At 33.7% G+C, this 144134-nt stretch overlaps 4 protein-coding genes across 4 annotated transcripts; 2 read left to right on the forward strand and 2 right to left on the reverse strand.

The window, feature by feature from the left end:
- Positions 1-33540: 33540 nt before the first annotated feature.
- LOC133335763 (coiled-coil domain-containing protein 42 like-2-like) lies at positions 33541-36074 on the forward strand. The gene is made up of 5 exons (XM_061544064.1): positions 33541-33653; positions 33716-34038; positions 35339-35470; positions 35534-35821; positions 35899-36074. Exons 1-5 carry the CDS (start codon positions 33541-33543, stop codon positions 36072-36074), a joined length of 1032 nt encoding a protein of 343 aa, XP_061400048.1.
- Positions 36075-40700: 4626 nt separating this feature from the next.
- LOC133335774 (clathrin heavy chain) lies at positions 40701-57201 on the reverse strand. Its single transcript, XM_061544075.1, has 7 exons — positions 57149-57201; positions 46571-46778; positions 46168-46503; positions 42140-46105; positions 41844-42010; positions 41040-41126; positions 40701-40973 (listed from the first exon to the last, which is right to left on the reverse strand). The coding sequence occupies exons 1-7, from the start codon at positions 57188-57190 to the stop codon at positions 40743-40745; spliced, it is 5037 nt and encodes a 1678-aa protein (XP_061400059.1). The 5' UTR covers positions 57191-57201; the 3' UTR covers positions 40701-40742.
- A 7901-nt stretch (positions 57202-65102) lies between these two features.
- LOC133335740 (actin-histidine N-methyltransferase) lies at positions 65103-101272 on the forward strand. The gene is made up of 3 exons (XM_061544043.1): positions 65103-65923; positions 99084-99344; positions 100777-101272. The coding sequence occupies exons 1-3, from the start codon at positions 65103-65105 to the stop codon at positions 101270-101272; spliced, it is 1578 nt and encodes a 525-aa protein (XP_061400027.1).
- A 35499-nt stretch (positions 101273-136771) lies between these two features.
- On the reverse strand, positions 136772-139910 carry LOC133335752 (post-GPI attachment to proteins factor 2-like; the record flags this gene model as incomplete). Its single annotated transcript, XM_061544053.1, has 4 exons — positions 136772-136935; positions 139081-139302; positions 139362-139635; positions 139707-139910. Coding segments are annotated over 4 exons (864 nt in total), but the record flags the coding sequence as incomplete, so codon positions are not given.
- Positions 139911-144134: the final 4224 nt, after the last annotated feature.

The raw sequence follows: 144134 nt of genomic DNA on the forward strand, positions 1-144134 counted from the left end.
CTAGCTTTGAGATATCGTCATTTGTTTCATTTTTGTTCTTGGCTAATTGTTTCATTGAATTGAAAATTTTGTTTCGTTTTTTTCTGTCATTCTCGTTCATTACGCTGTCGTCCGCTTTGTCATCAATTTACTCTCATTTTCAGTGTGGGTGGCTGGCCTGCTATTTTATGGCGGACTTTAAATTTTGTTCAATGTTCCACAGCAACGTTTTTTTTTTTATTTGTAATTTGAGGTCAATTGAATTTGACACTAAAAAGCCAATATCGCATCATCAGTATCGAGTGATGACAAAATTTAATTTCTTTTTAAGCTGGCAATTGGAAATTGAAATAAAAAAATAACAAATATTTTTTTTAATAAAAAATGTTTTTTTTTCAAAATTTGGATAATTTTATCTATAAAAAAAATTGAATAATTTTCTCTATTGAAAAAAAATATTCGGATATTTTTTCTATTTTGTTATTCAGCAAAACACTGTCAACTAATTACTTTGTATCATTCCATAATGCCTTACTAGCTGATGACGAGTAATCGGTGAGTCTCATTTTAAGCGGAGGATTATAAAAATTATATTTTTGAGTAGGATAGATGTCCAGCATTAAAGGAGGAGATTTTTAAGCCTTTATCAGATACAAAAATGTTAGAAAATTAATATTTGAAAATCAAGACCCTCAATTTTCTCAACTACTTACTTTGTATCATTCCATAATGCCTTACTAGCTGATTACAAGTAATCGGCGAGTCTCATTTTAAGCGGAGGGTTATAAAAATTATATTTTTGTGTAGGACTAATGTCCAGCATTAAAGGAGGAGACTTTTAATTTTATGCAAAGAGAAAAAAATTCTATATAAAAAAAAATTATTCGGAAAATTTTTTCAATAGAAAACCAGTAAGGAAAGTAGTAAAGTCGGACGGGGCCGACTATATGATACCCTTCACCACTATGGGTATATTAAACAGGACTATTTACATGAAATTGGATGATATAAAATATGTGATATTTATCTAAATGAGAATCTACCTAGATCTATCCATAAACATGTCATTCGTAGTTACAATGGGACAAAGGTATGTAAATCGACTTCAAACAAATATAAATAGGTCATCCATTGGGCTATGTCTGTACTTCTAGAAAACGCAACTACGTAATTCTATGCTCAATTTTGTACGCTGTGCAAAATTTTATGTCAATCTGACTAACATGAGGAGTTTGATGCCCAATTTACTTGAAATCGGTCGGAAATATATATGGAAGCTCTATCCAAATATAAAGCGGTTTCAAACAAACTTGTCACACGTTAGGTTATACTAATTTCAGAACGTTTTGTTCCTATCAGCCTATTGATTCCTTGGTGCGTCAATTACTTAAAATCAATCTATAATATAAATCTGGACCAATTTTCTCGAAACTTGGCAGACATCACTCTAGGCTCAATTCAGTACGTTATGCCAAATTTCGTGCAAATCTAAGGATATATAGGGACTTTGGTGCACTATTTACATAAAATCGGACGAAACTATATATGGGAGCTATATCTAAATCAGGACCGATTTTCTCGAAACTTGGCAGACATCATTCTAGGCTCAATTCAGTACGTTATGGCAAATTTCGTGCAAATCGAAGGATACATAGTGACTTTGGTGCACCATTTACATAAAATCGGACGAAACTATATATGGGAGCTATATCTAAATCTGGACCGATTTTCACGAAACTTGGCAGACATCATTCTAGGCTCAATTCAGTACGTTATGCCAAAATTCGTGCAAATCAAAGAAAAAATATAGGGACTTTGGTGCACCATTTACATGAAATCGGACGAAACTATATATTGGAGCTATATCTAAATCTTGGCAGATTTTCACGAAACTTGGCAGACATCATTCTAGGCTCAATTAAGTACATTATGCCAAATTTCGTGCAAATCGAACGATATATAGGGACTTTGGGGCACCATTTACATGAAATCGGACGCAACTATATATGGGAGCTATATCTAAATCTGGACCGATTTTCACGAAACTTGGCAGACATCATTCTAGGCTCAATTCAATACAATATGCCAAATTTCGTGCAAATCGAACGATATATAGGGACTTTGGGGCACCATTTACATGAAATCGGACGAAACTATATATGGGAGCTATATCTAAATCTGGACCGATTTTCTCGAAACTTGGCAGACATCACTCTAGGCTTAATTCAATATGTTATGCCAAATTTCGTGCAAATCGAAAGATATATAGGGACTTTGGTGCACAATTTACATGAAATCGGACGAAACTATATATGGGAGCTATATCTAAATCTGGACCGATTTTCACGAAACTTGGCAGGCATCATTCTAGACCTAAATGATTAGGCTGTACCAAATTTCGTGCAAATCGAAAGTTATATAGGGACCGTTTACATTAAATCGGTTAAATATATATATGGGAGCTATATCTAAATCTGAACCGATTTTTCCCAATTTCAATAGGGTTCGTCCTTGGGCCGAATAAGTGACTTGTGCCAAATTTCATCCAAATCGGATCATAAATGCGACCTGTACTTTGTTTACAATTTAACATGGACAGACGGACGGACGGACGGACATGCATAAATCGACTTAGAAAGTGATTCTATGCATATTCTCAAAAGGAACCATGGGTCTATCTCAATTATTTTTGCCTGTTACAAACATATGCACAAAGACATAATACCCTGTACCACAGCGTGGTGAAGGGTATAAAAATTATTCGGCAAATTTTTTCAATAGAAAAAAAATATTCGGATAATTTGTTCCCTAAAAATTTTTTGGGTAACGCTTTTTTGGAAGGCATATGTCCTGATATAATTAATGGGTCTATATGGAATAAACTGGATTACAACATGGGACACCTAACCTCTTAAATAAAATAAACTAAGCCATGCTAGCTGATCAAATAGCAGAGATAAGAGGAAAATATTCAAAAATTCCCATATTCTTTTCTGGAGGATTTTTTTACGTAAACACTTTACTGAGGTCATAACTTTTGTAATATTGAAGATATCGTGATAAAATAGCTTAATTTTGCAAGAATGATATCTAAGCTATGAATTCATGTTATAATTCATCGAAGTAATTAAAGAAATATCGAAGTTATCCCGAAAAATTACAACTAACCCATAATTTCCTACTTTAAGTATTTGTTCGTAAATCAAATTCTAGAGGTCATAAGTTTTGAAATAGTTGAGATATAGGATCGGAAATTGATTTATATTTAAAGAGTAATATCGGATCTAACAATTTATGCCATAATATATAAATAAGAATTCAAAAATGTGGAAGATATCCGGAAAAATTACAACTAACCTAAAATTTTCCACTATAAGTATTTTTTCGGTAATCGATTTCTCGAGGTCATAACTTTTGAAATAGTTGAGATATAAGATCGGAAATTGATTTATATTAAAAGAGTAATATCAGAGCTCTTAATTCATGCCATAAAATATAATTGTGAATTGCAAAATATCGAAGATATCCGGAAAAAATACAACTAACCCAAAATTTTCCACTATACGTATTTTTTCGGTAATCGATTTCTAGAGGTCATAACTTTTGAAATAGTTGAGATATAGGATTGGAAATAGATTTATATTAAAAGAGTAATATCAGAGCTGTTAATTCATGCCATAAAATATAATTGTGAATTGAAAAATATCGGAGATATCCGGAAAAATACAAGTAACCCAAAAAATTCCACGATTTTACATTTTTTCGGTAATCGAATTCTCGAGGTCATAACTTTTCAAATAGTTGAGATATGGGAGTAAAAGTGATTTATATTGAAAGAGTAATATCAGAGCTATTAATCTATGCTATAATTTATCGATGCAATTTAAGAAAAATCGAATTTATCTGGAAAAATTACAACCAACCCAAAATTTTTGATGTTTCAATATTGTTCTGTAATCGATTTCTAGAGGTCATAACATTGGTCGAAGTTCAGATAACTTCTCGAAATAACTTGATTTGGAAAGAATAATACCTTAGCTAATAATTCGGACACTAATATTTTGATTTCACTCAACAAATATCTGAGATATTCGGAAAAAATACATCAAACCCAAATTTTTCCATTCTTTATTAGGTAATCAATGTCTAGAGGTCATGGTCATATCTTTGGACGTAGTTGAGATAAATTCTCGAAATAACCTGATTTCGAAAGAAGAAGGCCTTAGCTAATAATCCAGGCAATAAAATTTTGATATACCTCAGCAAATATTGGACATATATGGAAAAATTACAACTAACCCGAAATTTCCAACTTTTCGTACTTGTTCGGTAATCGATTTCTAGAGGTCGTAACTTTGGGTGCAGTTGAGATAATTTCTCGAAATAACTTGATTTGGAAAGAAGAATACCTTAGCTAATAATCCGGACAATAATATTTTGATGTACCTAAACAAATATCGGAGATGTCTGGAAAAATTACAACTTACCCAAAATTTTCAACTTTTAGAATTTTTTCGGTAATCGATTTCTAGAAGCCATAACTTTGGTCGAAGTTCAGATAACTTCTCGAAATAACTTGATTTGTAAAGAAGAATACCTTCGCTAAAAATCCAGTAAATAATATTTTTAATGTCCCTCATCAAATATGGGAGATATCTGAAAAAATTACAAATAACCCAAAAATGTCCGGTTTTTGGTATTTTTCGGTAATCGATTTCCAGAGGCCATAACTTTAGTCGCAGTTGAGTTATCCCAAGTATCTCAAATATCCAAAATGTAGAAAATTTTCCTTTAACGTATCCATGAGGTTCTAGGTCAGGCAGTAGTGGTTGTATTTGTATACAATGAAATGATTTTAAAAGAAAAATGTCGAGTTCATGCACTGTAAAATTGCTATTTAGCAAAACATTGCCAACTACTTACTTTGTATCATTCCATAATGCCTTACTAGCTGATGACAAGTAATCGTTGGGGTCTCATTTTAAGCGTAGGGTTATAAAAATTATATTTTTGATTAGGACTGATGTCCAGCATTGAATTGGGAGACTTTTAAGCTTTTGTCGAATACAAAAAATGTTAGAAAATTAATATTTGAAAACCAAGACCCTCAATTTTCTCAACTACTTACTTTGTATCATTCCATAATGCCTTACTAGCTGATTACAAGTAATCGGCGAGTCTCATTTTAAGCGGAGGATTATAAAAATTATATTTTTGAGTAGGACAGATGTCCAGCAATAAAGGAGGAGACTTTTAAGCCTTAATCTAATACAAAAATGTTAGAAAATAGTTAAAACCAAGACCCTATATGAGAAGTTCGACTGATGGAGCATCAGTCCTATCTCTGATAGCAACATTGTTCTACAACTCAATTCATTTTTTTTTAACATTGGTTCTAGTCCCACTTTTTTATGGAAACGCTTATATACTAATTGCATAACATTCCCTACAGACAAAAATGAGCGCATGGCTCCGATCGACCTTCTTATTTGGTTTCATAATTAAAATTGGTTTTCTTTCACCAAAAATGTGCTTAAATAAACACAAATATTTTTTGTTAAAAACATTAACCGCACACTTAATAACAATTTCTATTTGCCGCACAAAATATTTACTCAATAAATACCAAAAAATTATGATTAAATAATAATAGTAATAATGCACGTGATAATCTTCAAAAAATATTTTTCAAGAAAAAAATATGGGTCTATGTTTATTCAATTGTTAATTTGGCGGATCTCTTTTTAAAGCATGCGATAAAAATTAAGTGTGTAGCAAATAAGATGGTTCAAGAAAAATATTTCTCTTTAAATTATTGTCAGAGGTAAGAGTAGGAGACCACAATCGATGTGATGTAGAGACAAGTTTTCAGATATCAATTTCCACCATTATTACAATCGAAAAAGTTTAAAAAGGTGTCTTCATTCACTGCTGGACATCTAGCCTATTCAAAAATATACTTTTAACAGCCCTCCGCTTAAAATGAGACTCAACGATTACTCGTCATCAGTATGTAAGGCATTACAGAATGATACAATGTAAGTAGTTGGCAAAATATGTTGCAGAATAACATTTTTCCCGTTAGACATTATTTTTCCTTGACTTTAACTAACTGCAAAGACGCCTATAAATATATAACTTTATTAACCCTGCGCCTCAAATGAGACTCCATGATTACTCGTCATCAGCTAGTAAGGCATTATAGAATGGTACAAAAAAAGCAGTTGCCTATGTTTTGCCGAAAAAAAACAATTTTCTCTTTGGATTTTCGTTCTTTCCGATATTTGTAGAATGACATACATTTTTTATTGAATAGATTAGGAGTTAAAACATTCTTCTTTCCAAATCAATTGATTTCGAACAGTTACTTCAACTATATCCCATATTATGACCTCTAGAAATCGATTACCGCAAAAATATTAATAATAATAGTTGGAAATTTTGGGTTGTTTGTATTTTTTTGTGAATATCTCCGATATTTTGTGAGTGGCTCCAATAAAATAGTACATTATTCTATAAATGTGATGTGTTCCTCTATCCACACCAAGTTATTTCTGTAATTTATCTCCACTATTTCCAATGTTATGACCTCTAGAAATCGATTACCGAAAAAATATTGAAAGATGGAAATTTTAGGTTAGATGTATTTTTTCCGAATATCTCCGATATTTTGTGAGTGACATCAAAATATTATTGACTGGATTAGGATCTAATGCATTCTCCTTTCCAAATCAAGTGATTCCGAGAAGATATCTCAACTAAAACCAAAGTTATGGCCTCTAGAAATCGATTACCGAAAAAATATTGAAGGTTAAAAATTTTGATTTAGATGTAATTTTTCCGGAAATCTCCGATATTTGGCAAGTGACATCAATAAAATGTTTCATCGATTTATAAATAAGATTGTCCTCTTTCCAAATCATCTTATTTCAAGAAGTTATTTCAACTGTAACCATAGTTACGACCTCTAAAAAATCGTTTACCAAAAAATATCAAAAGTGGAAAATTTTGGGTTAGATGTATTTTTTCCGAAAATCTCCGATATTTTGTGAGTAACATCAAAATATTACTGATTGGATTAGGATCTAAGACATTCTCCTTTCCAAATCATCTTATTTCGAGAAGTTATCTCAACTGTGTCCATAGTTATGACCTCTAGAAATCGTTTACCGAAAAAATACTAAAGTTTGATAATTTGGGGTTAGTTGTAATTTTTTCGCAAATCTCCGATATTTGCAAAGTGACATCAATAAAATGTCGCATCGATTTATAAATGAGGTCTTTCTCTTTCTAAATCAAGTGGTTTCGAGAAGTTATCTCAACTGTGTCCAAAGTTATGACCTCTAGAAATCGTTCACCAAAACAATATTGAAGGTGGAAAATTTTAGGTTAGATGTAATTTTTCCGGATATCTCCAATATTTTACAAGCGACACCAATAAAATGTTGCATCGATTTATAAACGAGGAATTCCTCTTTCCAAATAATCTCATTTCGAGAAGTTATTTCAACTGTGTCCAAAGTTATGGCCTCTAGAAATCGATTACCGAAAAAAAATTTTGCAAGTGTAAAATTCCAGATTAGATGTATTTTTTCCGGACATCTCCGATATTTGCAAAATGATATCAATAAAATGTCGCATCGGTTTATAAATGAGATGTTACTCTTTCCAAATCATCTTTCTTCGAGAAGTTATCTAAACTGTGTTCAAAGTTATGGCCTCTAGAAATCGAATACCGAATAAATATTCAAAGTGGAAATTTTCGGGTGGGAAATTTTGGTTTAGTTGTAATTTTTCCGGATATCTTCGATGTTTTTCAAATGAAATCAAAATATTATTGACTGGATTAGGAACCAATGTATTCTTCTTTCCAAATCAAGTGATTTCGAGAAGTTACCTCAACTATATCTCATGTTATGACCTCAAAAATCGATTACGCAAAAAAATACTAAATGGGGAAAATTTTGGGTTAGTTATAATTTTTCCGGATATCTCCGATATTTGTTAAGTCACATCTATATATTATTGCATGCAATTGAAGCCCAGATGTAACTCTCTCAAACGAAATAAATTTTACTCCGATATCTTAAATATTTCAAAAGTTGTGACCTCTGTAAAATGTTTACGCAAAAATTCCCTTTCACAAACCTCCCAAACCCTTCTCTAAAAAAAAATCATGTTTAATTTAAAATAGGCTTCGCAATTTTTCCTTCGCCTCTACATAAATTCCGAATTTTATTTCCAGCATCCTTTTCATTCTGAATATTTTCAATATTCAAACGACTAATTTTGTTGGTGTGTGTAGTCCTTTTTTCCTAGCATCATACTATCATCCCACACACAAATAAGAAATTCTGGTTACAAACACCTCCACTTAGACACCTTTTTTCCATTAATAAATAAATAAAATTGCGTAGCTCGAAAGATGGTGATATATCACAACAACACCTGCCTATGAATTGACTCTAAAGTACCAGTCATCGAAATGGTGATGATGATGACGATGGCAGGAAGAAAATAAAACGCAACTCAACCCTTTTTATCCCCTTTGGCATCTCTGTACATTTTACAATATCCTTGGAAATTCCGCAACACTTATGGTTTCTTTTTACAACAAGAACACAAAAAATAAACGTGGATATTGCTTCTATTCATTCAGAATTCATTCTACAATAAATGTTATAGAAAATCGTAATGAAAGAAAGGCACTGAAAGAAAAATCGATGTAGAGATTTTTCTTTCTAGAGATTATGGAAATGTTGAGCTATGTGTAATTTTTTTCCGATATCTCTGGATTTTTGATAAGCTTTTATAAAAAATGATGTCAGTGCATTGATTAGATATTATTCTTTTAAAATCATATCATTTCAAATAAATACAACCACTACTTCCTGACCTATAACCTCAAAAATACGACAACGCAAAAATTTCCACAATTTGAAAATTTGTGATACTTGGCATTTTTTACCCATATCTCAAATACTACGTTAGTTAAATTGATAAAACTTTTACTAAATTACAGTAAAGATGTCCTTCATTTAAAATCAGTTCCAATGATTATGATATATTGACTAGTCTAGAAGTTATGACCCCTTGAAGTAACATACACAATTTTTTTTTTGAAAATTTCAAAAGTAGGGTTACTTTGATATTTTCCCGATATCTCAGGAATTTATTTAGTTATATCATTAAAATCGTAAATCGATTTATAACTGAGATGTTCATCTTTCCAAATCAACTTATTTCGAGAAGTTAACTCAACTGCGCCCAAAGTTATGACCTCCAGAAATCGATTACCGAAAAAAATCCAAAGAGTCGAAATTTTTGGATTACTTTAAAAATTTCCCGATATCTCTGGAATTTGTTCAGCTACATCAATAAAATATGACATCGATTTATAGATGAGGTGTTCCTCTTTCCCAATCAAGTGATTTCGTGAAGTTATTTCATATATGTCCAAAGTTATGACCTCCAGAAATCGATTACCGAAAAAGTACAAAGAGTCGAAATTTTTGGGTTACTTTAAAAATTTTCCGATATCTCAGGAATTTGTTCAGCTACATCAATAAAATATGACATCAATTTATATAAGAGAGGTTCCTCATTCCAAATCAAGTTATTTCCAGAAGTTATCTCAACTGTGCCCAAAGTTATGACCTCCAGAAATCGATTACGGAAAAAATACAAAGAGTCGAATTTTTTGAGTTACTTTAAAAATTTCCCGATATCTCTGGAATTTGTTCAGCTACATCAATAAAATATGACATCGATTTATAAAGGAGATCTTCCTCTTTCCAAATCAGGTTAATTTGAGAAGTTGCTTCCACTATGTCTCAAATTATGGCCTCTAGAAATCGATTACCGAAAAATATTAAAAGTTTAAAAAATCGGGTTACACTTAAATTTTTCCGATATCTCAGATATTTTGTGAGCGACATTAAATGTTTAATGTATAAATTAGTTGATAAGACATTTCTCTTTACAAATCAATTGATTTTGAGAAGTTATATCAACTATGTCCAAAGTTATGACCTATGAGGATTGATTAGCGAAAAAATATTGAAAGTTTGAAATTTTGGGTAAGTTGTATTATTTCCCGATATCTTCGATATTTGATGAGTGACATTAAAATATTATTGTATGAATAAGAAGTTAAGGTCTTCTTCTTTCCAATTCGAGAGATTTCAACAAGTTATCGATTTTTAGAGGTCATAATTTGGACATAGTTGACCAAAGTTATGACCTCTAAAAATCGATTACCGAAGAAATACTAATAATGGAATATTTTGGGTAAGTTGTAATTTTTCCGGATATCTCCAATATTTGTGGAGTAACATCAGAATATTATTGACTAGTTTATTAGCATAGGCATTCTTCCTTCGAAATCAAGTTATTTCCAGAAGTTATCTCTACTGCGACCAAAGTTATGACCTCTAGAAATCGATTACATAAAAATTTTCTAAACTTGGAAATTTCAGGTTAGTTGTAATTTTTCCCGATATCTCCAATATTTGTTCAGCGACATCCATATATTATCACATGGACTAAGAGTTTAGATATCCTTCTTTAAAAATAAATCCATTTCAGCCCGATATCACAACTATTTCAAAAGTTATGACCTCCAGAAAGTGCTTACCCAAAAAATTCCACATGGTTAGCAGATGGGAATTTTTTAACATTTTTCTTATATCTCTGTTATTTGATTAGCTACTGGGACTTAATTTACATTATTTAAGAGCTTAGGTGTCCCATTCCGAATTATACTTTATTTCATGACGATCCATCAATTATATCAGGAGATGTGCCTTCCGAAACAACGTTACGCCAAAAAATTAGTGGAAGTTGGGAAACTCGAAATTTTTGGGATTTTTCCCAGCTGTCCGGAATATTTCTTCCGCTAAAACGATAAAAAATATATTCCTAAAGAAAACGTATGTCTAACTGTCGAACTGAAGTATTCACTGAAAATACCCATTACAATGAGATGCATATTTGCTTACCAAACTGCTTCCAAAGTAAGCAAAAAATCTCAAATATCTTCAATCAATATGAAATCTATTCTCATGGCATCTTTGGCTAGAATTGATTTAGATTAGACTTCCAAAACAATTTTTTGGTGAATTTTTGCCTTACCCAAGCCATGAATGTTTGCTTACCAACTGCTTCCAATGTAAGCAAAAAGTCTCAAATGTCTTCAATCAATATGAACTCTTTGCTGATGGCATCTTTGGCTACAATTAATTTAAATTAGACTTTCAAAACAATTTTTTTTGGTGAATTTTTGCCTTACCAAAGCCATGAATGTTTGCTTACCAAACTGCTTCTATGTCTATACACGGTAAGCAGAAGATCTCAAAGTTGTTCAAACGTTGTGAATTTGCTGATTTTAGATTTTTTGCCAAGAATACATTTAAAAATGACTCCCAAATTAGTTTCGGATTTTGAAGCCTTACAAAACCCATTACGTTTTGCTCACCAGCTACTTCTGAGGCTATATAAAGGTTAGCACAAAGTCTCAAAGGCGTTAAAACTTTGTGAATTGTTATTCACCTTGATTCTTACCTTAAATAACTCTAAAGGTGAATCGAATAACATTTTTTTTTTTGTAAACTAGGCATTACAAAAGCCATGACTATATGCTTACCAACTGCTTCCTGATCTATAAGAAGTATGCACAAGATCTTTAATGCCTTCAGTTCTTGAAAAATGTTCTACTCTTTGATTCTTTGCCTTGACTGACTTAAAATGTGATCCGAATAACATTTTGTGTGTAAACTAAATCTTACAAATGTCATTACTTATGGCTTACCAAGTGTTTCCTGGCCTTTATAAAGTAAGCACAAATTCTCAAAGTCCTTCGATCTTTGTGAAATGTTCTTCGCTTGGATCCTTCACCTTGTATAACTTTAAAGGTGACTTGAAAATCAATTTTGGTAATCTTGACCTTACAAAAGCCATGACAATTTGTTTACCAACTGCTTCTTGGGAAGCATAAAGTAATCGAAGGTTCTCAAAATCATTCAATCACCGTGAAAATTTATTTTTCTAAATCCTATTCACATTTCAAACTCATTCTTGATTTTTTAATGGAAAATATAAAATATTACCCTATTTATTTTACTGTACACCGTCATCCATGAATGGATGCTTACCAAGTGCTTCCATTTTCTATATAAAGTAAGCATAAATTCTCGATGACCTTCAATGATTGTGAAATGTTCTTCACTTGGATCCTTTACCTTACATAACTTCAAAGGTGACTTGTAAAACAGTTTTGGTAATCTTGGCCTTACATAAGCCATGACAATTTGCGTACTAACTGCTTCTTGGTAAGCATAAAGTAATCGAAGGTTCTCAAAGTATTTTAAACGTCACAAAAACCAATTTTTCTGAAAGCTTTTCGCATTTCAAATTCATTCTTGATTTTTTAATTGAAATAGTGAAATGGTGTCCCTATTTCTTTTACTGTACACCGTCGCCTAAGCCATGAATATATGCCTACCAACTGCTTCCATTTTCTATATAAAGTAAGCACAAATTCTCAAAGAGCTTTCATCCTTGTGAAATGCTCATCGCTTGGATTCTTTACCTTCCATAACTTCAAAGGTGGCTTGAAAACCAATTTTGGTAATCTTAACCTTATTGCTTACCAACTGCTTCTTTGGTAGGCATAAAGTAAGCAAAGGTTCTCAAAATAATTTTATCGCCGTGAAAATTAATTTTTCTGAATCATGTTCGCACTTCAAACTCATTCTTAATTTTTTTATTTGAAATTGTCAAATGGTTTCCCTATTTCCTTTACTGTACACCATCGCCAAAGCCATGAATGTATGCTTACCAACTGCTTCCATTTTCTATATAAAGTAAGCACAAATTCTCAAAGACCTTCAATCCTTGTGAAATGTTCTTCGTTTGGATCCTTTACCTTGTATAACTTCAAAGGTGACTTGAAAAGCGATTTTGGTAACCTTGACCTTACCTAAGCCATGACTATTTGCTTACCAACTGCTTCTTTGGTAGGCATAAAGTAATCGAAGGTTCTCAAAGTCACTCAAACATCGTAAAAATTGATTTTTCTGAATCCTAACCACATTTCAAACTCATTCTTGATGTTTTAATGGAAAATTTAAAATATTTCCATATTTCTTTTACTGTACACCGTCGCCTATGACAGCCTACTAACTGTTTCCATTTTCTTTACAAAGTAAGCATAAATTCTCAAAGACCTTCAATCCATGTGAAATGTTCTTCGCTTGGATCCTTTACCTTGTATAACTTCAAAGGTGACTTGAAAAGCAATTTTGGTAATCTTGACCTTACCTAAGCCATGACTATTCGCTTACCAACTGCTTCTTGGTCTGCACAAGGTAATCAAAGGTTCTCAAAGTCCTTCAATCGTCGCGAAAATCGATTTTTCTGAATGCTGTTCGCATTTCAATCTTATTCTTGAAATTTTAAAATGAAATAGTGAAATGTTTTCACCTATTTCTTTCACTGTATAACACCTACAGGCTTTATAAAAGAAAGTCTAGTACGTGTGCATTTTATGTAACGCAAGTACTTCAGAATCCTGATGACAGCCAGTAAGAGGGTGGAAAAAGGTAGCATTCAGTATGTTATTTTCCATTTATGTAAAGGAATTTGTTTTTCGAAATGAAAGAAAATATGTGGAGGACTTGGGAGAGGAAAGAAGAAAGGAGCATTGGGTTTCGAAATAACATTGACGTGGCAATGCCAATGTTATTTCAAAAAAAGGGAATCACTGACGACGAAGAGGACCAGGGAATGTGTAGAAGATACAATAACAAGTGGATACTTCCGTTTTGGGGAAATGGGTTTTGAAATTTGCAAAGCTAGAAGGCAAATAAAAAGAAAGGAAATTTAGGAAATAATTTTTGATAAGGGAAAAAAAGGTATTTTTTCGGAATGAGGCAAGAGAGTTAGGTTAAAAATAATTACTCATTTTCTTTCAATTATTTTCTCTGACAAATATATAATTTTTATCGTATAAGGTTCTTAAAAACAAATTAACATTTATTTCGTCATCTCCTCCAAACGGAAATTGTTGTCAGAAGTATGACGACTATTTTATATCGGCATTTTGTTGGTGACCTAGAGACCGTAGCAATAACACCCATTGATTGATGATATTGTAAAGATAAAAAATAAATTTTTAACAATTGATAAAAATTTGGAAATTTGTGACAAACATAGGAAATAGATAAAATAGTAATTAATAAGACAAACACTTTTTAAATTGGGAAATACATTTTTTAAAATAAAAAAATAGGGGAAATTTAAGAACGAATGCTAAATTTGTCCCCCTATTAATTATCTTAGATATCCTATCCTTCACAGCAAACCAAAAATACCATGAAACTCCAGATATATCGAAAGCTATGACCTCTAGAAAACAATTGCTCAAAAATACTCTCAGCCAGAAATTTGTTATACTCGATAGTTTTTTCCAATATCTCCGAAATTTGGTTCCACTTGCCGACAAATGTTTATTTCATTTAAATTATCAGCCAAGTATCTTCGAAAATCAAGAAATTTCATCCGAATACATCAACTATTTCAAAAGTTATGGCCTCTAGATGGCGGTGTAAAAACTTTCAATATTGGAAAAGTGAGGTACTTAGAAGTTTTCCGAATAACTCTGGAATTTTGTAAGCTTAACTTGCCGAGAAATTTTTATTTCATTTAAGAGATCCGGTAATTATCTTCCAAATTCAAAAAATTTCATCGGGATATATCAACTATTTCAAAAGTTATGACCTCTAGATGGCGGTGTACAAAAAAATAGTTCAACATTGGAAAAGTCAAGATACTTAGAAGTTTTCCGAATAACTCTGGAATTTTGTAAGCTGAACATGCCGAGAATTTTTTATTTCACATAAGAGATCAGTTAATTATCCTCCAAAATCAACAAATTTTATATGGATACATCAACTATTTCAAAAGTTATGACCTCTAGATGGCGTTGTACAAAAAAAATTTTTCAACATTGGAAAAGTCGAGATACTTAGAAGTTTTCCAAATAACTTCGAAATTTTGTAAGCAACCTCCAAATTTGTTATCATCAAATGAAAGATGAGATTTTTCTCTATGCAAATCAATAACACTTTCAATACCATAACTCAACTAATTCAAAAGTTATGGCCCCTTGAAAATGATTACCAAAAAAATTTCAAAGGATGGAAATTTTGGGTATGGAGAATTTGTCACGATAACTCCGGTATTTTGTTTAGGAGCATCAATATAATTTAGTATCATATTAAGGATTGAATATTCCTCTATGTATAACAATTTATTTTAAGCCAATAACTCAATTACTTCAGATGTTATGACCTCTAGAAAGCGATTACATAAAAATTTCTCAAGGTTGGCTATTTTGGGATTTTGTTAGTTTTTCCCGATATCTCCGTTATTTATTTGTTCAGATACCTTCATATAACTCATAATCATATTAAAGATCGAATATTCCTCTGTCTATAACAAGTTATTTGAAGACTGTACCTCAACTACTTCCGAAGTTATGATGCCTTGAAATCGATTACCAAAAAAAAAATCTTTGGGCTTGATATTTTGGGTATATGAGATTTTTGTCCGAAAATTCTTGAATTTTCTTTAGCAATATCGGTATAATTCATGATCATATTAAATATTGAATATTCCTCGGTCTATAAAAATTTATTTCAAGGCAATACCCCATCAACTTCAGAAGTTATGGCTTCAAGAAGGCGATTACGGAAAAAAGCCATCAGGTTTGAAATATTAGGTATTCTATATTTTTTCCCGATATCTCCCTTATTTGTTCAGCTACATTGATATAATTCATAATCATATTAAAGATCGAATATTTCTCTGTCTATAACAAGTTATTTGGAGACTGTACCTCAACTAGTTCCGATGTTATGGTGCCTAGAATTCGATTACAAAAAAATCCTTTGGGCTTGATATTTTGAGTAGCTGAGATTTTTGCCCGATAATTCTGGTACTTTGTCCATAACATCTGATCAAATTGGTACACAATTATAAGTTTTGACAGATTTTTGTAGAAAAAATATCGTATCTATGAAATCTGGACTAAAAAATTGATCCAACCGGACTGGACTAAAAAATTGATCAAAGTTATATCCAAAAATTCTGAAATACCAAAAAGTTCCACTTTTTTCAATAATTTCGGACATTGTTTTTCAGCGCCCATAACTTTGGAAATAAAGGGTCAACATGTATAAAATTGGTCATTTTAGGAAGATGGACAACATATCTATTAAAAGCAAATAGAATAATATTTGTTGCCGACCAAATACAAAAGTTATGACAAAAATAAAAAAATACCCAAAATTTTCAAGCCTTTGGCATTTTTTCGGACATAATTTTCCAGAGCTCACAACTTTTGACATCATAGGTCTACATTTATGAAATTCGGCATTTTTGGAACCAGATCGTCCTATCTGTAAAATGTAATCAGAATTATTAATATAACCGACCAAATACCAATGTTATGGCTAAAATCCCAAAATACCCAAAAATTGCAATACTTTGGCATTTTTCGAACATAATTTCCAACAGCCCATAACTTTTGAAATAAAGGGTCCACATTTATAAAATTGGGAATTTTAGGAAGGGGATCTTCATATCTATTAAAAGTAAGCAGAAGAATTTATATATCCGACAAAATAACAAAGTTAGGGCAAAAATCCAAAAGTACCCAAAATTTACAAGTCTTTGGTATTTTTCGGACATCATTTCCCAGATCCCATAACTTTTCAAATAATGGGTCCACATATATAAAATTAGGCAATTTTGGAAAACGGAACGCCATATCCGCAAAATGTAATCAGAATAATTAATATAACCAACCAAATACCAGAGTTATGACAAAAATGTCAAAATACCCAAAGTTGGAAATACTTTGGTATTTTTGGGATATCATTTTCCAAATCCCATAATTTTAAAAATAATGGGTCTACAGTTATAAAATTCAGCAATTTAGGAAGGGAGACATCCTATCTGTAAAATGTAACCTATCTGTAAAATGTAACCAGAATAATTGATGTAACCGAACTAATATCAAAGTTATGGCGAAAAGAAGAAAATGCCCAAAGTTGGAAATATTTTGGTATTTTTGGGTAATAATTTTTCGGAGCCCATAACTTTTCAAATAATGGGTCCACATTTTTAAAATTGGCAATTTTAGGAAGAGGAACATCCTAACTGTTAAAAACAACCAGAATAATTTTCGTATCCGACCAATTATCAAAGTTATGGCAAAAATTCTGAAATACCCATAAATTGCAATACCTTGGTTATTTTTGGGATATCATTTCCCAGTGCCCATAACTTTTTAAATAATGGGTCTACATTTGTAAAATTGGACATTTTTGGAAGCCGTACGTCCTATCTATAAAATGTAATCAGAATATTTGATGTAACTGACCTAATATCAAAGTTATGGCTAAAATCCGCAAATACCCAAAAATGGCAATATGTTGGTATTTTTGGGATATCATTTCCCAGAGCCCATAACTTTTGAAATAAGGGGTCCACATTTATAAAATTGGGTATTTTAGGAAGCAGAACGTCCTACCTGTAAAATGTAATCAGAATAATTAATATAACCGACCAAATACCAATGTTATGGCTAAAATCCCAAAATACCCAAAATTTGCAATATGTTGGTATTTTTCGGACTTCATTTTCCAGAGCCCATAACTTTTGGAAAAAATGGGTCTACATTTAAAAGAGTGGGCATTTTAGGAAGCGGGACGTCCAATCTTTAAAATGTAATCAGAATAATTGGTGTAACCGACCAATTATCAAAGGTATGGCAAAAATAAGAAAATGCCCAAAGTTTGAAATATTTTGGTATTTTTCGGACATCATTTCCCAGAGTCCATAAATTTTTAAATAATGGACCTACATTTATAAAATTATGCAATTCAGGAAGAGGAACCTTATATCTGTTAAAAGTAACGAGAATAATTGATGTAACCGACCAAATACCAAAGTTATGGCTAAAATCCCAAAATACCCAAAATTTTCAAGTCTTTGGTATTTTTTCGGACATAATTTTCCAGAGCTCACAACTTTTGACATCATAGGTCTACATTTATGAAATTGGCCATTTTTGGAACTAGAACGTCCTATCTGTTAAATGTAATCAGAATAATTAATATAACCGACCAAATATCTAAGTTATGGCAAAAATAAAAAATACCCAAAGTTGGAAATAATACCGAGCCCCATAACTTTTGAAGTAATGGGTCCACATTTATAAAATTGGGCAATTTAGGAAGAGGGACATCCTATCTGTAAAATGTAACCAGAATAATTGATGTAACCGAGCTAATATCAAAGTTACCAATTATCCAAGTTATGGCAAAAATTCTGAAATACCCATAAATTGCAATACCTTGGGTATTTTTGGGATATCATTTCCCAGAGCCCATAACTTTTTAAATAATGGGTCTACATTTGTAAAATTGGACATTTTTGGAAGCCGTACGTCCTATCTATAAAATGTAATAAGAATATTTGATGTAACTGACCTAATATCAAAGTTATGGCTCAAAATCCGCAAATACCCAAAAATGGCAATAAGTTGGTATTTTTGGGATATCATTTTCCAGAGCCCATAACTTTTGAAATAAGGGGTCCACATTTATAAAATTGGGTATTTTAGGAAGCAGAACGTCCTACCTGTAAAATGTAATCAGAATAATTGATGCAACCGACCAATTATCAAAGTTATGGCAACAATGTCAAAATGTCCAAAATTTGTAATACTTGGGTATTTTTTGGGTAAACATTTTCCGAGTGCCATAACTTTTGAAATAATGGGTCCACATTTCTAAAATGGGTTGATTTTGAAAGAAGAACATCATATCTGTTAAAATTAACAAGAATAATATTTGTATCCGACCAATTATCAAAGTTATGGCAAAAATAAGAAAATAACCAAAGTTGGAAATATTTTGGTATTTTTGGGTAATCATTTTCCGAACACCATAACTTTTGAAGTAATGGGTCCACATTTAAAAGACTAGACAATTTTAGAAGAGGAATATTTCGTCTGTAAATTTCCAAGCTGTAAAATTAATATAAACAATCAAATATCAGAGTTATGGCAAAAATGCCCAAATACCCAAAATATGCAAGATGTTCGAATTTTATTATCATAGATTTCTGGGACCCAGAACTGTTTACGGAATTGATATATACTTATAATATTTCCGGACTTCCTAAAGAGGAACATCCTGCCTATAAATTATTACAACTTTTATAAAAATATTCGACCAAAAACCGGAGTTATGGCAAAAAATCCCCAAAATACCCAAAAAATCAATATTTTGGCATTTTTTCTCAAAATAATTTTTTTTAACTTTTTTCCAAAATTTAGATAAATTTCGTACTAAAAATTGCACAAATATTGAAAAAAAGATCTCTAAACAAAACAAAAAAGACCTACAATTAATTATTGTTTATAATTTTTTTGAAAGAAAAAAAATGAGGGTAATTTCGAAACTCTTTCGTATTTTCCCCTAATTCACAAAAGTGAATAAGAAATTTTGGGAAGGTGGGGGGAACGAACTACAATTGCTTATACCGTTTTTTTTTTGTATATCTTTTCTTTGGTACTTATAAACTATTGAAATCACCCACACACACACACAGACACTCGAGCGGAACTCATGTGAATTAGAAAACTGTCGGAGATCTACATTTAGAGACGCTGTGCTGTGCAGCAGCAATAGCTTTTGTTTCTGACAAAGATTTCTGTTTATTGTCCGGAGGAGGTTCGTTGAAAACAAAACAATAAACGTTTTGTATTTCTGTTGTTGTTGTTTTCTACGGGGGTGTATGGTTGTAGGATGTAAGAAGTGAAAAGCGAAGAGAAACGATCAAACATGAACCATAGACACAAACACGTGAATCCGCTGCCATAATTATTATTGAAGGTATCATAATCGTCGTCATTATCATCATGTTCATAAAAATAGCCATCATTATTATCATTGAAGTGGTCGTCCGAACCAGAGATCCATTATGATTGTGAATGAATGCATTTTTCCAGCGCCCAGCGCCATGCCAATCAGTTGGAATATACATATTTGAAAACTGTTATCCATTATGGAGTACATTGTAATCGGTAATTGAAATTAGCTAGCCAGCCGACCAACCAAGCCAGCATAAATAATGGGAATTTTCGAGGTAAAAATTTAAAATTAAAAATAATTTTTTTTTCAGAATGACTAGATCTAGATCTCATTAAAATCGATTAAGAATATTAAATTATTCGAACAGATCGCCAAGATATAGTTTGAAAATCACACATGCCCGAAAATGTTCATTTCCATAATTTTTTGCGCTATCATGTTCGAAGGACCATAAGTTTAAAAGTAACCGGTGCATTTCTATGAAACCGGGCGATTTTGATAGCTTAATGTCCTGCCAATAATATTCAAGAAGAAACAACTCAAGTCCCTAACCAAATATTCGAGATATCGCCGATAATCGGAAATACTTACAATTTTTAATTTCTCTAAATTTTTCGGTAATCCTGCTCGAAGGACCATAACTTTTTAAGTAACCGGTACATTTTTATAAAACGGGTCGATTTTGAAAGCTTAAGGTCTTGTCATTAATACTCTAGAAGAAACTATGCAAATATCCAACCAAATGTTCGAGATTTCGTCGAAAATCGGAAATACTTAAAATTTTTAATTTATATAAATTTTTTTGTAATCCGGCTCGAAGGACCATAACTTTTTAAGTAACCGGTCCATCTTTAAAAAATTGCATGCATTTGAAAGCAGAACATCCCATTATTAAAATTCTATAAGAATATATTAAGGTACCCGAACAAATACTCGAGAAATGGTCCAAAAATTAAAATTACTCAAAATTTTGCATTTCCATAATATTTTGAGCTATCATGAGATCGAAGGACCATAACTTCCAAAGTACGCGGTATATTTTTACGAAACGGGGCGATTTTGAAAGCTAAATGTTCTGCCATTAATATTGTAGAAGAAAAAAATCAAGTTCCCAGCCAAATATTCGAGATATCGCCGATAATCGGAAATACTTCAAATTTTTCATGACTCTAAATTTTTTTGTAATCCGGCTCGAAGGACCATAACTTTTTAAGTAACCGGTCCATCTTTATAAAATTGCATGCATTTGAAAGCAGAACATACCACTATTTAAATCCTATAAGAATATATTAAGGTACACGAACAAATACTCAAGATATGGCCCAAAAATCGCAAGTACTTAAAATTAATCATTTCCATAATTTTTTGTGCTATCATGTTCGTAGGACCATAAGTTTCTAAGTAACCGGTACATTTCTATGAAATGGAGCGATTTTGAAAGCTTAAGGTTCTGGCTTTAATTATCTATTAGAAACAATTCAAGTACCCTTCCAAATATCTGAGATATCGTCGATAATCGAAAATACTTAAAATTTTTCATTTATATAATTTTTTTGTAATCCTGCTCGAAGGACCATAACTCTTTAAGTAATCGGTATATTTTTATAAAACAGCCTGCAATCGAAAGCAAAACAAAAATTCTACAGGAAAATATTAATGTACCGGGGCAAATAACCGAGATATGGCCCAAAAATTAAAAGTACCCAACATTTTCCCGTATCCATATTTTTTCGGTCATCATGTTCGAAGGACCATAAGGAATTTCTTATCTATGGGTTTAGGAAAAGAATAAAAAAAATATATTTTAAAATTCCCAAGATATTGACAAAAATTAAATATACCCAAAATATGCAATGTCTCTACTTGTTTCCGTAGTCATGCTCGAAGGACCATAACTTTTAAAGTAGTCGGAGTATTGTAAAGAAATTCCCCATTTTTTAAAGAGGAAGATCATATCTATGCTTTCAATTAAGAATAATGAAAGTATCTTTGAAAATTTCCAGGATATTGCCCAAAAATCAGAAGTACCCAAAAATGTCCAAAAGGCCTATTGTTTACGTCAGCATTTTCCAGACTTCATAACTCTTGATGTAACGGCACCACATTTAAGGTATAAAGTGAAATTGGAAGAGGAAACCCTTATTTATAAATTAATGTAGACAAACAATGATGAATTCGACCAAATTCAAAAGTTGGGGCAAAAAATGTCAAAATACCCAAAAATGCTAAATATTTTGGTAGTTTTCGGTCAACATCTTCCAGAGTCCATAACTTTTGAAATAATTGAGCCACATTTATGTTATAGAGAGAAATTTCGAAGAGTAACATCCTATCTGTAAAATTTGACAAGAATAATTTAGATTACCGACCAATTACCAAAGTTATCGCAAAAATGGCCAAGTGCTCAACATATTTAAGATTTTGGTATTTATGGGTTATCATCTCTCAGAGCCCATAACTTTTCAGGAAATTATTCTACAATTGTGAGATGCATTGATTTTATACAGAGGAACGTCTTGCCTAAAAATTTCAAAAAATAAAACTCACATATCCGACCAAATACCAAAGTTAGGGCAAAAATGCCCAAATACTCAAGTTTAAGTTTACTTTTCTTTAAAGGAAATCGATCCTGAAAGCATATGACATTAATGAGGGAACTTCTTCGCTATGAATTTATACAAAAAAGTATTGCTGCAACCGACCAAAAACCCGATATATATCAAAAATACCCAAAATGTTTAACTTCTTTGCAAATTTTCACAATCCATTTCCAGTTCCAGTTCCAGACATTTACTACAAAAAATGTCACCTTAAACTCAATTTAAGCAACAACTAAAAAATATAAATTGCGCATCTTTTTATCGCCCACATGATGCCCGTCCGCCACATCTCGATGTCCAACACATTGAGCTAACTATTTCCTCCATATGTTTGTCATCTCGACTGAATGAATTTCCATTTGAATGCACTTTTTAGAAAAATTCATTACTTCTCCCGTTCGTTTGGTGGTGGTCGCCCATTCAATTCGCCTCTTCTTTTATTTTTCATTTAATAAAAAATGCTAATTAAACTTTTTGAACTGTATTTTCCAGTGAAAAAGGCATTGTTCGATGTTATTAGCCAGCTAGCTGGCTAATGTGATGTAGATGCAGCTGTAGTTTAATTTTTTTTTTTAAATTATGGAAGAGAACCACCCATGCGTCAAGTCCAATAATTAGATGGAGAAAAAAATAAGGCACATACGGTTTTCAAATGATTCATGGAATAGAAGAAAAAATGATGTATTTGATAGAGGTAATAAAGAATATTGATTTTAGAATTTGAATTTTTTCTTTTTTTTTTGGTAAAAAATTATATTTTTTTGTAAATTTTTTTCAATGACCTACAAATTTCTTTGATGTACCATTGATGGACCCTTATTAGATACAGTTTTTATATTTTTTGTAATATTTTTAAAGATTTACTGATATTTCATTAATATTTTCCTTAGAATGAGGTCCATTGTGAATGATTAAAAATGACCGCCGCTTAAACCAAATTATTGTGATTTATCAATTAATAATTTCCCCTCAAAATTTTCCCCCATTTGTCCGGTTTTTATTAAGAAAAACATATATTGTGTCTATTGTGAATGGCTATCCCTCGTTACGCCCCTGTAGCTATTATCCATAAAAAAACTATCATAAATTTTCACCATCTTTTGCAAAAAAATATATCTATTGTGAATTCCCCAGTCAATGATTTCTCCATTGTGAATGATTGAAAATCCTCGTTACCATATTCCTTTTTTTCTTAAAAAAAATATCAGGAATTTTGATTACTTCTTGCATATAATATTAGTATGATCTCTATTGTGAATGAAAGAAAAAATTAATTAAAAAAGAAAAATAAAATATTTATTGTGATTGAAAAAATAGCAGTAATTTTGTTCTACTGCAGCTATTGTGAATTATTCAAAACAAAAAATTGGTTATTTTATTAAAAATATTTTTAAGTTTTTTTATTATTGTTGTTTTAAAATGATGTCTAATTTTTGGAAATAATAAGTCTATATTGTAATTTGTTAAAATTTTCTTTCGCAACGTCCTTCGAAATATGTATTTGAATAATAAATATTATTTGTCCATTGTGAATGATTGATTTTTTCCATTAAAAATTGCCAGAAATTTTTAGCACTTCTTGCAGCAAGAATAATATTGAATATCTATTGTGAATGAGAGATAAATCAAGCAAAATAATTTAATGATTTATTGTGATTGATTTTTTCCATAAAAAAATCTTCACGAAATTTAATAATTTCCGACATAAAACATAATTCGGCCTTCTATTGTGAATGAAAGAAATATCAAAATAAACAAATTAAAAAATAAACATCTTATTGTGATTGAAAAATATGTATATTTTTGCAATTAATTGATTTTTGTTGCAATTTATTAAAATTGCGTTTATCCTATTAGTTTTATTATTATTTGCCTATTGTGAATGAAAAGTGAATGAAAAAAATCCCAGCCACCCTATCATTTTTTTCATTAAAAATTGTCAGAAATTTTTAGCACTCCCTGCATCAAATATAATAACGAGGCTCGATTGTGAATGAGAGATACATAAATCAAAATAAATCAAGCAAAAGAATCAAATAATATATTGTGATTGATTTTTTCCATACAAATTTTTTACTAAATTCGATAATTTCCTGCACAAAACAATTGTCTTCTATTGTGAATGAAGGAAATATCAAAATGATTTATTGTGAATGATGTTTTCCGTACAATTTTTTTACAAAATTTGATCATTTCCGGCATAAAATATAATTATACCTTCAATTGTGAATGAAAGAAATATCAAAATAAACAAATTAAAAAATAAACATCTTATTGTGATTGAAAAAATAGCAGTGAAAATATAGATCGTTTGTTGTATTACAATTATTGTGATCATCTTATTTTGGTTCTCTTTTATTTTTAATTTGAAAATGTTTCATTTTTGCAAAAAAAAAAAAATCGTATATTGTGAATGAATAAAAAATTAAAATAAATCAATCAAAAATAACATCTGTGACTTAAAAAAATAGCACAGTGTCAACAACTAGCCATGATAAAAGTTATTTAGCACAGTGTCAACATCTAGCCATCAAAATAGATTTTTAGTACTTCCTATTTGGAATTATTGTGAATTAAGTGCATATTATGGGCCCTTAAATAGGCCATCCCTGGGACTATGGTTTTATTGTGAATTCGATTTTTAAAACACTATAGACAATATCAATAGCTTACATTTTTATTATAAATATAGATTACACAGTGCCTAGGAAAAAATATAGCCTGTTTCTTTCAAGCAATATTACACACACATGAAGCACTTGATTTTTTCTTTATTTTAAAATAATTAAAAAAAATATTCTTTACAATTTTTGTGTCTTTCAAAATAATAAAAATAAATAAAATTTGCACTTAGCATTTTGTTTTACATGGAGAAATGTATTAAAAAATCCTATAATTCATTAAAAAATCAAATATTTCTACTTACTTTCCAGTAAACGCTGTATCAAACTGTCCACGTTTAGATCAAAGTCAGCCATTGTGAATGATATTCTCTGATTGCAGTGTTGTGTTGATGCCGATGCTGCTGCTGTCGCTGCGACGCCGTTATTGTTGATTGATTATATTACGTTGATGTCACACTTGTTGTTGGTAACTCTTATGTTACTCTCTCACACTCTCTTGCTCTTTGTAAGTCACTTAACGGGGATTTGTTTTTGTTTATTTTTCTTTTATTATTTTTTGTGTTGTTGGGAAAAGGAACTTAATAAATTTAATTGTTTACGCCTTTTGGCAAAGATGAGATGCTGACGTAGTTTGGCTTGTTGTTGTTGCTATTATTTTAGCCGCATTACTTCACACTTTGTAGTGCACTCAGACGACACACATTACACACACACAGGCAAGCAACAACAATGATAACAACACACTCGTGTGTTACTTCTCTCTCTTTCTCTCACTAGTTCACTGAGAAAAATCACGTTAGAATTGTTGTTTTGTTTGCTGTTTTATGAACAGATATCTCTTGTTTAATTTTGCTTGTTTTTTATTATGTTTGTTCTTGTTTCACTTGAAATTTGTTTGGTTGGTTTCTTTCTAATTGGAAGTAATCAGAGTAGAAATTGTTTACAATTAGAATTTTTAAGTTTACTTGCGTTGTTATAAATTCTTCACATTAAAATCTGTAATAAGAAAGTGGTGGAAGAAAAAAAGGCACGATGAGCATTAATATTAAAATAATAATTGATACATTGAAGATAAAAACCACAACAAACAACAACAGGAGGGGATCATTCAAGAACGCGCGCGCATTTGTGGTTAATGGCGAGACTCTGCCAAGGAATATCGAATTTAAAAACTGTATTAAAGCACAGGCACGAGTCAGGAAGTGAGTAATCGAGATTTTTGTAAGAAATTGGATCCACTGAATATAAAATGGAATGGAAAATAGTGAAAATAGAGATTTCCTTAACAAGTAAACACCAAGGAAGAGAATTCTTGGGCGAAATGCAAATAAAAGGGAATGAATGTTTTTTGCTGATTCATTATGGAATGCTAATGTTCTTAGATTTTGCTGAGGAAAAAAGGAGTATAGAATGGAAAATATGTAAGTATTTACATAAAAAACTATAAACAAGCATTTTGAGGTTATTTCGAATTTTAGTTTACCATATTCTTGTTTTTTTTTGCAGCAATGTGGATGTTCGAAAGAGGAAAATTATTTTCTTTATTGAGGAACGTGGAATTATAAATAGGTATGTACATACATGATATATTGAATAGTGAATGTAAAACTAATTTAAGGTTATGTATATTTTTAGGACACAAAGGAACTCGACAATGGATATATGGGGATTCTTTTAAGGATCATGAAATTAAAAATCTGTATGTATGAACGAAATATCCCTAATGTAAGGGATGTAAAAATTGAGGTTATGTTTATTTGTTTAAGTTTTGCAACGTTTTTTTAAATAAGGAGGAGACAAACCGGATTCTAAACTAAAATCTACATTACCAGGCCCCCGATGTTGACATCTGTGGGTAAAAAGGTTTAAATTTCCGTCTGAAGGCCGGATTTTTTTACATCAGTCATAGGAGGAGCTAAAACATAAGGGTGCATTCGAATTTTTGGAAGACCATATGTAAGGAAGTATGAAAAATATTCAGTAAATTAAAAAAAATTAAATGAGGCATCCGAGTGAAGTGGTTGAACAATATACAACCTAGACAACAAATCGAAGAGTGTAGGTAAACAAAGCTAAGATTCCTTTATCTCGCTTCCACATATAACTACAATGAAAACCCCGTGAAACAGAGGCCTCGAGAAGAACTCTCAGTCAGCTGAATTGCTCCAGTGAGTGAGTTTCATTTTCCATTTTTCTTATTTCCGGAAATGATAATTTTAAATCTTTTCGCCCTATAAACTCTATATGTGATAATTAAGATATTTTCAGAACGATGTGATAAAAAACAAACTGTCTGTCCGTCAGCTAATCCAGATGCTAATTAAATTGTTTGTTTGTGAAAACAAAACAACAAATAATCGGATCAGCAAACAGAAGGAGGGTAGAACAGGGGCATCAAGGGGAGATATTCCGCTTAAAAAGCTGTTGTTTTCAATGGGACAACTCGGATACGACTCTTTGACTACTTGTTGGGGTGGCAGCCTCTGGTTAAAGTCTTACTTTGAGTCAATCCGGTACAGAGAAGCTAGTTGCTGTGAGATTGAAGGGGCTTCCATACCGTCAACCCTGACAAACTGTTCGAAAAGACTAACCCTCGTCCGTGTTTGAAACTTTGTAAACGGTTATTTTTGCCATGTTTAAATCTTAACAAAGCTTACGATCTGCTTGAAGTCTATTTCGGAGATCTGCTTGAAGTCTATTTCGGATAGATTATCATGTTCATATTTGCCGAACTGTCTGTTTTCTGCCACTCAGCGATGGACACCTACAGCGACTTCCAGGCGTCCGTTTCCAGGAGCCTCAGAGCACATCTATCAGGCTGGAATTTAACCAGAGAGTCCAGTATTTGGAGATTCAAGAATGCATTCAAGGCTGCTTGTGTTGTGCTTCTTAGCTCTCCGGTTATCAGGTATGACACTGGACCAACGAACCAGGTATGACACTGGACCAACGCGTAAAACTAAGCGATTATATATTACCTGTCCTGAGATTTGATGTAAATTTTGTTATTCCTAGTAGAAACCATAGTAGAAATAACCATCCTCTGGACTGTCTGGCTTTGTATACAGACGGATCCAAGATGGAAGAAAGTACATGGGCTATCGTCTACTGTGAAAGGCTAGGCCTGGAGTTTACCTACAAGCTGGATAGCAATTGTAGTGTTTTCCCAGCTGAAATCCTCATGATTTGGAAGGCAGCGGAATTGATAAAAAGACTGGATGCAGAGATCGTTGAACCGGTGACTATCTTTGTGGATAATCAAGCGGCTCTTAAAGCCATCAAATCCTGTTACATCAAATCTGTGGCCGTCCTCAAGTGTAGAACAGTTTTGGAAGAAGTTATGAACAGCTATCGGCTGTGTTTGATACCAGGACACCGTGACATCATTTGTAATAAAAGAGCAGACCAATTAGCTAGACAAGGATCTCAATCTACAGATCTAGCAATTAACGGGCTCAATCAAACCCCCTATATGTCATCTTCATCGGAACTTTGAGGCGTACTTCGACGAAAGAGCCTGTGAACTTTTGGGCTCAATCAAACCACCCATATGTTATCTTTATCGGAACTTTGAGGCGTTCTTCGACGAAAGAGCCTATGAACTTTTGGCACAACGAACCTAGGTGCAATGTGTCAAGATCTATTTGGCTGACTTTGTCCATCAAAGGACACACTCACTGTTGAACTTGAGCAAAGCTCAAGTAATATATCTTCTATCCGATCTCTATAGCCATCGATACTATCTCACACTTCCTTGTCAACTTCTCGTCTGTCTCCATCCCCCTTCTTTTCTCGCCCCCATAGATCTCTCCATATCTTTTTCTTTTCGTTGATGATCACAATGGACCTGACGGAATTTTGCAGCCACATAAGTGACTGTACATCCCCAAACCTAATCTAACCTAGCTCTTCAGTTATTAGGATCGAAGTCGATCGCTATACTGTATTCATTTTAGCCAGCAGTATCTTTTGGTTGACCCTTGCCACCAGACAAGGCATCCATATGTAAGAATGGGGAGTACGACCGTCACATATAGCCATTGTATGATCTCTGGGATTTAGTCCGCAACTCTTACCTACAGAGTTCTTGCAGGAATAGATTGATATTGGTCCTTTCATAGTGCGTTCCTCAACATTCCTTTTTTAAGTTAATTTGTGGTCACAGATTGTACCAAGGAGGCCTTCATTACATAGAAAAAATTTTTTGATGCTCCCTAGGCATATTCCGCCCCTCAAAATCTCCATTTCTTTCATAAGAAGAAGGGGCCTTCAAAATCTCTATTTCTTCCATCAACCATGCCATTTGTTTATTGTGAATTATGTGTAAAAAACCGCGGGATAGTGTAAACAGTGCCGCGTCGCGCCGCATATTTCGGAAAAAAATAAAACCAGAATTTTGTTCAGATGCTGCTCAAAAAAAATCCATTCTCGACTGGTCACAGCACGCTCATCTCCAATGTTATTGTTGTTGTTTTTATCTTTAGTTGGATGCTTTTTTTCACTTATTGTTCTCATTATTTTTTTCTTATTGGTTTTTTTATTTTTTGGTGGGGTAATTGGAATCTTCTCCTTTTTGTGCTGTATAAGTGAATCACTTTTTTTGGCTTGTTGGTGTTTTCGTTGTTTTTGTTATTTCTCCACCCGACGATGATGATCAGCAACATAAAAAACACTACCGAAACAAATGAAATACACCAGAAGAAGAAGACGGATAAGAAGAAGAAAATTTGAAACACAACACACGGAAAAAAATAACAAAACACGCACACCACAAATCCAATTAGTTTCTATCGGCGTAAAAAATGAACGACAGATAAAACAAAAACAACAAAACAAACAGACACACAACACAAACACGCACACACACATACGCGAGAAAGAAGAGAAATATACAAAAATAACCCAATAAACTACAAAAACAAGAACAAAAAAATAGATGATGATTTTGCAGCAGCAGCAGGGTGTGGAGGAATTTTATTCTTAACAATGGTCAGGCGAGGCCGCCAAGGGCTTTAAACTTTTTTTCCAATTCAGGAAATTCACAATTTTTAAAAAATAAAAATATTTGTCACAATGAAAAAACACATTTTCTTTTGCGCAAAATTTTTCATGCTTTCTTTTTTTCGGTGTTTGTCTTCACTTTTTGCAACACACACATTTCATTTTTTTTGCACATTTTCACATCTTTCTCAATTAGCCACCACAATTTTTTGTATATCAATCAATTCATTTATTTCATATAAATTCCTCTATTTAGTTTTAATATTCCATTATTATTAGCTTTACTTTTTTCTTTTCTTAATTCCAAAAATATTTTGATTGTATCACCGTCGTCGTCCGTACGTTTGATTTTTTTCGTCCGTGCTTGCTCGCTCACTCGCTTCACCGTATGTGTTGTTTTTCTTTTAGTATTTTTTTGCTTTGCTTTTTTTTTCTTTTTTTTATTCAACTTCTCGCTTACCGATAAAACCAGAAAATCGAACCAATCACAATGAACGCATTTTTTTGACTGCCTTCTGTTGAATGTTGCTGCCAGCGCTCAAAGCTCTCTCAACATGTTGCCAAAACACTCTAGTGATTGTTAGCTCCCTTATGTCTGTTGATTCTTATTTGAATAGCAGTGTTGTCTTTCGACCTATAGAGCCCTATGTGGTTGTTAATGAAGTGACAGGCTGACACAATGAATTGTAAAGGTAAACGTGAAAGATTTTGTTGAAAATAAACGCATTTCCTAGCAATAAAAACGAACTTTCCTATAAAACAGCTGTTTGGGAGAGAACAATTTACTATATTATAGTCATATCATTTAGAGAAAATTTACATTTGATATTTATAAATGTCAAACGTTAAAAAAAATACAAGGTAGCATAACTTGAGATTAATAACAGGGTGACACAATGAATTGTAAAGGTAAAGGTGACGGATTTTGTTGAAAATAAACGTATTTTCTGGTAATAAAATCGAACTTTAATATAAAATAGCTATTTGAGAGAGTATAATTTACTTCATTATTGAGAAATTTCATTACAGAGATTTTATTTGGGGAGAAAATTTACATTTGTTATTTATAAAGTCAAACGTTAAAAAAAAATACAAGGTATGATAACTTGAGGTGAATGACAGGGTGACACATTAAATTCTAAAGGTAAATGTGAAGGGTTTTGTTGAAAATAAATAATTTTCCTTTTTTTTAAATCGAATGTTTCTAACAAAAATAATCAATATCTATATACGTTTCGGTGTAGCTACCGTATAAGGGAACCGACCCATTTTCGTTATTTTGACACATTTTCGTTATTTTGGCATCCTCCCACCGATGTCACTGAAATTTCATATAAAGGGTTCTTGAACGCAGACAAACATATAAAAGTATCAATATAGGCCCATTTTCTGACATAGCCTCCATATAACGGTAGCGCCATATTGTCAGTATTTTTATGGTTTCAGTCGCATTTTTTTATTGAGGTTGCTATTATTTGGTATTCAGGTATATTTGAGGGTAAAACATTAGAGGCTATTGGCCCAAGCTTCACATAAAGGACACGATTTATTGTCGGATGTTTTTAATCAAAGGTTTCTGTGTTGACATAGCTTCCATATAAATGCCCCAATATTTTTAAGGCTTTAAACGAAATTTACGCTGAAGTTCCTGTAATTTGATAATCAGGGATTTTTTGGGAGAGCGAAAAAACATATATTTAGACAATTTTTGATATCAATCAATGTTTTGATATAGCCTCCATAAAAAGATGGCGCCCAATTTTAGGTACTATTAATATTAATATATACTAATAACAAAAAGGTTTAAGTGAGTATAATTTGGCCGTATATAGGATTTATCGTTAATAAAAAAATTATTTATATAAAATATTCAATATTAGTCCCAATTTATATTAGGCGAGTTTAATTGCGACAAGTCTTTGTTTGAAGGAGAGAGAGGGGCAAGGGGAATTGTTCGTATCGGCAATTTTCTGGCAATTCGTTTTGTGAATTTTGTTTGTAGTGTCAACAATTTGAAATACCAATCCAGAACATTGTCAAAAAAAATATTTTTGAAATCGAATTGCCCTGTATAGACCCGAAGACGAATGAAGCAAGTTTAAAAGAGAACGGTTTTGAATTAGATCCACTTTGATATATATCGTTAATTTTTCCGTATATTGAAGTTCCTACCCCAGTTTTCCCAAAACCGAGCGTTTACAACCTAATTCCACATAATGCAATAAGATAGTCTCAAATTAAGGTCCCGACCGATTTAAGGGTTTTTGAATTCATACCAAGTGTTGGAGGGTACATCTTCCGGTCGGTTGAAATTAAAGACGCATTTTAACAGTCGAAATCGTTTATAACGACATATCGGATTTAAACGACTCTTTCCAAAAGTCCCGAGAAATATTTTACCATTTATTTGATACCGTTTATAATAACATATTGCTTATAGCGACCAATTTCGGCGGTCTCTTGACAGCACATATGTAAAATACGTATCGTGTAAAAGCATCATAGGCAATTTCGGCTGTACTTGTTTTTAACCCTTTCAGTGCCAAAGAAAAATTTTGTCGAAATAAAAATCTAACATTTTGTATTTAAAATCATATAAAGGGACATAGTTTAGAAAAAATAGCAATTGTCATTTTAATCCTAGGTCAGTTTCGTCTGTTTTCCAGCAAAAACAAAAACATCAATAGTAACGGTACATAGGATAACCAAAGAAAGAGAGTACTTTTAAATATCGAATATATTCGAAAAAAAAAAACACAGAAAGGGTTAAGGATGTTTTATTTTTCCATACAAACAGTATTAAGTATGTAAAATTATATTTTTCGGAAACGCAGTAGGATACAGCTCCTCCAACTAGTTCTAGGACCATATATCATGCGTAGACATAGTCTAAAAAATATTTAAAAACGGCTTCAGCTTTACTAAGTTGATATTCGTGACTTGTTAGGTTATCCGTATACGTCTATTTTGAATCTACAGAGCCCTATTGTCATTGACAAATAATCCTATTTCGCATCTATATAGCCCTATTGTCATTCATGGAATAATACTATTTCGCATCTATAGACACCTATTGTTAATAACGTTGTTATTTATCATTATTGTGGCCATAAACAAATGAAATAATCATTAAATTTTTTCCAATGGGAAATTATATGGTCCAATTTCTCCCTCTCTCTTTTCTCTTTATTATAAAATTCGTTTTTTTAGCAAAACTTTTAACGTTTGGCAACAGATTTGCATTCATTTGTAACATGGCAACCCTATAAACATATGGTTGTCATAACGGCCATAACTGACACTTAAATAAACAGAAAATATATATTTTTCGATTTTCTCTACAAATATATTTAAATATTTTTATTAAAATTTAATAAAAGCTAATAAAAAATGCCCCGCCTAAAGCCCACCACCAAAGTAGATGTGATTGGAAATTTGGATTTAAGCCCAGAGAAGGCTGTTGGCGATTACATAGAATCCAAACAGCAAAAGGCGTTTTTTATGTGAGATTTAAAAATTGAATTATAGATAAGAAAAATGCAATTAATTAATTTCCACTTCTTAGAAAACCTCCCAATTGGGATTCGGCCGGTGATTCCATTGAATTGCTCTATATACGCAATGAACGTGAACATGCCGCCATGATGCGTCTGCAAGAGGAAATGTTGGAAAATGCCAAGACCCAATCTGCGGGAAATGCTGCCCGTATACGCAAACTGTATAAAATTCATGCAAATTTACGTAAACGTTTCATTGAGGTCAATAATTTTATTAAGGATTGTGGTGATAAGAAGCGCATGGCCGAAAAGAAAGTGGCCGAGGAGACGGCAATGCATGAAGAATTAAAGGAACAGATTGCCAAGTACAAGACGAGTATTGAGGAATTGAGTAAGGATAGATTTTGAAATAAGTGATTGACTGGAAATGTTTTTGAAGGAAATCAGAATTTTTCAATGATCGACCAGTTTGGAAACGAGAAATTCGTCTTCAACGTCATGTTTTGTATGGCCAATAAACAATAGCAACTTTTAAACAAGTATTGGGGCGCTATCTTGAAACTTGGGCCAATATATACTAGGGGGATTTTTTTACTCTATGAGAAAATTAAATATATAATGACACAATATCAAAATTTGGACAAATCAGAAATACTATAAAGTTAACCATTGCTGTCTACACACCCGATTTGTTAGCGGTATTTTTATGAACAAATATTACATTTACAAATTTCTTTTGTTCGTGGACCCATAGTTAAATTTGGTATGGAATATTTTTTCCATTGACATCAAATCCCTAAATTGGGGTTTTGAAGAAGATATTTGCAAAATTAAAAAAATACTATGAAATTAATCCACAAAAATGCTATTCCTCTGCATACACAATTTGTTAACGGGTTTTTTATGGACAAATATTAAATTAATAGCTTGACTTTGTTCTGGGACATATAGTGAAATTTTCTGTAGAAAATTTCTTCCATTGGTATCAACCTCCTAAGATGGAGTTTTCATGGAATTTTCGACCTAACCTCAAAAACATTGTGTAATTCACTATATCAAATTATAACCTCAAATTGCGAGGGATTTTTCAGTGGTGTGTATTACATTTACATATATCCTTTGTTCGGGGACCCTTAGTGAAATTTAGTAAAGAACATTTTTTCCATTGACATCGAACCTGTAAATTGGAGTTTTGAGGAAGATTTTGGATAAATTGAATAATACCATGAAATTAAAATTAAAAATGGCACTCTGACGGGATTTTTATGTAGAAATATTGGGTTAATAGATTGGCTTTGATAAATATTAAACTAATATTCTGGGACATATAGTGAAATTTTCTGAAGAATATTTCGTCCATTGGTATCAACCTCCTAAGATGGAGTTTTCATGGAATTTTTGACCTAACCTCAAAAATATTGTGTAATGCACTAAATCAAATTATAACCTCAAATTCCAAGGTGTTTTTCAGTGATGTGTATTGCATCTACAAATATCTTTTGTTCGGGGACCCATAGTGAAATTTGGTGTAGAACATGTAGAACATTCCATTGACATCAAATCCCAAAATTGGAGTTTTGAGGAAGATTTCTGTGAAATTAAAAAATACTAAAAAATTAACTTTCATATATGCCTCTCATCTACATACATAATTCAAAACTAAACTTTGTAATTGTTTTATATTTTCCCAGCCCATTTCCGTGATGTCTTAAAGGCCACTGTCAAAGAATTTGAACCCTACGAAAAGGTTCTGGAAGAAGTTGTTGAAAAATCCGATATTTTTGAATCGGTCAAGGATTGTATGGATAGATGTGATGCCCTAAGTAAGTTTCATGACCAATTTCCTACTCTACCCCCGATTTATATTTCCCATTACACCCTCCTAGTGCTCGCCCAGGTGGAAATATCCCGTTTGGAACAGGAAAAACTTCAGGAAATCGAAGAAATGCGCCAACGCATGGTCAAGCTAACCAATGAGGCGGCCCTAACGGTTTTGGGGTTGAAAAACGATCTAGCCGAATTGGAAAGATCCTATAATCAGGCTCGTGCCGAATGTTCCAAATGGGAAAAGATAATGGCCAATGCCAAAGACACTGTGGCCACTCATGATTTGAATAAGGATCGTGCCTTGGATGGCATACATTATATGTATCGTCTGCTGTGCAAAAGGAGAAGTACTTGGGATTTTGTTTTTCTAATATTTTTAAAAATAATTTTTAATATTTTGAATACAAATATTTTTTTATTGCAGACATGGATCCCCTTTATCAACGCAATGAAATTGAAAAACAATTGGATTATATTAAAGATGAAATAGAGTTATTAATTGAGGTGAACAAAGAATGTGCGAAACAGCAGGATAAATGGAAAACTTCGGCAGCAACAACTACAAAATCAGAGAAGAAAAGTGTGAAGAAATCGAAATAAATGCATGCAATGGCAAAATTAGAAATAAAAAAATTCTGAATAATAGGTCTAATGAACCTTGAACTATTTGCGTTACTAAATTCACGCCGAGAGAACTGATAGTCCTTGAAATATTTGCTTTAATAAACCCGCGCCTTGAGAGATAATTATCCTTGAAATATTTGCTTTAATAAATCCATTAGGTGTTAAAAAATATCTTTTAAAAAATCCTCGCCTAGTGGACTACTTGAAAAATATTTAAAAAATAAAAATAATAATTAAACAATTATTAAATTTTAATTAATACAATTTTTATTTATTTTTTTTATTGTTATTAATATATTATTTATGTTTGTCGTTTATTTTTTTTTTTCATTGAATTAAGTTATTTTTTATGAGGACTTCTAGTGGAATATTTCAATTAAATTATGTAAATATTTCCCCTTTTGTAGGTTTTGTATTTTTTTTAATGTATTAAATAAATTACAATTTGTATTTGGTTATACATTTTAATTAAAATTAATAATGTTATTAGGTTTGTCTGTTATTTATTTGTTTTTTTTTTTTTTTGGAATAATAATGTGTCGGTTTGTATCTGTTGGCTGTCTTCCATTTTTGGTATATTGTGCATAAAATTTTTTTGAACTGTTGGAACAATTGTTAATTTATTTTTTCTTTTTAGTAGAGTTTCAAATCAAAATTTGTATACATTGTTTTATTTTAATACTCCAATGTAAATTTATATCAATGTAGGTTATATATAGCAGTATTTAACACGATCATCAGACATAGAAGGTGGAATAAATTTTTGAACTTAGGCGTTGACTTTAGTATTGCCAAAGAACAAGCCATGTCGTGGTAATATTTTTGGCAACACTAAAACTTCCCTCGATGTCAGATGATTTATGAAAAAAACAATTTAAAACATATTTTAGGTATGTAATCTGAATGGTGCTAAATATCCTCTTCAAACATTATGGGCGTAATTATCGATCTTATTAATGGTGATGATGATGCTGCTGATTTCTAGAACTTTCGGAAGCAATTATTTATTGACCACAATTCCGACTTCTTCCTCATGAAAGAAAACGCTTCCTCGTTGTTGCATGTGTATACAGCTTTCCAGAACCGAACAAAAAAATATGTATATGAACTCTGATGATGATCAACAATACTATTTTGTGTCTAGATTTAGAATGATTATTTATATCTAGAAGAGATGAGAAGAAGAAAAGATATTTATGAATATGAAATATAGATTTTGGAAAAAAATAAAATATATTAAATTTTAATGGCTTGATTATGCAAAAATGTATTGTTTTTGATATAAAATATTCAAAATATATGGAAAGAAAAAATGAATTTGAAAGGTATTAAACAGCTGACTGTTAAAACAGCTGATCGAATTTGGATGTTGGCAACTCAAATGAACATCGAAAGGTATCAAAACCTCACCACCTGGCCAACATAATCAAGCCATTAAATTGTGAAAATTATTGTGCAGTGTAAATTTGTGTTTGAATTATGTGATGAGATTCCAATTTTTATGGGCGTTTTGATAGATAATCTTTTGCGTACGCACACATATATACAATTATTACAAAAAAATAAATCATACTCACATTCTCTTAAAAACGATTTTCCAAAAAAACGAAACGAGGGATCGAAAACAAAAATAGATTTTAAACAAGTAAATACATTGTTAAGTTCGGCTGGACCGAAATTTTTATATTCCTCACCACTGCTTTACGGCTACTTAAATACCTATTTCTATAAAGTGTAAGCCTTCTGGAGTACTCGGCGTTTTAAAAACGTAATTAAGTCCGGCCGGACAGACTATTTGTATATATATATGTATATATGCAATACACCCCAATAAATGGTGTTCTTTTATTGGTGTGTATTGCATTTACAGATATCTTTTGTTCGGGAAGCCATAGTGGAATTTGGTATAGAATATTTTTTCCCTTTACATCGAATCCCTAAATTGAGGTTTTGAGGAAGATTTAGGCAAAATTGGAAAATAATTGGGGACCCATATTGAAATTTGGTATAGAACCATTTTTCCATTGACATCAAACCCCCAAATTGCGGTTTTGAGGAACATTTTCTTGAAATTGAGAAATACTACGTAATTAACCTTAAAAAATTACACTACTCTACATTCACAATTTGTTAACGGTATTTTTATGATCAAATATTACATTTACAAATTTTTAAGTTTGGGGGTCCATATTGAAATTCGGTATAGAACATTTTCTCCATTTACATCAAGCTAAATTGCGGTTTTGAGGACAATTTTGGCAAATTTGAAAAATACTAAGAAATTAAACCTAAAAATGCCACTGCTCTATATCAGCAATTAGTTAACCGCATTTTTACATACTAATATTAAATTAACAGCTTAACTTTATTCTGAGACACAACTTGAAATTTCCTGTAGAATATTTCTTCCATTGGTATCAAATTTCTAAGATGAAGTTTTCAAGGAATTTTCGGCCTAAACTCAAAAACATTGTGTAATTCACCAAAACAAATTATAACCTCAAACTGCAAAGGTATGTATTGCATTTACAGATATATTTTGTTCGGGGACCCATAGTGAAATTTTGTATAGAATATTTTTTTTTTATTGACATCAAACCCCTAAATTGGAGTTTTGAGGAAGATTTTTGCAAAATTGAAACATACTATGAAAATAACCTTAAAAAATCCTCTCATCTACATACACAATTTATTAACGTTATTTTTATGCCCAAATACTACCCTAATAGCTTGGCTTTGTTCTGGGACATATAGTGAATTTTTCTGTAGAAAATTTCCTCCACTGGCATCAACTTCCAAAAATTGATTTTTCTGGAAGATTTCGGCCTAACCTCAAAAACATTGTGTAATTCACTAAATCAAATTAACATAACCTAAAATTGCCAGGGAGTTTTCAGGGGTGTTTATTGAATTTACAGATATCTTTTGTTCGGAGACCCATAGTGAATTTTGGTATACAAAATTTGTTCCATTCACATCGAATCTCTAAATTGGAGTTTTGAGGAAGAATTTAGCGAAATTGAAAAATACCATAAAATTAACCTTAAAAATGTCACTCCTTTACATACACAATTTGTTAACGGTATTATTATGCACAAATATTACATTAATAGTTTGGCTTTGTTCTGAGACACAAGTTGAATATTCCTGTACAATATTTCTTCCATTGGTATCAACCTCCTGAGATGGAGTTTTCAAGGAATTTTCGGCCTAAACTCAAAGACATTGAGTAATTCACTAAATGAAATTATAACCTCAAATTGCAAGGTATTTTTCAGTGGTGTGTATTGCATTTACAGATATCTTTTGTTCGGGGACCTATAACGAAATTTTGTGTAGAACATTCTTTCCATTGACATCAAATCCCTAAACTGGCGTTTTGATTAAAATTTTAGCGAAATTGAAAAATACCATGAAATTAACCTTAAAAATTTCACTCCTTTACATACACAATTTGTTAACGGTATTTTTATGCACAAATATTATTCTTATAGCTTAGCTTTGTTCAGGGACATAGAGTGAATTTTTCTGTAGAATAGTTCTTTAATTGGTATCAACCTCCTAAGACGGAGTTTTCAAGGAATTTTGGGCCTAAACACAAATATCCACCTTCCTATTACAAATTTTATAGGGGAAATATTTCTTTTACACAACCTAACCTTAAAAAATAAAACCCTAAAACTTTGTCCCCTATTGGGAAAATAAAATAAAAAATTTTCATTTTTCTTTCGATTATATATAATAGAGCGTATATTTTTGTTGTAACTTTGTTGTTGTTGTTTGTTTTGTTGATGGAGCGGCATTACTAATAAATTTTTTAATTTTAAACTTATTTAAAGAGACAGTGAGAGAGAATAATAAAAAAATTAAAATAAAAAATAATAATATATTTAAATGTATATTCTCAAACTATGTTCGTATATTTTTTTTCTAGATTAAATATTGTTTTGTTTTTTGCATTCCAAACTCCAACGACGACAACGCGAATAATAGATAAATTAGCAAATTTATTTTATTGTTTTTTTGTTTTGTTTTTAATTTTATGTAATGCAAACATAAATACAAATAAAAAAAATAGAAGACGGTAAGGTAAGGGGGAGGTAGGGTCGAATAGGAAATTTAAACAATTAAAAAAATATATGTATATATAATAGTAATAATAATAAATCCACACAGAAACATAATTAAATGGAAGTTTAAGATAAACAAACAGCAGGAAACCCCTCTCAAAAGAAAACATACATTCGATTATCTCCAAAGAAAAAAATCGTTTAACAAAATTTCGTAAAACAAAACAGGATGCTTACTTTTTTGTTTGTAATCAATTTGTTAAGTAGGTGAGTGAAAGTGTTCGTGTGTTCTTGTCTGTATTCTAGGCCTAGTGTTTGTTTAACCTTTTCTTGTTGTTGTTGGTTTTTTGGAATTAAACTTAGTTGTTTTCGATTTTTTTTTTAAAGAAAAAAATTATAATATGCAGTAATAATAATAGTAATTAATTATATTAAACATGGAATCTTGTTGTTTGTTTTTTCGTTAACATTAATGATGTTTGTTGTGTTGTTGTTGTTAATTTAATTCGTGGTTCTTGGTTTTGTTGTTGTATTTGTTTTTTTACACATAGTTTAACGAATGACAAAAAGTAGCCTACATTCCATAGCCGGGATAGGCCATGTTGGGCGCATAACCTGGCGCCTGTCCCGCAGTCGCATAACCTTGAGCATACTGTGGCGGTATACCCATACCAGGACCAGCTGTGATCATTAATTGAGGTTCCATGCTAATAATGTTTTTATGTTCGACAGTTTCGTCTTCTTTTTCTCGTCGCGCTTCGTTTTGTTCGAGTTTATCCACTTTGGCGGTGTATTCACGTATAACCTGAGCAAGAGGAAGAAGAAAAAAGATTAAGTTTTTTTCGATTTTTTTTTTAAATATTTAACTTACTTGAATTAGATAAGGCATGGCAAAGTCCAGAATATTGTGTTTCCATGCTAATTCCATAATAACATCGGGTCTTAACAAATCGTAACACTAAGAAGAAAATATTAAAAAAAATTAAATTAAAAAATATATAAAAGTGAATTACAAAAAATATAAATTAATAAAATAATAATACAAAAATAAAATAAAATTTTTTTAAAAAATCCACGCCTTGAACATTTTTATTTCAATAAACCGCGCCTTGAAAAATATTTTTAAAAAATCCGCGTATTAAAAATTATTTTTAAAAAATCCACGCATTGAAAAAATATTTTTAAAAAATCCACGCCTTGAAAAATTATTTTTAAAAAATCCACGTCTTGAAAAAATATTTTAAAAAAAATCCACGCCTTGAAAAAATATTTTTAAAAAATCCACTCCCTGAAAAAATATTTTTAAAAAATCCACGCCTTGAAGAAAAATTCTAAAAATTCGGGCCTTGAAAAAAAATTTTAAAAAATCTGCGTCTTAAAAAAAATATTTTTAAAAAATCCACGCCCTAAAAAAATATTTAAAAAAAAAATCCGCGCCTTGAAAAAATATTTAAAAAAAATCCGCGCCTTGAAAAAATATTTTTAAAAAATCCACGCCTCTAGATCTATGCTTAGACCTGTTTTTAATCCACTCGGGCTTCCGAGAAAAAATGTGTTTTAAAGCTTGAAAAAATATTTTTAAAAAATCCGCGCCTAGGAAAAATATTTTTAATAAATCCGCTTGAAAAAGCGGAAGCTCTTCTTTCTATGGAAGCCCTTAGAAGTTGTTACTTACTTGGAATAAACAGGCAGCAAAACAATCGTAGGCATTACGTTCGAGGAACCAGGCCAGCAGTTCTTCGGCAATCTCTTGTTTACCCGATTCGGCGGCATATTCCATAGCATCCTTATACAGGCGATCCTTTTTACACAATTCAACGGATTGTTTCCAGCGGTTGTTGCCTAGGAACAAAAAAAGAACAAACAAAAATTAAAAAATAATTCTTAATTTAAATTCTCTCTCTCCCTCCCCCAATGGAGGAATCTCCTCCACGCCTCTTGTAGGGCCTCTGCCAGGGCCCCCAAACGTACCTTTATACAAATAAGCAGCAATACGTCTAAATTCTGTCAATTCATGTTTCTCCAATTTCTGTGCCAGAGCTATGGTATCGAAATTATCAAAACCATCAATTGAATTGCGTAGACCCTGATAATCTTCCTCTTCGATCAGCAGACCGTTCAATGCCTCATTGATCGCCTTATTATTCAGAGATTGTACCGAACGCAAATAGGGTTTGACCAAAGCCAAATGCCCGGTTTTGCCAAAGAACGACACAGCCCTTGTGTGATCCATGCGAGGTGCCAACACCAATAGAATGTCATTGAGTAACAGCGGTTTATAGTCCAAATAGAATTGAATTGCCTTGTAGTACAATTCAATGTTGGCAACCTTTGTGATAATATCTTTGAAGTGACCTTCACGCCAGGCTTCGGTGGGATGAGCCATCATAGCCAATACAGCGTTATCGTACTCCTCGTATTTATCATAAAGGAATACCAACTCTGACCAAAGGTGAGCCGATTCGGCGGCCCGCAATACTTTGGGGATGTTGACGCGAGACCAGAACAATTCCAGATGTTCGCGCATCTTTGAGGGCTTGAATTTCGAATAGAGTATGGCCAATTCGGTGAACATGCCCATGTGGGCACGTTCCAGACCCAAGGCCGATTCGAGCAGGGCAATGAGTTCTTCGAAATAGCCACGATCCTGATAGTAGTTGATCAGATCTTCGAGTTCATCGGCATGGACGACAATGTGTAGGCCGCACATTTGGGCGAGGCGGAATTCTTCGGCATCGACACAGGCGAAACAGACCTCCTTCCAGGTGCGTGTGGAGTTGGCTTTGCGGGCCGAGTCAACGGCACCCTGGAACTCTTTGAGATAGACCAAAGTGATGGCCAAACGGGCAAAGTTGCTGACGTTGTTGTAGAGCAGTTTGGCGGCATCGTACATGCCATCGTTGAAGCAGCGATCACCGATCTTTTGGATATCGGCATGATTGGGGCCGGAGATGAATTCTTCCAAATCGGCCAGACGACCGGTGCGGGCATAGGCATAGATCAATTCACTTTCAATGTACGATTCGCGTGCCTTCTTGCGGGCCATTTGCAAATAACGTACCAAATCCTCCCAGGAGTCGGACTTGGAGGCCACTGAGACCACATCCATATAGGCACTGGGATCATCGGCCTTAATGTACGAATCGATGGCTTCCTTTACCAAACCCTTTTCCAATTGGGCCTTGGCCAGTTGAGACCACACGGCCGGTTCATTGCAGCGCTCGGCAAATTCATAGGCCCGTTCCAAATTGTTGACCTGTTCAATGAGAACCTGGATGGCCGAGGTGTTGACATCGAATTTCTTGAAGATGGCAAAGGCCTCCTCGTACAGTTGATTGGAAATAGCAATGTTGGCGATGTCGGGGGCATCGTAGTTGTCCAAACGATTAATGTAGTCCATGACACGGGTGCGGTCAGCCTTGATGGCGGTCAAGATAAGCAGATTTTGCAAATTGCGATGATCGGAGAATACTGAAGAGTCCAAAATGATTTTCTCCAACAACTCAATGAGTTCGTTGGGCAAATCTGCAGTCATAAAGGCCTTGACGGTAACAGAGATGTCATCGGGGTCTTGGGTTTCCGACAGAGCTGTTTGCACGACTTGATCGATCAGCTGACGTTTGTAGGGATTGGATTCGGCCAAGACCTCAGCCCACAGCTCAGCATCACGACGACGTACCAAGTAACGGGCCTCACTCTTGAACAGGGAATTCTCGTTGCAGACGGCAATCAATTCACGATCGCACTGGCCACGTTCATAGGCCACACAAGCCAAATGGGGATCACGTTTCTCACAATAACGGCCCACAACACGACTATCGTAGTATTGGTTCTCCTTAAGGAAACGTTCGGGGTTGTTGTTCGAATCAATGTAGATTTTGGCCAAAGCATTGTGGGTGGCTGGTTCGATGCAGCCCTCATGGACACGCGACTCCAACCAGGGCAACAACAGCTTCAAACGGTTGCGTTTCTCCACCTCTTCCACCAATTCATCGGTGGAGAACTGGCCCTTGACGACCAAAATCAAATTCTTTATAATGTCCTCCGAGCAATCCACGTCCAAAAGACCACCCACTACAACGGGCAGACGGGAAGGATTGACCTTCTGTACATAGATTTCAATATACTTTTGCAAATTGTTACGATACAAATACAAGACCAGATCATGGACAAAATCAAAACGATCACACACAATAATCAGGGGCAATTGATCGGTCAGTTTGGCCTCCTTGAGGAAATTCTTTACCCTCTCGGCATTGTAGCAGTTCGATTCACGGCAAATGCGTTCAACTTCTTTGATTTGGTTGGTCTTACAGGCAGCCTGGATGTATTTGAAATGGACCTCCGGGTCTTGGGAGTAGTTCACAATCGAGCCAAGGAAATAGAATAATCCCTCATAGGATTTAAAGCTTTCGAAGAGATCAATCAAAGCTTTGGTGGTCAATTGTTCGTGGTATTTGGTGGCGATTTGAACACAAATTTGCAGATTTTGTCTAATGTTGGCGGTCAACATGGCCTTAAGGCATTCCAGCGAATCCTCCACAGACAGAGTGCCAAAAAAGCCAACCAACCAATCGGCATTCAACAGATGGGTATGGACCACAGCACGCTTGATGTCATACAAATCGGTATAGTGTTCCAAAGCACGTTGCAGCAGACCGGCCTTCTCACACAATTGGGCGATGTGAGCACGATCGTAATGGGTGAACATGGCATTGCCCAAAATGGCATCAGCCACCTGGGGTGCCGAAATCAAATTCATTTCCAAGAGCCTGGTCTGCAAGGCACCCTCATTGGGACGATTGTGTTTGAGGGCATCCAACAAGAAGGCGGTACACTGCTGGACCATTGAGTGTTCCATAAAGATGTCAACAATCTGATTGATATCAGCCAATGGCTCTTCCTCAGCCACCAACATTGTGGCAAATCCGGCACCCTGTTCGGGATTGGTGCGCATAACCGAACGCAACAGGAATATATAGTCGGGGGTATAGTTCACCTTTTTGGCGTATAAAACAATCTTTTGGAATTGGCCAGTCTCGGCGAAGCATTGTATAACCTTGTTGGGCACATTGGCCCTCAGATAGATGGACAGGGCCAGGGTGAGATCTGATGTCTTCACCAAATCACCCAATTCCTCGCTGCATTCCAGCTTCTCTTCCTTCAGCCACTTTTCGCAGAGCTGTTTCTTGCCCTGCAACAAGACGGGACGACACAATTCCAATGATTCGTATTTATTCAATTTACCCTGATCCAAAAGGATACCAAAATATTGCAACAATGGTGGTGTTGTGGAACCAGCTGGTGTTTGGACTTGTTGGAAACGTTGTATGGTCTGGGGGGTACGCAAAATGCCCTTGGGTGCCAAGGCAGCTACCTTGGCAGCCTCGGCATATTGGCCGGCGGTAAATAGCTTATTGAATTTGCGTACAAACAACTCTTCAGCACCGGAGAGGTTATTGCGTACAGCCATGCGTAAAGCCAAATCGGGATTTTGCAGAACCGTATTGATGTAGGGTATAATCTGCTCCTCATCGACGGTCACAGACAGCACTTGACCTTTACGATTAACACCAATAATACCACCACTTGACTCGTGGGGTGCAGTTACAAAAATCGTATCCGCGGAAATGCGATTCATATAGATGCAGGTGCCCGTTTCCATGTCATAAAGATGAATATAACCATATTTGGTAATCAAATAGATGGTATCATACTTCGAGGAAACCTGCATTGCTACCGGGAAATCACTTTGCGCCTCGGGAGGGAAGAAAACATCTACGGATTTCTTGACGAAGGGTTGATTACCGGTTGGTGGAGTGCCCACTTCAATGATGTGCAATTTGCCACCGGTAGCAGTGCGTACGGCAAAGCAGAACAATGTTGAAGGTTCCTTGTTGCCTTCCATTTTGAACGAGGCAAAAGCGGCGGCATGTCCTAAGGAAAATCGATCCAGAAAATTAATAAAAGAAATTTTTTAAAAAATCTATCGACCTTACCTTCAATAGCTTGTGACACCTTACGCTCGACCGAATACAATTGCATGGCACCGGCCACACGATTTGGCAATGCGGAAATACCCACCAACAGCAACCATTGCTGATTGGGATTACAGCGATAATTGATGATTTGGCAACCATTCAATGAGGAATGTCTATCGAACATTTTATGGGGCGTCGAATCACCCTCCATGGACCAATGATATACTGAGGTCTCTGTTACCAAGGCCAGGGTGTTCAAGGAGATCCATTTCCAAAAGACTACGTCTTCGGTCATGGTGTGGGCCTTCATTTTCGATTTCATTTCGATGTTGAAAATTTGCAAAGTTTTTTGCGCTGCAAAGAGGGAGAGAGAGAGGATTAGAATTACAATTTAATATTTTTGTTGTAATTGTTTCCTTACCTTTGAGTGCAATAACCTTGCTAGCTGGATTCATGATGGCCGAATCGGCTGAAATTGGACGTCTAGTCGGATTGTTTGTGTCATTCATATCGATAATGACAACTTGTGCGGTATCGTTGACCTTTTCACGCACACAAATAAATTTGTCAGACTCCATGGTGAGAGTACTGAACGATATCGAATTGATATTAATACCGACATTTGTGAGCTGAAAAAGAGAAGAAGAATATGGATTAAAATATGAATACAAATCAATAAAAATAAAAAATATATTAAAATGGAATTTTTCTCAAAATCCCCATGTAGATATCAAAAAAAGATAAGTTTTCCAAAGAGAAAGATCGATCACTGTTCTATAGAGAGAAAATTTAATCACACCATAGAGAAATATTATCGATATTTTTTATTTTTATCACAAAAAAATTATTATCGATTTTTCTATAACAAAAAATGAGTATCGACAATTGTTATCGACAACTTTTCATCAGAGAAAAGTTGTTATCGGCACCTATTTCTCATAAAATCGTTGTTATCGATAACTTTTCGTTATAGAATATCTGTTATCAACAACTTTTAGTTACAGAGGAGTTGTTATTGACAACATTTCTTTATAGAAAACTTGTTATCGATATATTTTCGTTATTAAAAACATGTTATCGATAACTTTTCGTTATGACAAACTTGTTATCGACAACTTATCGTTATAGAAAAAATGTTATCGACAACTTTTCCTTATATAAAAGTTGTTATCGACAACTTTTCCTTATATAAAAGTTGTTATCGACAACTTTTCCTTATATAAAAGTTGTTATCGACAACTTTTCGTTATATAAAAGTTGTTATCGACAACATTTCGTTATAGAAAAGTTGTTATCGACAACTTTTCGTTGTTATCGACAATTTTTCATTATTAAAAAGTTGTTATCGACAACTTATCGTTAGAGTAAACTTGTTGTCGACAACTTTTTGCAGTAAAAAACTTGTTATTGAAAACTTTTCGTTATATAAACGTATTATCGTTATAGAAAAGTGGTAATCGACAACTTTTCGTTAGAGAAAATTCTTTATAGGCAACTTTTCTTTATGGAAAATTTGTTATCGGCAGTTTTTTATTATATAAAATTTATTATGGACAGTTTTTTATTATATAAAAGTTGTTATCGACTACTTCTCGTTATAGAAAATCTGTTATCGATAACTTTTCGTTAAAAAATCGTTGTTATCGAACATTATTCTTTATAGAAAAGTTGTTATCGACAACTATTCGCCATGGTAAAGTTGTTATCGACAGTTTTTCTTTATAGAAAAGTAGTTTTCGACAACTTTTAGTTATATATAGGTTGTTATCGACATCTTTTTATTAGTTGTCGATTACTTTTCTCTGTATGAAATATGTTATCGAGAACTTTTTGTTATAAAAAAATAGTTATCGATAACTTTTTGTTATAGAAAAGTTACTTTTCTCTGTAGAAATTCTGTCATCGATAACATTTTGTTTAAAAAAGATAGTTATCGATAATTTTTTGTTTTAAAAAGTTGTTATCGATAACTTTTTGTTTTAAAAAGTTGTTATAGACAAGTTTTTGTTAGTTATCGATTATTTTTCTCTGTAGAAAATATGTTATCGATACAAAAATCGTTATTGATAATTTTCTTTTGTGAAAAAAATAAGTTATCGAAAATTGTTGGTAATAATAAAAAACAATTAAATCTCCCCTCTGCCTCGACCCACCTTAATACATTTTTTCTTTTCCGTTTTGCCTTTTGAATATTAACCCAGCCGTGCCATTACAACAAATACAGGGTGAAAGTCATTCATCATTAGGCCGTTTTGTTTCTATAATTAGGCCTCAAATAACATTTTTGAATTAATGACCGATACAATAAAAACATACATTAGAAAAAACAAAACAAAAATTTGATAAGGAATGAAACAAAGATTGACAAAAAGCTATAGAAAGTGCAGCAGTAGAGAACTTAAATGCAATGCATTTAATTTTTCAAACAATTTTAAAACAGCCGGTTCAAGGTCAAGATTGTTTATAAAAGAAAGGAAAATAAAATTTTATTACAAAATAAATTTTTTTTGAAAAAATTATGGAATGTGTTCGTGGAAATATATGAAACTTCTAATGGTATTTGCTAGCAATTGGTATTCAAATGATTTTTATAAATTGCATTTAATTGGAAAAATTCAAAAAAAAAATATATATATATATACAAATTTTTAAAAACCAAAAACTGATAAGAAACAAAGAACTGCAAATCAAACAAAAGCAATTAGCACTCAACATCCCATCGAAAGACCAGTGTATAACCAGTATTTTTTCTTTATCAATGCAAACATTGCAGCAGCAATTCAAAATTTTAATAGATTTATGAAGCATTCGAAAAAAAAACGGCACATGACTGATGATGTTATTATAACCCCCTCCACATCTGCCCAAAAGTGCAATAAACTCGAATAAACAAATATCTTATAAAGAAATAAAAATTTGCAGCCAAAACAGCACCAAATAATAAAATCTTGTATACAAAGAAAAACAAAGAAAAATAAAAAAGGGAAATGTGGGTTATAAAAAAATTGGACCCCATTGATAATTGGGTCATAGAACCTTGCAGACTAGATGGACGGCAAAAAAACCAAAGTCTCTTAAAAAGTTAATTTAGGATAACCACTGGTGGTGGTCTAAATAATGAAAAAAAGCTGCTCAAGGCCTCTAACAAATTTCTTTGCAGTTGCCATCACTTCTAATAGCCTGGCATGTAGGGAAAACATTAGGTATGGAGGGAAATATTTTTGCATCATTTTATGCTTCGCCTGTAAAAATTGTTTTCTACGCTCATAATCATCATCATTGCGTATTTATTATCCGTGTCATTGCCATTGTGCGACAATTTTTTTTTTTGTAATTTATTTGCAAAAAAAAAAAAAAAGCTGGCGACAGCTTGTTTTTTTCTGTCCCATGCTTATCATCTTAACACCGCCAACCACCAACAACAATATGCCTTGTTTCATTATTTTATTCAGCTGTTCGTTGTTTTATTAATCGCAAGAGATTTTTCTTTGCATTTTCACTCTTTTGTTGGGAAAATGAAGATGAAGAAATGGGCAGGAGAAGAAAAGAAAGGCATCATCATCATGCCTGGCGCCTGAATTTCTAAACAATTGACAATGTTTTTGTTTCTTCCTTGTCTATAATAGAGATGAGAAAACAAATAGAAGCACAAGAGATATAAAAAATATAGGCAAAAAGGAAAATCGCCATAAAATATTTTATTTTTAGCACCTCTGTGACGACGATTTTTGTTTTGAAATAAAAGGAATGTAAAGCCTAAGAATGTAATGCGAGGGTTCAAGGTTGAATGTTTTTTTGGCACAAATTATTTTTTTTAAAGAAAAATGCGCCAATTTAGATTTTTTGAATGAAAACCAAAGTAAAAAAATAAGATGTTGCCTCGTTCGTTTGTCCTTAATCCAAGTTCAGGAATATAATTTCGAAAGCGATTTTTGGCTCTGGAGTAGCTTTCGATTGTCTATATAAAGTTTGTTATCGTCAACTTTTCGTTACAGAAAAGTTATGATCAAGTTCCGTTAAAGAAAAAATGTTATCGATAACTTTTTGTTATAAAAAAGTAGTTATCGATAACTTTTTGTTATAGAAGTTTTAATTGGCAACTTTTTGTAAGTTATCGATTAATTTTCTCTGTAGAAAAAATGTTATCGATAACTTTTTGTTGAAAAAAGGAGTAATCGATAATTTTTTGTCAATAAAAAAGTAGTTATCGATAACTTTTTGTTATAGAAAAGTCGATTACCGATTACTTTTCTTTCTTGAAAATATGTTATCGATAACTTTTCCTTATACAAAATCATTTTCCTTTGTAAAGAAAATGTTATCGAAAATTTTCAGAAGACGATGGTTGCCGGACTTTCCCTTCTTCCTATTCCGACCACTGGTGGATCCATCCAATGCTTTAGGCTTAGCACCTTTGTCAGAGACAGTGGGCTTCACCGATTCCACTAAATCACTGGATTTAGAGGTCTCCTTAGAGATTTTTAATTGAGCAGTTGGATTCCGGAGGGAGATCCTATCCATCTGGAGTTCACGATGGAGAACGTGCAGATAGATTCTTTCGAACTTCCTTACGAATCGCATCTTGCCCTTGATGAGGTGAACCTCCCTCCCCGAAATCAAATTCCCGTCTCGACAGATTCCCCATCGTTGGACATCGCGTCCGTCGCAGATTGCTTCTGAAGTTTATTGTCGGCAAGTGCCGGTCAACAGGCTCTGCGCTTCCTTCGTTTATGCTACAACAATTTCACTGTCTAGACTTGGCTGGGATCACCGTGGTTGTCCAGCTCATCATCAGTCAGGGTGAGATTGCTCTTCAGGTAAAAGTCTAACTCTCTTGAATAAGGGTTTCCAAAATTCCACTAGGAGACCCTTGCATGGAACTTCTTCTATGGACAGATGCCGAAATCGGCTAGACAATAAAATCTTTTTTTAATATAATATGTTTTGTGGTATTCCAGATTGGCGGATTTGCGAAAAATTTAAAAATTGTAATTTATTTTCATGAATGACAACCTAGCCACAAGGCCAAGATCGGTTTCAGAAACCACTATACATCTACTACTTCAAAAATGTCTCCTATAGACAGGATAAAAACGGAATAGTTCGAACTTCTTTCACATAATATTTTAATTTTTCGAATCAGCACTTCAACTATATTGATATCCATTTTGTCATATTTAAAAAAAAAGCATGCGCAAAATGGACCCCGATGGAAATTTGTAGGGCAAATATGAATTTATAAAATAAAGGGGCCCAAAACTTCATACAATCAAGATTTCACAACGGACTGTGACCGGCCCTTAAACTTGACTTAAGCCAAAAATATTTGTTCTTCATTCTTAAAAAAAAAAAGAATTTCAAAATTTAATTTCTTTTAATTTTTGATTTCTCAAATTTCATAGTATTATGTTTCCTCAATTAAATTTCAAGTCATAATGCCTTGACTATTTTTTTCTCCTTTTAAAAAAATTCCCCCTTCAATGGGTCACCGTTTGTTTCCTCTTTTCTTTTTTGTATATTTTACTATTCTAAACCATGCATGCCTCTATCGTTATGTGTGTAAAGTGCGTATTATTTTTTTTTTTCTATTTTACTTTTTCTTTCGTTATTTTTCGTCATAATTTATTTCTTTTATTTCCCTTTTCATTCAAAAGCAATAGCTGCTTTAAGTCAATTCACTCTACTGACAGGCAAATGCATGCATACCGCCAGTGTTCCGTTATGTGTGACGAACTAGAGGTAAAAGGTAAAATTGTGGGTGACTTAGTAGTGTGTGTGTGTGTCTGTGGAGCTTTTAATGTTTTATTTTGCCATTCATTGTAGTTACAGTTGTTGTTATTTTTATTTCTCAAAACATAACTTATTTGCTAACTTTTTTCTTTCTATTTTTTTATTTCTTCATTGTGTTTTTATGCTTCAAAAACCTGTTTTTACTTCAATTGAATTTTACAAAGCCAACAGAGCATAACAACAACAACACCGCTAATAGCAATCATACAAATTGAGGTTAAATAAGAAGAAGACTTCACATTGTGACTTCAGTGCTGTCATTGAGAGGGGCGGTGGTGAGCAAGAAAACAAACATGATTAACAAATTCATGGAGGCAACAACAACAACTACTACTAGTGAGTTATGATGTTGTTGTTTAGTTAGTAGCAGCTCTCTTGTGGAGGAGAATAGTCATTTTATTGTAACTGAGATTGAGACTACTTTTGACAGACAACTAACGAACTTGCCTGTGCCTGCCTTCTGACTGACTAATACACAACGCACGGCGATTACGCTTAAAATGCATATGACACTGTCGTGTGGAATGACAATAAAGAAAGAAAAAAAGGTGATTTTTATTAGAAAATCATGACAAACGAAAAGAAGAGGAAGAAAAATAAAACAAAAAGCCGGCTTTATAAAATTAATTAGCACTTGAACGATAAAATATCAAATGTGGAAGAAAAGGAAAGGAAATTGTAATAAGTCAAAGAGAAGAGAAATACATCAACAATTTGACGGAGAGAGGGAGATCAAATATTTGCTGAATGGGACTCTATGAATGGTGAAGAGGAGAAACCTAAATTCAATCAGTTGTTAAAAATGGAAAAATAAACGCTTATACCTTAAGTAAATAATGAAAAAACCTAAGGCAAAGGAAGAAAAGGTTATTATTAAGAAGAATCTTTGGCAAAAATGTTGACAAAGCAAGTACAAAGGATTAATATAATCCTGAAAAAAAAACTGTCGATACCTTCGGCCAGCCACATATTTCTCAGAAATTATGGATAACCGCCTGATCATTGTAACAAGGGGTCCCCCTTAGGACTATATGTGGTAAACATTTCAAAATGATTCGAGACTGAACCTTAAACTAGACATGTTTAAGGATCAACGCATAAAACTAAGCGACTATTTATCGCCAGTCCTGAGATTTGACGATGTATACGTCGTTATTTCTAGTAGAGACGACTGGAACCGGAGTAACCCTCCTCTGGACGGTCTGGCTTTCTTTACAGACGGATCCAAGATGGAAGAAGGTCCTGGGGCTGGCGCCTACTGTGAAAGGCTAGGCCTTGAGCTAACTTACAAGCTGGATAGCAACTGTAGTGTTTTCCAAGCTGAAATCTTCGCAGCGGAATTGCTAGCTAGATGAGGATCTCAATCCACAGATCTAGAAATTGATGAATCAATCAAACCACCCATATGTGGTTGAAATTTCGTAAATTTCGATTTAATTCATAATCATGGAAATTTTTATATACCCTCGCACTGAATAATTTTCTAGTGATTAAGCAGTCCTCGCAAAACCCTTAAAGGAATTCCATTTCATTATGTAAAGGAATTCAAAGCTATTATAGAATAAAGCCATAAGCCAACCATCCATTCATCCGACCATATTGCCAATATTATGTTTCCCCAAAAAATGTATCAGACACCAAATGAAGAAGAAAAAACGGACAGGAGAAAATGAAGACAATAAAAAATCCATTGTTGTATAGACATGTAAATAATATTGGAAAACATTGTCTTGTTCTGTTTGTCAGCAGTTGCAGACAGACACACAGCATTACATACTTCGAAATATAATAACAACAACAATACCAACAACTAACATCAATCTCCATAGGTTGTCTAACGGTTATTGCTCTATATATAAATAGCGCATGCGTTGAATTTAGTTTTTTCTGACATTTTTGATGCCATAGCCAATATAGGCTGTGTGACTGGGAGGCATCTTTTGGAGTGTCCCATACACCCCATCGAGTTCTCCTAGTCAGTCAGTCAGCTGGTGTAAAAGTCAATGATAATCCTATTGTCTTTATACTACTCCTCTCCTCCTCCAACTGATGGTTATTAATTTCGTTATTTTGTTTTTGTTGCCCGAAAGCAACGGTGCCAGCCATAATCTTCATTCATTCTTCTTGTAATATGATGATTCTTCCTATTCCTCTTCTGATACTTTCCTCCGCCTTTACAACAATAAAAATAAGCAATGCTGGAAGGTCTAAGGTAGATGTGTAAGAAGTTATTGTTGTAACACGTTTCCTTATTTTTATTGATGAAAAAATATTTAACGCACTTTTTTCTTCTTCTGCTCCTCCTCTTTGACCTAAGAATAGATATCGCCATTGTTGTTGTTATTATTTATTCTTTATAGTTCATTTTCAATTAATATTAATTGACAAGTGCGAAGCCTATCTACGTAGATTAGACACGGTCAACATTGTTGTGAGGGGATATATAGCGCACTTGATCGAAAATACTTGCGGTGGAGTTGAAGTGCACTTGCCCTTATTTATTTATTTATATTTGTTGCCCAGTCAGCCATATAAATCTGTTAGCTCTATGGTGGTAGAATCAATAATTATTAATGTGTGAAAGCGTAAAAAGGAATAATTTAATTAGTTTGAAAATTAAATAAATGAAAATAAGTTCATAACCTTGAAATTTTGGGTGGGAATATCAAGAAAGTGAGGGAGAGTGAGTTGTGAAGGGGGATAGAGACGAGAAGCTTGCAAGGAAGTGTGAGAAGGTAATTATGAAATAGTATCGATGGCTATAGAGATCGGAAGTAAATATATTACGTGCCAAGGTTGCACTTTCCCATCCACTTTAGGTTTCCGTCAGTAGGCCAGGACTGGGGGCAGCGACACAGGAGATGCTCAATTGTCTCCATCTCCTCCTCGTCAAGAGGAGTCACAGAGTCTACAGTAATCAGTAGCAACATGATCCAATTTACTGGTAAAGGCCCTGATATAGCAATAATTCCTGTCATTACTCTTATTTCAGCTTTGCTCATAGGTTCAACAGTGAGTGTGTCCTTTTGGTAGACAGTCGGCCGAATAGACAAAGTTCATAGGCTGTTTCGTCGAAGAAAGCCTCAAAGTTCCGATAAAGATGACATATTGGTGGTTTGATTGAGTCATCTATTGCTAGATCTGTAGATTGAGATCCTCGTCTAGCTAATTCGTCTGCTCTTTCATTACCCATGATGTCACGGTGTCGTGGTACCCAACACAGCCGATAGCTGTAAGTTCTTCCAAAACTGTTCTACACTTGAGGACGGCCTCAGATGTGATGTAACAGGATTTGATGGCTTTAAGAGCCACTTGACTATCCGCAAAGGTAGTCGGGTTAGGCTGCGGATCAGAAGTCAGCTCCACACCTTTGCCAGAGACAGTGGCCTTCACAGACTCTACTCTTCTTCTCGTTTCTGGAATCTTCTTAGAGGTTTTTGATGGAGCATCTATTTGTTTAGGAAGATCTCTCTCCATCTGGAGCTCTCGATGAAAATCGTGCAGATAGGTTCTTTCGAATTTACTTACAAATTTCAAGTTACCCTTGATGAGATGAATCTTTCTCTCCGAAGCAAATTCAGCAAATTCATTTATAGTGCTTCGCATCAGATGCTTCTCGGGCAATTCCGACCTTTGAGTCGTTGACCGTTGTCGGTGGGTCTCGTTAGATTCACCATCGTCGTCGGACATCAATTCAGTTGCGGTGTGCCTCTGAAGCTTAGGATCAGTCGGAATTAGATTTGAGCATTCGGTTGGGCAACAGGGTCTATAAACCCCCCCTTAGATGGAATCACATCAATCTTCCTGTGTAGACTTGGCCAGAATCAACGTGGTGGTCAGCTCATCATCACTTAGGCTTAAATTTTGTAGCCGTTCCTCCGAAAGTATATCCTCTTCAGGTACAAATCTGTCCAGTTGGTCGAAGTTGGTTTCCTACTCTGTTTATATTTATAGCTATACACGATAGTATAGAGGTCGTCCCCGCCCCAAGAGAGGTCAGTCCCCGCAGGCCGGTCTGTCGTAGACTGTTTCTTACCAGTCTTGACTAAAATAATAAAATAGAAATTAAAAGATCTCTGGATCTCTACTAGAATTATAATTTCCTATTGGTAATTGGTCCTCTGGATTTTTATCAGGAGAAGACCACACTCAGATTTTCCATAAAAATAATATATTTTGGATTTTTACTAAAAAAAATCCTCTAATTTATAGAAGATATATCTGGTCTTCTATAAAATATTACCTTCAGGTCTATTATGAAAATTATAATATCCAGCTCATCATCAGCGCTAAGGGTCCCATGTAAACAATTGTTTTTGATCTACAGGAATTTCTTGTTTCACTTGCGATTGAATTTAGTTCGGGTTTGTTCTGCTACTTTTTGATGTACCAAAATGAGTTGTTTAAATTGCAATTGACCCCATATCCATCCATCCGACCTTTATCGCCTCCAAATTAGTTATAAAGAAATTCATACATGAGGAATGTGTCATGGTCCACAAGAAAAATTATGTTGTGGTTTAAAAACTGAAACGAAATTTTCTACAAAAACTCCTCCAAATTTAATATTTTTTCGGTTGGGTTTTGGAGCCGACCACACAGCCGCAGTAGTAGCCAACAAAAACAAAATTAAAGGAAACGCCGTTTGATGATATTCACTAAAGCATGACTCATGCATGTCAAACAACAGTATTGTTGTAGTTGTATTTGTTGATTTTTTTCTTGTTTTTGTATGAGCGATAATGCTGGTCGACTGGCTGACTGTCGGAATGGCTGCTGGTATTGGAACGACTTGACAACTAACTCTTCTTGCGAGGAGAATAAATAATGCAATGCAATATGGGTGTTTTGTTGGTGATGGTTGGTTGGTTCAACAAAATTAAATCTACAACAAGTTAAAAAGAAATTATTCATTGTTTTTAAAACAAATAAAAAAATCACAAAACTTCACAAAAAAAAAAAAAAATACAAATGTAGATAACCATTGGCAACAAGTTGTTGTGATGATGATGATGGCGGTTGGTGGTGGTGTTGGCAGGGAGCCTGATAACACCAAAAACACAATTTATATAGGGGTGTTTTGTTAAATGCTGATAATATGTCTAAAATACTAAATGGCAAAAGGAAATGGAGAAAGATTCTGAATCCAAAAAAAAACATATGTTAAATTATTTTTCAAGATTTCTATATTAATTGGAGGACAACTTACCTGTAAATGCTCCTGAAAGCGTATGGGTAGTATTTGAGTCATTTTGTGCACCCTGTTTTTACTTTGCTGGCTACAAACAACAACTCCGCTTGTTTAGTTTTGCACGTACAACAACACTATGATTATTTTGTGGTTTAATAAATTATTTATTTTTTTATTAATTTATTTCGTTTTATTTGCTTTTTCTTTTTTGGTTTGTTCTTGTCTTAATTTGCTGTGACCTGTGGCGGCTGCTGCTACTTCTCGTTGATGAAAGATGACAGGTTTTCACACACACAAAAAATGCAACACTGCAAAGGTATTTTTTATTATTACTTTTTTATTTCTTTCTGTATTTTATTTTTTATGTTGTAATGGAAGATAGAAAAGAAACACAAAATAAAATCAGTGATGACACCAAAAAAAAAACCAACGAAAAAAGAAGTAATTACGTGTACACCACAAGAAGAACGATGAACTAACTGATATTATGTTTTAACTCTCTCTGTGTGTGGCTGGCTAGTTAACTGACTTTCTCTCTCTCTCACTGTGTCACACACTACCGTTGTCAATCTCTGTTTCAGGCACACACACTTTAACTCTCTCTCACACTTGCAATGAATGTACTCGTACACCACACAGTCATCAACCCAGTGAGGGTTATTCTTTGTTGTTGTTGGTGGTGTTGTTGTAACTCACACTTTTTTTCTACTGGGATTTTTTGATTGATTTTTCTTTTTTCTTCTTATTGTTGTTGGGTTTCTATTTCTCTTGTGACACACACAGGTGAAATTGACGATTTAGCTTTTTCATTGGAATTATTTGATTTTGTTTGTAACAAACACACACACTCATGCATGCAGCGGCAAAGAAATATTTTAACAAAAAAATATAAAGCAAAGTATTAAAGTGAATGAAAAAAAAAAATTAACAAATAAAAGGAGAGAGAGAAATAATAAATTTATTAAATTAAATAGAAGATAAAAGAAGCCACTGAGGGGCGTATGAGTATATTTCTTGTAACTTGCTGAAAACGCCTCTTTTTTTTTATTTCATACATAAAAAATATTTTTATTAACATTTTTTTGTATTTTTTTAATAAAAAATAAATTATATATATTTTTAATTACATTGCAATTTTTTTCTCCACAAAAAATAAATTATTGTTTTTACACACTGAACCACATATAAAAAAAGGTAGAAAAAATCACTGGCCAACCGCCGATTGCCGCTTATGTGAAAAGAACTCTAAAAAATGACTGTCGTTTTTCGTTCATTTGACAATCGATGAAGAAGAAGACCAAAGAAAAAATAGACGTAGTGGTGAAATACTTTTGACATTTAGGTAGAAACAGAAAAACAAACAAATGTGGTGAATAAAAAAGAAAAATAAAACAACAAAAAGAAAATAATATAAAGAAAAATTTTTTTAATTAAATAAGAAATTAATTTAAAATAATTTCTTTTTATAAAACATAAATAAAAAAAATAATTAAATTATATCCCAAATTTTTTTAATATTACAAAAAATAATTTTTTTATTAATCCACCACACTTAATCATACTGCACAACGAAGCAGAGAAGGAAAAAAGCCGAAATACACACACGAAACAAAAAATATAGACATTTTTATTACCTTTAACACCACATAAATTATTTTCTATATTATTTCCTTCTTCTTTCTTTAATCGCTCACATTTAGTTATTTTAAATAATTAAAATAAAACAAGGAAAAATCCCCTTTCGTTAGACAAAACAACCTATTGCCACATAAACAAATCGCAATCAAGAAAAAACATGAAAAACATTAGCACAAACCGCCCACTTTTTTCTTCTACTGCTGCTGCTTTGCACACAACACACTAACCTCCCAGCAGCATACATATATTCTTGTTCTTCTCACCAATGTCACTCTCATAACATCATACGCACTCACACGAAAGAGACAACCACTCATCAACATCGCAAACACACACACTCTCACACACCACATACACGGTTATGTGCATTGACACTTAATTGCAGCAGAGAATTTCTTCGGCCATTGACAAAGGGAAAATTTTTTTCTTTTGGTTTTTTTCTATCTTCACCGGTTGTTTTATTGCTTCTTTTTTACAAATTCTTTATTATTATGTTGCATTAATTACCCTTTTCGTTTGTTGAACGTTTTTTCTATTAATTTAACAAGCGTTTCGTCCGGTTTTTTCGTTCACTTGCACAATTATTATAGACTTTTTACAACGAAACGCGTAAAAAACATCTCACGATTAGGTTGAGTTAGATCGACTTTTGAACTAGGGTTGTAAAAATCGTTAAAGGTGACGTGGTTACTATTATTGAATTGAGTAATCAATTAATTTGGCTGATCGAACTATGTAGCTCTGAAAATGTTGTTCTAAAAAATTGAAACCGTGTTTACATCAGAGGTGTCTTCTTTGTTTGTCATAAAAGCAAAAAAAAGCACGACTGTAAATTCAGTCTAAATCATTTATAACAACACCGAAAATGATCGTCCGTTATAAGCGATTTCAACAGTAGATCAATGTTTATGATGCGCTTGCTTCCCGGTTTATAGGAGGTTGTTGCAACAGGTTGGCTGTTAGTGAAAGTTCTTTCCTGAAAATATTAGGCCTGTTCCTTAACCTGCAAGAATGTACAACTTTTTACTGCGATAACATTTTTTTCCTTTATGATATCGAAGACAATAGTAAACATTTGTAGATTCTTGCAGTAGGGGAACAGACCAATTGATAGAAAACGGAACAAGGAAAATATATTAATAAGGATTTGAAGAAGGTAGCCAGAGAAACTGTGATACCTCTATAGGCTTTAGCCATAAGTCTACAGGCAATAGACTTGGAGGTTCGGATGGACAATTGAATAGATGGTGTGTGTCGTGAGAACTTTTCTGGCAGGAGGATTTAGGACTCCGGGGACAATGCTCGATACGAATTGAGAACATTGCTGTATCTGGACCATAGTTGTGCCAGAATTGAACGGGTTTGCCTAGAAAGAATCCTCTCACCATGGCATAATTACAGAAGGTAGTCTCATTTGAGAATTTTATGATGGCAACCCTTTTTAATTTGGAACTCATTTATCCATGGTATAATTATTACCAGGTTGGGTACAGCTACCAACTGATTACAATTTTTTATCAAGGTGGCTTGTTCCATCAAATTAAAATACATATTTTGTGTATGTGGGTGTATTGTTTTAAATACTATGTCAAATAAATTCAAAATAAATTGAAATATATTCAAATTTAATTGAAATAAAAATTATGTTTTTGTTTAAACAAACATTTGATGGTATTCCCTACTGGATTTTTCGCGTTTTTAGTTTTGTGCTGAAAAAAAATTTCAAACAAAACAAAAACACTTGTTGCGTATATTTATTTTATTTTTGGCAGAAGAAGCCACACGTGCATAGTTGATTTTTTGTTATTCACCTCAAGCTGCCCTACCTTGTATTATTGTACCATGGTACAATATGTGTTTCCCCCTTAAGACTGTTACACCAACAACAATTTCCTGATCCCGCTTCTGAAGCCAACAAGGATGCCAGCGGAGGTGAATCGTACAGACCGATTTCCCTTCTGTCTACAGTAGCAAAAACGTCTGAGTCTCTACTTCTTTCTCTGAAGAGTTCCCCGTTTGCCAACATCACGCGGATTCCGGATGATGCACAGCATAACAGAAGCCTTACATGTCATAACTACAATTTTAGTGGATGTTGACTTATCGAAAGCCTTCGATACTGTCAAGCACGCTAAACTTCCCGTACTGCAAGTATCTGTTAATTTTTACTGCGATAACGAATTCTCCTTTGTGATATCGAAGAAAATAGTAAAATCTAGTAGATGTTTGCAGTACGGGAATAGACCATAGATGTGTCGTCGCCAGTCATGTAGAATGAAACAGGAAGTTCCGGCTAAAATAAAGTTCCCGCTGAACATCATGGTCGATGGTGCGAAATTTTAGACATCTAGCTCAAAATGATGGGTGTAACGTTCGATAACTTATTTAATTGCCCGCATGGGTTGCCTTGGGAAGCCTTGTTTGCGAACGTAACGAAGATTATTCAAACCTCCCCTGTGAACTGCGACAGGAGGCACCCAAGGAGCAGCATATCTCCGGCATTGTTTAGCCGTCAACTTTTTAAAATTCCTCAACCACCGGACGGCATAGATAGCACAATGTAGGCGAATGATACGATGACGACATCGGTTCCCATTATGGATGACATTTGCGAAAGTTCTTCCATCTTTTCACCACACGTACGGCTGAAATAAAGCACCCGATTAACTCTATTGTCGATTGCGCCCAAATTTCGACCTCAAACCCAAAATGTTGGGAGTAACGCTCGATAGCTTATTTAAATCGTCTACATGGGTTGCTAATAAAGAAGCCTTGTTTGCGAACGTAACAAACCTCCCCTGTGACAGTGTGCCATCAGTGGACCATTTACCTGACACAACAGGATGTTATTTTCGGCAACATCCATGCCATCACCTTATGGGTCGGGTGGTGGAATCCGACTGAAAGATATACACGCCGTAGAGAGAGACAGAGGTCCCAGCGAGCAGTAATGAATTTTATTTGGGACCCTATAAAAAAACTAATTCCAAATTTAGAGCTTTTTTAAGTTATGGACGATAAAAGTTTGCTTTGAATTCAAGTTATGAAGCCTGAAGCATGCTATGAATAGGATACATTAATTTTTTATACCCTTCACCACACTGTGGTACAGGGTATTATGTCTTTGTGCATATGTTTGTAACAGGCAAAAGGAAACGAGATAGACACATGGTTCCTTTTGAGAATATGTATAGAATCACTTTCTAAGTCGATTTATGCATGTCCGTCCGTCTGTCTGTCTGTGCATGTTAAATTGTAAACAAAGTACAGGTCGCATTTATGATCCGAATTGGATGAAATTTGGCATAGGTCACTTATTCGGCCCAAGGACGAACCCTATTGAAATTGGGAAAAATCGGTTCAGATTTAGATATAGCTCCCATATATATATTTAACCGATTTAATGTAAACGGTCCCTATATATCTTCCGATTTCCACGAAATTTGGTACAGCCTAATCATTTAGGTCAAGAATGATGTCTGCCAAGTTTCGTGAAAATCGGTCCAGATTTAGATATAGCTCCCATATATAGTTTCGTCCGATTTCATGTAAATGGAGCCCCAAAGTCCCTATATATCTTTTTATTTGCACGAAATTTGGCATAACGTACTGAATTAAGCCTAGAGTGTTGTCTGCCGAGTTTCGAGAAAATCGGTCCAGATTTAGATATAGCTCCCATATATAGTTTCGTCCGATTTCATGTAAATGGTGCCCCAAAGTCCCTATATATCTTTCGATTTGCCCGAAATTTGGCATAACGTACTAAATTGAGCCTAGAATGATGTCTGCCAAGTTTCGTGAAAATCGGTCCAGATTTAGATATAGCTCCCATATATAGTTTCGTCCGATTTCATGTAAATGGTGCCCCAAAATCCCTATATATGATTCGATTTGCACGAACTTTGGCATAACGTATTGAATTAAGCCTAGAGTGATGTCTCCCAAGTTTCCAGAAAATCGGTCCAGATTTAGATATAGCTCCCATATATAGTTTCGTACGATTTCATGTAAATGGTGCACCAAAGTCCCTATATATCTTTCGATTTGCACGAAATTTGGCATAACGTACTGAATTGAGCCTAGAATGATGTCTGCCAAGTTTCGTGAAAATCGGTCCAGATTTAGATATAGCTCCCATATATATGGGAAATGGTGCCCCAAAGTCCCTATATATAATTCGATTTGCACGAAATTTGGATAACGTACCGAATAGAGCCTAGAATGATGTCTACCAAGTTTCGTGAAAATCGCTCCAGATTTAGATATAGCTCCCATATATAGTGTCGTCCGATTACATGTAAATGGTGCACCAAAGTCCCTATATATCCTTCGATTTGCACGAAATTTGGCATAACGTACTGAAATGAGCCTAGAATGATGTCTGCCAAGTTTCGTAAAAATCGGTCCTGATTTAGATATAGCTCCCATATATAGTTTCGTCCGATTTTATGTAAATGGTGCACCAAAGTCCCTATATATCTTTCGATTTGCACGAAGTTTGGCATAACGTACTGAATTGAGCCTAGAATGATGTCTGCCAAGTTTCGTGAAAATCGGTCCAGATTTAGATATAGCTCCCATATATATGGGAAATGGTGCCCCAAAGTCCCTATATATAATTCGATTTGCACGAAATTTGGATAACGTACCGAATAGAGCCTAGAATGATGTCTACCAAGTTTCGTGAAAATCGCTCCAGATTTAGATATAGCTCCCATATATAGTGTCGTCCGATTACATGTAAATGGTGCACCAAAGTCCCTATATATCCTTCGATTTGCACGAAATTTGGCATAACGTACTGAAATGAGCCTAGAATGATGTCTGCCAAGTTTCGTAAAAATCGGTCCTGATTTAGATATAGCTCCCATATATAGTTTCGTCCGATTTTATGTAAATGGTGCACCAAAGTCCCTATATATCTTTCGATTTGCACGAAATTTGGCATAACGTACTGAATTGAGCCTAGAATGATGTCTGCCAAGTTTCGTGAAAATCGGTCCAGATTTAGATATAGCTCCCTTTTATTATAAATCGATTTAAGGTAATTGACGCACCAAGGAACCAATAGGCTGATAGGAACAAAACGTTCTGAAATTAATATAACCTAAGCTGTGACAAGTTTGTTTGAAATCGCTTAATATTTGGATAGAGCTTCCATATATATTTTCGCCCGATTTCAAGTAAATTGGACATCAAACTCCTCATGTTAGTCAGATTGACATCAAATTTTGCACAACGTATAAAATTGAGCACAGAATTACTTAGTTGCGTTTTGTAGAAGTACAGACATAGGACAACAGATGACCTATTTATATTTGTTTGAAGTCGATTTACATACTTTTGTCCCATTGTAACATACGAATGACATGTTAATGGATAGATCTAGGTAGATTCACATTTAGATAAATATCACATATTTTATTTCATCCAATTTCATGTTAATAGTCCTGTTTAATATACACGACAGACGAAAGCCTTAATTTGCATTAACAGCCTTAATTCAAATTAACTTGTACATTATCCTCATTTTTATGTGTTGTAAATGCACAAAATCAAACTGAATTTATACTGAATTAAGCAATTTCAATATGGCAATGCTGTAGAAAATAAATTGATTGTTGTCAAAATTGTTTACGTTTATGGAAATAAAAATTAGAAATAAAGGCAAAATACAACATTCCGTCAAATTGGGCGCTGTTTTATCATAATTATAGCTGTTATTCTTCCTATCTGTCATATATTCTTTTCATAACGATGTAATCGTAAAACATATTGTGAACAAATGTCAATATTTTCTTCCTACACACAGACAAACAATAGTTTTGAAACAAAAAACCATAAATACTCTCGTCTGTCAGGGGTAAATATTAATTCAAATTAAGAACTATTTAATGCAAATTAAGGCTGTCGTCTGTCTTTGGTATTACTGGTTTTTAATTTGTATTACAATTGTCATACGCCTATGCTTAATTTGCACTCTATTTTCCTTCACAGCTGATAGAGTTGCCTGTACATCCCTTTTTTCAATTTTCCTTTTCGCATGACATTTTTGCCAAACAAAGGCCTTTATGATCAGCTGTGAAATATGATTACTTCGGGTATTGAGTTACCAAATACCAAAAAGAGACCGCACGTGAAATTAGATTCTATTTTTGGTGTTTATTTTTTGGCTGGAAAATAATTTTGATTTTTTTCTGGCTATTATTAAATTCTGCCAAACTCAAAGGCCAAAAAAATCAAAACTGAAATTTTTTGTGGTACAAATATTGTATAGGAAGGAGAAAATCAGTACAAATTCCCAGTGCAAAAAAGGAAACAAAAACAACAAAAAATGCCAAGCAATAAAAAGCATAATAAAAATAAACATAAAAATAATGCCGGTAACAGTGCCAACAACAACAACAAAACCAATAACAGTCACAGTAGTACAACGACTGCCACCGTTCGTCAATTTGAACAACCAAAGAAATTGAATTTATCCCTTCAAGCCCGTATCGAATTAAAAGATTTGATCGCTCTCCTGCTGAAGACAGTCTATGTGGAGACCTCAAACCCCAAAGAAGAATGGGAACAATATTTGAAAATCCAAGAAATCCTTAAACGTATACAAATCTTGGAACAGCCCCTGAAGGAACAATGTGTGAGCAGCAGTTCGCCAAAGGGTAATCGTCTGGCGAACATTGATAAATTCTATCAATGGGCCAAAGAGAATGGTTTACAATATGAAAATGTTGAAATCACCGAATTTCCCGGTTACGATTTGGGTCTGAAGGCCACCCGTGATATTAAAAAAGATGAAATCCTTTTTGGTATACCTCACAAAATGGTGTTATCGGAGGAGCATGCCGATTGTGCTTTTGTTCGTGATTTCTTTCAGCCATCCAATTTGAAATTGGCATTTTTGTTAATGGTTGAAGCTTTGAAACCGGATAGTTTTTGGAAACCCTATATTGATTTGCTGCCGGAAACTTATAATACAGTATTGTATTTTACGGTGGAGGAAATGACCCAGCTGAAGGGTTCCAACGCCTTGGCGGCTGCCTTGAAACAATGCCGTCTCATAGCAAGGCTTTATGCTGTCATCTATCATTGGCCATCTAGTCAAATACCCATGGCTGATTTTAAGGAACTATTTCATTATGATTTATATAGGTGAGTATATCCAATTATTTATATATACCGAATGTTAATATTTCAAATATAATTAACAGATAAGCAAACAGGTAACAAAGAACCAGTGACATAATGTGCGAGCACACACACACACTCTCCCAAACATATTTTATGTAATTCATAATGATATAAGCGAAAAATAGTTCACCAGAATCATAACAAAGGGTTTCAATACCAAAGAAAGGGCAAAAATCAAAAGGTGTTGATGAAGAACCTATAGATTTCCGAGGACTAAAAATCAATTTTGCCGATTTTACCCAATATTTGTTAAAGGAATTTGGTTTAATTTTGCATATTATATTCCAAGGTGGTACACCACTATTTTGCGCAAAAATTTTGGAAATAGGTCCACATTTTCCTATTGCGTGCACTATTAGATTTCCGTGAACAAAAAAACAATTTTTACGATTTTACTCAATATTTGTTAAAATAATCTGCTTAAATTTTGCATATTGCGTACCAAGGAGGTACACGGCCTCTATGCAAACAATTTTGAAAATAGGTCCTCATTTTAGTATAACTCCCTTTGACGGTACCTATCAATTTCAAGCGATTTTATTATCATTTGGTATTGTAGGTTTATAGTGAGTGGAATACCTCATGATAAAATTTTGTAAAAATCGGTCTGGGTTTTGATATAGATCCCTTTAAACAAACTTCGATTGAAAGCTTTTTACAACTTTAGAGGGGTATTTATGAACCGAAATGGGTCTAATTTGGTATTATGGCTTTACAGTAGGAGAAATACTTCCACACAAAAAATTATGGAAATCAGTCCAGCTTCTGATATCGCTCCCTTTAAAAGTCAACTTCGATTGAAAGCTTTTAGCAGGTTTTATGGGGTATATATCAAGCGATTTGGCTCTAATTTGGTATTATGGCTTAACAGTAGTTGAAGAACCTCATGACAAAAATTTGTGAAAATCGGTCCAAGTTTTTAAAAAGATTTCTTTAAAAATCAACTTCGATTGAAAGCTTTTAGCAGGTATTAAAGGGTATATATGAGCCGATTTTGCTCTAATTTGTTATTACGGCTTTGCAGTAGGTGAAATACTTCATGACAAAAATTTGTGAAAATCGGTCCAAGTTTTTAAAAAGATTTCTTTAAAAATCAACTTCGATTGAAAGCTTTTTCCAGATTTAGAGGGGTATTTATGGGCCGATTTTGCTCTAATTTGTTATTATGGCTTTACAGTAGGTAAAATAGCTCATGACAAAATTTTGTGAAAAACGGTCCAGGTTTTGATATAGCTCCCTTTTAAATTTGCCTTCGTTTGAAAGCTTTTTGCATGTTTACAGGGGTATTTATAAACCGATTTGGCTCCAATTTGGTATTACGGCTTAATAGTAGGTAAAATACCTACTGATAAAAATTTATGAAAATCAATCCCGGTTTTGATATAGCTCCCTTTGAAAATCCACTTCAATTGAAAGCTTTTTGCAGAGTTTTATTTATGAACCGATTTGGATCCAATTTGGTGTTATGGCTTTACAGTCGTTAAAGTACCTCATTCCACAAATTTGTGGAAATCGGTCCAGGTTTTAATGTACCTGCCTTTTAAAACCAACTTCGATTGAAAGCTTTTAGCATGTTTAGAGTTGTATTTATGAACTGATTTCGCTCTAATTTAGTATAATGGCTTTACAGTAGTTGAAGTACCTACTGGCAAAAGATTGTGAAAATCGGTCCAGGTTTTGATATAACTCCCTTTAAAAATCACCTTCGATTGAAAGCTTTTTGAAAGTTTAGAGGGGTTATTATGAACCAATTTGGTTATAATTTAGTATCCCTCCTTTGCGGTAAATAAAATACCTCATGACCAAAATTTGTGAAAATCGGTCCAGGTTTTGATATAGCTCCCCTTAAAAATTACTTTCCATTAAAAGCTTTTTGTCGATTTCAAAGCTTATTTATCAAGCGATTTCATTGAAATTTGGTATGTTGAATTCTCTGGGGGTGGAATACCTCCATACAAAATTTTGTAAACATAGGTTCATATTTTGATATAGCTCACTTTGAACGGTACCTCATATTATAAGCTTTTTTGAGATTTTAAGGGGTAATTATGAACCGATTGGTCTATAATTTGGAATTCCAGCTTAGCAATAGGTACATTATCTCCTTGCACAATTTTGGGAAAATATGTCCACATTTTGTTGTAACTGCCTTTATAAGGTACCTCTGATATAAAGCTTTTTGAAGGGTTTGGAGGATATCTATGACCAGATTTGATTATAAATTGATATTCCGGCCTTGCACTGTGTCGATTACCTTTGAACAAAAAATTGTGAATGTAGGTCCACGTTTTGATCTGACCGCCTTTTGAGCAGTACCTTTGCTTAAACGTCTGGAATGATGGTTTCGTTTTAAAGCTTTTTAAAGTTTTAAACCGAGTTTTTTGTTCCTCCAATTATCTAAATAAATCACATAACCATATTTTTTATTAAACATTTTTATTGAAAATTATTTTTTTTTTAATTTTTATTCTACATTAAATGTAATCATAAGTGTTATATATTAATATTATATATATAAATATACATATAGTGTGTGTATATATTTTGTTTGTTGGTTGGTTGGTTGTTGTTGTCATTGTGTGGGTGAATCTATGAAAATATTAGACAAATTTAGATTTTTCCCCAACAAAGAATTAAAAATTGCAGAATCAAATAACAAAAAAACATAACAAATAAAAATTAAACTAATAAATATAACAATTAAAAATAAAGAAAATAACGATAATTGTTAAAATAATTGCAATAACAAAATTTATATAAAAAATGGAAACAATAATTGTAAATTTATTTTGTATTGAAAAACTTAATAAGATCGGGTTTTAAATAAGTCAATATGTATTAGATTTAATATATATATTTTTTTTAATTTTTTATTTGAAGTTTCAAAATTAAAAAAAACAATTTTTGTAAACTGAATTTCCCATCAAGATTTAAATATTTGTTTAATTTTTTCCCTTAGATTATTGTCACGAAAAATATGCTTTTATGTCGGTCTGTGTGTGTGTTTTTGTGTTAGGGTCTCTAAAATTTTAAACAATTTTTTGTTTTTTATTTTAAAAATATGTTTTTTTTTAATTCTATAAATTGAATTTAATTGACACTAAAGTTGTGTGTCTTTCGTTATTGGTTTGTTGTTGTTGTTGTTCTTATGGAAACCCCTTTTAACAAAATCACCAATATTTTTTTGAGGGGGATTGATTTTGTCTTAATTTTTGAATATAAACTCCAAGGGATTTTAGGGTTTGAACTTCTGAAGACTATTAAGACATATGTAAATAGGCTGTAATTTGGCATTTGAGATTACCAGTGTGTATAATACCTCCTTGCAAAAATTTTTTTATATGGGTCCATTTTTTATTGTAGTTCCCTTTGAACGGAATTTTCGATTTGACTGTAATTTGCTATATAGGGTTCTCAGTGGTTAGAAAATTTCTCTGCAAAAAATTCGGCAAATTGGTCCATGTTTTGATATAGCCACCTTTAAGCGGCATTTCGGATTTAATGCTTTTACGAGATTTTAGGCCACATTCTCTACCGATTCGGTTGTAATTTCATACTTAAGGTTCTTAGGGATAAGAAAGCCTTACAACAAAAAAATTTTTAAAATTGCTCCATGTTTTCATATAGCCCCCTTTAAACGGTACTCCGATCTAAATCCTTTTCAGGGTTATTTGGCTGTATTTATAATTTGGTACTTTGTCTACTCATGGTGTAAAATACCTCTCTATAAAAAATTGCGAATATAGGTCCGCGTTTTCGTATAGCCTCCTTTGACCGATAACTCAATTGTAAATCCTGTTTAGTATTTTAGGGCATATTTATAAACCGGTATGCTTAAAATTTATTACATTGACTTCTCAGGGTGTAAAATACCTCCATTTAAAAAAAATTGTGAACATAGGTCCACGTTTACTTATAGACCCCTTTATACTGCATTTGCGATTTGCAGTTTTTAGCCGATATATATCAAACATTTTGGCTGCAATTTGATATGTAGGGTTCTCCTCCGTACTAAAATTTATAAAATTATGTCCACGTTTTCGTATAGTCCCCATTATGAAGTAGCTCCGATTTGAAGCTCTTTCGAAGTTTCAAGGTATATGTGTGAACCGATTTGGTTGTAATTTTCAATTTTTGTGTTCTCAGGCTTCAGATAACCTCCTTACTAAAATTTATAAAATTAGGTCCACGTTTTCGTATAGTCCCCATTATGATGTAGCTCCGATTTGAAGCTTTTTCGAAGTTTCAAGGTATATTTGTGAACCGATTTGGTTGTAATTTTCAATTTTGAGTTCTCATGCTTCAGATAACCTCCATACAAAAATTTATAAAATTAGGTCCACGTTTATGAAGTAGCTCCGATTTAAAGCGTTTTCGAAGTTTCAAGGTATATTTGTGAACCGATTTGGTTGTAATTTGCTATGTTGTGTTCTGAGGGTGTAGAAAACCTTCTTACAAAAATGTATGAAAATAAGTCCACATTTTGATATAGGCCCCTTTATGAAGTAGCTCCGATTTAAAGCCTTTTCAAATTTTAGGCCGAATTTTGTCAAGAAATTTGGTTGTAATTTGGTATTTCGGTTGCTTAGGGGTTAGAAAACCTACATACAAAAAATTATGCCAATAGATCCATATTTTCATATAGTCCCCTTTATAGGTTATTTCCGATTTTAAGCTTTTTAAAGGTTTTATGTCAAATGCATCAATCGATTTGCTAGTAATTTGGTATTTAGGCTGCTTAGGGGGTTAGAAAACCTTCATATAAAAAATTATACCAATAGGTCCACATTTTCATATAGTCGCCTTTATAGGTTATTTCCGATTTTAAACTTTTTACAGGTTTTAGGTCGCATTTATTAAACGATTCGTTTGTAATTTGCTATGTAGGCTTTCCAGGGCACAGATAACCTTCATACTAAAAATTATGCCAATAGGTCCACATATTCATATAGTCCCCTTTATAGGTTAGCTCCGTTCGTGGGGTTCGTGCCCAATTTATTAAGCGATTCGGTTGTAAATTGGCATTCCGGCTTCTCAGTTTGTTAAATACCTCCATGTGAAAACTTATAAACATAGGTCCATAATTGGGTATAGCTCCCTTTATGGGGTAACTCAAATTTAAAGCTTTTTGAGGGTTTTAGACGAGATATATCATCGGATTTGAATGGAATTTGGTATATAGGCTTTTCAGAGGACATAGGAATTATGGGCCAAAAATTGTGAAAAAAGGTCTATATTTGGATATAGACTCCATTATAGGGTTCCGCCGATTTAAAACTTTTTAAAGGTTTTAGAAGAGATTTATCATCGGATTCCGATTCATTTGGTATTTAGACTGTTACGAGGACAGAGGCGTTACGGACCAAAAATTTTGAAAATATGTCCCTATTTCGATGTGGCCACCTTTTTGGGCTACCTTCGATTTAAAGTTTTTCTAGGGTTCGATCTATAGTTTTCTCAGTTGATGAAATATCACCCTATAAAAAATAATCATCCTTGGTACATTTTTAGGTATAGTCTCCTTTAAAGGGTACATCCGATTTAAAGATTTTTGCGGGTTTTGGGTCACATGTATATACAGATTTTGATGGAATTTGGTATAGAGGTTCCTCAGGTAGTGAAACACCTTCCCACAAAAAATAATTAACCTAGGTTGATTTTTGGATATAGTCCCCTTTGAGGGTCACCTCGAAGATAAAACTTTTTAATGGTTTTGGCCCATTTTATTAACTGAGTTTAATGCAATTTGGTGTAGAGGTTTCTCAGTTGATAAAATACCTCCCCACAAAAAATAATTAACCTAGGTTAATTTTTAGGTACAGTCCCCTTTGAAGAGCACGTCGGATTCTGAGCTTTTTGTGGGCTTTTGGTGACATTTATCAACCGATTAAGATGAAATTTAAAACATAGGGTTCTCAGTTGATGAAATACCTCCACACAAAATATAATCAACCTAGGGCAAGTGTTAGGTATAGTCCTCTTTGAGGAGCACCTCGATGTTAAAGCTTTTTGAGGGTTTTATATAGCATTTGCCATCGGATTCGGTTGGAATTTGGCTTAGAGGTTTCCCAGTTGGTGATATACCGTCCCACAAAAAATAATCATCATGGACCAATTTTTAGGTGTAGTCTTCTTTGAAGGACATATCGGATTTTAAGCTTTTGAAGGTTTTAGTTGGCATTTTTCAATCGATTCGGCTGGAATTTGGTATAGAGGTTTCTCAGTTGGTCATACACCTCCCCACAAAAAATGTTCACACTACGTCCATTTCTAGGTATAGTGCCCTTTGTAGGGTACCTCGTATTCTGAGCTTTTGGAGGGTTTTATGTGACATTTTTCAACCGATTGAGTTGGAATTTGGTACATAGATAACACTATTGCTAGAATACCTCCCCGCAAAAAATAATAAACCTAGATAAATTTTTAGGTATAGTCCGCATTGAAGGGCGCGTCGGATTTAATGCTTTTTGAAGTTTTAAGGTAGCATTTTTCAACCGATTCGGCTGGAATTTAGTGTAGAAGTTTCTCAGTTGGTCATACTAATACTGAAAAAAATCTAAGTTCAATTTTGTAGCATTTTTCAACCGATTATTATTTGGTATATCGAATCTATAAGATGGATACCTCTCTACAAAAAATTATCAACCTAGGTCAATTTTTAGGTATAGTTCCCTTTGAAGGGTACCTCCGATTAAATGATTTTTGAGGGTTTTAGGTGACATTTTTCAACCGATTCGGTTGGAATTTAGTGTAGAGGTTTCTCAGTTGGTCATTCTATACTGAAAAAAATCTAAGTTCAAATTTGTAATCGATTATTATTTAATATCGTAAGAAGTGAATCATCCCATCCCTTGTGGAGTTTATAAATAGTTCGGCCTATGCCGAACCCTCTTTCTTCATATTTTCCATTTGTATTTTTTTGTTTTAATAATATTATCAATATTTAAATATTTGTTGTTGTTGTTAAAACCTACTAAACCTTGTTAAATTTGTGTTATTTATATTTGTGTTATTGTTGTTGTTGTTTTTTTTAAGTTTCAGAAAAAATACCACAGAAAGGAAAAAAACAATTCGTTTTTTCGTTTTAGTTTCAAAAATTGTATCCTTCGGCACCATTCTACTCCTCCTCTAACTTCTTCCCAATCCCTATATCCTTTCTATTAAAATGAATTCCTTAGCGTATCAAATAGATATTCCTGCACTTCCGGCGAATTGGCATCCATGCTGTTTATGTGTGTACTGGGTATATTATTGTGGCCACTGGTCAGTGAGAAACTCAACGATGTCGTTGAACCTCGTAAATCATTTGAACTGGTCCGTCTCAGATCGGAGAGATTACAATTGCTTAGAATGGCTAAATTTGTGGGTTGCTGTTGCTGCTGATGATGTTGGTTGTGGCTGCTGTTCGCTGGTGGCCTATGGAATAGCAATGAACTGGGTCGCTGCATATGCTGTTGTTGCTGCTGCTGCTGCTGTAGGGGATTATATTTCCGACTACTGGCCCGCAATAATTGTTGACCAAAACCCCCACCACCCGCGGATGTTGTTGCTGCTGTTGTCGTTCCTGGTCCCTGCATTGCTGAGGTGCTTAGAGCCACAGTTGTTTGTGAGGTGCTGGGTGAGGGTGTGTTCGGCACCCCCGTGGTTGTGGTTGTTATTGTGGCTGCCACCGATAGACCACTACCACCCAATAAACTATTCATTTCTCTCAGGGATGAGTGGCGTGTAAATGAACTGCCACCGCTACCTACTCCGCCTCCTCCCAGTGCAGCTGAAGCAGCCGCCGTTGTTGTTGTGGTCGTGGCTATGGGTGGTAATTTACTTTTCATGGCATTGTACGATTTCATAATATTCGACATGCGTCGATGCTTCTGTCGCCATCGAAATACCGCAAAAATAACCATGAACGTAACCAGTGCTGTCATTACAATCGTGGCACTGGCCACAATGGCTGACTTAATGCCAGCCGGCATATTTGCATAAAAGTTTTTACTCGCATTCTGATTGTTCCCGGCCAAGGCACCAGCTGCCATGGGACTACGTTTAAAGCCATGACCGGATAATTCCAAATCCACCAAATCATGTGCCAGATTATCCATAGAAGGTAGATTATTCGAACCAGTTGCAACACGTACAGCAGCTTGCACAGGAGATTGTGGCCTATAATCAGCATCGGAGGAATCACTGCCATCATTGTTGTCACCACCACCATCATCGTCGTCGTCATTGTTAATCAATACCAATTCATTTTCTCGTATCTCATAGTCATCTTCATTGGAATTGTTGCCATCGGCGGCGTTGTTGTTGCTGTTGCCGTTCGCGTTTTCCAAGAACATTTTCGGTTGTGCCACATAGTAGGGTGCCTGTTTGGGATTGTCTTTTTTGGTAGTTGTTGTGGTGGCCAACGAGGCCAAGGCCAATGATTTCCATGAGGGGAAGAAACCCAAAGATTTGTCAGAGCGATCGGGTAGCAAAGAAACTGAAAGTAAAAGAAATAAATAGAAGAAGAAGAGATGATTAAAAGGGGCGGGGCTAACACAGAGAAGTCATATTTCGTGGTTTACGCAAATCTAATTGTGATACTGGTTCTCTAACATCGATAATTAAATTAAATTTTATCGATAATTTTCCTATTTAAAAACTAATAATATTGATAATTTTTCTCTAAAATAGTTATCGATAATTTTTCTATATCGAAAAATAATAATCGAAAATGTTTTTATATCCAAAAAAAAAAAATCGATAATTTCTTTATCAATAAATAATAATCAATATTTCTTTAAAGAATTGTTTTCGATAATTTTTCAATGCAGAAAAACTATTATTAAATTTTCCATACACAAAAATTATTATCGATAACTTTTCTACACAGAAACATTTTTTATCGTTTAGTTTTCTATACAAAAAATAAATATCGTTAATTTTTCTATACAAAAAATAAATATAGATAATTTTTCTATACAAAAAATAAATATCGATAATTTTTCTATGCAGTAAAATTGTTATCGACAATTTTTCTATGCAGCAAAATTGTTATCGACAATTTTTCTATGCAGCAATATTGTTATCGACAATTTTTCTTTGCAGCAAAATTGTTATCGACAATTTTTCTATGCATAAATTTTTTTATCGATATATTTTTTTGAAGGAAAATAATTATCGATAACTTTTCAGTACAGAAAAATAATTATTGATAATTTTCCTATAAAAAACAATTATCGATAATTTTATTGATAATTTTTCTATAGCAAAAAATTGTAATCGATAAATTTTCTACATAGAAAAAATGATCGATAATTTTTCAATACAGAAAAATGTTTATAGAACATTTTTCCATAAAAAAAAAAAATCGATTATACAAAAAATTGTTATCTATAAGTTTTCTAAAAATAATAATTTTTATAAACAAATCATTATTGATAATTTTTCTATACAGAAAATAATCGATAATTTTTTATACAGAAAAAAATATTTTCGATAATTTTTCGATTAATTTGAATAATAATTAATAACGATAATTTTTCCATAGAGAAATATTTATTATCGAAAAATTTCCTATAAAAAAATAATAAAAATAAATAATTCTATACAAACACAGAATTATCGACAATTTTTGTGTCCAGATAAACTGTTATCGATAATTTTTTATACAGAAAAAATATAATAAAATAAAATAATTATCGATAATTTTTCTATGCATGAAAATAATTATCGATCATTTTGCTATGCCGAAAAATCTTATCGATAAATGTTCTTTGCAGAACAAAAAATCGATATTTCTACACAAAAACAGATAATTTTTTGTCGACAAATAATTAACGATAATTTTTCTGCAAAGAAAAACAATTGTCGATTAGTTATCGACAAAGAAATAAGAATAAGAATATAAAAATTATCGATAACAATTTTTTAATATAAAAATTATCTATAACAATTTTTTAATATACAAATTATCGATAACATTTTTTAATATAAAAATGATCGATAACAATTTTTTAATATAAGTATTATCGATAATACTTTTCTTATATAGAATATGTAGTAATTGTAATTATTGTTTAGCTTTGAAAACTTATCGATAATTTTTTTTTAGCTTAGAAAAAATATCTGTAAAGATAAGTTATCGATTATTATTTTTAATTGCTTTCTGCTTATCGATAATTACTTTTCTGTATAAAAAAATTATCGACAATAATTTTCCCATACATAAGAAAATTATCGATAATTGTTTTAAACAGATTTTATACATTTTTTGCTCAGAAAAATTGTCGATAATTATTTTTTGTATAAAAAAATTATGGATAATTTTTCTAATCAGAAAAATAATTATCGATAATTTTTCTAATCTGAAAAATAATTATCGGTAATTTTTCTAAGCAGAAAAACAATTTTCGATAATTTTTCTTTAAAGAAAATAATTATCGATAAATATTCAATATAAAAAAATTTTATATTAAACAAATTTTATCGTTAATTTTTTTACCTAAAATTAGTTATCGATAATTTTTCTTTGCAAAAAAATATTATCGATATACATATTTGCCTTACATATCTAACTTACTTGTGTTTGAGATTTAGGATTACTTCCAGATGAGAGCTAACAACTGCTGCTGGATACAGAGGGGCTTCCAAAAATTTTTTTGTTCAAAATTAGGAGGAGGACAATTTTCTCTCTGATTTTTTAGCCAATTAAAAATTATAAATTTGACAGGTGATTTGACTGACAACCGCCTTTGCAGCAGCAGCAGCAGGGCAGCTCCCATCTGAAGAAGTGAAATGGGGAAATTACTCTCTCTCTCTCTTTTCCTCTCTTCTAAGAGAATTTTTTCATTTGATAATTTTCTGGAATTATATTCCTTTCTATTGGCTATCCTCTCTAATACGCGGATAACCACGATATAAATATCTCGATGAACCTCTCAATTGACGTCTACGATCCACACGATTATTAGTCAAATAATTGCGCGATGACGACGTACCTTTTCCATCATTTCGACCGGCTGTGACTTTTCCATTTTTGAAAATCTCATCGGTGGGTTCAATGTCGATGATCGATGTAAAATAACTGGAACCCTGAGAATCCGTTTTGATATCATCCGGTTTGACCGATTTCAAATTCAGCAAATTAAAGTGAGGGAAATTTTCAAAGGCCGTTACAATATCCATGTTGTCCTGCAGCAAGACCTTTTTGTCGGGATAATAACGTGAGGGAGTTTGAACAATTGTGGCCAAATGCAGTTGACTCGAACCACGTTTACGATGTTCGATTAGCTCATCCAGAGTCATGTTACGCTGTTCGAGAACCTTAAAGAGACGATTACCCGAACGACGATCTTCAATGAGTTCGAGAAGATCGGTACGGTCATCTACATTGTCATAGTCGGGTATGCTATTGGCGGTTTCTTGTGTAGAAGGTGGTAGAGGTGGCTGAGATGTGGAACTGGGTAGTATTGAGCTGTATTGTTTCATACGCGTGGTTATGGTGGAGGTTTCCAGGGCATTGCTGCCACCCTTGGGTTTCACCGATTCCTCAAAGAAATTTTCCAAATCATCGTCGCTATCATCCTCCGCCGATTCTTTGGGTGAGAAATTTTGTTTCTTAAAGGCCTGCTCTTTTTCAATGAGATTTTTCAGCAAGGTCTCTTGAATCCGCTCTCGAATATCATCGGTATTGAGGTTATGATTGGCTCGTGGTGTTAAATTCATCGTGCTGCTGCTGGCGGTTGTTGTCGAAGTTTTCGTTGAGCTGGTAGTGGTGGTAGCCGAGGTTGTTGTGGGATTTCCAAAGGTAGTGGTGGTCTGAGGCGGCTGAGCGGTGGTGGTACTGCTGGTGGTGGTAAAACGATTTGTGACCCGACTTAGACCCCGCGTGGAGGAGTACATGCGCCGAGTTGAACTTTGCTCTCTCAGGCTGTTGGCCCTCTCCCTCAGGGTGCTAAATTTGGTAATGGGTTTGGCGGTAATTTGTGTGGGTGAGGGGCGTCTGGTTGTGGTTGGAGGCGCCGCGGTAGTGGTGGTGGTCTCTGGTTTCCATGTGGTAACCCCTAACGAGTCTATGGTACTGGTACTGAATTCCAAATCTTCCTCTTCATCAAAATCGTCTTCCTCATCTGCCTCTTTGGAATTATCTTTCCCAATTCCCATCGAAGTGGTGGTGGTGGCAGGTTCTGGTTCCACACTTGGAGTGACCTGGGAATTTTTCAATAAAAATGCCGGCCGAAGAGTGGATCTTTGATGCAGTAACTTTTTATACAAAGGTATCCGGGTCGTCGGAGCTGCAGTTGTTGTTGTGGTAGTGGTGGAGGGTAATGTAGATGAGCCTCCCTCCTTTTTCCTCGTTGTCAAATGGTCCACCAAACCCACCTGTGAACCCACAGGCCTTGAGGCTGCACCGAATAATTTCAATTTCTGCAAAGCCGTCAATTTCGAATGTTCCTTGTTGTCATGATCCGCTGCCGATTTTGTGGTCGGACTACTCAGCTTAAATTTCGGTTTGGCCGTAAAACGGTTACCTCCCTGCTCCTTACTGGAATTGTGACTGACCGTAGTGGCAGTGGTCTGCAAAGCCTGCAGTGCATTTTGTTTACCCTTTAGTAGATCATCCAGAGAGAGATTTTTTTGCTGCAGAATTTCACTCAGACTCAGTCCGCCACTATTTTTCAAAATATTCTTTACATTTTCCGAATTGCCACGATTGGCGGGCTGGTGAGAACTGGAATTTTCCTTTTTCGTTCCGGTCTTAGTGTTCCTTAACTCATACAACTTTTGTTCCTTTTCCAGAGCGGAAAAGGGTTCGCGTATACCACCAGTTGGCTTCCTACGTCTTCCACTTCCTCCAGCACTTCCACCCGTTTGCGCCGGAGTTGATCTCCTCTCTGCAATGCTGCTTGGACTAGCTTGTACCGGCTTAAAATCATTTCGTTCCTCGCTGGACGACGAAGACGGCACCCTCCAATAGGGTATAGGACTGGGTGCCGTCGGTCCACTGGACAATTCTTCACTTCCCTCCGTTACGACTTGCGGACGACGTTTACGTTTGCGATTACCATTCGGGCGGCGTTTAGCCGTTCCCCCCTCACTGCTGGGCTTGGCATATTCCGGTTGCCCTCTCAATGCATCGGCTTGGGGTGCTGCGACATCTTCTTGGACGATCAGAGAGGCCGCAGTTTGTAGCATCTGCAAAGAGAAAGAGAAAAACTGTTGAAAATTTTTTTAAATGAAGAATTAAAAAAAAAAATTATCGATAACATAATTTTGTGTATAAAATGTTATCGATAATTGATTTTCCATATAAAATAACTGTTGATAAGAAAATTTCTATATAGAAAACTTATACTTATATAAATTTTTTTCAGAGAAAAGTTTTCGATAACCCCATTTCTATGAAGAAAAGTTATCGATAGCAACAACTGTTTATAGATAAGTTGTCGATAATACCATTTTTCATAGAAACGTATCATAGAAAGTTATCGATAACAATTTTTTCAGTAGAAAAGTTATAGAAAATTAAATTTCAGGAGTTAAAAAATGTAATTATTGTAAAGTTATCGATAACTGAAGTTTCAAAAAAAAAAGGCATCGAAAATTAAATTTCTATGTAGATAAGATAGCGATAGCAAAATTTTTTATAAATTTGTTATCGATAACAATAATTCTCTATAGATAAGTTATCGATAACAAAATTTTTTGCTGGACAAGTTATCGATAAGAAATTTTTTTTTATAGAAAAGTTATCGAAAATTAAATTTCTGGGCAGAAAAGTTATCGATTGTAACATTTTTTATGAATTATTTATCGATAACAGCATTTTTTTTTCAGAGAAAAGTTATCGAAAACTAAATTTCAGTGCAGAAAAGTTATCGTTAACAAAATTTTTTCATAGAAATGTTATCGAAAATTATATTTCTATCCTAGAAAGTTATCGATATCAATATATTTTATAAAATAGTTATCGATAAGAACCTTTCTTTATCGATAATCTATGAAACATTTATAGATAAAAATATTTTTGCATAAAAAAGTTATCGATAACAATATTTTTTCATTTCCATAACTAATTTTCCACATAACATAGTTATCGATAACAATTTTTAAACAAAGAAAATTTCCCGATAACATTTTTCTTAAGCAGAAAAATTATCGATAACAACTTTCCTATAGAGAGTATCGATAACAACTTTTCTATAGAGAATATTGATCGATAACAATTTTTTTTTTTCATATGAACAAGTTATCGATAACACCTTTGCTACATTAAAAATGCTCTTCATTCGAATATCTTGCATTTTTGGAAACAATACCTAAAGCATTTCCTATTAATTCAGATGTCGTTGGCGACCTCCTCTTTTTCTCCATTTGCCTTACATTCTTTTTTAATTGCTGGATATACATTTCCTTTCTTGTCCTCCTTTTCTACTTCTTTTTCTTTTTTTTTGTACCGAAAAGAGGCTACTTAACATTTAATCTGCTTACAAGTGTCCATTACCGTGTACTTTTAATGTGAGTGGAGACTATCAAAACTTTTGCATTTTTTCCTTCAGTCGGATCCGGCAGTCAAGAGCAGGACCAGCATTGACAAGGTCCTTTCTATTCTTGACATGGCATGGCAATGGCATTATGTCCATTAGAGTCATTGAGAAAAAGGAATGAGGGTTATTATGTCCATAATTACAGTGTTGTTTACATTAATTATTTTACATTCTTTTTGTGTTTCAAAATCTCCTCCCTTTATCTTCTTCTTCCTCTTTTTTTGTTGAATGTAACTGCAAATGCGGAATTATTTGCAATTTTGTTTACTGTTCAGTGGATTTTAAGAGTTTTTCTTGTTGTTTTTTGTAATGAGGGGGACAATATGCTGCGAAGAATATTTTTTTTAATGTTGAGTATAAATATTTGATGATGTAAATGAATTTCTGTAATGAAAAGTTATCGATAACCATTTTTCTATAGAGGAAACTTGTCGACAATAATTTTTTTTTTATAGAGAAAATGCACCTATAACAATGTTTCTATAGAGAAAATTTATCGATAACGCATTTAACATGCAATATATGCAATCGATAACAATTGTTTTTTAGCAAACAGTTATCGATAATAAATTTTCTACAGAGAAAAATCATGGATAACAGTAACTCTGTTGCTAAAACTTATCGATAAATACTTTTCTGAAGATGATGCGTATCGATTATTCTTTTTCTATAGAGATAGTGATAGTAAAACTTGTATAGAGAAAAGTTATCGATAACAACATTTTATTCATAGAAAAATAATCGAAAATTAAATTTCTATGCAGGCAAATTATTGATAGCACCATTATTTTATAAGTTAGTTATCGATAACAATATTTTTTCATAGAAAAGTTAACGATAGCACAATTTATTTACAGCAAAGTTGTCGATAACAATTTTTTTTCATACAAAAGTTATCGATAGCATCATTTGTTTATAAGAAAATGTATCGATAACAACATTTCGTTACAGAAAAAAAGTTTTCGATAATAACATTCAGATATAACAAATTCATCGATAATAAATTTTTTTAGAAAAAGTGAGAAAAGTTATCGTTTACACATATTTTATATCACATATAAAAATGTTTTCTTTGTAAAAAATAAATAATTTTCTATAGATAAAACTTAGCGATAATTATTTTTCTATACATATAATAATATAATATATAATATATATAATAACTTTCCGAAAAAGAAAATGTATCGATAATAACATTAGTTAGAAGAAAATATACCGATAACACACTTTCATATAGATAAATGTTATCGATAATAACTTTTCTCTAGCGAAGAGTTATCGATACTATTTTATATTAAGAAAAATTGTCGATAATAATTTTTTCTGTGGAGAAAATTTATCGATATATTATATTCTGTAGATAAAATTTATCGATAATAAAACTTCTGTAAAGAAAAGTTATCGATAAAAAGTTTTCTATGGAGAAATGTTATCAATAATAACTTTTATAGTAAAAACAATTTTCGATCAAATTTTTCTATGGAGTAAATTTGTCGATAATTATTTTTCCGATAAATAAAATTTATCGATAATAACTTTATATGGAGAAATGTTATCGATAATAACTTTTCTATTATTTTCTATAGAGACAAGTAGTTGATAATGACGATTATGTGGAGAAACATTATCGATAATAACTTTCCGAAAAGGAAAATGTATCGATAATAACATTAGTTAGAAGAAAATAGACCGATAACACACTTTCCTATAGATAAATGTTATCGATAATAACTTTTCTCTAGCGAAGAGTTGTCGATACTATTTTATATTAAGAAAAATTGCCGATAATAATTTTTTCTGTGGAGAAAATTTATCGATATATTATATATATATATATGTGGAGAAACATTATCGATAATAACTTTCCGAAAAGGAAAATGTATCGATAATAACATTAGTTAGAAGAAAATAGACCGATAACACACTTTCCTATAGATAAATGTTATCGATAATAACTTTTCTCTAGCGAAGAGTTATCGATACTATTTTATATTAAGAAAAATTGCCGATAATAATTTTTTCTGTGGAGAAAATTTATCGATATATTATATATATATAGAGCAAACAGTTATCGATAATAACTTTTCTATTGATAAAAGTTATCGATAATAACTTTTCTATTGAGAAAACTTATCGATAATAACTTTTCTATTGAGAAAAGTTATCGATAATAACTTTTCTATTGAGAAAAGTTGTCGATAATAACTTTTCTATTGAGAAAAGTTGTCGATAATACATTTTTAGGAAGAAAAATGATCGATAATAAATTTTCTATTGAGAAAAGTTATCGATAATAACTTTACTGTGGAGAAAACTTATCGATAATAACTTTTCTATAGAGAAAATTGATCGATAATGACTTTTCTATAGAAAAAATTGATCTATAATATCTTTTTTATGGAGAAAATTGATCGATAATAGCATTCCTATAGAAAAAAAGTAGTCGATAAAAACTTTTATATAAATAAAACTTATCGATAATAGTATTTCTATACAGAAAAGTTATCGATTAATAGTTTCTATATGAAAATATTGTCGATAAAAAATTTTGTATAGCAAAAATATATCGTTAATATTAACATTTCAATGGTAAAAACTTATCGATAATAAATTTTCATAGGAAAAAAAAACGTTATCTATAATGACTGTTTTATATGAAAAAAAAATATCCACAAGAACATGGCGATAGTGAAAACTTAGCGATAACAATTTGTCAATGAAGAAAATTAATCGATAATAGCTTTTCTAGAGAGAATGTTAATTTCTAACTACGTTTCTATGGTGTAGGGTTATCGGTAATTATTTTTCGATTCACAAAAATGTCATCGATAATAATTTTTTTTCTATTCAAAAACTAGAATGTTAAAAAATATCGATATTTCAATGAAATGGTTTGATAACCAACCATTTCATTATATTCTTATGTATTACTATCCCCCATTACCCTCTCTCTCTCGTTCTCGCACTTGATTAATCCTACTACTATTCCAACTGCGCCTAAATGTATGCAACACATTTTCAATAATTTATAGTTTTTGATAACAATTTTGATATCCGGTATATTTTTGCTGAAAATACTTCCGTGAGAAATATATTCAAGCGGATATGTTGTTGAAAACACACTCAAATACACATACACCCACACACTCACACTCTAATGACCACAATAAAACCATTCGAACACACACACACGCAAGCACACTCACACACATGCCTGTGGGACAAACAATTCTATTGATTATGGGTTTGGATAAAACTGTGGAGTTTTGTGGATTAACCCCAGAAATATTTCAGCATGTAAAACTGAACCTATTGATAGCAATGAAGATACTACTACATACATATACATATCGATTCCTGGCGTGGTACATCTGAATAATAATTATATTTATAACATGTTCAGGAAACAATTCTCATCCTTTGTCATCGATCGATGGTGGACATCAATGGGATACACAACACCGAATATCATCATCTATTGCTGCGAATTCCCATTATCCAAAGCAATTTCCAATTGGACTTGGCCAACAACAACACCATCAAAAAAGCAATTATATGCCAAAAATGATTATCGCCAGCAACATCCATCATCCTCCTCATCAGAAGCAACTACAGCAGAGGCAAGTAGGCCAGGCGGGCAGCCATCAGCATCGATTTGATGAAAATGCTGTTATGCTAAATGAAATGGATGAAGGATGACAATTGAATAGAATTCTCAGCCTATCATCAGTCAATTGATGGTAGGTGAGTGGTGTGAGGTGCAGGGTGGGGAAAGTGAGATTTGGTGAGGGTTACGGTATAATTTATCTGAGACAACATTAAGCAAAGATGGAAAAAATTGTATTTGTTTTGGCATCAGAGGCAATCTAATATGGGGAGAGAGATAAGAAAACGATAAGCATATGGGGCCTAATAAATAATTATTAGCCCCTTTTTGCCATTGTAAAAAAATTAATTTTCTATGACGAAAAACTGTTATCGATTAATAGAAATCTTGTCTTATAAGACATTCTAATAAGAAAAATTTTTATCGTTTATTATCGACGAATTTTCTATAGAAAAAAATTATTATCGTTTATTCTGAATTAAATAAAATACCTTGTTATCGAGAAATTGTTTCCATAAAAAACTTGTTATCGTTTATTATCGACGACATTTTCTATGGGACACCAATTATAATCGTTAATTTTGAATTACACAAAAGTTGTTATCGTTGAATTTTCTCTGTATAGATAGCGTTATCGATGACATTTGAATTAAAAAAAAAGTTGTTATCGATGTGTGTTTCTGTTACAAAATTATGAAATTTATTATCGATGACTAATGTGTAATTAATTAGTTATGAAAAGTTGTTATCGACAATTTTTCTTTATAGAAATGTTGTTATTGATAATTTTTTTACAGAAAAGTTTTTTATCGATAAAAATTTCTTTATAGAAATTTTGTTATCGATAAACATTTTTGTGTAGAAATTTTATTATCGATTAAATTTCTTTGTAAAAATGTTGTTATCAATCAATTTTTTGTAGAAATGTTATAATCGATAAACTTTCTTTGTAGAAAAGTTGTTATCGATAAAATTTCTTTATAGAAATGTAGCTATCGATAATTTTTTTACAGAAAAGTTCTTATCTATACATTTTCTTTGTAGAAATGTTGTTATCGATCAGGTTTCTTTGTAGAAATGTTGTTATCGATAATTTTTCTTTACAGAAAAGTTGTTATCGATAAATTTTCTTTGTAGAAATGTTTTCATCGTTAAATTTTCTTTGTAGAAATGTTATTATCGATGAAATGTCTTTACAGAAATGTTGTTATCGATAAATTTTCCTTATAGAAAAGTTGTTATTAATAACATTTCTTTATAAAAATGTTGGTATCGATAATTTTTTTAGAAATGTTGTTATCGATAAATTTTCTTTACAGAAAAGTTGTTATCAATAAATTGTCTTTGTAGAAATGTTGTTATCGATAAATTTTATTTGTAGAAATGTTATTATCGATCAATTTTCTTTATAAAAAAGTTGTTATCGATCAATTTTTTTTGTAAAAATATTTGTATCAAAAAATGTCCTTTGTAGAAATATTATTATTGATGAATTTTATTTATAGAAATCTTGTTATCGATAAAATTTTTCATAGAAATTTATAGAAAAGTTGTTATCGATTAATTTTTTAATAAAATGTTATTATCGATCAATTTTCTTTGTAAAAATGTTGTTATCGATAAATTTTCTTTATAGAAAAGTTGTTATAGATACATTTTCTTTGTGGAAAATTTGTTATCGACCAGTTCTCTTTACAGATAAGTTTTTATTGATCAATTTTCTTTGTAGAATTGTTGTTATCGATACATTTTCTTTACAGAAATGTTGTTATCGACAAATTCTCATTATAGAAAAGTTTTTATCGATAATTGTTCTTTGTAGAAATGTTGTTATCGATAAATTTTCTTTGTAGAAATGTTGTTATCGATCAATTTTCTTTATAGAAATGTTGTTATCGATAACATTTCTTTATAGAAATGTTGTTATCGATAAATTTTCTTACAGATATGCTGTTATCGATAAAAGTTCTTTATAAGAATTTTGTTATCGATCAATTTTCTTTATAGAAAAGTTGTTATCGATCAATTTTCTTTGCAGAAATGTTGCAATTGATCAATTTTCTTTGTAAAAATGTTATTATCGATCCATTTTCTTTGTAAAAATGTTATTTTCGATATTTTTTCTTTATAGAATTATTGTTATCGATAATTTTTTTTATAGAAAAGTGGTTATCGATAAATGTTCTTTATAGAAAAGTTGTTATCGATCTATTTTCCTTGTAAAACTGTTATTATCGATAAATTTTCTTTATAGAAATGTTGTTATCGATAATATTTTTTATAGAAATGTTGTTATCGAAAAAGTTTTTATTAACAGAAAAGTTGTTATCGACTATTTTTCCTTGTAGAAATTTTGTTATCCCTAACATGGCTATGTAAAAATTGTGTTATCGATAATTTTTCCCTGTGGAATAGTTGATATTGAAAACTTTTGTTCTATAGAATAACTTTAACTTGTTGTTATTACCAACTTTCCCACATGAATAATGAATTATATAAAAATCGCTTGCCGTGGCCACATAACTAATTTTCTTGTGGAGTGTGCGTGGGTGTGCGTGGGTATGACTTTGACTACTCTTCTATGCGTAATAAATACGCGCGTGAATGCGTACACTTTATATGCGAATAGTTTACAATTTTCTGTTTTCTTTTTTGGCTTTTGTTATCATTGTTGGGATATGTGAATAGTCAAGAGTACTTTTTGAAAGTTTTTTTGCTACTAACACTATAACAACTACTACTAGCACAATGATACACTTGTTTAGTTATGGAGTGATGGCAACAGGAAAAAAATCAAATAAAATAAAAAGTTCATTGGCAACGCAACGCATTTCCGGCGAATATGAAAACTACATTGCTTTGAATTTGCGTGTGAATGCATGTGTATGTGTGTGTGTGTGTCTGTGTGTATAACTTGCAAATTGAACTATGTGGTGTTGTATATGCAAACACGCATACACACACACACACACACACACAGGAAGCATCACTTTGTTCGTTAACCAACAAACAGACACACACACATACACGTTTGTGCGTTTGTATGTCCTTTTGATTTCAGTTGAATTTGCCGTTCGCTCTATGTGTGGCTGTGTGCGCCTTCAATGACTGGCGGTTCCTTTGCTGGTAACATATCCTCCTCAATCCTCTGCCACCGCTTCTGTTTGTCTAAAGTTTATCTTTATAAAGTGGTAAATAAATTTTTGTTGTTGTTGCTTTTTGCAGTTAGTTTATATTGTTGTTTTATTAAGTCAATAGTTGAAGTGTAAAAGTGGCAACACATACAGACAAAGAGAGATAGATAGAATGGCAACAATTACAGCAGTGATTACATCAACAACAAAAACAACCGTCGCTACCATCAATCCATCAACAACAGGCAACATTGGGCGTATCCTTTGTTTAAAGGATTCAAAGTTACAGAAATGTACAGATGGCAGAAGTTCAAAAATTTGTGGTCGAAGTAGAGGAATGAATAGTTTTCGACAAATTTTCTCTATGGGAATATTATTATCGATAATGTTTCTCTATAGAATACTTGTTATCGATATTTTCTTTCTATAGAAAATTTGTTATCGATTACTCTTCCTAGCAGAAAAGTTGTTCTCGATTAATTTTCTCTATAGAAATATTATTATCGTTAAAATTATCGACCACTTTTTTCACAAAAAAAACTTGTTATCGATAAGTTGTTTCTATTAAAATCTTGTTATCGATAAATTATTTCTATATAAAACTTGTTATCGATTACTTTTCTCTATAGAAAAGTGGATATCGATAATATTTCTCTATAGAAATGTTTTTATCGATAATTTTTTTCTAAGGAGTACTTGTTATCGATTATTTTTCTCAATCAAAACGTAGTTATCGATCACTTGTTTCATAAAATATCTTGTTATCGATAATTTGTTTCTATACAAAACATGTTATCGATTACTATTCTTTGCAGAAAATTCTTTATCGATCTATAGAAATATTATTATCGATACTTTTTTTTTATAGACTACTTGTTATCGAAAACTGTTCTCAATCAAAACGAAAAATTTTTTCTATATAAAACTTGTAATCGCTTACTTTTCTATATAGAAATGTGGTTATCCATAACAGTTATCTATAGAATTATTATTATCGATAATTTTTTCTGTATAATACTTGTTATCGATAACTTTTCTGAATCCAAACGTAGTTATCGATCACTTGTTTAATAAAATATCTTGAAAATGTTTCTTTACAGAAAAATTGTTATCGATAAATTTTCTCAGAAATCATGTTATCGATAAAATTTCTTTAAAGAACAATTGCTATCGATAATTTTTCCTTATAGAAAAGTTGTTATCGATAAATTTTCTTCGTATAAATGTTGTTATCGATAACATTTCTTTACAGAAATGTTGTTATCGATAAATTTTCTTTTTAGAAATCTTATTATCGATAATTATTCTTTATATAATTGTTGTTATCGATAAATTTTCTTTGTAGAAATGTTAGTATCGATAATTTTTCTTTATAAAATTGTTCTTATTGATCAATGTTCTTTGTAGAAATCTTGTTATCGATAAATTTTCTTTATAGAAATGTTGTCATCGATAAATTTTATTTGTAGAAATGTTGTTATCGATCAATTTTCTTTGTAGAAATGCTGTTATCGATATATTTTATTTACAGAATAGAAATAGAAATATTATTCTCGATAACATTTTTCGATAGATCACTTGTTATCGACAACTATTCATAATCAAAACGTAGTTATCGATCACTTTTTTCCCAAAAAATTTGTTAACGATAAATTATTTCTAAGGAAATCTTGTTATCGATTTCTTTTCTTACCTTAGTAGTTGTTATCGACTAGCTTCCTCTATAGAAATGTTATTATCGACAATTTCTTTTATGGCGTAATTGTTATCGATAACTTTACTCAAAGAAAATGTAGTTATCGATCACGTTTTTCATAAAATATTTTGTTGTCGATAAATGTTTTCTATAGAAACATGTTATCGATTACATTTCCCTAGACAATATTGGTTATCGATAAAATTTCTCTATAGAAATATTATTATCGATAATTTTTTTCTTCACATTATTTGTTATCTTAAAATTTTTAAAACGTAGTTATCGATTACTTGTTTCATAAAATATGTTGTTATCGATAGTTTTTTTCAATAGAAAACTTGTTATCGATAACACTTCTTAGCAGACAAGATATTATCGATTAACTTTCACTGTAGAAATGTTATTATCGATCATTTTTTCTATAGAATACTTTTTATCGATAAATTTTCTCAACAGAATATTAGTTATCGATAAATTTTCTCAACAGAATATTAGTTATCGATAAATTTGTTTTATAGAAAACAGGTTATCGACTAAAAAAATTATTTAAAAAATCTACGCCTTGTGTAGGTCCCGAAAAAAATTATTTAAAAAATCTACGCCTTGTGTAGGTCCCGAAAAAAATTATTTAAAAAATCTACGCCTTGTGTAGGTCCCGAAAAAAATTATTTAAAAAATCTACGCCTTGTGTAGGTCCCGAAAAAAATTATTTAAAAAATCTACGCCTTGTGTAGGTCCCGAAAAAAAATATTTAAAAAATCTACGCCTTGTGTAGGTCCCGAAAAAAAATTATTTAAAAAATCTACGCCTTGTGTAGGTCCCGAAAAAAATTATTTAAAAAATCTACGCCTTGTGTAGGTCCCGAAAAAAAATTATTTAAAAAATCTACGCCTTGTGTAGGTCCCGAAAAAAATTATTTAAAAAATATACGCCTTGTGTAGATGCAGGAAAACATTTCTAAATCTATTCCAATACATTTTCGGGATAATTGCCTATATAATTTTTTTCCTTATTAGCATCCCACCATTCGTTGACATCAACGCAACAAAAATAAATATAAATCACTTTTAATGATTTATTTGTTTTCAGAGGACCTGAGGGTCCTTGTAATACCCACGTATTAGTAACAACCAGGCCATGCTACTTATCAAAGTCATTCGTTATAATAAATGTCAATTAAAAGAAAAAATAACATAGAAAAATACACCATTAAAGTGTTTTTTTTTTTTTTTTGTTATTGTGAACATTTTTTTTAGAAATCAACTCAAAGTGCCTATTTCCCGGCAAATTCATTGATTTATGCGGGGTAAGGAGGACAAATACAAGCCATATTCCTTTGAAATATATAAATATTGAAAGTTCTGTTCAATAGTGTTCTATAATAGGCTTTCACATTAAGTGGTTGTCTGATAGTTTATTATGGCCTCAATAATGAATGAAATAATAAAACAACAACAACAAAAAGTGATTTTTCTGGTTTCCAGTAATCCTGACACAAATGCTACACATTCACCATACTTTTCTTTCGAATAAAAAACAGTTTTCATATTCAAAATGGGGAGAGGAGGAATTTTTTTTATTGAAGCCAGGAGTGTGTGTTTGTATGTAGTTAAGGATGTAAATAAATAAATAAATGCGAATGAGTGTTGGTTGGTGCAACCAACTCTCATTGCTCTCTCATCCAAATAAGCACTTATGCACCACCAGCTTAAGTGGAAAAATGCGGGGGAGAATAAGTAGGGAGGACCAAATGGGGTTGCTGTTGTTTTCAACATGAAAATATTGAATGGAAAAAAATCTATTTACTCTGGCGAAAGTATTATAGTATACAATTTCCATCACTCCTATTTAATGATACCCTTTAATTATAATTCCGTTTTTTTTTCAAGTTTTATTTGCAAACAAATATTTTTTTTGTACTACAAATAATTCATGTGTTTATTGCATTCAGTATTGAATGAAAAAAATGGAAAAATATGTTCCCAGTCTTCAGAGAATTATGTCAAGATTTTTGTGTTATTCGATTGTAGGCAATTGTAGGCCAATTAAAAAAACCAACAACAACAAATTATTGGAAGAGTTGAATTTTCACTCTCAAGAGGAAGGCAAAAATAAATGAATACAGAGAAATATATATATATATATATATATATAGAGAGAAAGGGTTTAATAGCTACTTGAAAAAAAGGGAGTAAAAACGAAGTTCTTCTACATCAGTCTCATTTGCGTCCAGGCTCCGACCGACGAAGATAAAGATGAATAGACCAAAGACATATTTTACGAACGCCTACAAACAGCATATGACCGTTGCCCTGGCCATGATATTAAAATTCTGCTAGGAGATTTTAATGCAAAAATCGGAAGGGAAAATATCTTCGGGCCCACCGTCAGAAAATTCAGCCTTCATGAAGAAACATCCGACAACGGCATGAGGTTGATTGACTTCGGGGCAGCAAAAAACATGGTAGTTAGCAGCACCAGATTCAAGTATTTCTCCCAAACGAACAACGAGAAATCGAATCGATCATGTTGTAATAGACGGAAGGAGGAGCGAAGGACCATTACCTTGTGACAGCCAAGGTACGCACAGGTGCAATCTAATGTAACACGGAAATTTGACGCCGAAAAGCTGCTAACCGCAACAGATAGCTGAAGCCTACTCTGCTCAACTTACCCAACTGCTTGACGAAAGCAGCACCCCTTGTCCCGATAATAATATAGAAGCTACAAACTTCAACACTTGGGTACCAAAGACCACCATCAAGAAATCCGTGGTACGATCAGGCGTGTCGTAATGCTACTGATATGAAAAACGCAGCATATAGGGCAACTCTGTGGACTGTAGCAACACGTAATGCGATGGAGAACTATCCGGAGAAATGGAGAGAGAAGAAAGGGTTTTTTCAGAAAAACGAAAGAAAGAACAAGAAAAACGTGAGCGTGAGCAAATCAAGATGTACAGGAGTCAAAATGAAGTCCGAAAGTGCCACCAACGTGCAAAACACCAAACCGAAGCCTTTGGTGCAGGCAGGCACGTCCTTCTGTAGAGATAAAGAAGGAAACCTGGTGACAGATACAGACAGCGTGCTGAGGATCTGGAAGGAGCATTTTGAAAAACTTCTGGTATCAAATGGTAGCGGTGAAGAGAATACCCCAGAATCAATAATAGATGACGGTATAGAGTGTATACCACCTAGCCAAGATGAAGTCAGAATAGCAATCAATCGGCTAAAGAATAATAAAGCAGCAGGTGCCGATGGGTTACAAGCCGGACTATTCATGACTGGTGTGTCAGATGCTGGTAAGGAGCATGCACCAGCTGGTTAATACAATATGGCTAGAGGAATGCATGCCCACTGATTGGAACCTCAGCATCCTGTGTCCCGTGCACAAAAAGATATATAGGGACTTTGGTACACCATTTACATAATATCGGATGAAAATATATAATGGGGCTATATTTAAATCTGAACCGATTTTCACGAAACTTGGCTAACATCATTACCTTAAATCGGACGAAAATATATGTGGGAGCTATATCTAAATCTTAACCGATTTTCACGAAATTTAACACACATCATTCTAGACCTAGTTCATTACGCTCTGCCAAATTTCGTGCAAATCGAAGGATATATAGGGACATTGGTGCACGGTTTACCTAAAATCAGGCGAAATTATATATGGCGGCTATATCTAAATCTTAAGCGATTTTCACAAAACTTAACACACATCATTCTAGACCTAATTCATTACGCTATGCCAAATTTCGTGCAAATCGAAACATATATAGGGACTTTGGTGCACCATTTACCTAAAATCGGACGAAAATATATATCGGAGCTATATTTAAATCTGAACCGATTTTTATGAAACTTAACACACATCATTCTAGACTCAATTCATTACGCTATGCCAAATTTCCCGCAAATCGAAGGATATAAATGGACTTTGGTACACCATTTACTCAAAATCGGACAAAACTATATATGGGAGCTATATCAAAATCTGAACAGATTTTCACGAAACTTAACACACATCATTCTAGACCTAAACGCTATGCCAAATTTCGTGCAAATCGAAAGATATATAGGGACTTTGGTACACCATTTACATAAAATCGGTCGAAAATATATATGGCAGATATATCTTAATCTGAACCGATTTTTCCCAATTTCAATAGGGTTCATCCTCAGGCCAAATAAGTGACCTATGCCAAATTTCATCCAAATCGGATCATAAATGCTACCTGTACTTTGTTTACAATTTAACATGGACAGACGGACGGATCGACGGTCGGACGAATGGACGGACATGTATAAATCGACTCAGAAAGTGATTCTATGCATATTCTCAAAAGGAACCATGGGTCTATCTCGTTTCCTTCTGCCTGTTACAAACATATGCACAAAGACATAATACCCTGTACCACAGTGTGGTGAAGGGTATAAAAAAATCCCGCCTTGATAGCTACTTGAAAAAATATTTTTTAAAAAAATCCACGCCTATTGTGAGGCCACGAAAATATATTTTTTCATGGCCTACAATTAGGCGTGGATTTTTTTAAAAATATTTTTTCATGGCCTACAATTAGGCGTGGATTTTTTAAAAAATATTTTTTCATGGCCTACAATTAGGCGTGGATTTTTTTAAAAACATTTTTTCATGGCCTACAATTAGGCGTGGATTTTTTTTTAAATATTTTTTCATGGCCTACAATTAGGCGTGGATTTTTTTAAAAATATTTTTTCATGGCCTACAATTGGGCGTGGATTTTTTTAAATGTTATTTACGGCCTACAATTGGGCGTGGATTTTTTTAAAATATTTTTTCATGGCCTACAATTAGGCGTGGATTTTTTTAAAAATATTTTTTCATGGCCTACAATTAGGCGTGGATTTTTTTAAAAATATTTTTTTATGGCCTACAATTAGGCGTGGATTTTTAAAAAAAAAATTTTCTTTGCCTACAATTAGGCGTGGATTTTTTAAAATATTTTTTTCATGGCCTACAATTAGGCGTGGAGTTTTTTTAAAAATAGTTTTTCATGGCCTACAATTAGGTGTGGATTTTTTTAAAAATATTTTTTCATGGCCTACAATTAGGCGTGGATTTTTTTAAATATTTTGTCATGGCCTACAATTAGGCATGGATTTTTTTAAAAATATTTTTTCATGGCCTACAATTAGGCGTGGATTTTTTTAAAAATATTTTTTCATGGCCTACAATAAGGCGTGAATTTTTTTAAATATATTTTTTCATGGCCTACAATAAGGCGTGAATTTTTTTAAAAATATTTTTTCATGGCCTACAATTAGGCGTGGATTTTTTAAAAATAATTTTTCATGGCCTACAATTAGGCGTGGATTTTTTTAAAAATATTTTTTCATGGCCTATAATTAGGCGTGGATTTTTTTAAAAATAGTTTTTCATGGCCTACAATTAGGCGTGGATTTTTTTTTAATATTTTTTCATCGACCTACGATTTTCTCTTCATAATCGATATCCTTACCCCATTTCCCCTCTTCTCCTTCTTTAATTATCGCAACAAAATGTCTCACGGATAGCATTATTCTGCCATTAAATAATTTCATTTCAGATTTAATTATGTTAACGTCACATTCAGGCAACTGGAAATCGCAAAACCCGGTCATGACAATATCAGAATGCAGACAGGCAGTCACACAGGAAGGCGACAGCCTTCATTGCCGAGTGCAATGCAGTGAGACTCCTTCTGTTGTTGTTGTTGTTGTCAGTAATTGAGATTGTTGGCAAAGCAGAAGTCTTGCATAGGTCTGGTTTCATTAAATATTTGCTGTGGCAAGTCGGAAGACAGAAAATTTGTGGAGAAGTGAAGGGGGATAGGGTCAGCACTTTGAGAACCTCGAAAGGAGACATTGAAAGAATTAAAGGAAAAAGACCGATTTTCTAAATTTTCTTATGGAAACAAATTTGTGGGTAACTTTTTAAATTGCAATGCCTTTAAGATACCTCTCTGCAAGGGAAAATAAAAAAAAACGTCCCAACCATAGACACTTTCGAGGTGAAAATGAGTTTATTTCCCCTTCACGTCTTTGAATGGTTGTCTGTCCCCTTTTGACCCACTGATTTCTATGTTCCATTTTCTTTCGAATTTAATTTTCTTTGAAGAAAAAAAATATTCTCCCTTGCCTTAATTAAATTACGCCACAAACTCGGAAAAGAAAAAAAGAAAAGTCAAAATTCATTTTCGTTAAACGTTCACTTCTCCCTTTCCTCCTTTCCGCTTCTCGACCGACTCTCCCTACCAACTTTTCCGACAACTTCATTGTCATTTTTTTGGCGGCCTGGTTTCCGCGAATCTCCTTTTGCTCAGGTCACATGGAAATTTGATTGTTAGTCTTGCGAAATGTTTAGCGGGGGAAAGGTTATTAAATTTTCAACGAAAAATGAAAATAAAGAAAATAACAACAACTTGATGAATTTTTTAATGTGGGTCACAAGCAAACGGCGAAGCGTTTGCTAGAAAATAAAATGCAAAAGCCAAAACTACCTTCGAGCCACTTGTATACCATCATATCCCATTCCGCACTTCATGCCCCACTACGTCACACCACATCACCCAGAAATCTATCCACCAGCCAGCCAGCCAGTCAGCCAGCCTGCAATTTGCTGCGCTTTTGTAAGACCGGCAGAGATTGAGAAGGGTGTGTAGCATAGCTTTTACTTATGTTGTTATGTTGTTTAATTGTTGCATACTTTAAGGCTTGTCTTTGCTGTTGATATCCTTAGTTTGCATTTTTGTGTGCGCTCTCGTCGTCACGACCAGAAGAGTAGGTTAAGTGGTGTGGCAGACATTGGCCTTCTTTTTTGGTTTTTACACGGGGAAACTTTTAAACTTATTAAATTATTAAAAAGAAAAGGAACTTTTCCGGAAAATTATCGAAAATTAATTTTGTATGAAAAAATTTTATCGATAACATTTTTTGTAGCAATCGATAATTAATTTTCTTTAAAAAAAGGCAGTCAACAACAAATTTCCTTTACAGAAAATTTATCGATTACACCTTACAGAAAACCCGATTACAGTCTTTATGGGAAAGAATGATCGATAACTATTTTTTTATTCTGTGCTAAAAATGTGTCGATGACAATTTTCTATGTAAAGAATAACATTTCCCAGAGAAAAAAATCGATAATATTTTTTAACAGAGAACATTTACCGATAAAATTGAAAAAAGTTGTCGATAACTAGATCCATTAATTAACTAGGTATCGATACTTATGTTTCTATGAAGAGAGTTATCGACAAAAGAAAATTATTATCGATGACAATTTTCTATAGAGAACATTTTTCGAAAATACATTTTTTATAAAGAAAACTTAACGATAGTAACATTTTATATATAACAAATTTATCGAGAATCATTTTTACATAAAGAAAAATTATCGATAACTGACATTCTATGAAGAAAAATGATCGATAAAACTATCCAGTGAGAAATATTTACTTTAACAACATTTCTATAGAGAGAAGTTGTTGATTACAACCCAACCACTGAGAAAAGTTATCGATTAAACACCGTTCTATAAAGAAATGTTATCGATTAAACACCGCTTCCCTTATGTGTCGAAAAATATATCTATAAAAACTTTCCTAAAAAATGTTATTGAGTAAAATCATCGTTAATAACGTTATCATAGATATAAATTATCGATAAAAAAAATTTCCGTAGAGAAATGTTATCGATATAAAATTTTTATATGAGAAAAGTTATCGATAATAAATTTTCTTAAAAGAAAAGTTATCGATAAAAAATTTTCGTTAAAGAAAAGTTATCGATAATAACTTTTTCATAGGAAAAATAATCGATAATAAATGTTCTAGAGAGAAAATTTTTCTATTCTATAGAATAAAGTTATCGATAATAACTTTTATGCGAAGAATTGACATCGATAATAAATTTTCGACAGAGAAAAGTTATCGATAATAATGTTTTCATATGAAAAAATAATCGATAATAAATGTTCTAAATAGAAAATTTATCGATAATAAATATTCGATAGAATAAAGTTATCGATAATAACTTTTCTGTAAAGAATTGTTATCGATAATAACTTTTTCACAGAGTAAAGTTATCGATAATAACTTTTCTATAAACAATTGTTATCTATAATAAAATTTCTGTAAAGAAAGGTTCTCGATAATAACTTTTCTGCAAACTAATTTTATCGATAATACATTTTTATAAAGAAAGGTTATCGATAATTTTCTAAAGAAAAAAGTCGATAATGTAGTTGCGATAAGTCGATAATGTAGTTGCTATAAAGTAAAGTGACCAATAAATACATTTCCGTGCGGAAAATGATCGATAACAACATGTCTTTGGAAAAAAGTTATCGATAACAATTTTTCTATGAAGAAAAAGAATAGATAATAACATTTATGGGAATAATATTTTCCTTAAATAAATTTCTGTGGAGAATAGCTATCGATAACAGTTTTTCTTTAAAGACACTTTATCGATAACAAATTTGCTATAAGGAAAATTAATCGATAACAAATTTGCTATAAGGAAAATTCATCAATAATTACATCTCTGTGGGGAAAACTATTCGATAACTACATATCTGTGGTGAAAAGTTATCGATAACAACATGCCAGTGGAAAAAAGTTATCGATAACAAATTTTCTATAAAGAATACGAATATATAATAACATTTATGGGGATAATATTTTTCCATAAATACATTTCTGTTGGGGAAAAGTTATCGATAACAACTTTTACTTTCAAGACACTTTATCGATAATATATTTTCTATAAAAAAAATCATCGATAAGATTTTTTTGTAAAGAAAATTCGTCGATAACAAATTTTCTATAAAGAAAATTTATCGATAACAATTTTTTGTAAAGAAAATTTATCGATAACAAAATTTATGTAAAGAAAAGTTGTCGATAGAAACCTTTCTATTGAGAAAATTGGATAATAAAAATTTTTCTATAAAAATATCGATAATTCCTATGAATACAAATCGATAACAACTTTTCTTTATCGTTTTCTAGCCTCACATTTCGAAGCTTCCGTTTCGATTACAAAACAACAGGACACTGCTCCATGTTATCACTGGGTTTTTGTTGTAGTTGCGGCTCAAACGGATTAGAAACATTAACATTGAATATCTCGAAGCTCATTTGTAATGACACCACGACTTGATGTTTTTCCAAGGAGCGGAACGAAAGCGGCAAGGAAAAGGGGGACAAAGAGGGGACATATTATTTATTCCGCTGTTGCTAATGGCCAAAATGGTGGTAACTCGAAAGTCAAAACTGAAGCTCTTCTTCTTCATCTTCCCCGTCATAGTCCTCCTCTTGGATTCGTTGATGTTGGTCTTCTAACATGTTGATGATGATGAGACGCCAAAAAGTTTCCAACTTTCCGACTGTTGAGTTGTGAGTGTTGATGAAAGTTCGTATGGTGCGGTGGTGTTGTCGTTGTTGTTGTTTGTCGTCGTTCTTGGTCGATGACAACTATCATTTGCCTCCCCTAAAAAATTTGTTGCTAGGCTGACGTAGTTGACGTCGGCTGTTAATGCTTGAGTTGTTGTTGACATCGTCGTTTTTGTTGCTGTTGTTTATTTTATTACCATGTTCGTTCATTCGGTTAGTCCTCAGCTTTACAACGTCTCATCCTCGTTATTCGAATTTGTTCACCAAACATGGGTTGTGGCATTGTCCTAGAGGCTTTACTCTGGCCTTAGACGGGCCAACCTCAAAAGTGTGGTTAATAAAAAAATTTATTCAAGTGTAAAAAAAGTTGAAAAATTACAGCATAGTTTTAGGCACTTTTTATGAACTCAACAATAACAACAAGAGCAGCAGAAAACCAACAACAACAATTTCATGGTTTTAACTTTCAAATAAAACCGACAAAGTTTGTCTTCTTGTTGTGGTGGTGGTGGTTGTCTCTCAAGGAAAATATGCCGCAAAACAAATTGTTATGGTCTTAAGCGAATTTTCGATGTGATGTGGTAATTAATTTGAAAAATTGGGCTTTGACGATCCGCCATCTAACCACTAACTTGGTTAGTGGATCCGAAGCCATGTAAAATAAAAATTGGAATTAATTATGAAAAATAATTTCTGATTGGAATTTTCTTTTTTGTTTTTGTCTTTCAGATGGGCCGTCTCAACGGTTATGACCCGTGAAAACCTGATACCTCGCACCCAGCCAAAACGTGAGGGTGACCTTTCGGACACCATTGCCGCTTTGATACCCTTCTGGGATATGGCCAATCATCGTGATGGCACAATTACGACCTTTTTCAATATGGAAACCCAGCAGGTGGAGAGCAGTGCCCAGGAGGATTATAAGGCGGGCGAGCAGATCTTTATCTACTATGGTGATCGCACCAATTCGGATTTGATGATACATAATGGGTGAGTATGATACATATTTTTATACCCTTCATCACACTATGGTACAGGGTATTATGTCTTTGTACATATGTTTGTAACAGGCAAAAGGAAACGAGATAGACACATGGTTCCTTTTGAGAATATGCATAGAATCACTTTCTGAGTCGATATCGATGCATGACCGTCCGTCTGTCTGTCGGTCTGTCCATGTTAAATTTTATTTTTTATTTGAATTTATGATCCGATTTGAATGAAATTTGGCACAGCTCATTTATTTGGCCCAAGGACAAACCCTATTGAAATTGGGAAAAATCGGTTCAGATTTAGACATAGATCCCATATATATTTTTGTCGGATTTAAGGTAAATGGTGCACCAAAGTCCCTGAAAATCATTCGATTTATACGAATTTTGGCATAGCGTACTGACTTAAGTCTAGAATGATGTGTGCGAAGTTTCGTGAAAATCGGTTCAGATTTAGATATAGCTCCCATATATAGATTCGCCCGATTTTAGGTAAATTGTGCACCAAAGTCCCTATATATCGTTCGATTTACATGAAATCTGGCACAGCAAACTGAATTAAGTGTAGAATGATGTGTGCGAAGTTTCGTGAAAATCGGATCAGATTTAGATATAGCTCCCATATATAGATTCGCCCGATTTTAGGTAAATTGTGCACCACAGTCCCTATATATCGTTCGATTTGCACGAAATTTGGTATAGCGCACTGAATTGAATCTATAATGATGTGTGTTAAGTTTCAAAAAAATCAATTTAGATATAGCTCCCATATATATTTTCGTCCGATTTTAGGTAAATTGTGCACCAAAGTCCCTATATATCTTTCGATTTGCACGAAATTTGGCATAGAGTAATGAATTAGGCCTAGAATGACGTACGTGAAGTTTCATGGAAATCGGTTCAAATTTAGATATAGCTCCCATATATATTTTTGTCCGATTTAAGGTAAATGGTGCATCATAGTCCCTATATATTTTTCGATTTGCACGAAATTTGGTATAGGGTACTAAATAAAATCTAGAATGTTATGTGTAAAGTTTCGTGAAAATTGGTTCCGATTTAGATATAGCTCCCATATATATTTTTGCCCGATTTAAGGTAAATGGTGCGCCAAAGTCGCTAAATATCTTTCAATATGCACGAAATTTGTCATAGCGTACTGAACTGAGTCCATAATGATGTGTGCTAAGTTTCGAAAAAGTCGATTCAGAGTCCCATATATATTTGCGTCCGATTTAAGGTAAATGCGGCGCCAAAGTCCCTAAATATCTTTCGATTTGCACGAAATTCGGTATAGCGCGCTGAATTACGTCTTTTAGGATACATATGTAGAATATATCCAAAGTGGTGAAGGGTATCATATAGTCGGTCCCGTCCGATTTTATTGGTTTTATTTCCTATTTTACTAATTATCCCCTTCTTTTTTGCAGTTTCATAAATCCCTCAAATCCCAAAGATAAAATATCGATTAAACTCGGCCTAAGTCCCTCCGATGTGTTGTACGAAAAACGTGCCAAACTTTTGGAACTTCTCAACATACCAAAGAATAGTGAATTGAAGGTTCTACCGGCTCCTGAATTTATTTCACCCGAACTTTTGGCTTTTGTTCGTGTCTTCAATATGAACGAAGAACAGTTGGATCATTGGATTGGTAATGCGGAACGAGCTATGGATTTATTGCACATCGATTGTGCATTGGAAACGTCATTGGAAACAAAAACGTGGCAATATCTGCAAACACGTTTAATGCTGCTGTTACGTGTCTTCCCCCAAACCCTTGAGGAGGATGAACAGCAATTGGCCTTGGTAAAGGAGAAAAAGGTGGAGATGAGTTCGAGGGCAGCAATGATATTGGAGTATCGCGTACTCGAGAAACGTATATTGGCAGCGGCCCTGGATTATGCCAAACAAAGGACAAAAGCCTAAGGAGAGAGAGAGAGATAGGGGAGACATGGAACGCACAACGAACTTTCTGCTGTCACACTTTTTTGTTTTGCTGTGTGATAGTTTTTGGTTATCCTAACAAAGTGAAAGTCCTTAAAACGTGGAGGCATGTCTGTGCGTGCCAGAGACCCACAAACAAATTTTTGTGTTAGTTTTTAAGTGTTTTGTTTTTGTGTTCAACAACTTTTGCTTTTGTGTTGGTTTTCTGTTTTTAAAGGACCCTGTAAAAAAACAGAAATTTTGTTCGCCAAGAACCTGGTAAAAGTGGCCATAATAACGGTTTCAGTTTCAGCTGTGTGTTTTCCGATTTTTCTCCTATTCTTCTTCTTTTTGTTCAAAATAATTCTTTATTATTTTATTTTGTTGGTATTATTTATGGTTGATGCCTGAGGACATGCTGGCCATTCTGAAGTGAATGCTGGCTGGGACACAGGCAGTAACACATCCAGCCAAGGACCCTTGACCAAAAAGTTGTTTTATTTTTTCCTTGTTCTGGGCTTCCTCACTCCTTTCCCCTCTTTTTATTCAATTTCCATGTTTAAAGTTTGAAAAAAAAAACTGTTACAGTTCGTAAAAGTCAACATCATTTGGTTTAACTTTTGCCACTGCTTTTTCTTCTTCTATTTTGTTCTTCCTCTGTTTAATTTTCTAAATCTTGAGAGGGTTTTTGTGTCTTCGTTAAGTATTCTTTATGTTTCTTATATAATTATGATATTTCTTTTAACTTTTGTCGCTGCAGTCATCCTTGCTTCAGCTCCCTTGGTATAATTACTTATTATTTAAGTTTTCCCTCTTCCTGGCTCCTTGTGTGACCAACCGACAATTATCGTAGATTTACAGTTTAGAGTTTTGTGTGTTATTATTGTTTTTCTTTTTTCTACTCTTCTTCTTTTTCTACCCTTCTACTTGTATGTTTGAGTCACTAACTTCCGAACCAGTTGTGTTTGTTTTTCTAACAAATTTGTTGTGTTAAATTAAAAAAAAATATTTTTAAAGAAAAAATAATCGATATATTTTTTGCCAAAATTAAGTTGTACCACTTACTAACCTCTGAAATATTATTGAAACCATAAAATTGAATTTTTATTTGTTAGTATTACAACAACAACAAAGAAAAAAGATAAATAAAAAAATATTTATAATTTATTTGAACTAATAAAGAACCACAGTTTTATTTTTATTTCAATTATAGATTTTTAGTAGCTATAAAAGGCGTGGACTTTTTATAGCCTTCACCACACTGTGGTACGGGGTATTATGTCTTTGTGTATATGTTTGTAACAGGCAAAAATAATCGAGATAGACCCATGATTCTTTTTGAGAATATGCATAGAATCACTTTCTGAGTCGAGTCCGTCCGTCAGTCCATGTTAAATTGTAAACAAAGTACAGGTCGCATATATGATTCGAATTGGATGAAATTTGGCACAGCTTTGGCCCAAGAACGAACCCTATTGAAATTGGGAAAAATCGGTTCGGATTTAGATATATCTCCATTATATATTTTCGTCCGATTTAAAGTAAATGGTGCACCAAAGTACCTATATATCTTTCGATTTGCACGAAATTTGATATAGCGCACTAAATTAAGTTTAGAGTGGTGTGTGTTAAGTTTCGTGAAAATAGTTTCAGATTTGAATATAGCTCCCATATATATTTTCGTCCGATTTTAGGAAAATAGTGCACCAAAGTCCCTATATATCTTTTGATTTGCACGAAATTTGGCACAGCGTAATGAATTAGGTCAAGAATGATGTGTGTTAAGTTTTCTGAAAATCGGTTCAGATTTGGATATAGCGTTGTCGTTTTTGTTGTAGCAACAGAATATATGTCGTTTTGTCATGCATCGTCTGGTTCTGCATCTTCTACCTCCAAATTCAGGAATGCTGCAACTTCAGGCGGTTGCGTCCAAAGCGAATTCGGCGATAGGTGAGTAGGCTTAGCTGGGCAATTGAAGAGGTGCAACATGTCGTGTGGTCCTAGTCCACATGCCGGACATGTGTTAGGTATCGAGCCGTCAATTCTTGCCCAATATGAATTGAGGCGGTTGCACCATCCCGATCTTAGTTGAGCTAAGACTACTCGTGTTTGCCTTGGCAGCTGCTTCTCCTCAGCTGCGATGGATGGGGGGTGGTCTCCAATTATGGTATTCACTCTATATTGCTCTACTGCCAGAGCGACTGCATCCGTGTGAATACCATTCAGACCTGCTTGATAGGCTTATTGATCTAGAGGTTCACGCTTGTACCTTTGGACCTCTCTCTCTAGATCATGAAGATCTTTCCTGACGTGCCTGGGTGGGGGAGTCCTGTCCATAAGGCTATGGCAGGGATGTTCCTGACGATAACACCCAAGCAGGTACTGCATCGACAACACATAGTTGTGACGATGGACGGGTAAGATCTTCGTCTCCTCATGAAGATGGTCCACTGGAGTCATAAGGAGACACCCTGTTGCAGTTCACAGGGCAGCGTTCTGGCAGGTCTGAATATTCTTCCACTGCGTATCACTGACATTCGCGAACCACACTGGCGCCGCATAGCTTACCACTGACCGGCCTATTGCTTTATAAGAGGTCAACAAGGTTTCTTTGTCGGCGCCCCAAGTGCTGCCGGCTAGCGACTTGAGGACCTTGTTCCTACTTCTCAGCTTATCGCATAAAGCAGTGGCATGCGCGGACGACTTGAAAAGGCTGTCGAACGTTACTCCCAATATCTTGGGGTAGTTGGTGGTCGGAATCAATTCTCCATCGACCATTATGTTCAGTGGGAGCTTCATTTTAGCCGTCCATGTGGTGAACAGTGTGGCTGTTGATTTGGTGGTGGATATTTTCATATTCCTCAGTGGAAGTTGTTAACAATATCGGCTATGTAGACGTTTAGCCTCTCACATATATCATCAATAATAGGACCCGACGCCATGATCGTGCAATCATCCGCATACATTACGATCTCTATGCCGTCCGGTGGTTGTGGAATATCAGAAAGGTAGAGGTTAAACAGTTCCGGAGATATCACCCCTCCTTGGGGAACTCCCTGTTTCACTCTACGGGGTTTTGACTTCCTGTTTCTGAATTCCACATACGACTGGCGTCCACACATATAGTTGATTATCCAACGTTTCAAACACGGTCGGAGATTTGTCCTCTCTATATCCTCGAACAGCTTGGCATGGTTGACGGTATCGAAGGCCTTCGATAGGTCAAGTGACACCATAACTGTTCGGTTGCACGGCCTGTTCTGGTTGAGTCCTCTGCTAATATGTGTGGAAATGGCGTGTAATGCTGTTGTTGTACCATGCATCTTACGGAATCCATGTTGGTGTTGGGCAACTGGAAAACTGCTTCTCAACGATGGGAGGAGTAGCGCCTCAAGTGTCTTCGCTACCGGCGACAGGAGTGAAATCGGCCTGTACTATTCACCCCTGATGGCATCCTTGCCTGGCTTCAGTAGCGGGACCACCCTGCCTATTTTCCAGGCTTCAGGAACTATGTGGGTGGTTAACGACAAGTTGAGGGCTGATGTTAGGTACTCAACTCCAGGTTCATCCAGCTGCTTTAGCATTACCATGAAAATTCCGTCCGGGCCCAACGCTTTGGATGACTTAGCGTTATTAATGACATCTGCAACATCCTCCTTCGTAAATTGTGGTGGTTCCTCCTCAGCTCGGAGTGCCATTATGCGACGTAGCACACTCCTTTTCGCCCTGTCTCCTGTCAGGGTGCTCTATGAACTGCCGGTTAAAATAACTCGCGCACCTCTTCGGGTCTGTTACAGTTACGTCGTTAAATGTAACAGCCGTCCTGTCATCTTTCCTTCCAGGATTCGAGAGTGACTTAACCGTTGCCCACAATTTACTTGTTCCGGTGGCAATGTTGCATTGCTTCAGGTGGTCTAGCCACTTTTTCCTTTTGTGCTCGCATACTAATCTGTTGACTTCAAGGGTAAGCTCTCGCACCCTTGGGTCTTCAGGAGTAGTACGACGGAGCTCATCACGCTAATTAGCCAATACCGTTGCTTCTGCTGGGAAGTTAGGTCTTACTTCGGGTATTCGACCAGCAGGTATGAAGCGAGCGGCAGCAGTAGCGATGATTTTACCGAAATTCCTCTCAGCTACCCGTGGATCTGAGGGAGTGGGCAGCTCTCTGAAGCGGTGATTGGTAAACTCTCTGTGAAGCCAGGCCAATCAGCTTTCCCATGGTTCAGGAAAGTACGGCTTTCAGAGGTTATGAAGTCTGGTGGTCTGTTTACGGAGACGATAATCGGAAGGTGGTCTGAGCCTAGTAAAACGACGGGTTGCCAGGTTACGTCATTTATCAGACCCGGTGCCACAATGGTGATGTCTGGCGAGCTGTGGCAATCTCCTCTTATCCTCGTGGGGGCATCCTCATTAACCGTGCAAAATGTTGAGCTATCAATTTGCTCAGCCAGCGCTGTACCCCTCTGGTTATTACCTAGGACGGAATGCCATAATTCATGGTGGACATTGAAATCCCCTAGTACCAGGCGGTTATTACCTTCTAAAAGCGGACTGATATCCGGTAAATAACGCGGTGTACAGCTATTCATCGGCGGTATATAAACATTGAGCACCTCTACCTCGGCAGTTCCACACTTGACTGCTACCCCCATACATTCCATGTATGGGTCACTAGAGTCTAGCTCAAGCGAGATAGGTCTGTACTGGACATAATGGTGTAATAAGAATGCGAGTCCCCCACCCCCGCTTCTGGTACGGTCCTTCCGCACAACGTTGTAACCATCGCAACGCTGTAAGCTACAGTTCTCAGTTAGCTTGGTTTCTTGGATCGCACCGACCATTATTCTCTTTCGACTCATAAATTCTACAACTTCGCTGATTTTGTTGCGAAGACCGTCGCAGTTAAACTGCAAAAACGATGCATTTTCAAGGCGCGGAACAGCAATATGTGGTGTTAAATGCTGCGCATTTTGCTGTTGGGGAGACTGCGGGGGTGTCTCGCACTCCGACGATGACGATTCGGATGATGAATCGGACGACGACTCTTGAGACACACTGGGAGACGTGCTAGCGCAGCATGAAGCGACGTAACTCCTTTCGCAGTACTCCTGGATCCTGTTCAATCCAGAGCAGCCTCGAAAATGCACCCATTCTCCACATCCATTGCATCTCACCGAGACAGATCTGTGGTGGATGCGGTTTATGCTAACACTGCAGAACCAAGGTCCGGGGTTACTTTCAATCCCGGCACGGACCAGTAGTGTTCGGAGCAGAAATTCCGGGATATAATGCCGCTCCCATGACAAAAATGACGAACACGAACATGTAATTGTTGAGGTGGCAACCTCTGGTCGGAGTCCATCTCCGAGTCAATCCGGTACATAGAACCAGCTGCCGTGGGATTGTGCGTTGTCGTAGTCGTTTTTGGTCGGTATTATGTAAAATTTTCGACAACGCCAAATATTGTAATAGATTTTTCTTTTACTCTGTTACAAAACCAAATCAAAAATTTTTCTTTTAGAACTCTTTTTATATTGTATTGGAAAAACTATGTAATTTTGTTTGTTTTCTAATAAATTTTTGTGGTAAATGTAATTCTTATGAATATTGAGTAATGCAATAAAATAAAGTTGAATGTATCAGTAATCAGTAAATATTTTTAAAATGCAATTTTAACACATTTTTATATATTTTTGTATGCTGTCGTCAAAGAAATCGTTCACGACAGAGTTGACGTATTGTAACGCCTTTCATAATAAGGATTTGTCGTATAAATGCGACAGTGCCAAATTTTCAACACGACTACCTTCCTTCGAGGCGACATTGACATGCAATTGTAATATACCCAATATACCCACGTGGTGAAGGGTATCATATAGTCGGTCCAGCTTTACTACTTTCCCAACTTTACTACTTTCCCAACTTTACTACTTTCCTTACTGGTTTTCAATTGTCTCTCTTTGTAAATGAATATACTCATTTATTTCCCACACTCTCTCTCACAAATACACTATAATTTTCCGTACAAAAAGTGTACGTGTGTTGTATCGCGTGGTATAATGTATATATCTTTATTTCATCAGAAACCTCAAACCGCAGATTCTTTCGCGTTGTCAGGACAATAACAACTACTTTGCCTTCATTTTAAAGTGAACAAATTGTTGGAAAAATTGTTGCGATTTTTTTGTTTTTTTTCTGCTAGACAACTACAAGGAGGGAATTTTTGTTTCTTTTCAATTGAAACAGCAATTTGTACTATGACAGACTGGTAGTTAATTACCAACTTTATTTGTCAAAAGGAGACGTTGTAGTCAAAAGAGATAGATAAGGGCAAACTTGAGAACAGAGGAGTTTCTTAGGATTTTCTACGGTGTTTAAAATGGAAATTGAGGGACGAAGGAAGGAAAATTCTTCTCATATAGCTTGATTTCATTTAAGGTAAGAACTAGAAAGATGTACAATATATTTAGATTCAAGGTGCATATTTTTTGCCAATATAAAATGTTCTCAAATTGTGCTCTTTAATCGAATTTTTGCTTTATTTTTATATTCTAAATTGTTTATGAATTGAGAATGATATCCTAGGTCCTTTATCTATGTAAAGAGTCATATTATTGCGTTGAAAGTATGTTACCAATGGTGGAAAAAAATATTGCAATTTAATTGATTTAGTTTTTGGCAAATATTGCACACATCAAACTCTAGAAGCCTGAGGCTTCAATTTTTTTGGTCTACGGATTAGATTTCCAACACCATCAACCACTCCAAAAAACTAATTCTTTTTTCGAATGAATTTTTTAATCCTTCTGGGCTTTAAAGTTCATCTGTTCGTGTTAGTTGACCACTTTTCACCGATGCTGCGATGGATTAAAAAAATGTTCTCTCCGTTCGTTTGGTGTTCACTTTGACGCCAAACTCCACACTCCATCGAATGGTGTTTGTCACGTTGTTATCCTTCTGACTATGTAGTGGTATTGTGAAAAATCTGAATGACCATTAAACACATTTCGGATAAAGTTTTTTTGCGAGTTTATATTTTAAAAAACAAATTCGTGGTGGTTGACAGAAAATATAGGGTAATCCCAGTGAATTTGACAATTATTTTCTCTCATGCTACATTGGCGCCTGAAAGTATGCTTTATTTTTGTAAACCTCCTTCCAAGAGTAAGAGTAAGTAAAAACCGATTATTTATTTAAATATAAATGTTTTTATCTCTTTCTTTTTAACCAATAATCGTCATGTATTTTGTGGGCTACCCTTTTTCGCGATTTTCCACCAATTGGGCATTTTGCCAATATCGAAGAGCAGTGCCACCTCCGTGGTCCGAGTTGGGAGAGTTCACAAGTTGTTTCGAATTATTACTATAACGCTCTCACCGTTGTTTTATCCTTTTATCGCCAATGAATTTTGGGTCTTGTTGCGATGTACGGAGCTCAGAGTTTTTTTTTTTTGCACTAAAAAACTAATTTATTTTATGTGGATTTTCTCAAGCTGATGTTGTTTTCGTTGTTGTCGCTGTAGTTTCTATTTTTAGCCATAATCATTAAAACTCAAAATATTATTCTGCCAAGGATACTATTTTGTTGTTGTTGCTCAAAACTTTACTTAATTATCATTACCATATTAAATAATTAATAAACCTCTAAACATGATTATGCTTGATGATTATAAGACTGTGGTTGTGAGCTAATGTCTGTACCTTCCACGACCTCCTATAATATATCCATGATTAGAAACGTTTTGAGTATAGAGGTAAAAAAAAAACGAAACAGTAAGGAAAGTAGTAAAGTCGGATTGGGTCGACTATATGATACCCCTCACCAATTTGGGGATATTCTACATATGTATCCTGACAGACGTCGCCTTTTCAAAGGAGAATTGACATGAAATTGAACGATCTTAAATCCAAAGCTAACCCGATTTTCTCGAAACTTAACACACGAGCTATGGTAGGGACAGATATCCATCTCAAAGGCAGGAAAATCCCCATGAACCTGCAGAACAACAATAACATCAATTCTAAATAAAAATTTCTCTAAGTACACTTGTCATGAGCGAGGTTGTTAGAAATACTTCAGTACATTGTACGAAATTGTGTGCCGGTCGGGCAAAATTTGGTTCTTTAATACACAATTTACATTAAATCGGACGAAAAATATAAAAGAGCTAAATCTAAATCGGAAGCGATTTTCACGAAACTTAGCACACGTCAATGTCCTATGCCAATTCCGTGCAAATCGAATGATAGGTAGGGACTTTGGAGCCCCATTTATCTTAAATCGGAGGAAAATATATATGGGTGCTATATATAAATCTCACCCGATTTTCTCGAAATTTGGCACACGTCATTCTAGACACAATTGAGAACGCCATGCTAAATTTCGTGCAAATCGAAAGGTATATAGGGACTTTGGTGCACCATTTACATAACTATATTATGGGAGCTATATCTAAATCTAACGATTTTCACGAAACTTAGCACACATCATTGTGGACATAATTCAGTACTCTATGCTAAATTTCATGCAAATCGAAGGATATATAACGACTTTGGTGCACCATTTACTTAAATCGGACGTAACTATATATTGGAGCTATATATACTGAATTTTCTCGAAACTTGGCACACGTCATTCTGACCTTTCGTACTCTGTGCCAAATTTTGCAAATCGAAGGATATATACACACATCGAAAATATATATGGAAGCTATGCAGAAATCTGACCCGAATTTCTCGAAACTTTGCACACGTAATTCTAGAACTAATTCATTATTCTAAGCCAAATTTCGTGCAAATCAAAAAATATATAGGGACTATGGTGCACCATTTGCATTAAATCGGACGAAAATATATATGGGTGCTATATATAAATCTCACCCGATTTTCTCGAAATTTGGCACACATCATTCTAGACTCAATTCATTAAGCTGTGCTAAATTTCGTGCATATCAGAGGATAAATAGGGACTTTGGAGCACCATTTACATAAAATCCTACGAAAATATATATATATCTAAATCTGAACCGATTTTCACGAAACTTAGCACACATCATTGTGGATATAATTCGGTACTCTATGGCAAATTTTGTGCAAATCTAAGGATTTATAGGGACTTTGGTGCACCATTTACCTTAAATCGGACGAAACTATATATGGGAGCAATATCTCAATCTTAACCGATTTTGTCGAATTTTGGCATACATCATTCTGTACATTCTTGGGCCAAATAAATGAGCTGTGCCAAATTTCATCCAATTCTAATCAAAAATGCGACCTGTACTTTGTTTAAAATTTAACATGGACAGATGGACGGACGGACATGCATAAATGGACTCAGGAAGTGATTCTATGCATATTCTCAAAAGGAACCATGTGTCTATCTCGTTTCCTTTTGCCTGTTACAAACATATGTACAAACACACAATACCCTGTGTATAGTTTTTTCAAGGCCCTTTTGTTTTGAATTTATTTTTCAATTCCCATTGAAAAATATTTGAAGAAATTATTGTTTTTTCTTGTTTGTCCTAAATTTATTTTCATATCAAGTGGCCATAGTCACTCCCCACTCTTGCCGACTCCCCGAAAAAAAATAGGCCAACGATCGTTGATGTGTCAAATTTATATGCAAAATTCATTACGATTTTAAAAGCATTTCCATGTGAAGATATTTGGCAAAAATGTCATTTCTGTGTGAATTGTATGTGTGTGAGAAAACAAGTGTGGGTGTGTGTGTTGATGTGTATGTGACGTTAAGTGAATAAGTGTTAGCGCGTTTTGTGTCACAAAGTTTATTGCCATCAAATTTCGAAACACACACGAGTTCTCATACAAATCATGTTGGCAGTGGTGTTGGTTTTAAGACACACACACACAAACATACCATGAGTGTGTGTTGGTTAGATGACAAAAAATAGGCAATGTTGCCCCTCAATTCCTTACGGCTGGCCAGGCGAACAGTTTTGGTTCTTGCTGCTGCTGTCGTTGATGAAGAAGAATTGTTTTGCTTTGTGGTTACGACTCATGGCAAGAATTGCTTAGGAAATGTTGTCGGAATTTGAAATAAAAAGGAATGTTTAAAAAATATTTAAATTAAGTGAATATTCTTGTGTGTGGGTCAGGGTAGGGAGAGTAGGGTTTCACATTTAAATTTATTCCTTTTTAAGGCTATTACATCGTTTAATGTAACAAATTCTTGGGAAAATGTAATGTTACTTGTTCCTATTTGCCATTACAGTGTAGAAGGGAAATTGAAAAATTTTGTTGCCTCAGCCCATAAGGGCAAAGATTTCCATTAAAATAAAATGTTTCAAAACAAGAACCCAAATGTTTTTCTCTTAATATTACATTTCAGGAAAATGGCCTCAAGTGAAAATCTTGGTTTCTCCGAATCTTTGATGTGTGTTAAGATGTTTTTTTTTTACTTATTGTATCAAGGGGGAAGAAGATATGTTGAATCTGTGTCAATCCAAACCAACTGTTTGTCCATGAAAAAATATTTTTAAACCAGTGAGCGGAGCACTATAGTCGGACGACCATATGATACCCTACACAACTTCCACGGAAATCTTACTTTCTGTGGTTCTATATTCTGAGCATGCCCGATTAGAGGCCAACAGCACGTCTTCCTTACACTGACATATTTTCCGAATATTATTAATTTGCTGTACCGTCCTCCTAATCACTTGTCCATATCCCTTCACCATGTGTTGTGTTATTATGTTTGCCTTATAATTGTGACCTATAGATCGAATCGAAAAAAAAAATACAAACAATTAAGTTTTCGGTCCTTGACCATAACTGGAACCTCGTGGAACATGTCAAAGCCATCAGCGCTATATTTCCGCCCTCTAGTGTGGTAATGGGTTACTAAATAATATCTGAATAAGTAAGCACCTGTAAATATATAAGTGTAACTCGCACATCCGCGTACATGCGACAATATAATTGGTATCAAATTAAAGGTCAACCACTCCTCTTGGATATACTTCGGGTCTATGTGCTTGAGGATTAAGTATACCCATCACCGAAATATTGATATTGACCGATCTTTATCAAAACAGGCATGCTTATTCTTTGGCCCGATCTCCTAATTAAAGAATATTTTTCAAGGCCCAACTGAGGCGTGGATTTATTAAAGAATATTTTTCAAGGCCCAACTGAGGCGTGGATTTATTAAAGAATATTTTTCAAGTCCCAACTGAGGCGTGGATTTATTAAAGAATATTTTTCAAGGGCCAATTGAGGCGTGGATTTATTAAAGAATATTTTTCAAGGGCCAATTGAGGCGTGGATTTATTAAAGAATATTTTTCAAGGGCCAATTGAGGCGTGGATTTATTAAAGAATATTTTTCAAGGGCCAACTGAGGCGTGGATTTATTAAAGAATATTTTTCAAGGGCCAACTGAGGCGTGGATTTATTAAAGAATATTTTTCAAGGGCCAACTGAGGCGTGGATTTATTAAATTTTTCAAGGGCCAACTGAGGCGTGGATTTATTAAAGAATATTTTTCAAGGGCCAACTGAGGCGTGGATTTATTAAAGAATATTTTTCAAGGGCCAATTGAGGCGTGGATTTATTAAAGAATATTTTTCAAGGGCCAACTGAGGCGTGGATTTATTAAAGAATATTTTTCAAGGGCCAACTGAGGCGTGGATTTATTAAAGAATATTTTTCAAGGGCCAACTGAGGCGTGGATTTATTAAAGAATATTTTTCAAGGGCCAATTGAGGCGTGGATTTATTAAAGAATATTTTTCAAGGGCCAACTGAGGCGTGGATTTATTAAAGAATATTTTTCAAGGGCCAATTGAGGCGTGGATTTATTAAAGAATATTTTTCAAGGGCCAACTGAGGCGTGGATTTATTAAAGAATATTTTTCAAGGGCCAACTGAGGCGTGGATTTATTAAAGAATATTTTTCAAGGTTTCAAGGGCCAATTGAGGCGTGGATTTATTAAAGAATATTTTTCAAGGGCCAATTGAGGCGTGGATTTATTAAAGAATATTTTTCAAGGGCCAACTGAGGCGTGGATTTATTAAAGAATATTTTTCAAGGGCCAACTGAGGCGTGGATTTATTAAAGAATATTTTTCAAGGGCCAACTGAGGCGTGGATTTATTAAAGAATATTTTTCAAGGGCCAACTGAGGCGTGGATTTATTAAAGAATATTTTTCAAGGGCCAACTGAGGCGTGGATTTATTAAAGAATATTTTTCAAGGGCCAATTGAGGCTTGGATTTATTAAAGAATATTTTTCAAGGACCAACTGTTCGGTGTTCGGACCATAATTGCGGCCTCTAGAGTGACCAAAAACCGATAAAAAATTAAGTATTTGGTCCATTTCATACCCTAAATATTAAGCTATCTTTACCAATAGGGGTCTTCATTGGCGAGAACCCATCCTACAGGCAAAATTTCCTGAAGATTGGTCCATAACTGTGGCCTGTATCGTGTTAACAAAATTTAATTGGAAAGACACGCCTATTGTAGTTGCCTAAAAAATATTTTTAAAAAATCCACGCCTATTGTAGTTGCCTAAAAAATATTTTTTGAAAAATCCACGCCTATTGTAGTTGCCTAAAAAATATTTTTAAAAAATCCACGCCTATTGTAGTTGCCTAAAAAATATTTTTAAAAAATCCACGCCTATTGTAGTTGCCTAAAAAATATTTTTAAAAAATCCACGCCTATTGTAGTTGCCTAAAAAATATTTTTTGAAAAATCCACGCCTATTGTAGTTGCCTAAAAAATATTTTTAAAAAATCCACGCCTATTGTAGTTGCCTAAAAAATATTTTAAAAAAATTCCACGCCTATTGTAGTTGCCTAAAAAATATTTTTAAAAAATCCACGCCTATTGTAGTTGCCTAAAAAATATTTTTAAAAAATCCACGCCTATTGTAGTTGCCTAAAAAATATTTTTAAAAAATCCACGCCTATTGTAGTTGCCTAAAAAATATTTTTAAAAAAATCCACGCCTATTGTAGTTGCCTAAAAAATATTTTTAAAAAATCCACGCCTATTGTAGTTGCCTAAAAAATATTTTTAAAAAACCCACGCCTATTGTAGTTGCCTAAAAAATATTTTTAAAAAAATCCACGCCTATTGCAGTTGCCTAAAAAATATTTTAAAAAATCCACGCCTATTGTAGTTGCCTAAAAAATATTTTTAAAAAATCCACGCCTATTGTAGTTGCCTTAAAAATATTTTTAAAAAATCCACGCCTATTGTAGTTGCCAAAAAAATATTTTTAAAAAATCCATTAGTCTTTGAAAGAATCCCATTTAAATTTTTTTAAAAACACAAGCCGTTTAAAATTTATTGTTAATTTATCAAATATACCCAGCAATTAATAACAATCATACGCACCCATGTCCCTAATATAAATATTTACTCTTTTTCACATTTTTAATTCAACTTTTATTTATTAAAATTAATCAATGTGTTAATTGTTTTATTAAACATTTATAAAGTAATTTTATTTGTCATATTGTAATATGAATTTATTGTAAAAACATTTATTAATATTAAGTTCATTATTCGTGGAAATTATTTCGAGCAAAAAAAGTAGTCACCACAATTGAATACCACATATATGTTTAAGTTGAAAAAACGCCGATTTGAAAAACACGACTGCTTACCGCAGAGCGTGTGTACTGTAATATGTCCCATATCCCTACGGTGGCGTATTTTTTCACAGATAGTTACAAAAAACCTGCAGTAAATCCCGGTTCTGATACTGGGAGTTTAAAACAAATATTTTGTTTTTTTTTTCGTTTCGTGCCATGAGAATTTTCCAATATTGTGGAACATGCTGCATGCTGCAACAACAATAGAGGCAGTAGAAAAAAAAAACATCTCCAAAATCGTAAATCGACAAACGAATAATAAAATTTGTGTTGCAAAAAAAAAAAAAAAAAAAAAAATTCGTAGTGGCTGGTTGTTAGCATGAGGAGGTTTTCCCATGAATGCAGTGTGAATGCTGTGAGCTTCCTTATTTTTTACAATGACCAACTTACTTAAAAAATCAAAAAGGCTTTCATTGTTCGAAGCTTTTTGAAAAAAAAAAACAAGTAAAAAAGCGTTAAGTTCGGCCGGCCGAACTTTGGATACCCTCCACCATAAATATACTGGCAGGTACTTGAAATGAAAATATATCGAACCGTACGTTCTAGTTTCTTATCTCGATATCCTTCGCAGGTGAAATGATTACAACAGAGTGTTAGAACCAAACCCAAAACGCGGAAAAATGAGATAATTATATTAATATAAAAATGGGGTTATATGGGGACTACGCCTAAAAGGGTTTGACTATTAATAATTTTTGGTAGGGAGATTTGTTTCCATATATGGCTACAAAAACCAAATTTCAGTGAATTCGGTTGAAAAACGCGCTGAAAAACCTCAAAATGCCGAAATTTGGGGGTACCTTAATATGGGGGCTACCAGCAAAAAATGGACTTATATTTACAATTTTTAGTGGAGATATTTGGTACCCAATAAGAACCCAATATACCAAATTTCAGCGAATACGGTTGAAAACGCGCTCAAGAACCCCAAATTACCGAAATTTGGGGGTACCCTTATATGGGAGCTACCAGAAAAAATGGACTTATATTTATAATTTTTAGTGGAGATATTTGGTACCCAATAAGAACCTAAAGTACCAAATTTCAGCGTATTCGGTTGAAAAACGCGCTCAAAAACCCCAAAATACCGAAAATTGGGGGGTACCCTTATATGGGGGATATCCGAAAAAATTCACCTGTATTTATAATTTTTTGTGGAGAGATTTGGAACTTATTAAGAACTCGAAATACTAAATTATAGCCAATTCGGTGGAAAAATACGATCAAAACCCCCAAAATACTGAAAATTGGGAGGTACCGATATATGGGGGCTACCAGAAAAAGTGGAACTATATTTATAATTTTTCGTGGGGACATTAAATACCCACTAAGAACCCAATGTACCAAATTTCAGCGTATTCGGTTGAAAAACGCGCCCAAGAACCTCAAAATACCGAAAATTGGGGGGTACTGTTATATGGGAGCTATGTCTAAAAGTGGACCGATATATCCCATCTTCGAACTTGACCTGCCTGCAGACAAAAGACAACCCTATGAAAAATTAAAGCATCCTATCTCAATTCCTTCAGAAGATTACAACAGACGGACGGACATGGCTAGATCGTCTTAGAATTTTACCCTGATCAAGAATATATATACTTTATAGGGTCGGAAATGAATATTTCGATGAGTTACAAACGGAATGACAAAATTAATTACCCTCCATACTATGGTGGAGGGTATAAAAAGGTTTTCATTGTTCGAATTTTTTAGAAAAAAACAACACTTTAACGAACATATGTTGCTCAGCAAAGGGGTCTGGGATTTGGCATGAATGAAGTTCAAATAAGTTACAAATTATTTCATAATGGAGTTCCGAAAATATTTTTTATAAATACCTGTGTTGTAATCGATTAGAAGGAAAAAATATTATTTTTATATGAATGCTGTGAAAACATACGAACAATTAAGAGAAAAACATTTTCAGAAAATATTGAATTATTTTATTCGAGGCGTATGATTATTGTCACTAGTCATACGCTCTCCGGTACCATCAAAATGAATTACAATGGATTTTTTTGTAAAAACTCCCATTTTAAATTTCCTGCAATACAATTTGTTACCTCCACATTGTAAATACCCATTTTTATTTTTTTTTACAAAGGCCTTAACAGTGGCATCCGCCGGAAACATTCATTTTAAATACATATAAATTTAATTTTCAAAAAAAAAAGTTCTTAAAAAAACATTCTTTGTTAAATGTTAACACATAAAAAAACTGCACACATACGAACATACATGAAATATGCTATTCTCTGTTTTTGAAAGGGGGCCAGGGCGTTACTCTGCCCCCCTCCATCAAGTTTTCAAGTGCTGTTTGTCAGTTCAATCTGTTGTCGATTTAAGTGAATGATGAGCTTTATTCCCGGCAATGTTATAAATAAGTAAATTACGGAACGTGTTTTTTTTGGAGAAAAATAAAGGGTGGGTTATCGGTTTATATGTTTCCTTAAATTGGATTTTTCGGTTGATGGATGATTTAAGAATTTGAAAAAATTGAATTGCAGTTTTCAATAGTGTGGATTTAACATTTTTTTTTATTTTTTTAGGAATAAATGTAGTCTATGATTCTAAAAATATTATTTTGAACTGATACTATAAGCCAGGATTCTTCGAAAATATTTTTTTGTTGCAATAGCATTCTGCATCGATTTTATAAAAAATACTCTCATGAAGGTATTGATGGTGTAAAAAAATAAGTAACGTCATTTTTATAACAATAAAAAGTACTTTATAAATATTTAATAAAACAATTAACAAACTGCTTAATTTTAATAATTAAGTTTTGGCTTAAATATGTGAAAAAAAGAATATTTGTATGAGGGACATGGGTGCGTATGATTATTATTATTAGCTGGGTATATTTACTAAATTGTCAATAACTTTTAAAGAAATTCATATTTAAACTACTTCCAAAAGCAATTATTACATGGACTAACGGAGCTATAATTCGACCTTCTCTAAACATAATTTTAAAAGACTTTTATAGAATAATTCAAGTATTAAAGTATTAAATATTCAAGGCATGGATTTTTTAAAAAAATATTATTTAAGTAGTTAAAACGGGCTTGAATTTTTTTAAATATTTTCTTTTTGGACTTTTCTATTGGATTTTTTAAAAATATTTTTCAGTAGCCATTAAGGCGTGAATTTCTTAAAATGTTTGTTTAGTAGCCATTGAGGTGTGGATTTGTTGAAAAATATTGTTTTACTGGCCATTAAGGTGTGGATCCGTTGGAGAATATTTTTTGAAGTACCAACAATAGGCCTGGATTTTTTTTTAATATTTTCAAGCACCTACAAAAGGCCTGGAATCTCAGCATTCTGTGTCCCGTGCACAAAAAAGAAAACAAGACGATATGGGCCAACTATAGAGGAATAAGTCTACTTCCCATCACACATAAAGTGCTATCCAGTGGGCTGTGTGAACGACTGAAGCCAATGGTCAATGACCTTATAGGACCATACCAATATGGCTTCAGACCTGGCAAACCTGGCACCATTGACCAGATTTTCACTCTGCGCCAAATCCTGGAAAAACCCCACGAAAACCACATCGACACATTGCACCTATTCGTCGACTATAAAGCCGCATTCGACAGTCCTATCCATTCAGAGGTGTTTAAAACCATGCCTGCGTTTGGCATTCCTGCAAAATTAATTCGGCTGTGCAGGATAACTTTAACAGGCACAAGATCAGCAGTTAAAGTCGGAAAGGACCTCTCGGAGCCCTTTAATACCGAACGAGGATTCAGACAAGGTGATAGTTTGTCGTGTGACCTTTTTAACATCCTGCTGGAAAAGGTCATACGAAGGGCAAAGGTGAACAGAAATGGCACTCTGTACACCAAACAACACATGTTACTCGCCTACGCCGATGACATCGACATAATGGGTCGAACATTGAGAGCGGTAACAGCCACCTTTGAACAAATTGAGAAGGAGTCTGCCAAAGTGGGTCTGGCAGTAAACGGCGAGAAGACCAAACTGATGGTATCAACGCGCAAGACGTCCAGTAGACTCGGACCAACTGTGGAACTTGGATTTTTTAAAAATATTTTTTCGGTAAAGCGTGGATTTTTTAAAAATATTTTTTCGGTAAAGCGTGGATTTTTTAAAAATATTTTTTCGGTAAGGCGTGGATTTTTTAAAAATATTTTTCGGTAAGGCGTGGATTTTTTAAAAATATTTTTCGGTAAGGCGTGGATTTTTAAAAAATATTTTTCGGTAAGGCGTGGGTTTTTTAAAAATATTTTTCGGTAAGGCGTGGATTTTTTAAAAATATTTTTCGGTAAGGCGTGGATTTTTTAAAAATATTTTTCGGTAAGGCGTGGATTTTTTAAAAATATTTTTTCGGTAAGGCGTGGATTTTTTAAAAATATTTTTTCGGTAAGGCGTGGATTTTTTAAAAATATTTTTTCGGTAAGGCGTGGATTTTTTAAAAATATTTTTTCTGTAAGGCGTGGATTTTTTAAAAATATTTTTTCGGTAAGGCGTGGATTTTTTAAAAATATTTTTCGGTAAGGCGTGGATTTTTTAAAAATATTTTTCGGTAAGGCGTGGATTTTTTAAAAATATGTTTTCAGCTACCTACAATATGTGAGGAATTTTTTAAATATTACTTTAAATGCCATTTTATGGCATTGATTTAATAAAAATTATTTTTCATGGACCTACAATCGTCTTTGATTTTATAAAAAATATTTCTTATCACTTTGTCTATTTACTTCACTTAATTGAATTTGATATATTCAAATCAATTTTCATGTCATCAAATTTGATTTCATTCTCCATTCACAACAATACATTGATTAATGACATTTTGCCATTTAGTTTATTGTGCCAGTGTTGGTAGGTTAGGCCATAAAATAGAAAAGACGAACAACAACAACATCGGAATTGTTTTCACGAATTCGTTGAACAAAATCAATTTTTTTTTGTTGCAACGCTTTCCGATTTTTGCTAAATATATTAAAATTTATGGTTTGAAAATTCAATTCAGGCTGCATGTCATTCACATAGCCAGACTGATGACAGCCTTACAACGATTTACCGAAAAAATAAATCAATGGATTTATGGACTACATGGGAGATAATTGGCATATAAAATATTTTAGCTTTAGATATTTAAATTCATTAAATGAACCCTTTAAACCATACCTAAATATCCGGTGGCGTATAATTTATTTTAATTTCATTCAATAACATTCACATATCAATCATACGCTCCAGTGTCCGCTGTGTAAATGAAGTGTAGCATAATCGGGTTATTGGATTTCTTGTTGGGATTTGTTTTTATACCCTACACAACTATGTTGTCAGGGTATTATAGCTTTGTGCAGCCCCAAATGTTTGTAACGCCGCGAAATATTGGTCCTAGACCCACCTTTAAGTATACCGATCGTCATATCTCGACTAGCTGAGTCGATCTAGACATGTGTGTCCGTCCGTCCGTCCGTCTGTCCATTATAATTTGTAAACACGATACAGGCCACAGTTATGGACCAAACTTCACGAAATTTTGCATGTAGGATGGGTTCTGGCCAATGAAGACCCCTATTGTTTTTGGAAAAGATCGGTTAATATTTAGGGGATGAAATGGACCAAAAACATTATTTTTGTCGGTTTTTCTGGTCGCTCCAGAGGCCGCAATTATGGCCCAAACATCGCAAATTTTTGCATGGAGAAGGGGATCGGGCCAGAAAATAAGCATGCATGTTTTGATAAAGATCGGTCAATATTTAGCGGGTCAAATGGACCCTGACTTTTGTGTGAAAAATGACAAAATTTGTATTCTATGGCATATATATTTACTCCTGGAGGATGTAGACCCCAGGAGTTGATAGCATATCCAAGAGGAGTGGTTTTCCTTTAAATTGATACCAAATATAGTGATGTATCTACTCAGATGTGGGAGTTACAGTCAAATATTTACAGGTGCTTACGTATTCAGATATTATTTAGTAACCCATTACCACATTAGAGGGAGAAATATCGCGCTGATGGGTTTGAAATTTTTCATGAAGTTCCAGTTATGGTCAAGAACAACGCCTACAATTTTCGGTGATGATCAGATTAAAATTTTGGGATGAAATGGACCGAAAACATAATTTTTTGTGTGTTTTCGAGTAGAGTATAATCCGAAAATCTCAACGCAACCTACCGTGAAGGTAGGTCAAGAGGGGGCAAATATCACGAAATATTACTCAGACTCGGAATAAACATCCTCAGAAAGTTAGAGTTCGTGGTAGTTGTGTAGGGTATCGCATGGTCGGCCCCGTCCGACTATACTGCTCCGCTCACTGGTTTTTTATTAAAGAGGAGAAAAACTATTAAATATTTTTTTTATTTTCTGCTGTTATTGCAATTCATTTATTTCATTTCTATGTAATTGGTGACCGCCTGCACACATTTCCATACATATATACCCAATTCGTAGATGTGCATACATCCTAACGTTAATTGAACAAATTTATAGTTTCAGGCTTGACAGGATATCGATGGGCCATAGAATTGCAAATAATAGGAAAAAAGTAAAAACAAAAACTTACAACAACAACGTCGACATGGGGAGGTTTTTGTATTGCTGTTGTGATTTAGAATAAATAAAACTATTGACGAAATGTTCTATTCAAGCGTAATAATCGAATGGAGAGCGGAATGACCATTCATGCAGGGCATGTACATTGCAATGACATCAATTGAACGAAATCGGACATTGTGTGAATTGTATTTAAATACTAGGCATTTGAAATTAATTTGAAAATAAGAAATATATTTTAAATTTAATTATTTTAAAAAGTTCGCCTATTGGAACTACTTGAAAAATATTTTTAAAAAGTCACCATAATAATATATATTTTAAAAATAATATATATTTAAAAAAAAATCGAACTTATATTCGAAGGCTTGTGACAGAACTTTCGTTCCATAAGCCGAGCTTAGAAAAGATTTCCAGGCGCGTCAGTTTTTTGTGCAGTTTTTTTAATTTGAAAAACCATTTTCGGCGATATTGTCTTCGACTTGAACTTTCCGTCGTATTCTTGGCCTTCCCTTATGCCTTTTGGGCTGGGGCATCTTCATCCATTTTCACAACATGACCTAGCCAACGTAGTCGCTACTGCTCAATACGTCCAACAATGTCGATGTCCGAGAATAGCTGGAACAACTCATGGTTCATTCGACGGCGATATTCAACGTCACGCAGATCGGCTTATAGATCTTTCGGAGAATTTTTCTCTCAAACACTCCAAGAGCTACCTCATCTGCTTGCGTAAGTACCCATGCTTCAGATCCGTAAAACAGCAGGGGTAGTATCAACGTCTTGTAGGGTGTGAGCTTGGTATGGCGGGAGGTGGCCTTGCTTTTAAGTGGTTTGCTCAGACCATAGTAGCATCGGTTGGCCATCACTATCCTTCTCCGAATTTCAAAACTGATGTCATTCGTTTTATTTATGACGATACCACGGTATATCAAATCTTTGACTACCTCGAAGCTGTAGTTCTCTAATTCCACAGTTGGTCCGAGTCTATTGGAAGTCTTGCGCGTTGATACCATCAGCTTGGTCTTCTCGCCGTTTACTGCCAGACCCACTTTGGCAGACTCCTTCTCAATTTGTTCAAAGGTGGCTGTTACCGCTCTCAATGTTCGACCCATTATGTCGATGTCATCGGCATAGGCGAGTAACATGTGTAGTTTTGGTGTACAGAGTGCCATTTCTGTTCACTTTTGCCTGCAATGCTTGCATGCTCCTCACCAGCATCTGATCACCAGTCTTGAAGTCGGATTGTATGCCATCGGCATCGCTTTATGCTGATCAATAAAAAAAAATCCTTTAAATTCTGCATTACTGTATATAAAAAACCAGTGAGCGGAGCAGTATAGTCGGACGGGGCCGACCATACGATACCCTACACAACTACCACGGAACTCAAATTTTCTGCGGATATTTATTCCGAGCCTGGGCAATATTTCGTGATATTTGCACCCTCTAGCCCGATTAGAGGTAATCAGCACCTCTTCCTCACACTGACATATTTTCCGAATATTACAATTATTCAGTACAGCTATTGTCCAGATTCCCTTCAGCGTGGCTTGTGTTGATATGTTCGGATTTCATTTGTGGTCTATAGATCGACTCGAAAATAACACAAAAAATTAAGTTTTCGATCCACTTCATTCCAAAATGATTATCGGGTCATCACCGAAAATTATAGGAACATTTCAAAGTGATCAGCGCTATTGTTCAAAACAGGCATGCTTATTCTTTGACCCGATCCCCTTCTCCACGCAAAATTTCACGATGTTCGGAGCATAACTGCGGCCTCTGGAGCGACCAGAAAAACCGATAAAAATTTAGTATTTGGTCCATTTCATCCCCTAAATATTAACCGATCTTTCCCAAAAACAATAGGGGTCTATATTGGCCACAACCCATCCTACATGGAAAATTTCGTGAAAATTGGTCCATAACTGTGGCCTGTATCGTGTTTACAAATTATAATGGACAGACGGACGTACGGACACACATGTCTAGTCGAGATACTTAAAGGTGGGTCTAGGACCAATATTTCGCGGCGTTACAAACTTTTGGGGCTGCACAAAGCTATAATACCCTGACAACATAGTTGTGTAGGGTATAATAATGGTAGCGTATACGTATTGACAACAGTCAGACGCTCCCATTGTAATATGAACAATTTATTGTTTATTCTATAAAAATACTTCAAACAGTTGGATTTCTATGGAAATATTTTCGATTACATAAAAAGTGACAATAAATATATGCATGTGTATCGAATGAAGTAAATTTTAATATTGAAACGTAATTTAAATTCTGTCAGTTCCAATTGCTTGCTCTCATTGACATTTAACAGAAATGTTTCCTCTCGCAGATACTAAGTTAGGTTTCCAGCCATCATTGTTTTTTTGAGCCCTGATTACTGTTAATGAATAATAAATTTAATATTTTCCATTTATAGACATCCATCTGTGTGTCATTTCAATCTCGCTTTTGATGAGGTAAAAAAAATATATTCGACAATATGTTGTTTTTTTATTTCGACATTTCCCGAAGTTATAGCCACACATCCTAGGGATGAATACACGAATTGTATGGATATTATTTTCATATTTATTCAATAAATAAAAAAAAACACAACAACAACTGTAAATAATATCCTGCCATCAAACAGGAGACTTATTTGTTTACTCTGGAGTATATTGGTGTGGAAAAACGTCATTAAATGCTGCGTTCCAACAACAATTACAAAATGTGTGTTAACAATTTGTTTATAACGTTTATGATTCGCTGTTTTTTTGCAGGGTAAATATGCCATGAATATATCACAATAAAAAAGTAATTATATTTGTGTATATGTGCCATATTGCAGATACATATGAACGCAGGAATGCCATCAACTGACCGCAACTTGAAACCATACCGAACGAAAAAAAAACTGAGGTTTTTCAATGACCAACCTGACTTAGCGGCTTAAAATGGATTTAAGTTTTATTTACTTAGATATGAAATTAAAAACAAAACATTGGTATTGATAAAACTATTAGCCGATAAATGGGTTAATAAAAAAAGCCATACTTATAAATAAGGCCAACGCTCCAGGGAATTTAACTTCAATTTAAGCGGATTAATTTAAAAACATAATATTTGCATTTTTTAATATTATTTAACCAATAATTATTTTTGTATAAATTAATTTCAGATTAAATTTCATTAAAAATAAATTATTTAAATGTAATAATTGAAGGAGTCTAGGTAGCGTATAATTGATTTGAATTAAAACCATATGGCGTATACACATTGGTATTTTATACTACTGAAGAGATATAAAGTATACGCAACCACTGTTAAAAATATTTGTTCAAGTAGCCATTAATGCATGAATTATTGAATATATTTTCATGGATCTACATGGATATTTTAAAAATATTTTTTAGGCGTGGAAAAATATTTTCTCAAGTAGTTACGATGGGCATGGATTTTTAAACAATCGTCATATTTCGACTAGCTGAATCGAGTGTGTCCGTCCGTCTGTCTATTATAATTTGTAAACACGAAACAGGCCACAGTTATGGATCAATCTTCACGAAATTTTGCATTTAGGATGGGTTCTGCTCAATGAAGACCCCTATTGTTTTTGATAAATATCGGTTAATATTTATACCCTACCCAACAATGTTGTCAGGGTATTATAGCTTTGTGCAGCCCCAAAAGTTTGTAACGCCGCGAAATATTGGTCCTAGACCCACCTTTAAGTATACCGATCGTCATATCTCGACTAACTGAGTCGACCTAGACATGTGTGTCCGTCCGTCCGTCTGTCCATTATAATTTGTAAACACGATACAGGCCACAGTTATGGACCAATCATCACGAATTTTTGCATGTAGGATGGGCTCTTGCCAATGAAGACCCCTATTGTTTTTCGAAAATATCAGTTAATATTTAGGGGATGATATGGACCAAAAACTTTATTTTTGACGGTTTTTCTGGTCGCTCCAGAAACCGCTAAACACCCAAACACCGCGAATTTTTCCATAGAGAAGGGGATCGGGCCAAAGAATAAGAATATCTGTTTCGATAAGGATCGGTCAATATTTAGCGGGTCAAATGGACCCTGACTTTTGTGTGAAAAATAACAAAATTTGTATTCTATGGCGTATATATTTACTCCTGAAGGACATAGACCCGAGAAGTTGTTAGTATATCCAAGAGGAGTGGTAGACCATTAAAGTTATACCAATTATATTGTCGTATGTACTCGGATTATGTACTGAGATATTATTTAGTAGCCCATTACCACACTAGTGGGCGGAAATATAGCGCTGATCGCTTTGAAATTTTTCATGAGGATCCAGACAACGCCTGTAATTTTCGGTGATGTTCAAATAACAATATTGGGATGAAGTGGACCGAAATTTTTTTTTTGTATTTTTTTGAGTCGATCTATAGGCCACAGTTATAAGCCGAACATAGGTGTAGCATGTCATGTGGTCCGTTACTACATGCTGGACAGATATTGTCGACAATTCGTGCCCAATATGAATTGAAGCGGCTACACCATCCAGATCTTAGTTTTGCAAGACCACTCTGGTTTGTCGAGCTAGCTGCTGCTCTTCTGCAGCTATCAAAGGCGGATGATCTCCGAGGATGGCATTCACAGGATATTCTTGAACTGCTTCCTCAACTCCATCCGTGTGAATACGATTCAATCCTGCTTGATAGGCCTGTTGATCTAGAGGCTCTCTTTTGTACCTTTGGACCTCTCTCTCCAGATCATGAAGATCCTTCTTGTCTTGCTTGGGTGGTGGGTGCCTATCCATTAGGTAACTTTTTGGATGGCTACTCCTATAACACCCAATCATGTATTGCATCGACAGCATCTTGTTGTGTTGACGCACAGGAAGGATCTTCGTCTCCTCATGTAAGTGAGGAGACACCCTGTTGCAGGGCGGAATTCTGGCAGAATTGAAGATTTTTCCACTGACGTTAGCGGACCACACCGCATAGTTTACCACAGACAGGCCTATTGCTGTATAAGTTGTTAACAAGGTTTCCTTGTCAGCTCCCCAAGTGCTGCCGGCTAGCGACTTGAGAACCTTGCTTCTGCTCCTGACACTATCGCAAATAGCTGTGGCATGCGCAGACGACTTGTATAAACTATCGAATGTGGCCCCTAGAACCTTGGCGTAATTAGTGGTCGGAATTGAGGACCCCTCGACCAGTACATTCAAAGATAGCCGCATCTCCGCTGTCCATGTGGTAAACAGTGTGGCCTTTGACTTCGTGGCGGATATTTCCATATTCCTCGACCGGAAAAAGTCTGCGATATCCACGAGATAGTGGTTCAGCCTCTCGCAACTATCATCAATTTTAGGTCCTAACGCCATAATTGTATAATCATCCGCATATGTTACGATCTTTATGCAGTCCGGTGGGCGTGGAATTCCAGAGAGGTAGAGGTTAAACAGTTCCAGAGATATCATCCCTCCTTGGGGAACTCCTTGTTTAACTCTACGGGCCTTCGACTTCCTGTCTCTGAATTGCACGTACGACCTGCGTCCACACATATAGTTCACGATCCAACATTTCAAACTTGGCTGGAGGGTTGTTCTCTCGACGTCCTCGAACAGCTTGGCGTGACTGAGTGTATCAAATGCCTTTGATAGGTCCAGCGCCACCATGACTATTCTGTTATACGGCCTGTTCTGGTTGAGTCCTTCCGCTATGTGTGTGGAAATGGCGTGCAAAGCTGTTGTTGTGCTATGCAGCTTTCGGAACCCATGTTGATGATCAGCAACTGAGTAGCATTCACGAATGCTAGGGAGTAATAAAGCATCAAGTGTAATATCTACTGGCGACAAAAGTGAGATCGGCCTGTATGACTCACCTTTGCTGGCATCCTTGCCTGTCTTCAGAAGCGGGACCACCCTGCCCATTTTCCATCGAGTTCCGTGGTAGTTGTGTAGGGTATCGTATGGTCGGCCCCGTCCGACTATACTGCTCCGCTCACTGGTTTTTATTTTTTTTTTTTTTATTTCTCATTGTTGGCATATTATAATTGTTGTTAAGGACCTTTACATAATTTATCATGTCATTGTTTTACCCACAACATGTTTACACATGTGTGAATTCCTCTACAATACTTCATACAGCATTCCTACATTTGCTTGTATGTGTGAATGCGGATGTATGTGTGGGTTTTCGAGTTCGCGAACATAATTTTAAATTAAAAATTATTTATAACAATTTCTATGTAAATGAATATTTATTTATAGGTATGGCTGCTACGCTCACCCTGACACTGATGACAGTAATGTTTAATGAGATTTACTAGAGCAGCAGCAGTCCGTTTCACTATCTCGTTGTAGTATTGAATAAATAATATTTAGTTAGTAAGTGTGTGTGTATCTGTGCACGTGATTAAATTCTGTCTTTGTTCAGACAATATAAAATTTAATTGCTTATATTTGAATAAATTAATAGCGATATATAAAATTTGTAATTTAAATGACTTGAAAAAAAATTTTCAAACTAGAAAATTTTTGTTGCTGCTTGAAAAACTCACACATGTTATGACAGTTTGGAAAAATATTTTTTTAAGTATACAAGGCCAAGAATTATAAATTGAAATTTTATTTAAAAAAAATTCATTTTTTGTTACGACCTAAAAAAAACTATTTTTAACGAATCTAAGTATCTTGTTGCTACTAAAAAAATATTTTAAAAGAATTCCTGCCTCGTAATTTCTCGTTAGGTCCTTGCCTCGATAGCCGGTAATTAATTTCACAATTTTCAGTTCATTTTAAAATGTTGTGTTTATGTCACAACAAATTGAAAACTAAGTGTTTCTTTTGATTTTTTTAAATTTTAATATCGAAATGATAACCGGAAAAGTCCGAAACATTACCCATAAATTACAACATCATAAAATGATAATAGAATTTGATGACTTTTTTTCCGGTTCAATGAATTGTCTGCCTATTTTTACTGAACTGCAGCGCATCATACGAAAAGTTGGCTTAGTCCAGAGCAACAATAGAATATTTGGAAATCAATAAATCCCAACCAGCATACAGCATAGTTTCATAAACATTTTTTTTTTGCAAATTTTTCTAATCAACAATTTGATATTGTGATGTATGGGGCAGCTGAAAGGGGTCAACTGATTTTGTACAAAATTTTATCATAATATTTACGGAAATCCTCAAAAAGCAGAAGAACATTTTGTGGTAAATTTGTTTAATAGCTTTTAATTGGGATAACAGTGGCTATTATAAGTTTAGAATGCTATTTGAACGACTTTTGACCGAAAACTTATTTATTATGACAATTAGAGCCCAAATAGAACGAAAATGCAAAGAGAGATACCATATGGCGTATAAATAATATTAATTATTTTTATTTGGGGGTTATGGTGCGTATGAATTATATCAATTACTAATTAATTTAATTATTATTCGTCATACGTTCCAAAAAATAACGCAATACATCAAACAATATTTTACAAAAAAAAAAAAAAATAAATAAATAAAAACCAGTGAGCAGAGCAGTATAGTCGGACGGTGCCGACCATATGATACCCTACACTACATGAAAGAAAACCTAAGTTTATGTGGTTATATATTCTGAGCTTGGACAATATTTCGCGATATTTGCATCCTCTTGACCGATTAGAGGTCAGCCAATATTACTTATATTCGGTACAACATTCTAATTACTTGTCCAGACGGACGGGGACGGGGCCGACTATATGATACCCTTCACCACTTTGGGTATATTCAACAGATGAATCTCAACAGACGTCGTATTTTTAAAGGACCAGTAAAATGAAATTGAATTCATAAACATGTCATTCTGCAACCGATACTAAATGTTTCATTTGGTCAGATATAGAAGCTATATCTAAATCTGAACCGATTTCAGGAAACCTAACACATCATTCTAGACCTAACTCAGTACTCTATGCCGATTTTCGTGCAAATCGACAGATATGTAAAGACTTTGGTGCACCATTTACCTTAAATCGGACAAAAATGTATATGGGAGCTATATCTAAATCTGAACCGATTTTCACGAACCTTAACACACATCATTCTAGACCTAATTCATTACGCTGTTCCAAATTTCGTGCAAATTGAGTGATACTAAGGCACTTTAGTGCACCATTTATATAACATCGGACGAAAATATATATGGGAGCTATATCCAAATCTGAACAAATCGAGAGATATATTGGGACTTTGGTGCACCATTTACCTTAAATCTGACGAAAATATATATGGGAGTTATATCTAAATCTGAACCGATATTTTCCGATTTCAGTAGGGTTTGTCCTTGGGCCAAACAAATGCGCTGTGCCAAATTTCATCCAAATCGGATCATAAATGCGACCTGTACTTTGTTCTCAAAAATACAAAAATAAATCGACTCAGAAAGTGATTCTATGCATATTCTCAAAAGGAACCAGGTGTCTATCTCGTTTCCTTTTGCCTGTTACAAACATATGCACAAAGACATAATACCCTGTACCACAGTGTGGTGAAGGGTATAAAAAACATTAAGGTTTCGGTCCACTTCATCCCAATATAATTATATGATCATCGCTGAAATTTTTAGGTATTTTCCCTGACCATTCCTAGCTCCTCATGGAAAATTTCAAAGGGATCAGCGCTTTATTTCCGCCCTCTAGTGTTGTTATGGATTACAAAATAATATATGAATACCTAAGCACCTGTAATTATTTCAGTGTAACTCCCACATCCGAGTACATATGACAATATAATTGGTATCAATTTTAAGGTCACCCGCCCCTCTTGGATATATTATCAACTTCGCGGGTCTATGTCCTTCAGCAGGGAATACAAATTTTGTCATTATTCACACAAAAGTCATGGCTCATTTAACCCGCTAAATATTGACCGATTTTTATTTCGGGCACGATGTTCGGGCAATAATTGTAGCCTCTGGAGCGACCAGAAAATCAAACAAAAAGTTTAGTATTTGGTCCATTTCATCCCCTAAATATTAACCGATCTTTACCAAAAACAATAGAAGTCTTCATTGGCCAGAACCCATCCTACATGCAAAATTTCGTGATGATTGGTTCATAACTGTGGCCTGTATCGTGTTTACAAATTATAATGGACAGGCGGATGGACGGAGGGGCACACATGTCTAGATCGATTCAGCTAGTCGAGTTATGTCGATCGGTATACTTAAAGGTGGGTCTAAGACCAATATTTCGCGGCATTACAAATTCTTGGGGCTGCACATAGCTATAATACCCTGACAACATAGTTGTGTAGGGTATAAATAGCGTTTTTACTATGGCCTATAAAATATTTCCAGTTTATTGGTGCTAGTTGAAAAATAACTTTTTCGCTACTTGAAAAAATATTTTGAATAAAATCCACACTATCTGTTGGTTGAAGAAAAATGATTTTTTTAGTCTACGCTTTGTGAGCTTTTTTGTTAGCCAACAATTATATTGTTTTTTCTTAAGGGGACCCCACCCATTCTCGATTTTAATTTTTCAAGATTTTCAATGGGCTGTTAAATCAATACCAATGCTTGTTAAGGTTTGTAACTTTGCACATATATATTTGAAGATTTAAAAGAGAAGAAAAATAATTTACAACAAATTTTTGTTATTGTTTTGTTGTTGTTTTTTGTAATTAAAGAAAAGTCCTTATTTTTGATGGCGGGCATGATAACTCCTCACTGGAACATCGGAATCCGAAAATTCCAACGGTGTTAGAAAGAGTACATGTCTGGCTCTCGTATGAACTAGGATTATTGACTTCGCTCTAAAATTAACAAAATGGTGGACCTTTGAAAACAAAATTTTGGAAAATCGCTAATTTTTTACCAAAAACCAAGTTAAAAAATAAGGAAGATCTTCACCGATTGGCTTTATCCTAGTTCATACGAGAGCTATACACTCCCAGAGAAACGTTGCAAAATTTGGAACCGATTGGATTTTTAGTTTTTGAGTTATCGTGCCCGCCATTCGCAAAAAAATGTTTAGAGAAAAACGCGTTTAAAGTTTGAGAAGCCCTTCAGCCGTCACTTGATGCTGACACAATAAATCGGCTATATCTTCAAGAGTTCTTGAGATTTTCATTTGAAATTTTGTAGAGACATTCTTTAATCAGTGTAGATTCGAATTATATCAACAACAATTTTGACCCCGAGAATGGGGGGGGGGGGTCCCCTTAAGGGAATGCTGCTGCGAGGGTATGAGTTTTGCTATCAATCATACGCTCCCTTATTCTCGGTAAGGTCTTGGAGCGTATAATTATTGACAACGGAAATATATTAAACATTAATAAAAATACTGTTGTTAAACAAATAGATTTTAAAATAAAATATTATCCCACTTGTCTTTTCATGTTGTCTTTTATGTTAAATATATATATATATATATATATATAACTTTTCGAAACGAAAAAAAATCGTCAAAAGTTCTTAAATTCCCCTCCCGCCTAAGGGAGAAGACAATGCTTTTTGCAATCTCGCTTCATGCATTTTATGTTGAACACTTCATTATAAAAACATTTGTCACATATATGTTGCGATTCAGTTTTTTTTTCTCACATTACTCTTTCACGTTGTTTGTGATAATGAAGTGCTGGTGGTGCTTGTGATACCACCACTACAGCTATTGTGTACTACTGCCATCACAACGACTGGTCATATTTGCATACAAATTTTATTCATATTTCATGTGCATTTTTCTTTCGTCTTCTTTATATTGCTCTTCTTATTTTTCTTCTTTTTTTCAAACTATTATTTTGCATTTCATTTCGTTTCCATTTCCCATTTGTTGTCTTCATGATGGGGTCATTGAGCAAAATACATTCGTATTCATATGTCAAAACATTTTATATTCAAACGGGGTTTTGTTCAGAATTGTTGGGTTTCTTCGCCATGATTTGGATGATGATATGCAAATAAATTCTGTCAAACAATGTAAACAGATATAGAAATTATATTTCATATATATATTGTATTCCAAGACAAGATTCTTATATTGTAAGATTCTTGTAGTATCAGTAGCACAAGACAGACAGTTTGTCTATTTACATTTCAGTTTATTGATATTTGATATTATTTTAGATTGCTTAAAAGGGTCGTTTGTCTTAACATAAAATTTGTTTGTCATGTTTCCTCAGGCTTTTCGAAGATTGAAATATTTTTCCTTCATTCAAATCATATCCATTATTGTTTGGTGTTCCATTAAAACAACAACAACAAAGGCATAGATTATGATAGCACTTCTATATTGTTGCTGTTGTTGTAATTTATTTTCTCTTTCAAATACTTGGAAATACAAAATGAAATATTCTCCACTTACCGGGGTTACTGTATATTAATGTCTGCCAACGGCATTGGTTATAGATAGCAAAAAAAGATTTGTGTCAATAGTTTTGGTTTCCATTCGTAATACAGTCCTTTATTTTTCAGATGGACTCCTAATGTGTTTTGTTGTAGCAATGCATTATAATCTTTAAATGTTTTTGAAAAATAATAAAAACCAAATCGCTGGCTTAACTGGTAAAAGCAGCAAGTCCATATTTTATAATTTTACAGGAGAGACAAAAAACTATACAATTTTTTTTTTGAATAAATATTTTTTAAATCTGTAAATGCGATTGGTTTTCATATGTTATGAGTATTTAATTTGTGTAAAAATAAAATTAAAAAAATATATATGTTTGGGCGATATACACGCATTTGTGGACTTAGAGCTTTTTCTGTTTCTTAGTTTGTATGTTTTCTTGGACTTATGCCTTTTTCTTACAACTTGTCTCTCATTTTGTTTCTTACTTACTGCAATGAAAGTATACTTTTGTTACTTTTTTATTGTTTTGCAATGATAATAAAAGATTTTATGTTTTGATTGTTTTAAAAAAATAAACACAATTTATTTAATAATATATGTACAAAATGAAAAGTATGAAAAATTATTTTTTTTAAATGAAAATTAAATCAGTCTTATTTCAATGCTGAAAAAAATTATATTATATTAAGTTCATTTTATTCATGTGGCAAATTGTCATAAAATTTGTGACATTTTTGGGCAAAGAAGATTTTAAATATTGTAAGTCTTCGTACTTTCTGGCTTTTATTTTTCTTCGTTCTCGTCGAAGTTGTTGTAAATCTGACCACTTCCGTGCGACTAAATTTGCATTTATTTTTTGTGGGAGTTTTTTTCCATTCTTCGGGAAATCTGAGTTTAAAATTAATTTCGCCATTAGGTGTATATTGCATTCCTCGAATGTCTGTCACTTTGTGATCGCCTTTTCCACGGCCCGGGCGAATATTATTACAAAATTTTACACTGTTAAATTTTTTAAAAAAGGAATAATCCAAATATGTAACCTCATAAGGTTCAGGATTTTTTCTTGCTGATTTACATATTCCAATATATTCAGCTGGTACATTAACATTTCTATTTTTGGTGGCTCGTTCTATCATAGAGTGTACACTATCCGCTTCCATTTGTGTATGACCAATTTCCAATATTTTTTGCTCAATTGTTACTTTATGTTTGACGGCAGCATTCAGCAAGGCATTGGCCATTACACAATTACGGTTCTGGTATGTGCAACCGTCACTATAAAATATTATTTTTACCGGATTGCTATTTTCACTTAGAATTTTTTTCTCCACAAAGTAAACCCATATACTCGCAAATTCTTCGGCGTTAAGCCCTCCTTCTACTTCATCCCACAAAAAACAATACCCTTTTTGGTTTCTTAGATTGTAGAAAACTAAATTATGAACCTGTAATTTTGTACGGTAATATAGGCTGCTAACATGGGATTTTGGGGCCATTAGAACCGCTTGCAGGTCTACTGTAAAAACATATGTTTCCTCTTTTTTATCTTTTGCCTTTTCATATCTAGCCTCGTTTTTTTTCTGTTGGTGAAGGGCATATTCTTCATAAGGGAGATTATCGACTGAATAACGTGCACACAATTCGCATTGATCTTTTTTAGGTAGAAACAATGCCAAATTTTTTAAATCAAATGTTTTATAAAATGCGGCAATTGAAAGTGACTTCATTTTTTTCTCTTTGCACCAATCATTCACATAGAAATCGTACAGACCCTTCTTTGAGCTCCATTCTGGCAACAGATATTTCTTTTGGGTATCAGCACGACAGTAATGCGATTCCATTGATGGAAGGGCATCGAAAAATGAATTAAGACATAGTCTTTCACTTGAGTCTTTCCTTGGAGTATTTTTCCTTGAACTTGAAGTTGGGGGCTTATTCAACCAATTATACACAGCCTTTTCACCAACATCCAACGTATTTAAAAAATATTTTTTGCACACTCGCATATTTTTGCCATGTACCTTGAAGTAATATTTTAAAGTTATATTTCTTTTTGATTTAGATACAATTTTTCTATTTCGCGGTCTTTTAATTGGGACTATTTCAATTAAAGTGTTTACATAAACTTTTTTTTGTTCCCAATTCATGTTCCAAAATTTTTTAAAAATATTTTTTCTTTCATCGTTATTTATCTCCGCACATTTCATGGTGCCATATTTTTTACATCTGCATCTACCCTTCATTATTCTCGATTCTTTCACCTTTTTGTAATTCCAAACATTGTTTTCCTTTACTCTTCCAAAATATTTTTTTCCATTCTCTCTGCGCATTCTATTTTTGACCGCAACCCAAGTTGCATTTTCAACTTGGACTCTTTTTTTGCGAGATTTACATGGAGTTGGTAACTCGTTGGAATCTTCAGAGTCAGTATGGAACCCATATGGTACCAGACCTATGACTCCATCGTCCAACTCAAATCCATAATCAACAGGTTGATTTTCGAAATTGTTGTTAACATTAAATGACATGGTAGGCGTCTATTTAAATAATAATTAACAATATATTTTACCAAATTAATATGTTGTAATACAGTTATCTTAAGCACTATTAATTAAACACTTACTTTGTTTTTAAAAAAACTGTACACTGAATATTTTAAAATATTTTGCCAATTTCAACACGTGTGATTAACCTGTTAATGTACTCACTAGACTGATCGATGTTCATACGATTAATAGCTTGATTCTAAATGATTTTAAATGAAACAATTGATAATACAGCACTGGAAGAAGTGAGATATTACGCAAACTTGTGATAAGTTAGACTTAGTTCTCTTTCTCATCACTACAATTGACATAACAACATCAAATCTCAATTTATTGACAAATTGGACTTACAGCCTTTACATGTTGTTAAGCCAGCGACATGTTCTAAATTGGACTTACCGCCTTTACTCATCACTACAAAACTACAACAACAAATGAGATAACTGTATTTTTTTAAAAAAAAAATCGATGTATTTTTATTAATTGAACATGTCTGCATCAAAATCTCAATTTCAAGCAAAAGTGGACTTACTGCCTTTACCAGTTAAGCCAGCGATATGTTTTTGTTGTTGTTGGGTTTGTATGTTTAAATGTATTTCCTGTATATGTAGGTGACACAAAACAGAAGGAACTTATTCGACAGGAGGATGTTGTTCTTAATAAAAAATAAATTAATTATACAAAAAATAAATATGTAAGTAAAATAATTATATATGTAAGTAAGGAGGCTAGGCTGAGGAGTAGGGATCAGCTTGATTAAATTTGGATTTCAAGTGGGTCCGGTTTCACTCATCAGGTATTGTTCTAGGTGTATTTGAGTGAAAGGACCCATTATACTTTGGATAATAAATAATAGATGACCTTAGTTTTCCTTGGTTTGGAAGTGGCTATAAAGCGAAGATAAAGTTCGGAGGACATAGGCATAGAAATTAACTCCGCAGCCGCTGATAATAACCAAAGCAATGTAATAACTCAAATTGGAAGCGCTGTTTCCTATGAATGAAAACCAAAATTGAGATTACAAATAAAATTGGAAGTATATAATAAAGAGATTCCTTTTCTTTGGTTTTACTCTTAAATGTTAAATATTAAATTTTAAATATTTTTTCTTTTTATGTTTTGCAAAAGAAAACGTATTAATAATAAATATTTGTTTATAATTTATAAACTAAGTGCGTTGGTTTTTGTTGTTGTTGCTGTTTTTTCGGCTGAGTTAATTTCCGGTTTTTTCATTAATTTGTTTTTCATCATATTGAACAGGTTTTTGTAACATTTGTTGTTTCTTGGTATTTCCATAAATATTCCAAGTTCCGAATACCACCCTCCATTTCTCCGCCATCATCCTCCTCAGCTTGGAGTTGTATTTTTTTGGGGTGGTTTTCATCTGAAGACTTTTGACTTTTCTTTGGTTTTGGATATTTTTTGCATTTGCATGATGTGGAATTTACAGTTGTCGAAGTTATTCCATTTTCAGTGCTGGCTTACGTAGGAGTTCCTGCAATTTGGCCCTGGGTGCATCCACAATTAACATGTGCAATGATGAGAAATCCCAAATAATTGTAAAGTGGAAAAACATATTTGCAATGGCAATCAAATATTCGAAGAAGGCAAACCAACTGAAGGCTATGGGAAAGAAGAAACACAAATTATTTTGAAATAAATAAAATTGAAAAATAAAAAGTAATTTTAAATAAAAATATTCATTTAAAATTAATTGAAAATGCTTCAGATTTTTAAAAAATACAATGGATTTTTAAAGATTATATTTGAAGGTCCACAATAGGCAAGAATTCTGTGAGGAATATTTTTAAATGACCTATATGGCGTGGGTTTTTATACCCTTCACCACACTGTGGTACAGGGTATTATGTCTTTGTGCATATGTTTGTAACAGGCAAAAATAATCGAGATAGACCCATGGTTCCTTTTGAGAATATGCATAGAATCACTTTCTGAGTCGATTTATGCATGTCCGTCAGTCCGTCCGTTCGTCTGTCCATGTTGTAAACAAAGTACAGGTTGCATTTATGATCCGAATTGGATGAAATCTGGCACAGCTCTTTTGTTTGGCCCAAAGACGAACCCTATTGAAATTGGGAAAAATCGGTTCAGATTTAGATATGGCTCCCATATATTTTCGTCCGATTTAAGGTAAATGGTGTACCAAAGTCCCTATATATCTTTAGATTTGCACGAAATTTGGCACAGCGTAATGAATTAGGCCTAGAATGATGTGTGTTAAGTTTCCTGAAAATCGATTCAGTTTTAGATATAGCTCCCATATATATTTTCGTCCTATTAAAGTTAAGTAGTGCACCAAAGTCCCTATATATCTTTCGATTTGTACGAAATTTGGCACATCATAATGAAATAGGTATAGAATGATGTGTATTAAGTTTCCTGAAAATCGGTTCAGATTTAGATATAGCTCCCATATATATTTTCGTCCGATTTAATGTAAACGGTGCACCAAAGTCAATATATATCTCTCGGTTGCCACGAAATTTGGCACAGCATAATGAATTAGGTATAGAATGATGTGTGTTAAGTTTCCTGAAAATCGATTCAGATTTAGATATAGATCCCGTATATATTTTCGTCCTATTTAATGTAAATGGTGCACCAAAGTCCCTATACATCATTCGATTTGTACGAAATGTGGCACGGCGTAATGAATTGAGTTTAGAACGATGTGTGTTAAATTTCGTGAAAATTGGTTCAGATTTAGATATAGCTCCCATATATATTTTCGTCCGATTTAAGGTAAATAGTGCACCAAAGTCCCTTGATATCCTTCGATTTGCACGAAATTTGGCATAACGTACTGAATTGAGTCTAGAATGATCAGTGGTGAGTTTCGGGAAAATCTCTTCAGATTTAGATATAGCTCCCATATATATTTTCGTCCGATTTATGGTAAATAGTGCACAAAGGTCCCAATATATCCCTTGATTTGCACGAAATTTGGCACATCGCACTGAATTGAGTTTAGAACGATGTGTGTTAAATTTCGCGAAATCGGTTCAGATTTAGATATATCTCCCATATATATTTTCGTTCAATTTTAGGTAAATAGTGCACCAAAGTACCTTTATGTCCTTCGATTTGCACAAAATTTGGCATAACGTACTGAATTCAGTCTGGAATGATGAGTAGTAAGTTTCGGGAAAATCGGTTAAGATTTAGATTTTAAGGAAACATATGTACAATATACCCAAAGTAGTGAAGGGTATCATATAGTCGTTCCAGTCCGATTTTACTACTTTCCTTACTGGATAAAGAATTTTTAAGAATATTTTTTTTAAAGAATATTTTTTCAAGGACTCACACTAGGCGTGGATTTTTTAAGGAATATTTTTTCAAGGGTTACAACAGGCGTGGCTTTTTTAAAGAATATTTTTCAAGGGTTACAACAGGCGTGAATTTTTTTAAAGAATATTTTTTCAAGGGTTACAACAGGCGTGAATTTTTTAAAGAATATTTTTTCAAGGGTTACAACAGGCGTGAATTTTTCAAAGAATATTTTTTCAAGGGTTACAACAGGCGTCAATTTTTTTAAAGAATATTTTTTCAAGGGTTACAACTATGGTTATGGTTTTAAAGGGTTAGCCGAATATCCCCACGCAGTTGTTGCAATTTTCAATATAGTTCTATGTTATAATCTAGCCCCCCCATATGAAGTTTCGCCTAATTTTCTGTAAGCGAACTCTGAATTAACACATCCCAAGTACAATTCCGCAAGCTCTCCTTCTCTCTCTCAGAACTTACCCAAAACGTGACAATAGAAACGATGCTTGGCAAAGAATATCAACAGGCCAATGGTACTTAGAATCGACATTGCAAACAGGATTTTCTTCCACTTGATTGAGTCCCGCTGTTTTTGTGATAGTTCAGTGTGGTCTTCATGGATGGCGCCATTCAATTTAATGGTGGCCAACATATGGCACAGCGAACATACCATAAATGTAATGAAAATCCGCTCATGCACAGCTAGAAAAATAAAGAAAATATCTATATCAAACTGATTAAAAAAATAATTTAACACTCACGATAATTCTCCCGATTCGATACATAGGTGACACCGCCCAACGATGCTATCTCAATGCAATTCAATATCCATATCAGTGTCACCAGTCCACCCAATTTGCCCACCTTTTCGGGTCGTTCCTTTTGCAGTTTGGCCAACATACTGCGATAATAGTTCTTGTACATGAACGCTATGGGTATACGTGGACCCAGATGTAAGGCAATGCTAAAACGCCAAAAATAACGTTGAGGACTAACACCGGTAATTGCACTTATTGAGGGTACAATATTGTAAACCTAAAGGGAGGTGGGGCGTGAAGGCGATATTAGAGAATTATAATGGACCTGAAACTGATTACGAAACTTACGCGACAATGTGTCTCATGTACGTCATCATATTGGAAGACATAGGCTGTAACGAAGCAAGTAAATAATGTTGCCAGGGGCAAGAGGGCTGTTACCACACAGATCCGATGAAAACTTGTAAAAAGGTGTACGCCAATATGGAAATCGTTTGTTGCGACTTGTGACTGTGAACAGGAGGAGGATGTTGGTGTTGATTCTTTGTAGGGCTGAAATGAAAAATAGAGCGGTTAGAAACATATATGAGAAACTCAGGAAAATATAAAAAAATTTCCTAAAACATATACATCTGTATTCTTTAAAAAATTCACGCCTGTAGTAACCCTTAAAAATATTCTTTAAAAAATCCACGCCTGTTGTAACCCTTAGAAAATATTCCTTAAAAAATCCACGCCTGTTGTAACCCTTAAAAAATATTCTTGAAAAAATCCACGCCTGTTGTAACCCTTAGAAAATATTCCTTAAAAAATCCACGCCTGTTGTAACCCTTAAAAAATATTCTTGAAAAAATCCACGCCTGTTGTAACCCTTAAAAAATATTCTTTAAAAAATCCACGCCTGTTGTAACCCTTAAAAAATATTCTTTAAAAAATCCACGCCTGTTGTAACCCTTAAAAAAATATTCTTTAAAAAAATCCACACCTGTTGTAACCCTTAAAAAAATATTCTTTAAAAAATCCACGCCTGTTGTAACCCTTAAAAAATATTCTTTAAAAAATCCACGCCTGTTGTAACCCTTAAAAAATATTCTTTAAAAAATCCACGCCTGTTGTAACCCTTAAAAAATATTCTTTAAAAAATCCACGCCTGTTGTAACCCTTAAAAAAATATTCTTTAAAAAAATCCACACCTGTTGTAACCCTTAAAAAAATATTCTTTAAAAAATCGACGCCTGTTGTAACCCTTAAAAAATATTCTTTAAAAAATCCACGCCTGTTGTAACCCTTAAAAAATATTCTTTAAAAAATCCACGCCTGTTGTAACCCTAAAAAAATATTTTTTAAAAAATCCACGCCTGTTGTAACCCTTAAAAATATATTCTTTCAAAAATCCACGCCTGTTGTAACCCTTAAAAAAATATTCTTTAAAAAATCCACGCCTGTTGTAACCCTTAAAAAAATATTCTTTAAAAAATCCACGCCTGTTGTAACCCTTTGAAAAAATCCTTAAAAAATCCACGCCTGTTGTAACCCTTAAAAAAATATTCTTTAAAAAATCCACGCCTGTTGTAACCCTTAAAAAAATAGTCTTTAAAAAATCCACGCCTGTTGTAACCCTTAAAAAATATTCTTTAAAAAATCCACGCCTGTTGTAACCCTTAAAAAATATTCTTTAAAAAATCCACGCCTGTTGTAACCCTTAAAAAATATTCTTTAAAAAATCCACGCCTGTTGTAACCCTTAAAAAAATATTCTTTAAAAAATCCACGCCTGTTGTAACCCTTAAAAAATATTCTTTAAAAAATCCACGCCTGTTGTAACCCTTAAAAAATATTCTTTAAAAAATCCACGCCTGTTGTAACCCTTTGAAAAAATCCTTAAAAAATCCACGCCTGTTGTAACCCTTAAAAAATATTCTTTAAAAAATCGACGCCTGTTGTAACCCTTAAAAAATATTCTTTAAAAAATCCACGCCTGTTGTAACCCTTAGAAAATATTCCTTAAAAAATCCACGCCTGTTGTAACCCTTAAAAAATATTCTTGAAAAAATCCACGCCTGTTGTAACCCTTAGAAAATATTCCTTAAAAAATCCACGCCTGTTGTAACCCTTAAAAAATATTCTTGAAAAAATCCACGCCTGTTGTAACCCTTAAAAAATATTCTTTAAAAAATCCACGCCTGTTGTAACCCTTAAAAAATATTCTTTAAAAAATCCACGCCTGTTGTAACCCTTAAAAAAATATTCTTTAAAAAAATCCACACCTGTTGTAACCCTTAAAAAAATATTCTTTAAAAAATCCACGCCTGTTGTAACCCTTAAAAAATATTCTTTAAAAAATCCACGCCTGTTGTAACCCTTAAAAAATATTCTTTAAAAAATCCACGCCTGTTGTAACCCTTAAAAAATATTCTTTAAAAAATCCACGCCTGTTGTAACCCTTAAAAAAATATTCTTTAAAAAAATCCACACCTGTTGTAACCCTTAAAAAAATATTCTTTAAAAAATCGACGCCTGTTGTAACCCTTAAAAAATATTCTTTAAAAAATCCACGCCTGTTGTAACCCTTAAAAAATATTCTTTAAAAAATCCACGCCTGTTGTAACCCTAAAAAAATATTTTTTAAAAAATCCACGCCTGTTGTAACCCTTAAAAATATATTCTTTCAAAAATCCACGCCTGTTGTAACCCTTAAAAAAATATTCTTTAAAAAATCCACGCCTGTTGTAACCCTTAAAAAAATATTCTTTAAAAAATCCACGCCTGTTGTAACCCTTTGAAAAAATCCTTAAAAAATCCACGCCTGTTGTAACCCTTAAAAAAATATTCTTTAAAAAATCCACGCCTGTTGTAACCCTTAAAAAAATAGTCTTTAAAAAATCCACGCCTGTTGTAACCCTTAAAAAATATTCTTTAAAAAATCCACGCCTGTTGTAACCCTTAAAAAATATTCTTTAAAAAATCCACGCCTGTTGTAACCCTTAAAAAATATTCTTTAAAAAATCCACGCCTGTTGTAACCCTTAAAAAAATATTCTTTAAAAAATCCACGCCTGTTGTAACCCTTAAAAAATATTCTTTAAAAAATCCACGCCTGTTGTAACCCTTAAAAAATATTCTTTAAAAAATCCACGCCTGTTGTAACCCTTTGAAAAAATCCTTAAAAAATCCACGCCTGTTGTAACCCTTTGAAAAAATCCTTAAAAAATCCACGCCTGTTGTAACCCTTAAAAAAATATTCTTCAAAAAATCCACGCCTGTTGTAACCCTTAAAAAATATTCTTTAAAAAATCCACGCCTGTTGTAACCCTTAAAAATATATTCTTTCAAAAATCCACGCCTGTTGTAACCCTTAAAAAAATATTCTTTAAAAAATCCACGCTTTTTTAACCCTTAAAAAATATTCTTTAAAAAATCCACGCCTGTTGCAACCTTTCAAAAAAATATTCTACAAAAAAATCCACGCCTGTTGTAACCTTTAAAAAAATATTCTTTAAAAAATCCACGCCTGTTGTAACCCTTAAAAAAATATTCTTGAAAAAATCCACGCCTGTTGTAACCCTTAAAAAATATTCTTTAAAAAAATCCACACCTGTTGTAACCCTTAAAAAAATATTCTTTAAAAAATCCACGCCTGTTGTAACCCTTAAAAAAATATTCTTTAAAAAATCCACGCCTGTTGTAACCCTTAAAAATATTCTTTAAAAAATCCACGCCTGTTGTAACCCTTAAAAAAATATTCTTTAAAAAATCCACACCTGTTGTAACCCTTAAAAAAATATTCTTTAAAAAATCCACGCCTGTTGTAACCCTTAAAAAATATTCTTTAAAAAATTCACGCCTTGCGTGAGTCCTTAAAAAAATATTCTTTGAAAAAATATTCCTGTGATAACAAAGATGGCATCTGGTGATTATGAACGACTTAACATTCTTGCATAAAAGTTATCCTTCAAGTGGGAATCCTTCTATTTCACGAGGACTTCGAGGATGGGAAGAGCGATGGAAATAATAGAATGCACAAAAATATGTCACACCATTATCAACACATGTTTATGACTTTGTATTATATTCACAATGGAAGGAAGAAAATACCAAAGAAGACTAGGAAAATGCCGCCAATACAAAAGAGGAAAATAGAACAAAAAAAAAAGAAATAACGTCAAAGAGATGGGGATGCTTTACAAATTAAAACGGCAATGCCATTTGGGAAAAGGTGTAGCGGACTGGTCAGGATGGTTGGTAATGCGCAATGGAAGCATTTCGGATAACACAGGACAAACACCAAAAGTGGAAAAGATGACATTAGAAAATACAAATGTTACAGACAAACAAAGATGGGGTTGATAACAAGTGTGGACATGGCCTTTTCTAATGAATGAAAGTAATATGCCGTATTTGTATAAATGCATGTGTGTGTGTGTTAGAATGACAGAGAAAGGATGAATGATGGATAAGCAGAGAAAGCACAAGCTGAATGACCCTTTACGAGGGATATAAAAATAATTAGGGAATTTAGATATATGACAGGAGTGGATTTTTTTTAAATATTATTTATGGGTCCAGATTGTTGTAAATTTTTTATGAATATTTTTTCAAGGCCTTACCGAGGCGTGGATTTTTTAAAGAATATTTTTCAAGGCCAAACCAAGGCGTGGATTTTTTAAAGAACATTTTTTCAAGGCCTTACGAAGGCGTGGCTTTTTTAAAGAACATTTTTTCAAGGCCTTACCAAGGCGTGGATTTTTCAAAGAATATTTTTCAAGGCCAAACCAAGG

The sequence above is a fragment of the Musca vetustissima genome, unplaced genomic scaffold (genome assembly GCF_032173495.1).
Source record: "Musca vetustissima isolate MV318-11 ecotype Yass unplaced genomic scaffold, APGP_CSIRO_Mvet_v1 utg17926, whole genome shotgun sequence".
In the NCBI taxonomy this organism is placed as follows: Eukaryota; Metazoa; Arthropoda; class Insecta; order Diptera; family Muscidae; genus Musca; species Musca vetustissima.

Excerpts from the sequence above, each read along its gene's own strand:
- LOC133335774 (XM_061544075.1), bottom strand. The coding sequence starts at position 57,190 with ATGACTCAAATACTACCCATACGCTTTCAGGAGCATTTACAG. Across the intron at positions 46,504-46,570 it reads CAAGGTTATTGCACTCAAAG|CGCAAAAAACTTTGCAAATT; the intron begins GTAAGGAAACAA and ends CCCTCTTTGCAG. Across the intron at positions 42,011-42,139 it reads TGCTGCTTATTTGTATAAAG|GCAACAACCGCTGGAAACAA; the intron begins GTACGTTTGGGG and ends TTTTGTTCCTAG.
- LOC133335763 (XM_061544064.1), top strand. The coding sequence starts at position 33,541 with ATGCCCCGCCTAAAGCCCACCACCAAAGTAGATGTGATTGGAAATTTG. Across the intron at positions 35,471-35,533 it reads GGATAGATGTGATGCCCTAA|TGCTCGCCCAGGTGGAAATA; the intron begins GTAAGTTTCATG and ends ACACCCTCCTAG. Across the intron at positions 35,822-35,898 it reads TCTGCTGTGCAAAAGGAGAA|ACATGGATCCCCTTTATCAA; the intron begins GTACTTGGGATT and ends TTTTTATTGCAG.
- LOC133335740 (XM_061544043.1), top strand. The coding sequence starts at position 65,103 with ATGCCAAGCAATAAAAAGCATAATAAAAATAAACATAAAAATAATGCC. Across the intron at positions 65,924-99,083 it reads TTTCATTATGATTTATATAG|ATGGGCCGTCTCAACGGTTA; the intron begins GTGAGTATATCC and ends TTTGTCTTTCAG. Across the intron at positions 99,345-100,776 it reads GATTTGATGATACATAATGG|TTTCATAAATCCCTCAAATC; the intron begins GTGAGTATGATA and ends TCTTTTTTGCAG.